General features: G+C 37.5%; 3 protein-coding genes and 1 pseudogene across 3 annotated transcripts in view; all 4 read right to left on the minus strand.

Moving 5' to 3' along the window:
* Positions 1-30,778: 30,778 nt before the first annotated feature.
* On the minus strand, positions 30,779-75,015 carry LOC139721960 (uncharacterized). The gene is made up of 15 exons (XM_071633283.1): positions 74,934-75,015; positions 59,584-59,705; positions 56,013-56,238; positions 55,209-55,334; positions 54,553-54,663; positions 52,550-52,721; positions 44,010-44,081; positions 43,486-43,557; positions 42,093-42,164; positions 41,338-41,409; positions 40,791-40,865; positions 39,704-39,778; positions 39,001-39,072; positions 37,461-37,538; positions 30,779-31,916 (listed from the first exon to the last, which is right to left on the minus strand). Exons 1-15 carry the CDS (start codon positions 75,013-75,015, stop codon positions 30,779-30,781), a joined length of 2,565 nt encoding a protein of 854 aa, XP_071489384.1.
* A 12,867-nt stretch (positions 75,016-87,882) lies between these two features.
* On the minus strand, positions 87,883-102,397 carry LOC139721961 (G-protein coupled receptor GRL101-like). Its single transcript, XM_071633284.1, has 6 exons — positions 102,324-102,397; positions 92,576-92,650; positions 91,798-91,872; positions 91,246-91,317; positions 90,395-90,472; positions 87,883-88,969 (listed from the first exon to the last, which is right to left on the minus strand). The coding sequence occupies exons 1-6, from the start codon at positions 102,395-102,397 to the stop codon at positions 87,883-87,885; spliced, it is 1,461 nt and encodes a 486-aa protein (XP_071489385.1).
* Positions 102,398-105,911: 3,514 nt separating this feature from the next.
* Positions 105,912-121,163, minus strand: LOC139721962 (G-protein coupled receptor GRL101-like; annotated as a pseudogene).
* A 5,088-nt stretch (positions 121,164-126,251) lies between these two features.
* LOC139721963 (uncharacterized) overlaps positions 126,252-144,179 on the minus strand; it is an 18,442-nt gene continuing 514 nt past the window's right edge. The window contains exons 2-9 of the mRNA XM_071633285.1: positions 142,131-142,252; positions 139,755-139,980; positions 138,761-138,886; positions 137,580-137,690; positions 136,114-136,285; positions 130,218-130,292; positions 128,792-128,869; positions 126,252-127,338 (exon numbers count right to left, since the gene is read on the minus strand). Coding sequence (XP_071489386.1) covers positions 126,252-127,338; positions 128,792-128,869; positions 130,218-130,292; positions 136,114-136,285; positions 137,580-137,690; positions 138,761-138,886; positions 139,755-139,980; positions 142,131-142,252 — 1,997 coding nt within the window. The remainder of the gene's footprint in view (positions 127,339-128,791; positions 128,870-130,217; positions 130,293-136,113; positions 136,286-137,579; positions 137,691-138,760; positions 138,887-139,754; positions 139,981-142,130; positions 142,253-144,179) is intronic.

The following is a 144,179-nucleotide window of genomic DNA, read 5'->3' on the forward strand; positions in this document are numbered from 1 at the left end:
CGTTTGTACGCCGGCCTTCAGACAGGTAACAGAGCTGAACAGTATTCTATCTTGTAGGAAAATGTATACATAATTTTCTCAAGCGCTCGCTCGCTTCGCTCGCTCGCGAAGAAAGTAACATGGACATACACTGTAAGGTATGGCTCAGACGTTGACAACGTCAGTATATGCTATGACGCGAGTAACTTGGGACCATCTGCAAAATATGTACAAAAACAAACAAACAATAACAAATACTATATTGTCATAATTGAACCCCCTCCATTTCCTGAATCATTCATGAGAAACGACAGTGACTGATGACTCAGTCAGGATACTAAGTACATTATGACCATACCCAGGGAAGATCAGGGGGTCGGATCTATCTGGGGGGGGGGGGGGGGGGGGAGAAGGGGAGGGGGAGGGGGGGGGGGGGCAAAGGGGCATTTGTGTTTAGGCAGACAAATCATTTATCCCCCAAGCAATTCCCGAGATAAGGACAAATCTCGAACTTTCTTAATGGAAAATTGCAATGGAGAATTGCAATCATAAACACGCAAAAGCTCCGCTATACTCAAAAGTACACTTTTGAGATTGACGTATATTTCCCTACTTTATCAAAGAGTGCATGTGCAGCAAATCTTTCACTTAACAAAAGCTCCCTCATATGCAGAGGCGTCGATGGGGTGGGGGATGGTTCCCCCATAAAAGGGGGACAAACAAAAGCGAAAAATAAAGCTACAAACGGCAGTTTTTGGGGTGTAAAATGTCAAAATTTTAAAGCTCGCTCGCTCCGCTCGCTCGCATTTAATCGCTATGCCATTCTCCTGATGTTGCTGCCAGTGATTGACAGCAGTTTTTCCCGGTGTGCCCCCCTTAATTTCCAAAGCGAAAAATATAGCTACAAACGGCAGTTTTTGGACTGTAAGATGTCAAGATTTTGAAGCTCGCTCGTTCGCATTTAATCATTATGCCATTCTCCTGATGTTGCTGCCAGTAATTGCCAGCAGTTTTCGCCCGGTGCTCCCCCCTTAATTTCCAAAGCGAAAAATATAGCTACAAACCGCAGTTTTTGGACTGTAAGATGTCAAAATTTTGAAGCTTGCTCGCATTTAATCATTATGCCACTCTCCTGATGTTGGTGCCAGTAATTGCCAGCAGTTTTCGCCTGGTGCTCCCCCCCCCCCTTAATTTCCAAAGCGAAAAAATACAGCCACAAACGACAGTTTTTGGGACTGTAAAATGTCAAAATTTTAAAGCTCGCTCGCTCCGCTCGCTCGCATTTAATCGCTATGCCATTCTCCTGATATTGCTGCCAGTGATTGACAGCAGTTGCGCCCGGTGCGCCCCCCTTTATTTCCAAAGCGAAAAATATAGCTATATAAACGGCAGTTTTGGGACTGTAAGATGTCAAAATTTTGAAGCTCGCTCGCTTCGCTCGCTCGCATTTAATCATTATGCCATTCTCCTAATGTTGCTGCCTGTAATTGCCAGCACTTTTCGCCCGGTGCTCCCCCCTTAATTTCCAAAGCGAAAAAATACAGCCACAAACGACAGTTTTTAGGACTGTAAAATGTCAAAATTTTCAAGCTCACTCGCTTCGCTAGCTCGCATTTAATCGTTATGCCATTCTCCTGATGTTGCTGCCAGTAACTGCCAGCAGCTGCGACCGGTGCGAGCCCCTTAATTTCCAAAGCGAAGAAATACAGTCAAAAACGGTAGTTTTTGGACTGCAAAATGTCAAAATTTTCAAGCTCACTCGCTTCGCTCGCTCGCATTTAATTGTTATGCCATTCTCTTGATGTTGCTGTCAGTAATTGCCAGCAGTTGCACCCGGTGCGCCCCCACCCCCTTAATTTCCAAAGCGGAAAAATACAGTCACAAACTGCACAAACTGCAGTTTTGGGACTGTAAAATGTCAAAATTTTCAAGCTCGCTCGCTTCGCTCGCTCGCATTTATTGTTATGCCATTCTCTTGATGTTGCTGCCAGTAATTGCCAGCAGTTGCACCCAGTGCGCCCCCCCTTAATTAAAAAAGCGAAAAAATACAGTCACAAACTGCAGTTTGGGGACTGTAAAATGTCACAATTTTCAAGCTCGCTCGCTCGCATTTTATCGCTATGCCATGCTCCTGATGTTGCTGCCAGTGATTGACAGCAGTTGCGCCCGGTGCGTCCCCCCCCCCCCTCTTTAATTTCCAAAGCGAAGAATATAGCTACAAACGGCAGTTTTTGGACTGTAAAATATCAAAATTTTCAATGCAAAAAGATTTCACCGTGGGAGGGGGAAACCCCAGTACCATACCCACCCTCCCCCCTCGCTTGCTTTGCTCCCTCGCATAACCGCTCCCCCTAAGATCAAATCCTGTCTACGCCGGTGATAGGCCCCACTATTTAGTAGGCACAGGCGGAGCAAGAGCTGAAATACCACGATTTAGTCATTCAATAATATATTGTGAATATTTCATTTTCTTATTGTTTTGTAAAGAAAAACAAAAACAAAAATTTCACCAAAAGTGTGCACCAGGGGGGCATTTCATGAAGCATTTTGTCCGACAAAGCTGCATTAATTTCTCACTAACATACACGGCCTGACGTCACAATGTTTACACTAGCAGTGCGCACTCAATCAGTTGTTACAAGTGCGTCGCGCGCTACTATACGCGCTGTCAATCCTGTAAACAACTTCTAGTTCGGGCTGCCGGCCGGCCGGCCTTTCTTGTGTGCATAACATGTGTAGCGTACTACGTTGTACAGTACTTATATGTGCGGGATTTCCGAGTGCGACGTGCGTAAATGTTTGGGCCTACAAAGGTACGTGAAAAATGCTTGTAGTTTTCGACCCATTTTATAAAACAAATGATGCACAGGATTATTTCGTGGCGTTAGTGGAGATGCAGCTCACTCTCGGGTATTTACAATGTAGTGCAACATGCACTCGGCTTCGCCTCGTGCATGTTTCAAAATTGTAAATACCCTGGAGTGCGCTACATCTCCACTAACGCACTCTATCCTGTGCATCGTTTGTATACGTCAACATTTACGAGACCTTTCCCCTAATTTCATTTGAATTATGTGAATTGTTAGATATCCACTATCGCTTAAAGAAAAGTTTATAATTCCAGCATAGAAGAGAAATTATGAATTAATAATTTTACCTAATGTACCACAAACTTTATATGGACCAAGATTATTCAGCAGTCATGTTAGACATGGTCAATGTATCACATTGAGAATACGGGTTGAGAAATAAAGCGAGTGACGATAATGAATACATTGCATACATTGTACTGTATCGGTAATTGCCGTGCGTAAGTTCTATAACTGGGTTGCGAGCACCGTGTGTAAACAGCTGATTCTAGAACTGACTCTTTGAAATGATTAGATGTCCTCGGCTCATTTTTCTTTTCACTTGACCTGTTTGGCCATACACTCTTTCAGGAAAGTAGACATACAATATATTATCTGATAAATTTCATGAATTAAAACGTCGTGTGACTGATCAACTCAATTTCAAATTCATCCTTCTTCATCCTTCGACCTACTCGTGCTAAATCGACGATTGCAGCATTGATGTCCGAAGAACGCCTGGGTTCGGTTGTACTCCAGGTAGACTCCATCGTCCTTTCGGTCATCGTTGAGGTAGCTGGAATCCCATTCGTCACATCTAGCGGCGTCGTTGAATCGCTAGGATCACAAGTACTGTCGTTAACTGTCACGCCCTCTATCGACATGAAGAAATTATCACGTAAAAGCGATGACACGCAGATGTTATGAATACGAAAATGTTTCTTTCTGACATTAGAGTTATGTCATGATGTAATGCTAGTGAATACTTAGACGTTTTCCAAAATACCCCTCATTTACTCTCTACGTTTTAGGACAATAAAGCTCCAAAAGCGGCGATTCATTTTGCCAAATTGTAGTCTCGGGTCGGGAGTATTATGTATGAATACCATTAACGAAATTCACAGTAGAATTATCCAAAAAAGAACAAACAAACAAACAAACAAAAAATAGTACTACTTTCATGAAATTATAACTTTTTTTACTCTAGTGCTCAGATATCTAATAAATTCCTGAAACGTAAGAATTGAGGTTAATAACTTTATGAACAAGTTTAAGTGTAGATTTCAAGTAATTTGCCTAAAGTGCAAGGCTGGCCGATTATAAACCATGTAAGAGTTACTGCCAGAGTAGCTTTGTATTGCGAAGTTGTTTGTTTGGTTTTTTTTTTGTTTTTTTTTTGTTCTGTCAATTTTGAATATCATATCTTGTCTATTTCTTTTATATTTTAGAGTTGACAGCTTTATGCTATACAGTAGCATGTGCTTATACAATTTTTTTATTGCTTTGTTTATTTTCGTTGTTGTTATGATATGTTGAGGTCTCTCCGAACAGCAGCCTTTTTGCTGATCTATCAGGACAGTTCATCGTGACTACGTCAAATTTAAAAAAAAAAAAATCTTAATCATTAAGTTTGGAAAAGTCGCTTCTCACGTCCTACATTGGACCTGAAATAATACAATAATGTAGCACTCTGTAACCAGTGTATAATCCCTTATCTGTTATGTTTTATGCTAAGAAGAAACCATACTTGTTGCAAGCATTTCACTCTGTTTGCGATATCTTATGATCACTTGCCTGTTTTCACGCATATGACAAATCGCTTGCTGTTGCAGTCCACATTCACCAACTCGAGATTCAACGTATCGAAACCAAGGCAGGGAGATTTAGCGGGATCTGAAAGTGAGGCAAGAAAATTTTAATGAAACATTTCTATCAAAAGCATTAGTGTAAACAAAGCACTCTTTATCTTACGATACAAAGTATATAGATATTTCGGGAGAACTGTTAATTCCTAGGATTAATTGCATGACTCATTTAGATCTGATGACCGCTATTGATGGAACCTTCTACCATTCTTCGTGCAAAGTAAAATGAAGTGGAATCGCACGTTAGATTTCATTGTCGAAAGATTCTGCATGTACAATAAAACAAGAGACAACTTTTAGCATCCATTTGGTACATGTAGTATCAAAACTCTGACAGTTTAGCAAGCAATCAACATGATGTTACCATTGCAAACATTCTTCACTTTTGCAATCATCCTGTCTTTAATGTTGTTAAAGAATATATTTCATTTCTAAATCACCTTTTGAAGCTTTAGGGAGGTGGCACTTTATAGATTTTATTCAACTTACGTGTATGTTTCTTTTACCGTTTGATCACAACAACATTTACACAGAATTTGTAATCTTAATTCCCAATACTAAAGATATTCTCAACTGGGAAGTTCAAAGGTTACTCGTAGCAATCATACCAAATTGTCATATCTTTTCATCAAGGTTGGTGTCGTCATTACAAAAAATTTAGCGAAATTGATAAGTTCGATGAAGGCTTCGCAATTCATATGAAGTTTTGATCACTAGGAGATAGGATAAATCTTTTCTAGTGTTATCTTGAGCTGGAGAAATTCAACTCAACTTAAGTGGGGTAACGGGAGATTTTGGGAAAATGAAAGAGTTGAAAAGCAGGAGATCTTTAGCGGCAAGTGTATCAAGAATGGTAGTGGCTCTTTAACGTTTGCTTGCTATATACCTTCGGTATCAGACATTGTGGTTTCTATAGTTTCCTCAGACACCGTCTGTTCGCTATCACCAGTCCAGACAGTGCCGTAGGCCCAGGCGAAGGCATCTACCAAGTCTAATTCAAGGAAATGTTGTAGACATAAGACTGGATTATGCAAGAAGAAATCATTCCGGAAGACTAATAATAATAATAACAATAATAGTAATAATAATAATAACAATAATAATAATAATAATGATAATAATAATAACAGTAACAACGAAAAGAAATAAGCCTACTATAAGATGAACCCACAGAACATTGAAATTTCTTTGCAGGCGAAGATCTTCTTTTTTTTTCTCGAAATAAGCAATAAAAGAACATTGAACTGACAGAAATCCTTACTAATTTGTCATCGTGTGAATACAGTTTAATGCGCCTGTTTTAAGACACACTATTTGGGGGAAAGAATTGATTTTAATTTTTAATCGTTGAAATGTTTCCCTAAAAACTTAACTTATAACAGCTTCAAATGCCTTGCGACAGAATGCGAAGGATGAGATACACAAATTATAATAGTCTGTAATGAGTTCTCATTCAGTCTCGTTCTTTATTGTAAGATTGTTCTTGTCACCTGAACATCCGTGGAATATAAAAACGCTATAGCACTGCTATAGTTTATGAAATACCGTGTTTGTAATGACCAAAAAGACTCAGCATCAAACTTAATCTGGCACGTCGGTCCAGTTCTTTTGAACATTATTCGTTGATTCGCAACTCCTGATGTGAATCACTCTCAGATTTCAAAGCTCGTAATGGCGACAAATTGATTCATAAAGATAAGATTTTAATGAATAACTTTAAATTTATGATCGTTCTGGATCCTTCTGAAAAACAGCGGTGTCATGCTGGCTATTCGCTGACTGACCCTATCCAGCCGTATTTAGCAGTTAGTATATGAGAAAGTATTATGTTGTATTTCCACGATTGTCTTTTTATATTTCTGACTGAAACAATTACCTACACGTACCATTCTATACTTCTTTACATACAAAATAAACTTATCTCTAGCTATATCCTGTTTATGTTCTATTTTCTTATGTTCTCTTATTTCTTATTTTCAAATAGATATTATCACAGTCAACACACAACAAACATGTCACAAGGAGTTATAAGTAGAATGCGGAAAATAATATAACCTGAATAAATGAAACTAATTTTGTGGTAAAGTTGATATAACCTTCATTGAAGCTGAAATGCATCGTGAAGACGTAGTACTTGCTGGTATCGCTTTTACACATCATTACACACTAAATCTATTCTTGGCGAGCTAATCACTCCTGCTTAATGGCGTTTTAATTGCTATAGGCATTCTGGTGAACTCTTGTTGTGACATTATCAATACACACTGTATTTTTATGTTACTTTGCAATGTACAGTATGTATCAATGTTATCTTCTGTATGGAATTCTATTACGTTTTGCTATTTAGTGTACATAATTATGGTCATCAATATTATTCAGGGCTCCATGAAAGACCAGTTATTATTGGTGAATGGGCTACCCTGACAAAAGATTGTAAATAGATAAACAAATAAACAAATAGATAGATAGATAAATAAATAAATAAATGAATAAATAAATAAATTTGATTATCGTGATTATCCAGGCACCAGTAGGGAACGTGGAGGCGTGGGTATGCACTAACCAGCTTCCATCTGGTGGAAGTAATACTACAGTTGCTAGAAACATTGAATCTTTACTCTTGTCTGGACCGGTAGCATAAACTTTGTGACAAATCTTTGTGACAATATTTTGTATTATGTATTGCGCAGGAAGGTTAGAACTGTTCTTCTGCTTTTAATTCGCCACCATGGTCGAGTTTATAAAGGGAATCTACATGTAGCATAAAATGCTGTCATTTTATTTATAGGAATGGTGACCGTTTCTGTGGCGTGCTTTGGCTACGTTCTGAACAATTTGTCACCGAGGACCATATGTGACCGAGCACCAAAAAACCAACAAAAAGTCGCATCCCTTGATTTTACGTGAGAACTCAAAAAAGGTGAAATGGGTCAACCGAGTCAATCTTGAGTTTGTCATATTTTCTGAAAGAGGTATTCTTCTTCTGCAATATTCTCTAGTTTGGGATCACAGCATAGGTGGAAAAGTGTGTTTTCAGTGTTTTCTACAACCCTTTTTGAGTGGAGAGTATGATCAGGTATGTCGTGGCGGCCCATTTCATTTCTTGGAATCCATTGCACACTCGTCACTTTCAAGTCTAATATCTTTTGAAAGGATAATGCTACTGCTTTGAAAGTTGGCATTAATCATGGACAGAATGTGTTGATAGAACATGATAAATTTCAGTTTGATATAATAATCCATTCATTGCTGTTGCTCAGGTGGTTTACATCCTGTGTTTTGTCTCTTTCATCGCACAGCTAGCACGACTTGGTAAAGTTTAAGTGCTTAATTAATAGGTCCTATACGTCAGAGCCTCTTTTGTCAGTTCACACTTTTTCAGAGTGTGTGTTTTTTTTCTTCAGAATTTAGATAGGTTAGGGAAGTCCATACGACTTGAGTTACAGATCGTTTTAAAGCTTAGAGTCTGTTCTTTAAGAATCTGCCCCTATAGCTAAAAATGCTTGTCTGGCGACTGTCTGTTAGTTTTGTGATGCAGGGTCACATATACTTTCTGCACAAAATGATATTGCGATGAGTAAACTTACATTGCACATTTGCCTTTACGGATGATGTGAAGTTTGTGAGTGGATAGGCTTGTTCTGCAAGGCACACACAGGTTGATTGAGAGAAATCAGTCTTTTTGGTGGGCAAGATATACGATTGGTTTCCGAAAAAGTGCACTCTCCTGGTTAGTACATTAGTCCATTCTGATCAAGGAGAGGAAGAGGTAAAGATATAAATAATAAACAACAAACAAACAATGGACATGTATGAAAAAGCACAATCTATTGGCAAATATTCAGAAGTCGAGTGCTTTAGGTGTTATCGATATCGTGTAGACCAGTGGTTTAGTATCTGTGTGGGCATAAATACATTTATCGATCATTTTGCGATCATCTCTCGATCGTTTCTACCTCCACACGTTACCGATCAATGCTGTTCTTCTCTGTTTGATCATTATTTTGATCATCTAAGGTGCTTACCCTCAGTCTGGCTAACCCAACTTGAATCGAAAGCAAAAAGCCCTTAAATCGCCGCTCATTCAAACAAAAACATGCTTGACAGCTATACCATTACTAAAACCAATTCTAACAAAAAAAAAAAAAAAAAAACCAGTCAAACCTGCCCCAGTGGCCACCTGTCTACAGCGGCCACTGAAAAATCCCTCCTAGGGAAAAGCCCTGTTAAATACCCTGTGTCTAGTAGTGTATAGCGGCCACCTGTCTAACGCGGCCAGCGCCACAGATTTTGTTTCCCGCGGTAGATTTTAACCATGATAATAGCAGGGAGCAGTGGCAACACTGAAGAGGCTACCCTGGGTAAATAAGACCTTATTATTATTAACCTGTCTATAGCGGCCACAGACCCGATGGAACTGTAGCCGAGCCGGTAATTCAGTGTGTTTTTTCTGCTTTGTAGCCGTGCCAGTCATTCATGAGCAACGCTCAGTGATCGCCACCGCTGCATTCATCACTCATTCAGTCATATAAGCTTTCTTCACGACTGTACACATGCTACTGTGCAACAAGTTCATAAACACAGGCATTGTTCAATACATGAAACACACGTAGGGTGTGCATACGTACACACATTACATGTACATACATGTACATGCAAGTACTTATCGATCTATACAACGATGATGCATGTACATGTATGCAATGCACACAAAATTGGATAACTTGTCTATAGCGGCCACCTGTCTATAACGTTCACCTTTTCCGTCTCCCTTGGGAGGCCGCTATAGACAGGATTGACTGCATACATTTCATGAGATCGTATGAATCCTAAGAGTTGACAACTTCACCCTCGACTCCTCTTTCTTACGACAGTATCAGAAAAGTGACCACATGGCCTCAACGACGGTTTGTCTCTCCGAGTCCATTTTTTATACGTTGTTTCTGATAGTTTCGTATGTCCTTTACAAACAGGAGGTGCGTGGTTCACATTTGATTTACTCCGACTTACAGTTCCTTTACAGAAACCTTTAGAACAAAACAAAGCAATAATTTTCTTTGCTATCAGTATGTACTACTGTATTCTGACCGTGATAATCACATGCACATGTTAATCACATGTTAAAGTTGCCATTATGAATTTTGTGGATGTACAACAGAATTTTGACCCATATCCGCCGATGTACGGGATATCCTGTAGTCCGCGCAAACGCTGCGGAAGTCGATCTACGGGATACTAGTAATCCGAAGCAGAAATGGCTTGGACGATGACGTCATTTATAATAGCTTATTATAGCCCGTGAACTCTGACCTCATATCCCACAGTATTTTGCATCATTTCATATTCCTTCATTTGGATTTGTATTCACCTTGGATGTTTACAGCAGGCTGATTACAGAATAGATCTACATCTGCGTGAGATCGAACACTGCTGTACGCGTAAAAATAGGACTACTTTACTGTAGTCCCAGTAATAGCGTCTGTGAGTTTATGGACCACACGAGTCTGCAAAGCGCACATCTTTGACTTATTATTCGATAATTCTTCATATTTGCAAGCATTAGATAGGCCTACCCTATAAGTAAGATATTATCTGAAAGCTTACATTATGAAGATTTCAAAATTGATAGTTGTTGGTCTTTTTTCTGTATAAAGCTATGGATATTTTTCGTTTGTGGTTTCTTTTGAATAAGTGATGTAATCATTCATAAATATGTAAATCATACGAAAACACTGAAATCATATGAAGTCGCAAAATTCGTGATATGACGCTGATTTACATCTTATATGAAATGCCATTCCTTTCTCTTTCAATTGATATACAGTTTATTTCGTCATAAGTACCGATGACATCACCTTGAATTTGAGACGGCACAGTTTAGCCAACGTACGAGTCGTGTAAAAGCCTTCGGCAGCAACAGCTATAAAATGCATTGCGCAATCGGCGGATTGGTTATTAAGAGAGATGGTATTTGTTGGTGGTAAAAACAACAGATGATTAACTTACGAAAAAAGGCAAACTAAATTTATCGAGGTTAGGGATATAGTGGGTAAAGCACTTCAATTCAATTTAATTTATTTCACATCTCTTAAAAATGCAAAACATAGACATATAATGTATATATATATATATTATAAATATATAAGAAAATGACACGGACGTATACACAAAACAGTTTCAAAGCACAAAAATACAAAGGCTGTTGCCATATAGTACGAAAAAGTAAAAGAGTACAAAAATGCAGTGAAATTAGTGACATCAATGACATTACACTTGACAGTGTAATGTTACTAATTACAGTGAGACTACTCTGTGATAATAATCATTACCCCAGTGCACTTACCTTCTCTGTTCAGATTTGAAAAAGTCATATCCATCACATTTTGAACTCCGGATGCTGTTGCCAGAGCATCTGTGAATGAGGAAAATTTTAGAATAACTTAAGTCGAGTAGAAGTACCCTCGAACAAATATTTTGCTCTCATCTACAACAGAACACGCCAATATAGCGAATACGCATTAGGTGCTACATCAAAAGGAATTGTTTACCTTTGGGAGTAGTTGTCTAAAAAAATGTACAAGTTATCATATTTGATGCATATGTTTAGCTCACTTTTATCATAAAACATTCTACCATTAAAAAATGCAATAAAGCTTAAAATATAACGGATATAATTTTTGGATTTCTAAATCAAATAAACCATAACTGTAGACGGTTTAGTCTAGAAAAATTGTATTACAACTATTGTTCACATTTTGTATATCTAGCAATACATAACATTAATTAAACGAATTAAAACTTTCACAGCGATTGCTTCACTCCCTAATTCATACTCATTACAAATAATCACAATAATCACAAGTACTAAGGCTGAATCTTTGTTTCATCTGCAAATGGTACACAATGTCTTTGACATGAAAATGCAAATAAACATATCGTGATGTACCAATGTGCCTAAACATTTACGAACATAAATCACGTTTAGATATAATATATATATATATATATATATATATATATATGTATACATTCGCTTGTGTAGTATCATTATCATGATGATATTATGCTCTGTAAGTGTTTGGAACATTCATTAGCCAACGAAATGTCACTAAATCTCATTAAAAAATTTTAACGTCCATTAAAGGATAAGTTGAATTTCAGTTCTTGCTGGTTGTTGTTTGCCTTTATTTTCCTTGTCAAGTCAAAACGAAATAGAATTTGTTTTCAAGATTTGAATAAAAGATAACAAAATCACAAATGGGCAAAACAGAGTATAATGTCAGGTAAAGGTAAGAAATAATTTTCATGAAACATTTATGGCTGTGTAAATCATAAAAAGCTGTACATTATTTGATTGAACAAAAAAACAACAACAACAAAAGAACGTCAGCATAAGCATGACTTGATTGGTCTAACAGCCTGATAGATAGGAATTTATCTCATGTTTGCCCCTCACAATATATATATATATATATATATATATATATATATATATAATGTATACTTGCAATTGCTTTAGGGAACTATGGGATGCCTACAGAAAAATACAAATTCACAAACTTGAGAAGTCATCGAAAAAAAAAATGACAAAGTGTTTATACTAATCTCACTACCCCTATCCCGTCTTTATTCTTTTATTCCTAATTGCAGAGTATAACAAATGTCCATTTGTAGCATTCCTATTCATCGCATATCTCTACTTTTCGTGTGTTTCTAACATTGTAAACATGGTAAAGAGGAGAAAGAGAAAGAAGCCAGTACTGGATGCTGTTCGTTATTCCGAAGTTGCGTTATTCCGGAGATTCGTTAATCCGACAATTAAATTAACAAACCTTCGGAATAACGAATCTTCGGACTAAAGAGCCTTCGGAATAACAAACCTTCGGAATAACGAACTGTAACCCCAATACCAACACACCTGTAGTTTGGCACACGTAGGAGGAGATGACGTCACAATGGCGTGCCTCCCACTTTGACGTGCGGATGTTGAGTGCTATACAGTCCATTCCCTCCTCTATGCATAGAAAAAATCCACACCTTTTACGTCACTTCAGTAGAGATACTATTCTTGGGCAAAGAGAATTAAACACGCCTATGCCAGAAGTCTGTTCGATATAATTAGCATTTTGGCTTAATCTTTAATATCACATGATCAGAATCCATGTGGAACTGCATCTTCTCTTAATAACAAGTTATTTATATGTGGTAGTTATCATTGTTACTGATTCCGTGAAAGCTTTTGAGAAATACATGTTAGATAGACTACCAATCACTGAAGAGGTTACAGTCAAGAAAATTCCGACTTAAAAATCTTATGTGGCTTTAATCGCGATCGACAAATATCGAGGATCACCCATAACAGGTTGCATGGTTGCATCTTTAGCGTACAATGGCGTAAGAACTGTAACTCTATGAAGGAGAACCGCAGTACTCCTGTGCCAAAATATTTGGAATATATCAATTAATGAAATAAGAGATGACTGGGAGGGCAATATCTGTAAAAGTTTGCTTACTCACCGTGGATTTCATCGTCGAGTAGAGTGAAATTATACAATTCTCCATTGATCCATGTCCAACCAGTGGTGGGGTCCCACGACAAACCAATGTGTGGGTCTGGAAACTCTTTGAGAGGGCTAAGAAATTCTGCATAGGTAAGAACAGAAAATTGACGCATGATAAGGCAACGCGAACATTCCGCTTACACGTAGAATTACATACAATGATTATACTATGAATAGCGAAATGAAGCAAAGTCGATAAACATGGCGATAGCCTTTTAGAAGAGGTCCGGTGGATATAACTCTATACGAACAGTGAGGAAAGGGGTGACAGCGCGCCCGAGACATTCGCGAGTGGTTGGCGCCACTCGGTTGCGCGTTCCCCATTGTCTCGCCTTTCTACTCATTTATAGTTTCAAATCACGTATGTAATATAAACTTACAAAATTATATCATGGTAATTACTAGAGTTTGTTCCTGTACTCGTCAACAAAGTTGCAAAAGCAAATAATCTCAATAGACAAAAATTATGATTAATTTTTCCCCAATCTTGAGGATCGCTCTTTCTTAAATTTTCACTGAAAAATGTACCCAGTGATTAAGTTTTGTTGTCTTTCTTTCAATCCTGTTGCCTTTTTTTTTCACACGTCTTCCCTCAATCACATTGGGTACATGCAGTTTAGACAGGATCTATTGGTCTAAAGGTCATTTATAGAAGTAAAGTTTTCAATCTTTTTCAATCCGATTATCCAGATTATGAAAGTGAGGTTATGTCTTTATCAAAGTTGTCTTCAAAGCCATCTCGAGATTCTATTAGTACCACAGTGACCATATAGAAGTGAAGCTGAGGGGGAGATACTTTTGACGTGATATTGCAAGGCTTACATCCACCAAGTTATCCTAAAACTTACCGACAATGGCGTCATTCAGTTCGTTGCTTGTAATGGAGGCTAACGCGCCGTGCAAAGTTTGCGCGCAGAATGTGTGAGCATGGCTGAAATTCCAGCCGGGTGAAATGACGGTGACAAAGACATCGGAGTTCTGCTTCTCCAAACTCCAAGGAAAATACAAGATTTGTTCTTGGCCGGAGCTTTCTGTGGGTAAATTATATCTTTTGAGTGAGATTAACTTCAGGTTTTAACTTTTTTTAATAACCAAAATATGAAATAGCATGATTATAAATTCTGAAGGAATTCAAAGTTTATTTGATGAAGATTGGTTTTGAAATGGCTGAGATATCCAAAACAAAGCTATCCTAATAAAAGGTTGGACCCACCTTTTATTGGGATTGTTTTGTCTTACTTTGTTTTTGGATGTCTCATCCATTCCAAAGCCGATTTTCATCAAATAAACTTTGAATTCCTCTTAGAATGGTATGTTCTGTACTATTCAATAAGGGGTTCTTGGAATCTCTCAAAAAGTTTAAAGCCCAATCCTTGTCTGCACCAATACTGTACTCATCCCTTATACACTGCAAAAAGTCCGGTGTTAAATAGTGAACACCGAGCTGGTGTTAAATTTTCGGTGCTCATTTATGGTGTTAAATTAACACCTACGGGTGTCATTTCCAAATTTTAAACTGTTTTTTGAAGAGTTTCTTAGTAACTGCACTTCTTGTTGATTTTTAATTTAAACAAGACGATCAAGAATTTTACATTGAAATACTAGATTTTTGAAAAAATGTGAAAATAAATTTACACCAAAGTAACACCAGCTGGTGTGGTCCCTTATTGAAGCTGGACGGGTGTTAAACCATTGATATTAACACCAGCAAATATCAAATCAACACCATGTGGTGTCATTTTTGAATTAACACCAGTACAGTGTCAAAGTAAACCAGGTACAGTGTCAAATCAACACCACGAAGTGTCAGGTGAACACTTTTCAACACCATCACAGTGCATTTTTAACACCTGTGGGTGTGGTCCTTTATTGAAGTTTGATCGGTGTTAGATTTAACACCGATGTTTTTACAGTGTAGGTAAATTTCCTAAACTGAGATACATAAGAAGAAAGAAATTTGTCCCGACCTTAACGTGCACGGTGTCTCGTATCTAAGTGTAGATATTCGAAAGAAGGTAATCTTACGTGAGACGGACATTAATTGCTTCTAAATATCTTTTTTTTTACGTGGATATGATTATTTATAATCTTAAGGACACCAAGAGCAAACAAATGTATATGCCTTCATGCCCGTTAGACCCTATGATAATGCCTTATAAAGCCATATCACGCACCTTACAGTGACAAAAGCACATTATAGTCCGACTATCACAATCATAATTATTACAGACCCTGAATAAGCAATTATACATTGCAATACACTATCACATAACTCTGAACCGACAGTAATTTTCCTTGGACTTAAAAAATGTCCACCTTACTTGGCAGGTCTTTAGCTGTGAGAAGTAGGACGACGGTCAACAGCCAGCGCATGGCGGTCAAATCTTCGATCGACTAAAGACTCTCAAAGACAGAAGTGTTGGAAGGATCTGTATAAGTTAGTCACGACTCGACAGCTCTACAGCTCGTTAATCACCAAAACGACGGATTTCAGAGCATGGTTATGAAACAGTCGTACCCTCTCTTCTTCGTGGTATCCTATTTTATAAAGGTATCATTCCGTTGGCTGTAACACTATACCAGCAGGTTTGGATAATATTTCTTTCTAAGCAGGGTCGGGTGAACTGGTGAAGGTGGGTTGGCGGTGAGAAATCCTAAAGCACGGAAAACAGATAGCGAGCAATACCCGGTCCATCATAGGTACGTGTTTACTGCACACATGCACAACCACTCAGTATGCGTATTAACGAGACATCAAACAGAATCGATTCGGACAGTGCATGCCCACACACAGCAAATTTTAAAATAATAATGATATTAATAATGATAATAACAATGATAATATTAATAATAATGATAATAATAATAATAATAATAATAATAATAATAATAATGATAATAATGATAATAATAATTATAGTTTCTTATTTATCCAAGGTAGGCTCTGTTTCCACTGCTCTACCAGAGGGCCCTGCCATTATTATTACCCGAGAGTTGTCAGGTACCCATTTATACACCTTGGTCTAGAGGGACATGGTGGGTTAAAGCTTCTCGCCCAAGGACGTAAACATTGGGCAGGAATCGAACTCGGGTCCTCCGACTGGGAGTCGGGAGTCTTATCCACTATCTCACAGCGTCCAACAATTATTTTCATTGTATTATTATTATTATTATCATTATTATTATTATCATTATTATTATAAATTTGCTGTGTATGATGGTCTTTAAGTGTAGTGATGCTGAGGAAAGCATGTTTCCATTTGCTGTAAGTTTTATACTCAGTGTCAACTCTGTAATTGTACAGTAGGGTCCTACATTAAAATTATTTTGATTTTAATTTGACAAGTGCATAAACTTGGTATTAACGTCATTACCCTTATGACAACACATATTATAAAGCAACACTAGGAGCTGGGGTATTAATCACCTTCAGTGATAATTCTAGTTTGTGTTTGCAACCAAGGAGGTGTTATCATGGTGACTGCAATTGTTCCAATTTTTAATCACTTCCACAATAGTGAAATACCGGTAATTGTAATAAATAGATAATAAGTAATATATAAAATTATGAGTGGGACTTATGTTAAAAGAAATTTGGTGTATGTGTTTAAGGCAAAAGTCAAGTTGAATGTTTATGATTTTATTATTTTTCCCATGTCTGTATAATGCCGGAAGTTAATTTCTTTTTTTGGGAGAATATTTCGGGCCAGAAGTCAAAGGTCAAAGGTTAAACGTCAAGTATATTTCGAAAATTGTTCAAGGTACATTCATGGAACTTAGTGAATATGTATCTGATTGGCAATGATTGTTTTGGAATTTAAGGGTTAAAGATCAAGGACAAATGTTTAATATTTATTGTTTCTCCCATTTCTTTGTGCAATACTGGTATTTTCAGAAGTTTGGTGGGTATTCGTATTACCGTAGAAAGAGAATGTTTCGGGCTATAAAGTTAAAGGTATAAGGTGAAAGTTCAAGTGAAAATGTATTTCTTTATATATTTATGAAATGGTTCAAGGTATATTATGGAACTTAGTGACTATTCATGTACTGATTGGCAGTGATTTGAAAACTTTATGGCCAGAGGTCCACGTCAATTCAAACTTTCATTATTTTTTATGTATGCAGTGCGTGAGGATTTTTGTTGTTGTTGAATTATTCTTGCTTTGTATGAGCCTGTGTGTTATTTTGATTTTGTAATTTTACATTTGTATATTTATGTAATTCTGTGTATGTATATTTCTCATTTTTGTAAAATCATTTGTAATTCAGCTTCTGGCTGCGATCAATGATTTGTTGAATAAAGATACCATTAATAAAAAATTATCATTATTTCATTATTGTATATTAGATATATAAATATATATATATATATATATATATATATATATATATATATATACATATATATAGGTCTTATTAACCCAGGCTAGCCTCTTCAGTGTTTCCACTGCTCTATCAGAGGGCCCTGCTAGTAGCGTCATCAGGTACCCATTTATACACCTGGGTCGAGAGGGACATCGTGCATAAAACATCTTGTCCAAGGACGTAAGCACTGGGCGGGATTCGAACTCGGGTCCTCCGATCGAGAGTCTTATCCACTATGCCACAGCTCCCCCACTATATACATTATATATAATATACATATGAAAAGCCTATATTCATGGACTCTAAACACTGCTAAATTTGAGGACAGTGCGCCACATGGAGGATGGGACTCAGCACTTTGTCCAACTACAACCTCACTTTGGCGTATAATAGTAATGAGTCAGGTGATGGTAACTACGGTTATGATAATTAGTATCACTATACAGTTGTAGCGGAATTGATAAACCCACTCAATATCAAATTCAACCGGAAAATGTACCTTAAGCAAGATGAATTCAGTAAATGACGCGAAATCAGAAGAGCAAGTACATGTAAGTCTGTGTATAATACCCATTGTATTACATATTGGCGCACATGTAGTTTTATAATTATGCCAACAAGTCTGTTTTTTTGTTTTTCTGTGTTGAAAATGAAATACGGAAATAAAACTAAAGTGAGCTGAACAGAAAGGTGCTTAAAACTAATCCATGCGACATTATCAAGGGATAGGGAACCGAAGGAAAACTCGATTTATAATTCGATTTCTGCAATAAAATCTTTAAAATCTTCATTTTCAAGTTCATCAAACCATAATATACAGGTAAAACTCATTAGGCCTGCAATGATCCCTGTGGTTTTCTATTTTTGATAAAATGTTTTCATGGTCTCAAACACTCTCGATGTATATATTATATCATATATATATATATATATATATATATATATACATATATATACATGTGTAAAATGTACACTGCAAAAAGTCCGGTGTTAAATAGTGAACACCGAGCTGGTGTTAAATCTTCGGTGCTCATTTATGGTGTTAAATTAACACCACCGGGCATCATTTCCAAATTTTAAACTGTTTTTTGAAGAGTTTCTTGGTAACTGCACTTCTTGTTGATTTTTAATTTAAACAAGACGATCAAGAATTTTACATTAAAATACTAGATTTTTGAAAAAATGTGAAAATAAATTTGCACCAAAGTAAGACCAGCTGGTGTGGTCTCTTATTGAAGCTGGACGGGTGTTAAACCATTGATATTAACACCAACAAATATCAAATCAACACCATGTGGTGTCATTTTTGAATTAACACCAGTACAGTGTCAAAATAACACCAGGTACAGTGTCAAATTAACACCACGAAGTGTCAGGTGAACACTTTTCAACACCATTACAGTGCATTTTTAACACCTGTGGGTGTGGTCCTTTATTGAAGTTTGATCGGTGTTAGATTTAACACCCGTGGTGTTAAATCTAACACCGATGTTTTTACAGTGTATGTTGTATGCATATACTGTAGTCATATGCATATAATATATGTAGATATATATATATATATATATATATATATTATATATATATATATATATATATATTATATATACAAATTTTGTATGTATATGTGACCGTGCACCTCAAAACGAACATAAAGTCGCACACACTGATTTTGCGTGAGGACTGAAAATAAGTGAAATGAGTCAACTTACCCGAACATGACTTTTTCATATTTTCTGAAAGAGCGGGTCTTCTTTTACATTATGCTAAAATTTGGTATCATAAAACGGGCAGGAAAGTGTGTTTTTTAGCAGTTTATCTCGAACATTTTTGGTAGAATAGTGTGATTAGGTGTGTCTTTAGAATCCCTTTTCATTTCTGAAAAACCTTTACCACACTCTTCACTTTCAACTCTAATAACTTTTGAAAGGAAAAAGCTACTGCTTGGAAAGTTGGCATTAATTATTGTTATGGATACATGTGCATTGTACTATCATTTCTGGGCACTTGATTGTTCCGCGGAGGAATATGTAAATAAAAGAGTTCGACAAGATGACCGAGATCGACCAAACACCTTGTTTGAGAGTCTGGGTATTTTGGTGGTTATGATGGTTCGTTAGGCCAAATTAACCTCCCGTAACAAATTGGGGGCACGTCACGAGAGTTCGGCAGGGTTTCTGCGGACTTAGGTGATTTGGTCGGGTTTGATATTATCCCAGGCATGCCAGGAGTGTTTTTTCGTTCTCGCTTGGCCGATGAATTTCGGTGAGTAGCGTGTGTAGCACTCTATGCTATGTCGTGGACATGGGCGATCGCGATACAGTTTACGTCGCGCAACTACGTATGTCGTTTGCATCGTGATTGTTACAGTGTACTGTATGTGAAGGTGTTACGATTTGAGAAAGCATGGTGCGTTTACGGCGTAGTGTGTGTACGTGTGTACGTGTGTGTATGCACGGAGATGGACGCGGAGTGATATGGTATACATTTTGATGTAAATCGGTCGTCTTTCTGTGTCTGCGTGAGGGAAACTCACGTTCGTATTTCTTTCGGGATCGAAAGGGTTAATTTGGCACGTGCGTAGTGTTGAGGATGGTTTAATCTGGGTATACGCTGCTGTAGTGTCTGCGTGGAAACGTTGGTCAAACGTTGGTCGTTGGTCCCGTACGTGGTGGTTCGTGTGTGGTTCTGCATACGGGTTATTTTACGGCGGTTCGTATGTGGTTAAGCATACGGGTTATTCCACGACGGTTTGTACAGCTGTATGTGGTTAGCATACAGGTGATTTCACGGTGGTTCGTGTGTGGTTTAGCACACGGGTTATTCCACGGTGGTTTGTATGTGGTTTAGCATACAGGTGATTTCATGGTTGTTCGTGTGTGGTATAGCACACGGGTTATTCCACGGTGGTTTGTGTGTGGTTTAGCACACAGGTAATGCCATCGTTGTTCGTGTGTGGTTGAGCACACGGGTTATTCTAAGTCGGTTCGTATGTGGTGTAGCATACGGGTTATTCCCAGTCGGGTCGTGTGTGGTATAGCATACGGGTTATTGTTTATAGTGCGACTGGTTTTCTTCAGTTGAAAAGGGTTTTTTTCAGCTGGCTGGCTGGTGAGAAGTCAGGTTTTCTTGTTGCACTATTAATTGTACATTACTGGTGCATAATGGAGAAAGATCAAGATTTTTCCATTGAGAAGTTTGTGGATTCACCCACAGTTGAGGAATTGCTAACCTTGAAAAAGGTTGATTTGTTGCGTGTTGCAGAAAACTACAAGGTTCCTGCTGTGAAGAGCACAATGAAAAAGTCAGAGATTACACAGCACACGATCAAATTTCTTGTAGATGAAGAAGTATTTCCCCTCCAGGCATTGCGTAGCATATCAGGTAGTCCCCCTGGTGATGTGCAAGGGAGTGTAGAAGTACGTCTGAAAGAGCTTGAACTTGAAAAAGCGAGAATTGAGTTAGAGAGAGAGAGGGTTTCTCTTGAAAGGGCTCGTCAAGTCGGTGAGAGAGAGTATGGTGTAAGCGTCAGTGGTGGGCATTTTGATATCGCCAAAAATGTCAGAATGGTCCCTGAGTTCGATGAAGGCGATGTGGATAGGTATTTCCTGCATTTCGAACAGGTGGCGGATAGCATGGAGTGGCCGAAAGAAAAATGGCCTCATCTTTTGCAGACTAAGTTAAAGGGAAAGGCATGTGATGCTTATGCTTCACTGTCGCGCGAAGAAGCTCAGGATTATGCAACAGTAAAAAAGGCAATTCTGAACGCGTACGCCTTGGTTCCTGAAGCGTACAGACAAAAATTCAGGAATAGTAGAAAACTGGAGTCACAGTCATTCAGAGAATTTGCAAAAGTGAAGGAAATTGCCTTCACTCGTTGGCTGCAATCAGTCGGCGTGGATACTGTTGAAGATTTGCGGGAACTTGTGCTACTAGAGGAGTTTAAGAATTCGCTACCTCAAGAGGTGCGTTCGCATATTGAGGAACGGAAAGTGAAAACTTTGTTGGTAGCTAGTACAGTGGCTGATGAGTATACTTTGTCCCGTAGTCATGGAAACAGGTATGTAGGAAGCAAATATGCAGCTCCTAATCGTCTAAGTGTTGGCAAGACAAATTCTAGCAGTAAGACAGAGGTGAAAGCTGGTCTAGTGGTAGAAAATGAGACTGACAAGAAAGGTAGGAACACTGAGAAGCCTATTGTGTGTTTCCATTGTAGGCAACCAGGGCATGTGAAGTCTAATTGTCCCATTCTGAACAAGAAAAAACAGGAAAAAGACAAAGAAAAGAAGTCTCATCCCAATGGATTGGTGAGTCGTTCAGTGGAATCGGCAGGTGATTGGTGTGAACAAGTTCAGAGTGTGATTAAGTCAGCTGATCAAGACAAGATTAAGTCTCAGTATGAACCATTCACTTCTGTAGGCTATGTGTCATTGGTAGGGTGTGATGAAGCCAGAAAGGTTACCATCCTGCGAGATACTGGTGCATCCCAGTCATTGATTCTCGACAGTGTCCTTCCTTTTGGGCAAACTTCGTCCACAGGCACAAGTGTACTGTTACAAGGAGTAGAAGGAGGTTACGTTGAAGCCCCTCTTCACACAGTCGATTTGCAGTCAGGCCTAGTTTCAGGAAGGGTGAGCCTTGGTGTTAGGAAGTCACTTCCTATGGATGGTGTAGCATTGATATTAGGCAATGATCTTGCAGGAGACAAAGTGACTATTCCAGTGGTCAGTGCAGTCCCTTTGGATAAAGAAGGAAATGAGACAGCTGCATTGGTTCAGGAATTCCCTGAAGTTTTCCCAGCTTGTGTAGTCACACGTTCCATGTTTAGAAAATCAGAGGAGTCTGAATTGAAGGCTAGACCAGAGGATATCAGTCTAGAAGGGAGTTTTTTCTGTCGGTTAGATGATGTAGAAGCAAGTAGAACCGCAGCATCAAAATCACAACAGATAGTGGATGAGTCTCAGCCTGTAGATGAAACTGAGATTGGGTTGAACAAGAGCTCTTTGATTGACGCACAGAAGAATGATCCACAGTTGGTAGCGTTGTGTGATAGTGCTCTTGCTGAAGAAGAAGCACTGAGTGAGAGGACTTGCTACTAAAAGAAAGGAGATGTGTTGATGAGGAAGTGGATGCCAGTTGACTCTTCCAGTGATGAAGAATGGCGAGAAGTTCACCAAATTGTCATCCCAACAGTATTTCGTAAACACATTTTGAGTGTGTCGCATGAGTCAGCTCTTGGTGGTCATCTTGGAGTCAATAAGACGGTTGACAAGATTTTGAAATATTTCTTTTGGCCTGGCTTGAGACGGGATGTTTCAGATTTCTGTAGGACTTGTCATGTTTGTCAAGTGGTGGGAAAACCTAATCAGAAGATTCCTCCTGCTCCCCTGAAGCCCATACCAGCATTTGATGAGCCGTTTAGCACAGTTATCATAGACTGTGTTGGTCCTTTGCCAAAGACAAAGGCTGGACATGAGTACTTGCTCACTATGATGTGCGCTTCTACGAGATTTCCAGAAGCTGTGCCACTTCGGCGTATCACTGCACAGAACGTTAGCAAGGCGTTAGTGAAGTTCTTTACAACGGTTGGCTTGCCAAAGGTGGTGCAATCAGACCAGGGTTCCAACTTCACTTCAAAGATATTTCAGCAAGTGATGCGTGAGTTGGGTATCAAATGTGTAACCTCGAGTGCCTATCATCCACAGAGTCAAGGCGCTCTGGAGCGTTTTCATCAGACGCTGAAGAACATGATGAGAACATACTGCTTTGAGGTCGAGAAGGACTGGGATGAAGGCTTGCCGTTGTTGCTTTTCTCGGTGCGAGAGTCTGTGCAAGAGTCCTTAGGATTTAGTCCCTTTGAGTTAGTGTTTGGACACGAGGTTCGTGGTCCATTGAAGGTCCTGAGAGAGAAGCTGTTGGGTGAGGATGAGTCACCCGGTTTGTTGAATTATGTGACCACGTTCCGTGGTAGGCTGACTCGTGCACGTGAATTTGCTGCTGGACATTTGAGAAACAGTCAAAAGAACATGAAACAGTTGTTTGATAAGAGGTCCAGGGAAAGGATGTTCAGTCCCGGTGAAAAGGTATTGATACTGCTGCCCATTCCTGGTAATCCTCTGTGTGCTCGCTTCTCTGGTCCCTATGTCGTGGAGGAGAGATTGAGTGATGTGAATTACATCATTCAGACGCCAGACAGGAAGAAAAAGAAACGGTTGTGTCACATCAACATGTTGAAGAAGTATGTTGAGAGAAGTGCAGGTGAAAGTGCGAAGCCAGTCATGTATGTGGTAGGAGCAGTCCAAGATGTCCCCGTTCCCAAGACGAGGAAGGAGCTGATGAGATTCATCGGCATGGCCGGATACTACCGTCGCTTCTGCCATAACTTCTCGGATGTTGTGGCACCCTTGACTGATCTCCTGCGGAAGAACGTGAAGTTCCAGTGGTCAGCCGCATGCCAGTCTGCGTTTGACCAAGTGAAGGCAATCCTGTCGAGTGGTCCTGTGTTGGCAGCGCCGGACTTCACAAAAGGCTTCAGCCTAGCTGTCGATGCCAGCGATGTCGGAGCAGGCGCCGTGCTGATGCAAGCTGATGACGATGGAGTGGACCGACCGGTCTGCTACTTCTCGAAGAAGTTTAACGCGCACCAGCGGAGGTATTCTACCGTTGAGAAGGAGACCCTAGCGTTAATTCTTTCGCTCAGCCATTTTGATGTCTACGTGGGCAGCACAACTCAACCCGTTGTTGTGTGGACTGATCACAACCCACTGACATTCGTCAACAGAATGAGAAACAAAAACCAGAGACTGATGCGATGGAGTTTAATCCTACAGGAGTATAACCTTGACATTAGGCACATTCGCGGAAAGGAAAACATTGTCGCGGACACACTTTCCCGTGCTTAATTGAGACATCTCGATATTTTGTATTGTTGCCAGATGCAACAATTGTGCAAATGTATTTATGTTTGTGACACTTTAAACAGGTGTAATTCTGTTTTGCAAGTACACAGGAAAGTGTGTGTACATCATGTTTATGTATGTATTTGGCATACACTATAATTGTGATGCCAACAGCATGAATGGCACTTTGAATGTGTAAATAACAACAAGAAAGTATCTTCAGACATGTTTGTGTTAATAAGGAAACACAGCAAGCTATAATTGTGCTTTGAGTCACTCTCCAAAAGAAGACATTATGAAGGCTGTTTTAAGTTACACTAGCCATCAACAGTTGTCAAGAATGTGAGTTGTTGGTAAAATGACTTCAAACAGGTAGTGTTGCTGTTTGTATAGAGAATTTTATGTATCGAGTAATGTAGGTACCGTTCAGGTATTTGAAGTTTTATACTTGTACATGTACAGGTATTGGTTAAATTTGTTGTGGCATACACCCTAAGTTTATTGGATGTTGCCTTTTGGATTTAATTAGCATGTATACTGTATTAGGTACAGAAATTATATAGTTATACATGTACATAGCTTTTGCTCATTGTTATAGTTCAATCATTGCCTTGGCGAAGGTGTCCAGTATTTCACAGTTGATCCAATATACCAACAGGCATGTACAATTGTATTTAAGCGAACTGTGTTATACAGGGATGTATACAGGTATACACACAGGTTATCATCGGGGATATCTCATTCAGGTTCATTTGATGCTTTGTTAGGTAGGTCATACTCTTGGTGTTTTGTATGTTGACAGGCAAGTTTTCAGAAACATAATTAGGGTATATGACATTTGTTGATATCTTGACATTTCAATAGATGCTAATACAACGTCTACAGGTATATGCAAGTCACATATCATGGAATATGATGTTTTGGTTTTAGGTTGTAATATGATTACAACAGTTGGATTATATGCAGTTGCTTGTGGAAGAGATGACGTGTTTTATAATCGTTGTACACAGGTTAATCATTTGATAATGACAGTGTAAAAAATTGATTTATGTTGCATGTGTGTTCTAACGAGGAAACCACATGATTTTGGTACAAATGTATTGTTTGTGCTGTATGCATAACATGATTGCATAAAGGTTAAGGTGTTGAGAAAGTTAACATTGCAGTATTCAGTGTTGCACAACTACATGCAATTCCAGTATGCTGTAACTCACAAGCAGCAGTAACTCACGAGAGTGTAAGATTGGAACATGTTGAATGGTACTAAAGTCGTACATGTTTTATCACAGGTTGTGATGATGATATAGCCATAGCATACTTTGTTTATGTGTTCTTATAATGATGTAACCATGGTAAACTCATGGAGTTATAAGAGTGAATTGGAAGAGGAATGTACAATGCTGTTCCAAAATATTGTGCCAACGTACATAGAGTCCATTTGTGTTAAAACGTTAAATGCACTCTTTTAGGGGGGAAGTGTTATGGATACATGTGCATTGTACTATCATTTCTGGGCACTTGATTGTTCCGCGGAGGAATATGTAAATAAAAGAGTTCGACAAGATGACCGAGATCGACCAAACACCTTGTTTGAGAGTCTGGGTATTTTGGTGGTTATGATGGTTCGTTAGGCCAAATTAACCTCCCGTAACATTATGGACAGAATGTGTTAATGAGTCATGCGTAATTTCAGATTAATCTGATAATCCCTTCATTGTTGTTACTCTGGTGGTTTACTTCCTGTTTTTTGTCCCATTCATCGCACAGCCAGCACGGTGTGGTAAAGATTAAACGCTTGAATAGACACTGTACTTCAGAGCCTCTTTTCTCAGTTCACACTTTTCCTGAGTTTGTGCTTTCTTTCCAATATTTAGATAGGTTAGGAGAGTCCATTTGATTTGAGTTTTACATCATTTTAAAGCTTAAAGTCTGCTCTTTCAGAATATGGTCTTACCTAAAAATTCATGTCTGGCGACTTTTTGTTTGTTTTGAGGTGCAGGGTCATATATATATATATATATTTTAATTACATACATGTCTATACAAACTCAAACACTTCAAAAGACAAATAGGACAAACTCATTTCAATAGCATATAACACTTAGAATTTCTTCACATAATCTTGGTGCAATGTTACGTTCAATATTCACTTTTCTGCTCATTCCACGTGCTCCAGGGTTAAAGGTTTTAAGAAACCAGCGTCCTAAAATCTTGAGGTATACTACAATTGTGTCATAATCATACAATTGCACAAGGGGAAAAAAACTTTGCACATGTCAAACGCTTAGCTTCCCCAGATAAAAGTTGGGTAATGCATCTGCAGCAGATTCCTTACCAGTTTAAAGGTAAAACTCGTTCTAGTGCCAGCACTATAAATACAATTCTGTACATGTTACCTTTTTTATGGAAGGGTTCAAGAATGTAGCAAATTAAAAGCACTGAATTTAGTTAAGTGTTTAGCAAACATTAAACAATTTTAATGTTGTCATCCCACGAGACCAACATTCACGAGTCATACAGCCCACGAGTTCGAGGTTGAAAAAAGTCCAGGAGTCATAGAGCCCACGAGTATGTGTAGTGCCTTCAATGTCAATGACCCTCAGGCTTTTATCGTGTTGGAGGACTTGCTAAAGTATTAGCCCCCACATATTGGACGGAGAATATAAGATGTGATCACCAGATATCAGAAGTTGTTCGTCGCAGGTGCTCTAGTTTGAACTACTAGCAACCAGTAAAAAAAAGAATTTTTCTAAGCCATTAATCACATGATATTGATGTGTTAAAGTCAGGTGCATATTTACTCTCATATCATTCAACTTGATTTACGTATCTTTAGGCGAGCAGTATATTGGATTTGCCCGTTGTCGTTTCCTTAGATTTAACAGTTGTATTCCTAACTTGGTGTTTTTTTATCTACATTTTTCAAGTAATTGTTGGTCTTCTCGAGAGCTGCCTGTATTATTAAACACAGAACTAGCACAAAAAAAATCAGATATAAAAGCAAACTTCAGCAAAAGTCCGTTTTCATGATATAGGATTCATTGAGTGATTGTTACGTAATACCTCACTTCTCAAATAAAGTTATCAATGCTCTAGTAAGGGACTAACCGATCTGTCCCTTGGAAAGGGCATGGGGGGTGGGAGGAGGTCACGTGTACTAAAGTTGAGTTACAAAATCTGCAAGTGACTCCATGTTTGGATTACTTTTGTTGAAATAGTTCCGTCAATCGGATAGTGGAAAAGGTGTCATCGTACCTAATAAAATACATACATATTTTATACATATTATATCATCACGAAACAGTAATATACAACCACCATTTGTAAATCATTATAGACCACTTAAACACGATTTGAATGACATTTCTCTGTACAAAGTAGTAAGTGTTTTCCTTTTTTAGATGATGACGTCGTCCACTGACTTAATAATTACGAAGATGTGATTGCGATTGCAACCATCACTACTCGTTGAAAACATGTCAAACTGTATAATGCCGTAGAGCCTTCGGACAACATTGAGCGACACTGTCTGCAAGACAATTTTGATATCAGTTACAACGAACAAGACATGTTCATATACATCAAAAGAGGTTATGGATTATGATAAACTTGAAGTAAACGATTAGAAAGAAAATAGTATACAAATATACTTTGGCTTGAGAGTTTCTTGTTAAACTACGGGCAGAGTAACTTCCAAAGAACTATTCACTGAGGGGCGCAGCCCCGAAGTGAATATATTCTTTTTGAGGCACCGAGGCCTATATAGTTTTAAGAAGAAACTCGAAATTAGGCAAAGTATATTTGTTTTATATTTTGGATCAAACATTTAAACAAAAGAAGAGAGAATGGGCGGAAATGCAAAGCGAGAAGTCGTATGATGGATGCGATGTTGTGAAGAGATCCTTTATTGGTCGCTGCGCACGATCGATGTCGGACCTGCTTTTAAAAAATTACATTTACACTCGCGACGCGCGGTGTTAAGGTGTGAAGCAATGCGCAATGTCAGAATTGTTTCAAGGCCGGCGCAGCCGTGGGGGACGTGGGGGCTCGGGCCCCCACGCTTTTTGTGCACCATACAAAGGAATACATAAGGTGTCATCACTTTGGGCCCCCACACTTTTTTCAACCCGGAAGTATGTAAGTGGCACTAAAATAGAAATAGATAGAGATCTTGAAGTATGGCGGCGGTAAGGTTATGTGTTTTCTGTGAAGACCTTTTTTTTGATAACGCCCGGAAATGGGAGGGGAGAGAATGAGCTGAGGACCTCTTTTTTTTTTTTTTTTTTTGCTTGTCAGCTGAAGAAACCCGGAAGTGGACGGGGAGAGGTGAGCTGAGGACCGTTTTTTACTCTTTTTTTTTTTTCCTTGTCAGCTGAAGAAACTCGGAAGTGCACGGGGAGAGATGAGCTGAGGACTTTTTTTTTTTTTTTTTTTTTGCTTGTTAGCTCATGAAACCCGGAATTGGGCCCCAACACTTTTGAAAACACTGCGCCGGCCCTGTGTTTTATGACGTCACAATTGTTTTGTTAGAAATTGATACATTTCACAGAGTGAAGGTACTAGCCGGGTCACACGTACAAAATAACGGGATGACGATCGCGCTCCATTTCTCGAAATTTTTTGCGAGCGTCCACACGTACCAAATTAGCGGGATAGCGATCGCGCTCGGAATCTCGAGTTTTTTCGCAATTCTGTACGTGTGGACGCTTGCAAAAGACTCGAGATTCCGAGCGCGATCGCTATCCCGCTAATTTTGTACGTGTGGACGCTCGCTAAAAATCTCGAGATATGGAGCGCGATCGTCATCCCGCTATTTTGTACGTGTGAACCCGGCTAATGTCAAAATTGCTTTCTGGCGTCACAATTGTTTTGCTAGAAATTGTTACATTTCACAAAGTGACGGTGCAAAGCTGCTGCGCACAATTTCAGAATTGTTTTGTGACATCATGTTGCAAATAGTATATTATTTGCAAAATGTCGTCATAGAAGTGACGTCATTTTGCAAATAGTACTTTATGGAGTGTCATCTTTCTGAAATAGCTGAAAATACCTATAATCACCTCAAGCTCTTTCAACCGATCACCAGAGGATAAAAATTTAAAAGATAAGATGAAATACTAAAGTCCGGTATATTGTGGATAGCACGTAGCAGCAAAGGAAGAAAAATTCCATGTGATCCACAATGACATTTCTCAGTCGTAGCGAGACAGTGCAAGATAAGATAAGCCTAGACAGGTCTTTAGTTGTACTATTTAGTTCTCAGGATTCAGGGAAAGTTTAAAAACATCCAGACTCCCTCATCATCAAATACGTATTGAATCACCTTCTGCTTTCATTGCTTGATATAAGGAGGCAAGACATTCAAACCACAGTGCCAGCGCCCCCACCGGCCCCCGTGCACCAGCACCTTTTCCTGCGGTACTAGTATCTTGAAAGAAAACGTGGAAGATAGATTTTTTTCGCTTTTGTCACGCTTTAAAGATCTACATCTACGTCGGTACTTAGCAAAGTCCAATTCTGGATATGAGGTTAAGGGTGAAGCTTGAGTTTGTGATGCTGGTGGACGGTTGTGCAAATATTTACACGGTGCAGTGCGGAGATAGCATGCAGAGATGCGAGTCCTGAAGACGCCCAGCGATATGGCGGTGATGGCGTCTGCAGGGAGTGCATTCCATAGCCTTACTGCTGTTGGCATAAAGATGTATGTTTCAATTGTCACCTCCTGCACCCCCTGGCCATCAAACATTTTTTTTTTTTCAAAATAGAAAATACAATCCATATCTCCCATTAATTGTGATACTCCTGTGTTACACATTCCATGATGTCACAATATATCTTCAGTTATATCAAAACGTGAATACGTATTTTCTTGGTACAAAAGTTAGACACACCAATAAACGACATGGAATGTGAAATGAAAACAGTTTCAGTCTTGGGAACATAACGAAACGCTAACCGCATGTTAAGGAATCAGACATACTATCCTAATGATTTACTTAGGTTAACAGTTCGCCACGGGCTACCAAACTTAGGAGAAGAAACGACCACAGCTTTTCGACTTCAGGATATAGAATATAGGCCTTGACACTGTTCCTGATTCGAGAACGACATTCTCCCAAGAGTAGACCAGCGGAATGGTTGTTTCGCTGTTGTTGTTGTTTTGTTGTTGTTGTTTTATAGGGGGTTGTTTTGTATTGTTTTATTTCTACCGGATTTTTGTAGAACCATCTTGATTTTAGAGAAGCATGGCCTATACATTCTTAAGCAGCGTAAGTTTTCGAACTAGCAGAATTAGATTGAGTATTGCGCATATTCCCCGTGTTTGGCCGTGTTGATTTCTGTTTACGGGTTACGGTGTCCACAATGGTATACAGGTACGGATTAATTGATGAGTTAATAGGTAGGACAAAGACCACTAGCCAGGCGTAGACGTCCGCGCTGAGTGTGATTACACTACTCTGGACAAGAATTCCTAGAATGATGATGGGCATCCAGCAAAAGAAGTCCGTACCGACCAAAAGTGACATCTTAGCAGCCATCTTGATTTCAGTTCCTTCACTGTCTTTGCGTCCCGCATTATTCCTGGTCACCCGCACCCAGATAAAGATAATGATGTAGGCGATGAGTACGACGGAGAAACAAAAGAAGTTGACTCCAAGGAACAGGACAATGGAAAACTGCCATGTTGACTCCGATGCTGCTGCAACGGTGGCATACTGTACAATACCAATCTGATTGAATGTGCGTTCGTCAACGACGCTATTGAGGTTAGAATTCTTGCGAATCAATGGCAGGCCCACACAGACGTCACTCAGGCTGTAAGCGTCAGGGTTGAGATAATTTAGCACAACGGCACAGGTACTGAGAAGAAGTGCTAGTCCCCAGGTCACTCCTACTACCACACGAGCCGACTTGACACTAAGACGATGTTCGCTAAACGGAAAGAGAACGGAAATGACTCGATCGAGGCTGATGATGGTAATCAAGAAAACAGACGTCTCGCTGCTGAGTACAGAGATGAAACCCGCCGCCTGGCAAATGCTGCTGGTTCGCCACTCTTCGGCCCGCCCCTCCCAGAAGTAGGAATCCGAAATGACGATGTCCATAATTGCTAGGATCAGGAGGTAGATTCCCATTAGGAAGTCAGAGATGGCAAGATTCAATATTAGGACGGACTGGACTTTGGCCGCGTTATGTGAAAACTTAGTTTGCAATCTCTGAACAATTACGTAGGAGTTTCCGATAAGTGCGCTGATCCCAAGAATCCAGATGAAAATCTTGATAGGAAGATTCTGTAGGAAAGTCATTCGACAGGTGAAGAGGGGGTGAGGTGGTTCACCTAACATACACGCAGAGTCTCCTGGAGATATGCAACATATGCGTGGGTCGTAGACGTTTCTGAAAAGAAAAATAGAATATGCAATCACTAACGTTAAAAAGTATAGAAACTATCATCTCAGCCAATCACACGTTAACAAGGATCAATCTAGATTATGTTGATGATGTATTAATACTTTAAAAAAACAAACTATAATCTCATTATTATAGTTAGAAATGTTTTAATCCGCATAGAGCCTTTGTGTTCTTATTTTGGTTAGATTTAATTTCTCTATTTCTCTGTTATACGTATGTGCAGGTAGGTGTAAGGGTGTATCGTTTAGATGAAGTCATTTCTACAATTCTACTATTGACTATATTGTATGTTCTCGAGGATGACCAATGACATCAATTAGCTCGAGGGTCCGGAGGTGGCTGATGAGGCCAATCTGGGCAAGAAAGTCTCTCCCACAGGTAAGGCGAAATGGTTAGGGGCTAAACTGTTGGGATTGGCTGCTCTAGCTTTTCGCATCTGGCGTTTGTGCTCTGCCTGCTTGACACGCTGCTCCTCTGCTCTGCGAGCCCCTACAGCAATAGCGTGGCGCCAGGAAGGGCGATCTGCGGCAAGTGTCTCCCGGGACTCGGTGTCGATGGAGAAGTCTTTTAGGCAGAGCTTCAGCTTGTCTTTGAAGCGCTTTTTCTGTCCTCCCACCTTGCGCTTTCCATCAGCGAGTTCTCCACAGAAGAAATTTTTTCAGGATGCGGTTGTCAGACATGCGGGAGATGTGGCCTTCCCATCTCACCTGGGCCTTGCGGATTTTGGTAATAATGCTAGGGATGCCTGCCCGCTTCAGTACCTCTGTGTCCGGAACTTTGTCTTCCCAGCGGATGCGAAGGAGGTTGCGGAGGCATCGCATATGGAAGTGGTTGATTCGCCTCTCATGTCTCCGGTACAAAGTCCAAGTTTCGCAGCCATAGACAAGCGTGGTGAGGACAACTGCGCTGTAGACTTTCAGCTTTGTTGAAAGGCTGCTCCCTCTCCTCTCCTAAACATTTTTTTCTGAGTCTCCCGAAAGTACTGCTGGCTTTAGAGATCCTGTTGTTGAGCGCAGCATCAATTGTGACAAAATTGGAGAGGGTGCTTCCCAGATAGAGGTGAAGGTCTTTGCTGCCTGGAGAGTCTGTCTATTCACCTGGATTTGTGGTTTGTGGTACTGGTTCCCTGGAGCTGGTTGGAACATCACCTCAGTCTTCTTGGTGCTGATGGTAAGACCGAAGTTGTCACAGGCAGAGGAAAATTTGTCCATATCTGCATCCGCATCTCGTGCTCACCATTGGCATTGAGTGCACAGTCGTCGGCAAACAGGAAGTTTTTGATGACGGTCTCCTTCACCTTCGTGATGGCCTTCAAGCGCCTAAGATAAAAGAGCTTTCCATCCGACTTGTACATAATGTTGACGCCAGGTTCGCAGTCTTTGAAGGCGTCTGAGAGCATTGCCGAGAACGTCATACTGAATAGTGTCGGGGCCAGGACACAACCCTGCTTGACTCCATTTGTCACTGGAAAGGCCTTGGAGGGTTCACCATTATCTAGAACTTTGGCAGTCATCCCATCGTGAAACTGGCGGACAATTGTAATGAACTTCCGTGGGCAGCCAAACTTTCCCATAATTTTCCAGAGTCCCTCAAGACTAACCGTGTCGAAGGCCTTAGTCAGATCAACAAAGGTTGTGTATAGGTCACGATGCTGCTCAATGCACTCCTCCTGAAGCTAGCGGGCAGCAAATATCATGTCAATGGTCCCTCGACCTGCACGAAATCCGCACTGACTTTCAGGGAGATGACCCTGCTCCAGATGTTCCAGTAAGCGATTGGGGAGGACTCGGGCCAGGATCTTGCCTGCTATAGACAGGAGGTAGATGCCTCGATGGTTGTCACAAGCCTGACGATTTCCTTTCCGTTTGTAGATGTGGACAACTGTAGCATATCTGAACTCTTGTGGTAATTGTTCTTTGCTCCACATGGATTGGTACAGCTCGGTGAGCTTAATGACGGTGATTGGGCCACCCTTTTTGTACACTTCTGCAGGGATGGAATCAGAACCTGGGGCTTTTCCACTAGACAGCTGTGTGATGGCTATGTCGATTTCCTTCTTTGAAGGGGGCACATCAAGCTTGTGATATATGGGCACCTGGGAAAGGCGATCGATGGCTTCGTTGTTGATCTGGGCTGGTCGATTTGATACGCTGTTGAAGTGTTCAGCCCATCTTTCTAGGATCAGCTTCTTCTCTGTCAGCAGCGTAGAACCATCAGCACTGAGAAGTGGGGATGATCCGGACGGTTTTGGTCCATAGACTGCTTTCAGGGCATCATACAAGTTCTTCATGTCGTGCCTGTCGGCAAAGCTTTGGATCTCATCGGCCTTGGCACTAAGTCAGGAGTCTTTCATGTGGCGTAGTTTTGCTTGGACCTTGCAGCGGGCCTTGGAGGGATCATTCTGATGTGCACGTAGAAGGTTGTGTTTTGTATCTAAGAGCTCCTGAATTTCTGTGTCGTTTTCATCAAACCAGTCTTGATTGTACCTAGTGGCTGGGCAAAGGCATGGGCAAGGGCGACAGAGTGAGCAGCATCCCTAAAGGTTGCCCACTGATCCTCGATGCTAGATTGGTTTAGCTGAAGGTCTGCTAGTTGGTTATGCATGTGTTCTTGGAAGTCTTGCAGCTTCTTGGGGTCTTTCAGATTGTTGATACTCAGTCTTTTTCTTACTTTCTAGCCCTGTGGTCTTCTCTTGGGCTGGATTAGGAGGTTCATCTTTGAGATGATCAGGCGGTGATCCGTCCAGCAGTCAGCACCACACATGGCCTTAGTCACTCTCACGTCCTGACTGTCCCTTGCCCTGACGATAACATAGTCAATAAGATGCCAATGCTTCGAGCGAGGGTGCATCCATGAAGTCTTGTTCCGAGTCGGTGGTCGAAACATGGTGTTGGTGATTACTAGGTCGTGAGATGAGCAAAATCTGAGGAGGAGGTGCCCGTTGCTGTTACAGTTTCCAATGCCATGTTTTCCTAGTACATTGTGCCAGGCATGATGGTCGGCATCTACTCGAGCATTGAAATCACCAAGGATGATGAGCTTCTCAGACTTTGTAGAAGCGATGAGAGAATCAAGTTCCTCATAAAATTTGTCCTTGACCTCATCAGCGTTTTTCATGGTCGGAGCGTAGGCACTAATGATGGTTGGACTTGTCTTCTTTCAAAGTAGGAGATGCATTGACATCAGACGGTCATTGAGTCCCACAGGGATGCTTGCTAGTTTCTGCACGTGGATGGATTTGACAGCAAATCCGACACCAGCCTCTCTTCTCTCTTTACTGCTACGTCCACTCCAGAAGAATGTGTAGCCACCACCAATTTCAGTTAGCTGACCTTTTTCTGCTAACCGTGTTTCGCTAAGAGCAGCTATGTCAACATTGTAGCGAGCCAGTTCTCTGGCGACCAGCGCAGTGCGTCTCTCTAGCCTGTTTGCTTTTGTGTCATCAAGTAGAGTTCTCACATTCCATGATGCTAGGGTGAGCGCTTTTGTTTTCTTTTTTCTTGTGTTTCGACCGCTAAGGGGGAATCCCCGCCAGCCGCGGTATGCTGGCCAGGGTAAGGTGAGGCAGGCTATGTTTAGGGCACCTTTTCTAGCCCCGTCCTCTTGCTGAGGAGGCGAGCAGAGCGATCCTCACGAGGGCTGCTCGGTCGCTCAGAAGGCTGCCGAACCCCACTGCTGCCTCGGTCCAGTGAAGAGCGACCACATGTCCTAAGCCGCCTGTGTGTAGGTTTACGACTACAGCTCCCAGTATATACGCACCTGCTGCTTCACCGCTCCCCTATCACCACAGGATTTGAATGTTGCCAAGCTGGCGATGTCATGACTTGCGCTGAACTTTGATTAAAGTAAAGAAGACTTGCGCAGGATCAGCCTCACTCTCTCGTCCTGAGACGCCGGGTCCAGTGGCAAGACGAAGTCAAGACGGCTGGAGGCGAGACAGGATGCAGGAGCTGCCGGAAGGTGACAAGTATGCCAGCCAACCATCTAAGGGGCCCCACTCCATTGATTTCCCATTGAACACTAGACAGTCACCAAGAATCAGCCCGCCGTGCCCTTCAGTTGTTCTGTTCTCCAGCAGTTTGAGGGATCTTCACCCCAGCCGGAACATGATTCACAAGAACTCTAACCTTAGGACAGCCGAACATGACCCAGATGACCCCCCAGCACTCATTGGAGGGAACAGGTATGGCGCTGGATGCCATCCCAGTATTCAAAAACAAGGTTCTTGCCTGTTGCCTGATATTGCATGTATGCAAGTGTGATATAGCAAGATACAAATGTAGTTTTAATTCAGGATATGAATATTTTGGTGTAAATTTCTTCCTTGTATGGGTATGACAGTATTATATATTCAAATAGTTGTCTTTTTTATGAGATATTGAGATATGAGATTTACAATAATGGACATGAATGTTTCAAATTAAATAAAATGTATATTCTTTGGAGTATCTGACCATAACAGTCTAAATTTATAGCTGAAAACGTAATCTGATGTTGGATGGATTATTTCGACAAGAATTGATTATTCAAACGTGCCACAAGAGAAAGAGCGTAAGCTGTTTTATCATTAGTTGACCGGGTAATTTCCTATAATACACTATTTTAATGATAATCATACATTAGTCCACACTTTTTCAGCTAAATCAAAGTTTGACAGAATTTTTGTTTTATGAGTTTGATCAGTGTAACGACAAAATATAATGCATGCAGAATGCTAGGTAAACCTTGGCGGGAAATGATATCCGCCGAATACAAAAGAGAACAGACCTTTAATAGTTTCAGGTTGATATACTAATGCATTAGTTTAATCAAATATATTTAGCATAATGAAATAACTCCTCTTGAAATCACGGATCAACGAGTCTATAAGTTAACTCATTTTAACGTCAACACGTTAAGGATGCTTGATTATACGTAAACCTTAGAGGGAAATGAAATCACATTTACAACAAAAACGACAACCGACTTTATGACTTTATAACCTAATCACTGCTAATGAAAACTTTGTGTAAAAAGTCACTGGCCCTGTCAGATCAAAAATGTTTCTTGGCGACTCAGAAAAATGTTCTGAGAGGATCTATGTTTTCTTTTTCTTAATTTGATTGACTAAAACAGGATAATCAGTTAAGATAGAAAGTAAAACCAGTAAACATTGTAAAGCTGGTAAACCAATAAAACAGTTGGAATCTTGAGTTAAGATCCTGTTTTGTTGTTTAAGCACGATATTCAAGTCGGTTATTGTCTTTCATAGTAACCTAATACTAGTAGGCCTTATCTAGAAATGTATTGGAGACTGTATTGATGCAAGCAGAAAACCATTGTTACTGGCTGTTTTGCTTCTTGCAACATTTCCAATCATAGCTTTACACCACCTGAATTACCGAAGAGAATAAAAAGGTGCATCAAATTGCATTAAATTACACACAATTAAATTGAAAATTTAACTTGATTTGGTTTTACCTGGATAATCACACAAGTTATTTTAGGTAAAAATACTGATGGCAGTGTGAAACAAAGTGAAAATCTTACACGGTGTCCAGGTTGACTAATCCGTCAAATATGTCAGGGTAGAGCAGAAGAGGAGAAGGTGGGCGTGCCAAGATGTATCTTTGTTGAGAGAAAAAATACCAGGAAGGATGGAAAATTCATAATCATCTCCATTTTTTTTTTCAAACGAAACATGTGGAATGAGTAATATTACAAACTTTGAAAGAAAAATATCATTCAGAGGGGTGAAGGTTCAGGTGCGAGTTTCTTCACTTTGTCTTCCTCTACAAATTAAATTTGATAAGATTGCAACTGCTGATCTGTAAATTAACAAACATGTCGGGAAAAGGAACCAGTGGGACTCAAGCCTGTCTGTCATCCACTGCTTTCCCGGCAGGGACAGTACCACCAGGCTGTCCCTGGTTGCCGGCAGTGACACGATGAACATGGAACAAATACCCAGGCTCCGAAATTCTGACATTGCTATGTCAAGTAGTCCAAGGCGGACAAGGCATATCGAATAAAAGGGAGATTCAGGGATTCAGGGGGGTGAAGGTAATTCAGAGGGTTTTCCGACATGTTTGTTAATCTAAAGATCAGCAATTGCGATCTTAACAAATTTTAATTTGTAGAGGGAGACAAAGTGAAGAAACTTGCACCCAAATACAAACCTCAGTCTCATTCTCACTGTTTGGCAGAAAAGTATTGAACTTTTAGCGAGAATCTACAGTAATGGAGAACATGATTCAACATATAACTTGAATATAATTACACCATACTTGTTCCATGGATTCACAGTTGTCAATAATCCTTACAACATAAGACATGAACAAAAGGAACTTGCACCGCATGGATTCTGTCAGCTGATACAGATGTCATTTAGATGAAATGACGTCTAAATATTTTGAGGATGACGGCTATTGTTGTTGCATAATTGTGACTGTTCCACCATTCTAAAACATGTACAAGGTAGCATTTCACACACATCAGTATAGGCAATATTGACAGACAGACTCCCTACAAGCACAAAATATTACATGCCAGGAGAAAGATTATGATGCTTTTCTTATCCAAAAGCAAACTGGCATTCCAAAATTCGTCTTTACTCGTACCTATGAAAGGTGCTGATTTTTCAAGCTTCGTTTACGTAGACCGCTGTAATTGTAGTATTTTAATACCGTTAATAGGGCCTCTTTAAAAATCAGGTATAAATGATAATTGATAATATCATAAAAAATCTCTAATCGACAATCATCAAGTACAACCATGAAGCCAATGATGTCACTAACGTATTGATTCAATGAAAAGTACAGGATCGGGAAGGATTAGCATTTGAATGTCAGAGACGGCATTCATTTACCACTTACACGCATACACGACCAAATCTGGCATGCTTACATTATCGTGTACCATGATTGTTTGAAAAAAAAGTAAAACTTTATTAATTACAAACAAAGTGAAACATCACAATTCCGTTGAATACATTGTCATGTTCATTATCAAGGGAAAATAATGCATATTATAATAACTGATAGGGGAATTTGGTATCTGGCTTAAACTGTTTCTAACAAGATGTACTTACAAGTTCTCGAGCGCTGTTAGGTTTTTGAAGGTACCGGTTGCTATGCGCATTAGTGGATTACCCTCAAATGAGCTGCAAAATGGATGAAGAAGAAATATAACGTGATTTATACATGTATGTTTGATCCTACAAACAAGAAAACTGTTCAAAGTATAGATTTGCCTAGAAATTTTACATCGCATTACATATATTACTACGTAAAACAACCTTTCTTGATTTTTTCTGTACTAATTTTTTGAAGGAATGAACACTTGTGTTGTTTTTGTTGTATAATGACAAAAGAATGAATAAATGGGGCCTTATTTGAAAATGAACACTCTGTTATTGAAAAATAAGCCCTCTGTATTATATCAAATAAATGCAATGCCCAATATTTCCTTGTTTCTGTATGCTACTTGAACCAATTGGACAGATGCGATGATAATAAACAAATGAATAAATGAATGAATGAATAAATAAATAAATATATAAACATGACGTTCAAAATGATAATCGGGATAATGACATAATATCACATGATACACTTATTCATAGACAAAATGTGATAGAAATCTCGGTTAAAGACCAGGGCCTTGTTTTATGAAGAGTTAAAATTCATTATAAAGCTGATTTCATCTGTGAGTCTATGGTAGCCTTTGTGTTAACGAAATTTAAAATCGATTTCATCTTTTGTTAAAACGGCCCAAGAAGGTAATCCACTTACAGAATGTACAACTGGTCCTCTATACCAGTGAATAACGTCGCATTCACCTCCGTGATAAAGTTGTTGGTTATAACTCTGAAAAATAAAGATTGAAGCGTCGTTTAACTGGCTGTATTATTCTCTACTTTTTTCGAATGTATTTAACAAGAGTGGAAATCGAATCTTCGCTATACATAACAACGGCATAATTTCATGTCTCTCCCTCTTTCCAAAGTAAAATAGTAAATTGTAAGAACAAGGAAGAAAATAATGTCACATCATCTTTATTTCCATATCATCTACATTGCCGTTTACATAGATATAATCGTAGAGAGAATCATGCTTTCACATTTTCGTATAAAAAATCCATATTATAGTTACAAAGTTTACATAACAATGTCTAATGGGTAGTTTATTATTGATCTCATTAATAGAGCAGCAATCATTAGTTATCCTTAGTTATATTTTGTATAATACTACTTTATAATAAAATACAAGAACGATAATATTTACGAAATATGTTTTCCAAGCTTTTCATAACAGATGGGTAAATCTTCGTGTAAGTATAATACGATGAATTGTTACTTTATGTTACTGCACATCGGGTAGTTATAATAAGTCACTAGTTCGACATTCGCGAATCATACGTACAGCTTACGAGTCCTACAGCCCATGAGTTCGACATTCATTTAGCAACAAGGCCCAGGAGAACAACACATTCAATCCTTTGATGTAATGTCGAACACGTGGGCCGTTTCTACCCAGTGTCTGGCCCCTGGCATTTAAGTGCAGAACCCATGGGCCTTGTTTGCCTACTGTTGAACCCATGGGCTGTATGGATCATGGACCTTTTTTTTCGAATGTCGAACTCGTGGGCAGTATGACTCGTGTGTGTTGGTCTCGTGGGATGACACATGGTAATGACAGTGCCCTCTGGGAAAGGGTTGCCAATAGTGTGAAGACTTAACTTGGGTTTATTAATTCATAATGATCATTTTTTCCTATACAGGTATTAGTATATGTGACTCCTCTGCTGTAGAGTGCGTAATTATGTCATTGATTTATGTCTTTCCCGTATGCTCTTTTTTTCACCACGATTTATACCTACAGTCGTTCTAGAGCTCGGCCTAAATCCTTGAAGACACCCGGTCTGAGGTTTGTCAGCTGATTCTTATCAAAGTCGCTGTTGTGAGAAATGAAGGTATGTTAGAAAACATGGCATTTATTTCTAATAGATGTAAAACATGTAATGGGAGAAAATGTATCAACTTTCAGAAACGTTAACTTTCCTTCCTTTGCTTATGAATGCATCGATAAACTGGGAAAAAAAAGTCTAAGAAATACTTATCAACAATGATATCGAGAAGTAAATCAGAAATCAAAACCACACACTCACCACTGCAGAAAGCCATTGAATCTTTCAAAGCATGTCTTTCATTGATCTAATTTCCATTATGATAAAATATCAGCGAGTATCAATATCGTCCTAGAGCAATCATATTACTGAGGAGTTACATAATAAGAACAAACACTCGTATCAGTACCTTACAATCAGACATCGAACATCCTACTTGGTGAAAATCTATTATGTTTATCCACTAGGCAAATAAACGCAATAGTCTACATTAATTGGCAGTTGATAGTGATGTACTCACATGAAGAACAAGTTGTGAAGGTCCAGAAAACAGCCATCATGCAGCCTCCAAATATCATTTTGTTCCAGATACCTTGGTAAAGATTGAAAAAGAGCTCTTAAGAAATAGTTTACAATAAGACACAAACAAGTCTAACAACCAAATATTGATTAGTCATCACATCAAAATTCTTAACTTTCTCTGATGAATTGATCAGTTATTTGTCTTTGTCTAAGAATTACATCTTTTTCAAGGTTTTGGGTATGCTTACCAGACTTTGGTAAAAATATCCTATCGAATAGGAGTCTGCCAGATTAAGGTACAAAAGTAGGAATGGTCCAATAAGATTAGCCGATGTTCAATATCTATACTTTTAAAGGGTATGTAAGACTGCAGTGCCCCCTCTTTGAGGGTTATACTACCATAAATTCTTAATAAAGCATCTTGCAATTGATGCTATCTTGAAGTAAGATGAGTAGGTGGATGAGATTCATTCTCATCTTGACTAATTCTTCCTTCTATTTGTAAGGTTTACATAGTCCATTAACCATTAATCCACAACATTTAACGACTGCAAACAAAAACTTTTCTAGCTACCTTTGTCCTAACACCACTTGCACAATCTGACATTTCACATTTCGCTTGCCGTTTGTTATTGTTATTGATGTTAATATCTTTGTCGATTTTGGTTGTTTGTGGTGCAGATTAGTATGAGGGTTAGTCCAAGCTCTTCTATAAATGAAATTGTGTACAATATGTCCGTAAACTATACTTACAAGAGGCGCAGGTTATATAATCCTCTGAATGTTTCTCTTTTTAAATGTGACACACTGTTGTTATTGAGGATTCTGTATGGTACAAAATATTGAAGATAAAATCATAAAAAAGAGTGATCGGAAAGCGCAGAAGGTTCTCAAAATGTTCTGAAGATCTTACACAATTCATACGATTTGAAATAAAATTTGTACAAAATCATTTTCATGTATACTGAAGCTGCAGTGTATCAAGCTGCTTTCAACATCATGCAAGCCTTTGCTAACTTAATATGCAACAAGTCGTTGCGGTGATATATCAATGTCAATGGAATATAAGGCATACTGCGTCTTGAATCTAATATGAAATACATGTAATTACATGTATATTCTGTGGAATCCATTCTACGTTTCGCTCTGCATCAACCATTTTGCATACAGATCTTATCCTATCCTCGTAACAAAACAAAGCAAAATCACAAAAATGTTCTTTACACATCATTTCCTGTTCAAGAGCATAAAATAAAGACAATTTTCACACGTATGCATACTTAGTCCCTCAAAGTGAAGTAGGGAAAGAGGTGACAGAAAAGAGAATTGTCGACTCTCAGTTTTTGAAAATATTGATGGTAAAAATCATAGCCATTAAAGGGAATGGCTAGTAACTGATCAGTGGGAAACAGTGGGAATGCTGGAGGATGATTGTTCCAATCCTTGTGGGATTCATTTAAGAGTACATTATATATTTATTGTTGTGTGAAAATTATTTGCTTCAGAATGGTCTCATATTCAAGTAATGTGCATTTTAATGTTTCCAGGTTAGCGTGCTAGGTCAGTGACGGGGCATTAACCTGCACATTACTTGAATATGAGACCGTTCTGAAGCAAATAATTTTCACACAATAGTAGGTATATAATGTACTCTTAAATGAATCCCACAAGGATTGGAACAATCATCCCTCAGCATTCCCACTGATTCCCACTGATCGGTTACTAGCCATTCCCTTTAACGTTCAAACAGATCTTTAAACACCAGCAGGTGTCTTCAAAGCCTTTGTTATAGGGACATACCGCTATAATGACTGTGAAGATATCTGTAATTGGAGCTTTTGATCACAGAGTTTCTTATTACTTTGAGATGTTCGATATTTGATAGTAAAGATGCTGAAAAAAAAGACAGATGATGAAATAATATGGCATCATTTTCATCATAGTATTAAGAATGCGATTCCTTGTAATTTCATAATTGAGGTATCATTTTAAAGGTTTTATTTTGGTCTATCTAATGATGGAATTTATCAAAATGTTCATAAATGGGTCTTAAGCTGCGATCAAACATTTCGATTATTACTGTTGGAAAATACTGCAGAGACAGGAACTGAGACAAAGTAATCGTCGTTGTGAATAAAGTACTTACAGTTTCCACAAGCGATGGAGTCCATCAAAAATACCAGGCGGTAGGCGGGTTAGCTGATTTGAAGATAAATCCCTACAGGAATAGAAACGAATAGGCCTACTTATGAAATAATGAAATCATGAAAATAAGAGAGAATATAATCTAACGCAATCTAATAACAATACTTATATTCCTAATCCATAAACAAATGTTTAGTGCATTTTAATCAGGGGCATAAAAGAGAATATTTATAGTAGGAAAAATACGCAGAAGTTTAATATCATTAATTTAGAGTAATCTCATTCTATTTTAGTAAGGATTTCTAAACATTCTCAGTTCTTGTTTAATTAGCATATATACATCAGGTGATTCAGTAATTGAGTTCAACTCATCACTTAATTTGATGACAGGAGAGACACTATTGATTTGCCATGATATAATACTCAGAATTGTCTTCTTGTTTCAATGTCGCCATGATATTATTTCTAATACTTGCAAACGCATATTATGCTACTTTACAGGTCTTTGACGACTATCGAACTCACAGCGTGTGCACGTTTTCCAGTCCTTCAAATGACCCAGCTCCTAAATCTCCAGTATTTGCACCAATAAGATTTCTGGATTAAAAAGAGAGAAATAACACTTGCTACACTTTCTGCTTAACTCTGGTTTTAAGGAATTCTGACAATAGGGACTCCAGCATCTTGTAGAACGTTTTTTTGCCAACCAGTGTGGTTTGTTTCACCTGACTTCAGGATATCAAAATTTTATACATGGAGTCCTTGACGGATCTTCAGATGCCCTCATATTCCGGAGTTATTCACAGAATCTACGCTTCTATTGTGAATTCCTCTTTGCCATAAAGACTTGAAAAATAGAATTGTCTTTTCTTACTTGTTTACTTATCTGAAAACAATATGTTGATATTATTATAATTGCATCCATGTTATGTTGATGTGATTCAAAGTTCCTTAAAATATTATGTACTCCTGTAAGCGTTATGTATGATTATTGCCTTGTATTACTTTATATGGAAATAAAAGCATTTGAATTTGAATTTATCTATCCTTGCATACCTGAAATGCCCATACAAGTATTACCTATGAACGATACATAATAAATTTCAAACAAGGTAACCATGTTATAATAGGATCAGGTCATTTGTAGTCCCGAGAGCCACACTCGGTGCCATTGGATCCCTCAAATTCAATACCTATTCCATTTCAATTCAACTTATTTCACATTGGAAATTCCACATACTGAGCTTCGGTCTTTGCAATGTCACATCAGACCGAAGAAAAAAAAAACCCAAACAGAAATACAGACGATATATACCTAGCCAAACAGAACAGAACAAAACAAAACAATTAAGAATACATAAACATGTTTACGATTCATAGTACATATCTAGTGGTATTACGTAACAGAATCTTTATGGGCACATGTATGTCTCTGTTATGGCATACAAACGGGTAATTAAATTTAATAAGCATCTTGGCGAAAGACCCTGTATGAACAACGTTCATATCATTTCCAATTGATAGCAATAGCTTCACGTGCACAGACATTCGGACTTAAAGGGACCGTATAATGCAAATTTACGATGACATGTATACTGATTCAGAGTTTCCTTATCACTATTATGTGGCCGAACACATCTGATTATGTACCATACAATATTTTATATTGATTTTTCTGCTATTTTCTTCAAATTACTTCGACAAGTTTCTCTGCTATTAATAGTAACACGAAAACATGCAAGTTTCTGATAATTCTGATAGGGAATCAGAATTGTATATAAAAGTTGACGCTGAAAACTTATGTTAAAATTTCTTATAAGACAAACCGACAGTTTTAAAAATAACTGGTACTGATGCAGTGCTTATATACTCACCTTTTTTGTCCTCAATCACTTTTGGGTGATTGAAAAGTGATTTTTAAATAGAAGGAGTATTTTTTTTTCTATAACATGGAGTGATAAAGTAGAAAAATTACAAATTTACCGTATTTGTTAAAAAAAAAAAAACTTTTTGATCTTCATGCCATGGCATGATTGCTTATTATTATTATTTTTATCTCTCCCATTCTTGTTGCATTGATAGGAACTGAATAGTTGTTGTTTTTTTTGGATAAATTAGCCTGTCTGTAATCTTAAGATATAATAAAACAGTCACGTTTAATATGAACGTATTCATATTCTGTAAGTATTATTACTAACGGTAAAAACGGTGACCTATAAACGATTATCTATAATTTGAATAAGCCAAATGTTTATTAATTTCCGATTCTTTTTCGTTAAAAGAAACAATAACCAGAGTTAAATACGGATGCTCGGACATTTGATATAAATTGTGTAATTTGTTTTATGGAGTTTTGATATTGCATCCAATCCGTTGTACAAGCTCAAGCTGGTTATACACTAGCTGCTTGGCATTCAGATAATTTCCTGACACCATCCTATCATGGCAACATTTACTGAATAGAATGGAGTTACTGCATGGATATCTGACACAATATGACAGGTGTACGTAAAATTTTCAGTCATATTAAAGGAACATTCACTATGATTGTTGTTATAGTTGTTCTATGATGTAAATTCATAAAACATTCCAGATAATGTACATGATTTTTTTTTCGGAGGGCTTCTGCAAGCGCTATGTTTGATAACATACGCTTGTAATTAGCTGATTTGTGTTTTTTTTTTCTTTGAGTCATTACAGTCGAAATGCAAACAACCATAATCGCCTCTTACAATGTATTTGGCCATCCAGGACCGACTATACAGTCTCTCAATCTGTTCGCCCCCATCAGTATTTATTTATTTATTTATTTTTTTTTTGCATAATTTTGCTAGGTTGTTCTCATGTATCCATTGAGATCATCGCAAAAAGAAAAAGAAGCTATTTCCCACTTGTTACAACATGCTGTGTTTTTCTCTATCCCTTTTTATTTACAGCTGCATGACGGCAGGTGCTCGTTATTGAGTCACTATAGCCCTGTTGTTTTGATCCTTGGTATTCCATCATAGCTAAAACGAAACGGTTGTTTAAAAGAAATGGATCAAACAGGACACAAATTTTATAACTGTTGTTGACCATCACTCAAATAACAAGCGATACACCTTTGCAAAGTTTTCACGGTGACTTCATTTTTTTTCTTTCTCTCAATGGAAAAAAAAAATATATCAAGTTTTATGAGCTATAAATGAATTTCTTTAGAAGAGCTGTTTTTATATAAACTGTTCCTCTTTCTCATTTATAGATGCAATAACGGCTGTAAATTTGAATTTCCATTTTGTTGCACCCATACAACGTCTATCTGTTTGATGTAAGTTGTATGTATAGCAGTGTCCTAGTTGACTTGAAGTTATAAATAGGAATACTCATCTTCTACTACACCATTATACGGAATAGTTCTTTAGTTGACTCGTAAAACTGATGTGCATGTGCAATCTATAAAGCAAGTCACATAACGCACGTTTATGACTAGGTCGTCTACGTGTACATTACGAATGTCATTTACGAATATTTCTCGCTTTTTTTTCTCAATGACATGTCTACTTTCATTTATGCAGAAACGTTAGCCATCAATCATTTTCTTTTTCCCCGCAACTCGAATATATAATGTTTCTTTTCCATACACGAGCGCAACTATATTTATAGTTATGGTAGACATGATCCACGTTTTAGTGAACTATTGTACAAAGCGACTTACTGCCGATTTTCTCCGTAACTTTGTTTTCTCAAAGTTTTCCATGGTGTTCAGTAAAGCTAGATAAATAGGCCACAGAAATGTCCGTCCTCAATTATGATATTTGTATCACACGATATTTACAGAACGCCCTCGGAAATTTGCACTTTGTTCATTCTTAATTTCCTTTTCATTTAAGTAGTATTTTTACTTATACGATCATTACTGGTCCCTGTCATTGATGATTATCTACTTACCTTGGCAAAGCAATCGGCTCTTTAATCAGTGATTATGAACCCTACCCCATAGTTTTTGTCTGCCGTGGTTGCCCCTCGTGACACTGCAACGACGGGGTCCCTCTGAAATGTATTGTCATACGGTTCCTTTGTTTGTTAGAATTTTGTTCGAGAATGCGGGCATGTGAGTTCGATTTGCAAATTCTTGTTTCGTGTAAGCCTCTGCTTATAAACAACCCAGTATTTGCATGGGTCGTTGTATCATGGACTCATAATCAAACGATCTGATCTTTTTTCTCATTACTATTATCCTTATAAGTTTGCATCACAATGTCAACCTGCCACACACACACACGCATCTCATAGTTATGCAGTTCTGTTATAATGTTAATTTGAACAGATTGCAGTTGTGTTAAAATGTTATATAATAGAGATCTGTGTACGGTTGTCTGACACCGGGAAATTTTTTCCAGTTATGTTCTAAGTCTGTAAAACACTCTCCTAAAACTTCTGGCTTTGTAGCTCTTTTCTTTCTCAATAGTGATTCATTCATCGACCCCAAGAATGTTCACGGCTACTTTTCATTTGTTTGAGCTTACGTGTGGGTAGGTTCTATTTGTATGCTGTTCACATTAATGGAGTCGTGGTCACTTACCCTGTGTCCCGGTATGCAGCCTACTACATTGGGATAAAGAACCCTTTGTTTATAATGTGAACAGTCATGTATTATATGTATGCATGACTGTCCCATTAAGTTATCCAGTTAAGTTTTATTCCCACTACATATGATTCTGATTACCTCACAATAATCAAGGAATATAGTTTGATATATTTGATTTCTTCCCTTTTTTGCGTATACATGACTACCTTTTCCGTGTTTGCTACTGTTTACTAAAAAAAAACCCCGTTAACGGTGTTTAGTTGTCCTTTTTGTCCCCTACTTTGAAAATTTATCTGATTTGAGACTAGCAATGTTCAATTCTCATGTTACGACACGATTTGCGTATGTATGTATGTATGTTGTCTTTCTGTCCTTCTTTCTCTGTCATCTTCCTTATGTTTGTCCTCTCTCACCTATCTTCTTTTTCAGAATTCTATGTTTATGTGTATTTGCCTACTCGCTGTACGATTCGCGAAACCGGAATTGTTTGTGCTTCACCTACATGTATGTCAAAATATCTTATACCTCAACCCCGGCAGTTGATATGCTTTCATTTTGGATTTTATGCTCCTCCTTATGGCTAGTCAACTTAATTCAGCGTTTGATTCCCTTAATGATGATGAACTCTATGATTTGTTTAGATGCTCCCCTACAGAATTAAGTCGGATAAATTCACGTTCTTCCGCTACTTTTGATAACCTCATTGCCAATAATGTTAATTTATCTTCGAAAGATTTATATGATGATTACGATTGTGAATATGATTCCTCCCATATTTCTTCAAAGTATGTTACAGTTGATCAATTCACAGATCTTGTCAAAAGTTTTTCAGAAAGTACATTTTCAATGTTACATCTGAATATCAGGAGTATAAATAAGCATTTTGATGATTTACAGATATTATTAGGTAATCAAATGAAAAAACAAATTTCTGTAATAGGTTTAACGGAAACATGGTTATCTTCTGATATTAATTTACCATACGCATTAAATGGTTATGAGCTAATTGTCAATAATAGAGTGAATAGGACGGGTGGGGGTGTTGCGTTTTATTTATCACAGAAATTTGAGTTTACTGTTTGTGAGGAATTACAAATTATGAATGATACTATAGAGTCCTTGTTTGTGGAAATTTCCGTTCCGCAAAATAAAAACATTATTGTTGGTATTGTTTATAGACCCCCAAGTTCTAATCCTAAAGATTTTTTGAGTTGTATTGTAAATTTATTGAAAAATCCCCTGTTGGTAAATAAAAATATTTTTATAATGGGTGATTTTAATATTGATTTGATTAAAAATGACGATAATACGTCACAAGAATTTTTTGAAATATTTTTGTCAGCCTCATATTTGCCATTAATTTCGAAACCCACACGTGTTACAAATCATTCCGCCACCCTTCTTGATAATGTTTTCACTAATGTATTGCAAATTTTAAACTCTTCTATTATTTTATCTGATATGACTGATCATTTCCCTATTATAGCGTGTTTTGATCTCGGGTATTCGGTAGATAAATTTGGTTTTTCTCCAACCAGACGTAGAGCTACACCAGAAAATTTGGCTAGCCTTGGTGCTAGCCTAGAAAGGGCTGATTGGTCTAGTGTTTACGATAGTGATGACGTTAATATATCATTTAACAATTTTTCAGGGATAATTAGTAATTATTTAGATGAGTATATACCTAAATCAAAAGATAAGTTAGTTAATTATAAAACATCCCCCAGATTTCCGTGGATATCAAAATCTCTTCTTCGTTCAATCAATAGGAAAAATAGGCTATATTATAAATTCAAAATGGATAAAACTGAGAAGTCAAAAGAAAAATATACTTCCTATAGAAATACTTTAACTAAGATTATACGGTTAGAAAAGAGGAAATATTATATGTTTCAGTTAGAAAAATATAAACATGATATGAAGAATACATGGAAGGTTTTGAACCAGGCCATGAATATATCAAAAAAGAAATCAAATATTACAACAATAAGATATGGCAACAAAATATATGAAGATCCAAGTGACATAGCTAATATTTTTAACTCTTATTTTTCAATGATTGGGGAGAATTTGGCTAGAAGGGTACCACAGTCAAATACGCATTTTTCAACATTTTTAGGTCAACCAAACCCAAGTTCTGTCTTTTTTGTTCCAACTACGAAATATGAAGTTATTGATATTGTTACTGCAATGAATGACAAGCGAAGTGCTGGTTACGATGACATAAGTAATTTTATTTTAAAGGGAATTATATTTTCAATCGCTGACCCACTTTCACATATTTTTAATAGATCTATATCATGTGGTGTTTTTCCTGATTTTATGAAAATAGCTAAGGTTTTCCCTTTATTCAAAAAAGGCGATAGTTCTGATATGAGTAATTACAGGCCCATTTCTTTGCTTTCATCTTTATCTAAAGTTTTGGAAAAATTGATATTTAAAAGAACAATTAATTTTTTAACTTTTCATAACGTTTTTACAAATTCTCAATTTGGGTTTCGACAAAAACACAGTACCATTCATGCCCTTTTGAAGTTTATCGACCACGCAGCGCATACTATTGATAATCATTCCCATCTTATTGGTATATTCCTGGACTTCTCCAAGGCCTTTGACACAATAAATCATGAAATCTTATTTTACAAGTTGTCTCATTATGGGATAAGGGGGAAGGCCTTGGAGTGGTTCAGGAGCTACCTGCAAAACCGTAAACAATACGTATCTCTGAACGAGAACGTTTCAAGTCTCGAATTCATTAAGTGTGGCGTCCCACAAGGTAGCTTATTAGGTCCTTTACTTTTTATCATTTATATCAATGATTTTTGCAGATCATCCGACGTGTTGTCATTTATACTTTTTGCTGATGATTCAAATGTTTTCTTTTCACATCAAAATCCAGATGAACTCGTGCACATTGTTAATTCCGAATTAAAAAAAGTGACCCAATGGATAAGAGCTAACAAATTATCTCTTAATCTTTTGAAAACTAAGTATATGTTATTTAGTAACTCTACAGAAGTTTTACGTAAAGAGATTATTTTTGATGACATTCAAATAGAACGCGTATCTCATATAAAATTCCTGGGGATTACAGTAGACGATAAATTTTCATGGAGGCCGCATATTATTAACATAAGTACAATAATATCACGTAATATTGGAATCATTAATAGACTTAAGTTTCATATTCCATTGTCTTCTTTGCTGACGTTATATTTCTCTTTAATTTTACCTTATCTTAACTACGGTCTTTTAGCATGGGGTAACGCTCATCAAACTTTACTAGATAGATTACTGGTATTACAAAAAAAGGCACTTCGTGTTATTTGTGGCGTCCCGCCACGTTCCCATACAGATCCATTATTCACTAAATATAAGATTTTAAAAATTAAAGAATTGTATTTTTTTCAGCTTGGACAGTTTATGTTTAATTTCAACACAAATGCACTTCCCTGTATATTCAATTCAATGTTTGCAAGGAATCAATTTTTCCATAATTATCCCACCAGACAATCTTCTGAGTTTCATCTACCTCTTCTGAGAACATTATTGGCTCAGAATACATTTATATACACAGGCCCTAGATTCTGGAATTCATTAAGTAGCGAAATAAAAAATTCTCCTTCTTTGTATTCCTTTAAGCGTAAGTTGAAATCCTTTCTGTTAAACCCTCTCTGATGTTCGTTTTTGTTAATCAAGTTCCAACAACCACAGAGTTTATCATCCAACCATCAATCAATTGATTTCTGAATTCATTAATTTATGAAATAGCCATTATAATTTCTACACAGCTGTATGCAACCACCGGCTGTTTAAAGAATTTCAATTCCCTCTTCAATTCTCTCTTTCGTTTCTTTGATCAGCGTGTAGGCATTCTCCTTCTTTCTTCCTTCCTTCATTTCATTTTTCACCTTTCTGTCTAGTCGTGTCATGTTATTGTGTGTCTCCCGTTTGTTTCCGTCTTGTGTAAATCATACTTGTGTCCAGCATATACAAATAAGTATTTAGTTAGAGTTTCTTGAGTGGTTCACAATCTACAAGCTTGCTTTTTAGTGGACCTCTCAGTTCTCCTTTTTTTCAACTGAAACAAAGACTTATATTATTTTGCGTATACATAAAATGTTACTTTATTATTGTATCATTTGATATCATTTGTAAGTTGTGTGTATACGATTGTGATAATAACCTAATTCATACTGTGTTGTGTTTTGTTGGAAAAAGGAGAATGAAATAAAATGAAATGAAATAAATGAAGTTATGCTCAGTGTAAGGGAAGGTGAGTTCCGAGTCTCTACCATACACAACACTGCATCATACATTTTGTTTTAGCACATAGGCCTTTTATGTAGGTATATCACAATGTGGAGAAAAAGATGGTTCACACCTATATCACTTATCTTCATCTCAATTGAAGAACAAATACAAAATAACAGGAAACATGCTGCTACGCGAGAAATTAATTTTCGAACGGAACATCATTTGTGGCAGCGAAGCTTACAACAGAATTGCCTTCTTCGTAGTGTTCCTCGCGTATTCTTCGTTCCAGCCGTTGGTGCAGTTTATCCACATTGGCTGCCAGTCTGGTTGACCACAGGCTGGTTGAAGGGGACCGTGTCGGTCATTGTAAGGCGACTCACCACAGGAACAACCACGTGGACACCGGAGAGTTTCTGCAGATTTGTACCATTAAATTTTTTTTTTTTTTAATGCTTCCTATCATTTACTGACATGATCATAGTATTGTCTACTACACCCACAAAGGCATATTTCTACCAATAAGGCAGGTTGTTGCTCCCATAAATGCTAGTGATTTATAGCTGAGATGTCAAAAAGTTATTGTAACTGTAATAGCTTTAGACACATTTGATTTGAGAAAAACAAAAACGTCAGAATATATTAAAAATGTATAAATATTTTAATGCTGGTCAGTGTATTTAAGGGTATTCTGAAAAGAGGTCGTTATGATTCAGCTATCGTACGGTGTTTCTTTACTTTCCCTTCAGTATTGCTTTGATTGTGGTGGAATTCCACTTGTTTCAGAATACTTCAAGGTTGAACTTGTACTTGCTTTTACATTGTTGAAACTTTATATAAAAACATATTGGATGTTAAAGACAAACAGATTCCAGGAGATATCTAATTTTTTACTCACAAGTGGTGTTCACTGAAAAAAAAAAATGTCTTTTTGTGTTCATGGTCGAATAAGATCTGAAAGGGTTTCAAGGGGTGGTACAGTATTGGTGGAGATGAGAATTGGGTTTTTAACTTTTTGCGAGATACCAAGAAAACACTTATGATATAGTACAGAGGATACCATTTTAAGAGGAATTCAAAGTTTATTAGATGAAAATCGCGTTTGGAATGACTGAAACACCCCAAAACAAAGTAGAACAAAGCCATCGTAATAAAGTATGGGTCCCACACTCTATTAGAATCACTCATTTTTTGGATATCTCGGCCATTTCGAAACCAATTTTCATCAAACAAACGTTGAATTCCTCATAGAGTAACATATTCAATTCAGTTCAAAGTTTATTTCATTTTTCGACAAAACATATAAGTTACACTTCTTTTGACAACAGAGAATAAGGTAAACAGAACATTATGTATCGAAAAGAATGTAAGGCAATTGAGGAGGACCTTATGGTAATTATACATTGTAGTAAAAAAAAAACCCAGAAGTGATCGAAATAAAGTACATGTATAACTTTGCTTAAAGTGCGAAAAATGGAGAGACCCACTAAAAAGACAGAGCTTGCAGAATGTGGTCCCCTCTTCAATAATAACATCGATGGAAAGATTAATTCTCTTTCCAATTTCATAAGAGTTAAGAGGTTTCTCATTATCTCACCAAAAAATGTTAGAAACTTGAAATTAGGTCTCAACCAAAACAATACGATCCCTTAAAAGAAGACCTCCGGATGATAATAAGATTTTTACATTAGCATTAGTTATACTGAGAACAAAGTTTCAGAATTTACGATAATTGGGATGAAGAATGAGAATATTTTCGAAATTTACGACAAATGACGATGAAGAAGGATGATGACATGGCATGGTCACCATAAGAATGCATGAGTTGGAGCTGAAGGAAGCAGAACAAAAGAAGAAGGCATGCATAGATTATACACATGTGAACTCTGTAGCAAGCGGTATTGCAATGGAATTACACTGCTACATGTCTGAAATGTGTGAGCCTCATCCTATATGTCATCATCCTTGTTCGCTGTAATTTGTTTAAGGTTTTTCAAAGTCTTGTTTCTCTGCTCAAGAACCACAACAGATTCCACAAATCTATACATGGAGCTGTTGATTTATGTACCACATGATATGACATTATGAAAATCGTCTGGAGTGCCCCTATAATCATCTCTTAATCTAATCTTTTTAAAAACTTTTTTCCTTTTATTGATCCCGTATTGTCTAAATGCGCATTTTAGAAGTAATATAAGAATGAATAAAGAATATTTGTCTTCTTTTAAAAGTTCTGGTAAAACTCACCACAGTTTTCTTCATCGTCCGATAGAGGGCAGTCGTTGACACCGTCACATTGGTAATCCGCTGCCAAGCAGATATCGCTTCCTCGACACGCGAAGAAGTCAGCACTGCAGTCTGGAAAACGTTGCGAATCGATGTTAGCGCCAAAAAAGGTGTTCACTCGATTTTTTTTAAATCCACATTGCATCCTACCTCGACATGTTTAAAGAGTGTAATGTTGTTATTATTGTTGTCGTTGTTAATTTTTTTTTGTTGTGCTATGATTGTTATGGAATAACTCCAAGTCAGGTTATTACCACACAAAATTGGAAGGAGTTTCATTGAAAGAATAATACCGAACACAACGGTTACCAAACAAGTCAATATCTGACATTATCTCTTGTCAAGGACAACATTTGGAGCTAATGTTACAGTAAAGAACAACCTTCTAATTATCTACTTAAGCATTAAATGACCTACAAATGTACACACAATTGTAAGTAATTCGCTCATGCATACATACTTATAATCATCATTATACAGCGAGAGAAAACAAAAAAAAAATCTCAAAAAGAGAAAAATGTCTTTAAAAATTATTAAGTGTAACTGTGTGCGTAAAGGACCATTGTGTCTTAATATTGTGATTTTCATCCACTGGATAAGTGTAGGCGGATACTCACTGCCGCAGCCAACCTCGTCGGAAAAGTCATGGCAGTCTACCACGTGATCACACCTGGCTACAGTCCTGATCGTCTGCAGTCCCGACGAACACACGAAGCCGTGGAGATTATCGCTTCCACACGTGGCTGGTGGCATAAATAACATAGTACAGATAGTCTGTTAAAAGTATCTATTTGCCGTTAATAATACTTCAACATAATATAGACGAATTTCTCTTTTACTCAGCGGGAATTCCCGAAAAGTTAAAACTTAACTTGATAAGTAAGAGCAAAATAATTCAATTAGCGCAGCAAGGAAATTTCGTAAAACAGTATCATGTGAACTCGACATGACTGAGCTGATGATGTTATCACCTAACAATTTCTACTGATCGTGTGCAAAAAGCTAGGGACTGGGTGGCTATGACATGGTCAGAGAATGTTTCTCGTTGTATCGATGTTAAGATTAGCGTCTAATTGCAGATTGTGACGGGTATAGTAGACCTGTTGAATCTATATACAAAAGACACATAACTTCATATTTGTTTATTTTAAGAAAAACAACAGAAACGAAATGTTTACCTGGCGTTGGGGCGTTTGCGTTTTACGTAATAATACAATGTCCCCTTTTTTCAGGAAGGATAAACACACCCTGCGTGTAGCCTGACTGAGCAGTTGAAATTCATTGAAACAGTGTCTAAATCATCTTTCTCAAACGGGGATTAAAGAATATTGCTAAATGTATTAAACTAAAAACTATATTTGATTAAAGAGGACATGTTATATCAAAAGGATCGCCAGGAATGGAAACTTAAAAAATCTTACCATTAATGAGAGACGAGTACACATCCAAGTCAAAACCATCAAACTCCCTCATGACGTCACTGCAAAACTCGATTGTTGTGTGACCGCCATTCGGTAGAAACAGTGACGTCACATTGCCGCTTGACAGCTTGAAAGTTTCGTTGCTGTTATTGTGGGTGAACCAGTGACTTACTGTGAGTGTGTCCCAAGGTCGCTCGATCTCCAGAACGTTAACTTGTATCGTAACCTTAAGAAACAGTTTAACAAAGTGTCAAGAAAACATATAGAAACTCAGAAAATCCCTCAAAAACTCATTATTACAGACACATAGTGGTATATACCTCGCTGAAAAGGGGACTTGTACTATAAAAAGTTCTCCTTGCCACAAAATTTTATGTTTATCCATTCTCTAGGGAATGTCTTAGAGATCATAGGATAAAGAGTACTCAAGATAGCATGACCTTTTAATGTTCATCCTCAGTTGTGTTACGCCTTGTCGCCGTCCTCACATTATTGCACCCCTGTTCGTTTAAAAACAGTTCCTTTATTATTAAAGGGGAAGTCCAGACTATTTTTCATAATTGCACATCATATAGTTCACACACCACAGCTCCTTGTATAGATTTGTGGAATTTATTGTGGTTCTTGAACAGAAAAATCAATACCCTGAAAAATGACCAAAACAAATTTCATTGAACAAGGATGATGACATAGGAGATGCACATGTTTCAGAAAATGTAGCAGTGTAATTTCATGAACAATGCTGCTTGCTTGACAAGTCTACCAACGTAGAAATAATGCATTTTTGTTCTTTTGATCTGCTTCCTTGAGCCCCAACTCATGCATTCGTATATGGTGAAGCTGCCATGTCATTCTTGTTCATTGTGATTCGTTATCAATTTTGAAAACATTCTTATTCCTCCTCCCAATCACTATAAATTCTGAAACTCTGTTCCCAGTATATCTAATTTATATTGTTGAAATGTAAACGTCTGAAAATAATCCTGAGGTCTCCTTTAAAGAAATGTCGACTGGAGTACAGCGGAAATAGAAAGGATAGAAGTGGCAAGCTTATCAAATGGAGCACTATCAATGTCATTAACCTTTTGCATTTTCATCTCAAATCATATTATGTGGTATCGTTAATGCTGCTTTAGGAAATATTTTCAAAGTTTCATAAACTAAAGATAACCTCGATCATTACAAAAGTAAGATAATTCAATAACTTTGAGTGACCAACATTCTTTAAGGGGCGTCTCTTATAAGAAAGATTGTTGTGGGGGATATTTCAGCTTAGAATAAGATTCTAATGACGTGTTCTATTTTGATTCCATGCTCTGATGAGAGTTATTCTCTACCTATAAGACACGTAAGATGCCCTCAATTAAAGCGTCTTAGGAGAGTACACGTAACTTTCTTCCGGTGGTGAATAATCTCTTTGTAGATGTCATTGACTGTCACGTGACTGTGACTGCCTTTAGATCACCCTTTCAATGTAAATTCACATGCTGGTACAAAGTAGACAGGTCAGGGTTACCATTCTGGAGACTGATCACTGCCAAACCTATGATCAAACTTGCAATTCAAAACCTAGACATAATCATACACACTATATTCATGCCCTTCTTCCAGATCCTCATACAGTTGTGCATGATACGCTCTACCAATCCAAGTTCGAATTGTAAACAACCTTGTACCTTCAAATCTGAACTTAAGAACGGGTTACGTATTTCGGGAGCTGGGAGCCTTTGAACGTTCTACAAATAAATGGCACTATATAAATGTTGTTTATCATCATCATTATCATCATCACCATCATCATCATCATTGTCATCATAATCATGATATTTTTAGAACCGATACTGTATGACATTGCTTTCCCATTGAACCACGATTACAGACGAACACAGGTAACGAAGTTCTTGATTTGAAAAGTGAATCACACGCGATGCTAATGAGCCATTTTCTTCCGTTGATCGAGACTATAATTGTTTCCCTGGCTTATTGTGCCTTGACCAATCATGCAAGTTTTAATCTACAGCTTTAATGACGTTGAAACACGATACTAAAGCATGATACATTACGTGACCTGACTTTGCGGATGGTGTTTCCTTCCAAACCATGCCCTCAAGTTTACTGTCTTCACTGTTGGAACCTGATTGGTATACTTCAATTATGTATTTATCCATCCTAGATCGTACAGGACTGGGTACTATAGTGTGTGACTATACAAACGTTAAGGTTAGGCTGCGCAAGCCTGCGTTAAAACTGCTACTCAGCCCTTACGACATCTCTTTGTCACAATATCACTGAACTTTTGTGGGAAACATAAAGAATCTATAATAGTACACTTAGTACCACGCTGTCCTGATAAATTTGCTGATTTCAAGACAGATAGAATTACAAAATTACTTGATTCGGCTGAAAAAAAAACCAACAACAACAAACTCCAATATGAAAAAAAAAAAACCCAATATAATTCTTTGGATATTTCACCTATCTCTTATCCTACCTCAAATCCAAGCTCATTTTAGGGAGAAAGCTCTCACGTTTATTTGAATTAATTCAATCAATGTCACGCTACTTGACAAGCTGACCTTACACAAATCTTCAGTGCCAAAAAAGAAAAAGAAAAACGACGACACATTGCTATCTAATGGCCGAGTTTTCTGAAAATTTATAGCAAGGGTTAGTTGTTGGAAAAGTTGAATTGAATGCAATGTTGGGCTGCATTATGAATATGTTTTCTTATTTGACCAGTCACACATACGCACAGACGCTCGTGTACGCATACAAATATTGACAGTTAAAAAACACACACACATGTAAACTACACATTTTACACAGCAATGAAGATAGCTAGATGTGCTCAGTGTAACGGTTGTAATGTCGGTCTCGTGAGCTTTTTACCCATTGTCGAACCAGTGGGCCTTTTTTTTTTGCCTGGTATCAGACTCGTGGGCCTTGTTTGCGTACTGTCGCACTCATGGTCCTTATGTGCCTAGTCTCGAGCTCATGAGCTGTATGACTCACTCATGGACCTTTTTTTTTTTCAATGTTGATCTCGTGGGCCCTGCGACTCGTGGGTGTCGGTCTCGTAGGATGACCACTGGGCTACTGCTTATACACAATGATATCGTCTTTCATGATAATGGTTACGTCGTTGTAATCTGATGACCATACCCCAATCCCAATATTTCGATTATGCACGTTGCCGTGTATAATTGGAAACAATTTATATTATTGGGTGCCGTCTTGCTATGTTTCCTCGAATATTCGGTTAATGAAACTTTGTCTCACGAAAACGCAAAATGTGTCTCAAATAGCTTAATTTTCTAGCGTTGTCAAGACAATGGACAACTTTTCTCTTTCGTTGAACCTGATGTCAATATCGCATTTATTTATTTCGTTGATGCATAACAAACTAGTAAAATGGTATACAGGAATACTAGTGATCTTATAATAGTAGTACGTTTATTATTTTGTTTGCATATGTGTGACAAAGGGTTTGTGTTTTGGTTTGGGTTTTTTTTCAGTAAGTGCAGCTTGTACAGTGAGTATAATAATATCAAGATTATTGTTGAGTGATTACCTGTTCATCTTCTGTTGTTTCAACTGACCACTCTCGCCGGAAGTCCGGCGGGTACCGCTCTGGTAGGTTCGGGGAAGAGATGCTCTGAACATGCCGAAAGCTTTCACAGTGAGTGCTGCCTCCTACAGGATACAAACAAGGCAGGGAATTATTAAACCTTCATATCAGAGTTCAAATCTTCTGACAAATTCACTTGTTGGAGTGGTGTCTGTTCATCATGTTATCGTTGGACTACAGGAAGCCGACCGCTCGACATTGTTAAATTGTGTGTGAGTGATCATTGGTTGCATAGATTAGAAAAAAAAAACACAATAAAATCAAACCAGCCCAAACATAAACATGAACTTCACACACACATACACAAACACACACACACAGATATCATACAACATATATTATGATTATAACCATAAGAACGTATTCTGTTTCTATTTCCTCACTTTGCTATTCTTATCCATTACATTATTATGATTAAATTCGCACTTAAAGTCAACTTAAGCTTTAATAGTAGATATAAAAGAATCCTTTCCAGCGAGTAAAACAAGACTGCCCTTTGAAATGGCACTCAATACTCAAGGATTATCAAGGACTGCTTTATCAAAGTGACAATAAAGGGAATGCCCTGATATCTGCAACAAGGCCGACCCCTTCAGCTGTGGCATCGCAGTATCAAAGTGAAGAAAACGGAGCGTATACTATGATGATACTCAGGCTTGATTTATATGTCATCTGTAATAGATATCTCGTTTGGTCTAATTTCTTTTGATTTACACTCGAGAGCAGTCTTGGATGCACATGAATTTACTGTAAATATAATTAACACGTCTGTGGGATAAAATCTACAGAGGACGAATACCAAAGGATCACGACGTCACCTTTAATAGTAAACAGCAGGCGTGTGCCAATTTTCACTTTTGGACCCATTAATGCCACACATGAAATAAGACTCGTGTTATAAAATGGACTGAGAAATGTTACTAAATATCGTTTTCCTGTCGATGTTCTTTGCTCTGTCTATGACATTGATTACAAGCATTCCGCTCTATTTAATGTCTTATAGATAAGATCCTAAAGGCCGATGTATTCTATAGTCTCTTGCTCTCGCTAAAAAGCCTGTAATTATACATATCATTATCTGTCCATGCGATTACTCATGATATTAACTAACTTCGTTCTAAAAAATTAATGATAAGTATGATGGGTTGGACAGTAAACACTAACGAGCTTTGATGATTATTGTAATGGAATACGTATAGTGACCCAATTTTATTGAAATGATATCTATCGCTTGTAAACAATCCATCATCACCGACTCAATTTCATTCCCTTTCAGTTACACTCGACCACGCACTCACACAAATCTACAATCTGCCTAATTCTTTGGAACAATTATATCCGTGTCGTGTCTCGCTGCCCCTTTTAATCAGTCCCCTCCTTCTCTCGTTGTTTTAAGTCAGTGTCTCAGTCTCAATCTAATCGAGATAATGGCAAGGTCCACGGATGATTGTCCACACTGTAACCTCGGCGACCAACAGACCTTAAAGTTCTCTTTCAGACACAAATTACAATCGAGCTGATGAGTAATTGCAGAATGAATTTCCTGTCTGATGATTATTCAGTTGAAATGTAATAATTGTTTGTAGGGGATCGTTTCCAACAAGCCTCGTGTGTGCTTCCCAGTATGATCCTTCCATTCAAAATGTACAAATGTACCAATGCAATTGTGTTTCGATTTTTGTAAATGTTATGTTTTTATATGGAAACAAAATAATGCAACCCTGTTCTATTGGTATTTATTATCAATTAGATAGTGGTTTCGCAGAGGCTATGATAACTATTGCTCTTATATCACCAATAAATCATAGTTGTAGTATAATCATAACTGTGCTTCCTGGGACATCTTCTCAGTCACTACCCTTGTTATCGTTAATTTTGGTGTCATCCTCAGCACGTACTATTTTTAGGACAGAAATAATGAATTTGCGCTAGCAACACAAACATATTCAGTCCCATACAGGACATCCCAGGGAGTGGCTATACAGGTCTAGAATTTGGATCGAAACATCTGATCTCTCTCTCTCTCTCTCTCTCTCTCTCTCTCTCCCTCTCCCTCTCTCTCTCTCTCTCTCTCCCTCTCCCTCGCTCTCTTTCACTTTATGAATATACATAGCTTATGTGATATGTATACTAGTATGTAAGTGTGTGTTTGTGTATTTACGGCTTATAAAGACGTTACATCGGACATACGTTGGGGACACGCGCCGATGCTATTATTCGTCGAATATCCTCATCTTTTTTTTCCATAATAAACCTTTCCCATGATTTTCAAAAACAACAACAACAAACAAACAAACAAACAAACAAAAACTTGCAACTGATTTTCAAAAAAGATTTCATATTGACCTTACTTTGAATTGTGGTGCCAACCTGTTCGTCCTGGCACTCATAATCATGAGTTGTATAGGTCCATTACACTTTTGCACGTCATTCATGGCGATATGTGAAGCATTTTTTCGTGTCTAATTACCTGTAAGCATTACGTAATCGTTTCCGTTCTCATGCGCAGAGGGAACCAATTATTGTTCATCGATCATTCATAGCTCTCATCTGCTTTAATTTTACCTCTTACCTAAGAAACCTTTACAATAGACCGCTTATGTAATGCATTAAAGTTCATGGATGTTTCTCTTCCTATACAGTCTGGAAGAGAACGCTTGTATTCACCTGCCATTTTTTTTTTTCTAATTAGGTAGGGCAAGCCTATCTGGCAAGCTTTGTGGCTGTTAAGGCCTTCTATTGTAAACAAAGCACGACAAGAATTTGAGTGAATTTGAGTGCGGTCTATTGGGTAATTAGAATTATGATCTGAATTGGCATGAAGAAAAGGTTATCAAACGCAGTCTATATTCTGCTTGCTCCTTCCATTATTCACAATTCGCTATCATGAAGGTTATTTCGAAACACGCCAACAAAATGAAAATCAATGTCACTTAATCATTATTCGCCTTCTCTCTACTCTACATAGCAGTAAAAAGATAATATGCAAATTATTCTAATTTAGTTTTCTCCAAATTAAAAAGAGAGAAGAAAGTTTGATAAAGCACATTTACTGGCTTTTATAGCCTTGACACTGTGCAGCACGACGTAATCAATAGCTCCTGTATGATGATACAAGATTCCTTGTGTTATACCGGAATACTGCTTGATATTTGGAGAGCTGAGAGAGATTGATTGAACCAAAACAGCAACACCAATCAACAGAAAGGTTATGACTAGAAAGTATTACTTTTCATTACGTTAACGGGACATAGGTGCATTCTTCCGCTCCTAACAAGCCCTTACTGTAGCATTTTTAACAAACTGAACCCAATATAATCCACACAGTCATATTGTCGTAGTTACACTATGTAGAGGACAAAATTTGTTGCTTCGTTTACCATCATCGGGCTCCAGATCGCACTGTCATCCCCTGTCTCCTCACAGAATATTTTGTTTATTCACCCCCTCATCAATTTTCTATCGTTCATACAGAAAGATCCATTCTCAGTTTGACATCAATGACTTTCTACTGATTTTAGAGGCTGATACACTTGTTTCTTGAAACTACATTACAAAATTCACGTTAACGTAAGATGATATTTCTTTTCAGTATGGGTCAAATTCTGAGAGAGGAGATTCTCATTTGAAAGTTGTACGCAGCTCATCAATATTAGACATTCCTAATCCATCAAATAGATGATGGCAAGGGAACATGCAGGAATACTGCTTTTGAGAAAATTGCTCTTTGAATGTAAAGGTCAATTCACAAGTGCTCTTAGTTAAACGTTATTGTGCGTTGAACAAAAAGGGATTTTAAAACCCCATGGCAACCATTGTAACGGGATTATCGGATTAAACTAACACTGGATACACTCCTCATCCTACTAAGGTCAGCAGAATTAATTTTCTGCAGTATTTATCATCTAGACGTCATATATGGCAACTGCGAATTTCACTAAAATTCAAATGTAAAAGAATGTTTAGAACTAAAGAAATTCATAAAGTCTGCCTAAATCCAGAGAAAATTTTCCAAAATACTGCCAATTCGAAAAAAGTAACGGAATCTGATGATAGGAATTTGTTTGCATGCTGATATTTTTTATTCATTCTTTTCAACTAAATATTAACAAGAGTAGTCATATGGTAGAAGCAGACATAACGTTTGATACAAAAACTTTGTTTGATGAGAGAACGACAAGGTTGGTTAAAGGGATCGTATAGTTTTGGTTGAGACCTAATTTCAAGTCTCTAACTTGTTTTTTTTTTGTGTGTGAGATAATGAGAAAACTCTTATGAAATATGAAAGAGCATGTAATTCTATGAGGAATTCAACGTTTATTTGATGAAAACTGGTTTTGAAATGGCTGAGATATCCAAAAAAGAGCGATTCTAATAAAGTGTGGGACCCACACTTTATAACGATCGCTTTGTTTTACTTTGTTTTTGGATGTTTCAGTCATTCCAAACCCGATTTTCATCAAATAAACTTTGGATTCCTCTCAAAATGGTATGCTCTGTACTATTTATCATAAGTGTTTTCTTGGTATCTCGCAAAAAGTTAAAAGCCCAATTCTCATCTCCACCAATACTGTACCATCCCTTTAATGTAGAGGGCTATACTATCATTCATAATTATTATGAATGAATGAACATGAATGAATGAATGGGCAAATGATCGAAGTGATAGTAACGCCCGAAAAAAAACAACAACAAACAAACAGACAAACAAACATGGATGTGGAAGATTGAATTAAATGAATGTCAGGCTGTTTACAATAATTTGCCGTTTTGCTGCATACGTTTGTGCTGTGCCTGCAAAGTTTTATTGTGTAGTGTGCATAATAAATCCACGACACCGTGGCATAGTGGATAATACTTCTGACGTTCAATCGGAGGACCCGAAGTTCGAATCCCATCCAGTTACGTCCTTCGGCTTGGACAAGATTTTATTATTATCAGTGTTATTGTTGTTATTATTATCATTATTATTATTATCATTATTATTAACTCATTTTTTTTTTTCATCCAAAACCATCCTCTCGACTCAGGTGTATGAATGGGTACCTCGCAACCCTTGGGTAATAATAATGTTAGGGCCCTCTGATAGAACAGTGTTAACTGAAGGGGCTACCCTGGATAACGAGGACTGTCATGACTGTTATAATATTATTATTGCCGGGAATTTGACCACGACTTTGACGGCGCGGTAATATCGCCATTTTTTTCAGAGGGGGTTTTTGTTTGGTTTAAGAAAGAGAGAGAGAGAGGGAGAAAGAGCATAATTAGGCCTGATGCAAATCTATCATTCATGGTTGTGTTTAATTCAGCTGTAAGTAATTGTGTATTGATAGTTTCAGGGAGCTCATTTAGATCACTATGGGAACAAAATGCATAAGCATTTATTAGTGTCATCTGCAAATGATGTATGATGATAATGGCGCAAATACATTAATGTCCATCAAGAAGAGAAGCTGACCCAAGATTGATCCTTGAAGAACCCCACATTTTGTGATGGCTGGCTGGGAACTATAACTGCCTCTATCATATCTATGCTAGTATTGAACAAACTAGGATCTATTAACTAGATATAAGTGTACCCCCCCCCCCCCTTTATCGATATTTTTGCGTGGGTTGTAAGAGAGGTTTATAAAAACTCCTATGGTATGATGATTACGTTCTTTTTGAAAAAGTGATTCGGTAATTTTGTCAATTATTTCAATGATTACAAAGTCTGTGTTTTCCAAAGCAGTATTGTTCGGGAATTAGCACATCATGCGTTACCGTAGATAACTATTTTCACATAACCAATTTTCAAGTATTTAAGATAATACAGTCTATATGAAACTTAGGAAAAGGAGAGATAGTTTCTTATTGAAGACTGATTTTTACTTTTTGTGAATAGAGTATATATTTCAATACGTCATTTGTTAAGATAATCAATATACCAGTGTATTGATAGACAATTCAAGAAGTTTCGTCTATTTTCATTTTCCATCTGACGAGATGGCTGGGCAACCTATATTCAGCTGCATTAGGACTACCTGGTCTCCCATGGGGTCCAGTTGTCAGTACTTGAGAATTACGGACCCCACGGGGTTATTCACCCTGCTCTTTGCGATAGATGAACTAAGGCTACGGTCACAACCCCCAAAATCAGCCTGCTCGGCGACCAGTCGGCGAGTTTTTAGCCAATTTCGGTCGGACGCCGACCGGTGACCGACCAGGCACCACTCATTTTTAGGGCATTGGTCGGTCGCCACTGAAATTTTAACACGGAGTTAAAATTGCAGCGGCGACCGACCAGTTTTCACTCGCTGCCCAAAATACGCTCGGTGTCCGAGCGGCAAACGCTCAGACACTGACCTAATCGAGCGGTCGCCGCCGAGCGATATAGGGAACAAAAATAACAGAGACAAAAATGACAAAAGCACAGAAGAAAACCAAGGGAATAGATCGAGCGGTCGCCGTCGAGCAATTTAGGAAATAAAAATAATAGAGACAAAAATGACAAAAGCACAAAAGAAAACCAATGGAATATATCGGGCGGTCGTCGTCGAGCGATTTAGGACTAAAAACAGAAAAGATAAAATGACAGAAACACTGAAAGAAACCAGGGAATAGAAGAGAATCGAGGACAATATGTGGAAGAAGCAGGGGGAGGAATAGAGGCAAGAAAACCCCACCCATCTCACCATCTCAACATCTCAACATCTCGGCAACCAACATGAGGAACATGGAAGACAGGAACAACCACTTTTGGGAAAACGAGATGATTTTTTAGTGTCGATATGTAGACTTAGTAATGATTTGGTTATCTTATCATTTTATCGAAGGCCTATTGAATGAAGAAGTAATGAATGTCAAGAGATGGGAAAAGGAAAATATGAAATTAGGTAAGAATAGCTAAATATAATGTAAAATATAGAAGCAAACAAAGATATTTTGGAAAATTCTAATCTATTCTAATTTTTGTTCCATCTTAGGTTTTCCTCCCTTTGTTTGAATTCATAATTTCTAATTTTCTGTGGTTTCACATAGCTGAGGTTTGGTAGTTGATAAATTAACTCTTAAATCTTTTGTTTCATTAATTAATTATTATTACATCAAAAATCACATAGGTAAATGAATAAACCTAGGTAGCTCGTGAGAAATATCTGGCAGAGACCGGCGGGCATCCGCCGGTTCGCCTACGGTACACTGGTAGATGACATATCGATCACCCGTCGGTCGCTGAGCGATTTCGTAAAAATCGGCCGGTGGCCGGTGGAAGATCGTCCAGTTGCCAATGGGGCATCGCTCGGTGACTGGTCAGTCTCTGCGCGGAGAAGATCCCCATGTTTCGTAAATTTTTAACCTAAAATCGACCGGTGACCGACGGGAAATCGACAGGGCATCACTCGGGCATCGCTTGAGTTTCATAGCCTGCTCGACATCTCAAAAACTGTTGGGCGGTTTCAAAATTTCAGCGGCGACCGAGCAGGCTACAAATCGGTCGGTCGCCGCTCTGAGTTATGACAGTAGCCTAAGCGGGTTTTTTTTTTTCGTCTTGTTTGTTTGTTTTTTCCTTGCGTGGATTCCAACTCTTTCGCACTGCAAGGAACCTTCATGTAATACCTTATCCGAGAGGCAGAGTATTTTGCCTTTTACACCAGGGGAATTAGCCAGCATGATATAATACACAATGTCACTTGGATTCGAACTCGAACCCAAACTCACATCCCAGCCATCTCACTGCCCTTAAGAACCAAGCGTTTGTTGAGTATTCCATAACACATAATTAGGTCCAATACCTACCCTGCACGTTACGATCGTATTCATAAGAATAAAGGCACTGAAGACAGAAACCAAGTGAACCCTGTAACAAAGCTATTGATATTCTAATTTCCCGGAGACACAGGCTTAACGCACATTTTACAATGGCTTGGTAGTGCTTATTTTGTTTCCATTGGCTGCCTTGACACCCTTTAGTAACGATTTGCGAAGGAAGGTTTTTTTTTCCCCTAGAATTTCTGTTCTCGTATTCATCTTGTATTGTGCATTGTGTACGATGAGCAACAGTTGGAAGAATGCCTCATTCAAACCAAGGCATTACATAAGAGTACTTGTTTGTTGGCCACCCGGCTTTTTAGGTCAAACGGCCAATTTGATATCATTATACCGCCGCGTGTGCAGCGTTTCGAAATGAAAATTTCCGAAGACTATATAGTGGTACTCTGTACCAACGGAATAGGGGGCGTGATAATACGGCCAGTAAACAGTGGTAAACGATTGCAAAACGGCTGCGTCCCTCTAAATGCCATAGCCCAGTAGTGGGCAAATGTAAAACTAGAAATATTCACAGGATGAGACTTTCGAGATTTGTCAGTGGCGTTCAACATAGTGAGCGGAAGAAAATTTTCGTGTGCAACTCTCTTGAACAATATTAATGGCTCCTTGTATAATTCGCGAAAGTGTCACGCACTCGAAAATTTCTGGTTCTGCGGTATTCCTCAGGATCGAGCAAGACTATCCACACGCTGTTCTTGATTCTTCTTAATACTTCTGAAAGTTTAGCCTACTCCAGAAATTATATCTTCCCTTTTTTGTTTATTTATCATATGAAAGAGGAGATTTTGTTAATCATGGGTCCCAATTGTGTATCCACGCAGGAATGATAACGTTGCAATAAAAGACTTTAATACCGCTGTGATAAACAGGCACAAATCAGGATCGGAACATTGTCAAGAGGACTTATCTTAAAGGACGTTGGTCTTGCTTTAATTTATATCTGAGCTCAACCTGCTGGCGGGCCAGTTCCGGTCGACCAGACCCAAAGGCTGTATCACTATCTCATTTCCGGAATTAATGTAACCTTTAATCAACTGGATTCGACGTTCTACTGACACGAGAATCCTTAATAGCAGTACTATTCAAGAGTCATGGTATTTTTCATTAGCCTGAGTGAAATCTCCATCGCGTTGACACAGATTCAACGCAATGTTACAGAATAATCTTATATACCCACTCACATGATTGTGAAAGGGTCGGACACACGTCGGTACTAGCAGGACCTGAGCAGAGAAGCCAGCTGTACACTATACATACAGTTCAATCCCGTTATAACGAATGCGGTTATAACGACATTCTCGTTGCAACGACGTAAAAATTCAAGTCCCAAAGTAATTACCCATATAACTTTATAATATACATTACTGTTCGACTATAACGATACTTCTATATAAAAGGAAAAAAAAAGTTACTGTCCCGAGGACTTTGTTATAACGAGAGTCGCATCAATCTCATTAGTAGTTTGACCACACTTAATTCATATAAAACCTTTCTCACGTGTGGTGATGTGAAAATGTTCATTCGGAGGAGTTTACAGCAAGATTACCATCGAATGCATTTAGAACAATGCGAAACTTGCTTGACATTTGAAACCGAATATACAGCGAGAAAATACGGTTTTAGCGCATGTCAATATTTGCAAGTTTCTTTAAGCACGTATAGGACACTGCAGACTACTGTACTTGTTGTTAGTATTGTTGTATTTTCATGGTGAATCGTTGCCTTGTTTGTCATCAGTTTTCCTGTGATGCCGGGACCACATACACAGACATACATGAACAGGTAGGCATTTGACGCAATGTTTAATAGTTGCAACATATAATATCCTACGCTATTACACTCAAGGTTATGCTGCACTTTACACAAAGTATAAACCAATTTTTTTTTCAATATAATTGTGAATAAAAACGCGGAGATTGAATGGCAAGGTTCTTGGCTATTATGTGATGAATGTGAGAGAAAAAAAGTCGATGTCCTGTAAAGTAATAAATAAACATAATACATAGACATATAGCTATAACCGTGCGCCGTGCATGCACAGTTCTGTGATTGGGCCCGAAACAAGAACATAGTTATAGCAACAATAGCAACGATAATTACCAAACAATGATGATGAAATATCATTCAAAACCATCGATAATTGTAACTGCATCTTGATAAAATGATTTAAAATGTTGAAAAATCATGCAATACCTAATTTGTTTTCATTTCACGTCTATCAAGGTATTAAAGTAGAATTCACATATTAATCATACCACGAAAGTGACTCCCGATGAATAGGCAGACAAATGTCACCCGGCAGACCAGGGGAGTTCTTCCCATCGTACTGGCGTGACAGGATGGTTAAAGAGTACCAGCAACAGTCTTCCCAATCTTGAATCTACTCTAAAAAACCGATTGTCCGCTTTCATTCAGCAGTCTTGCAGCACTGAAAGATTAGTTTACACCAAGCTCTACTTATCGGGTGGGGAAAAAAAAAAAACTTTCCAGTTGCCTCTGGGCTGAGCACTTCTTCAATATCTGCCCGCATTCACAGCCCGACAGGTTGCTGTTGTTGGTATGACGTGAAACGCTTTCCCTATTGTGGACGTCGCGATATTTCTCAGCCTTCCTTTAATAGCGGATATTTACATAACAACAGTAGACACACTACCTTCATTTCTAATTACACTCATGCAGTCCCGTGCGCAGGTATTTCCATAAAATGGGAATAGACACTAGTTTGCTCACGTCGGTCTTGAATTATTAGTACAGGAGCCGGTATAGGAGTGTCGGCTGGAGTCAGACAAGAAGCCAACTTAAAAGCTGCACGTCATACGAGCTCGTGAACCTTTACGAAAAAAAAAAAAAAAAAAAAAAAAAAAAACCCTCCAGCGCAAAGCGAGCGCGGGTTAATGTAATGGGAATATTGAGCGGCGGAACGCGAGACTGAACAAAATTGATGCGTCGAAACACGGTAACCAGTAATGATGAACACATACATGCATGACATCAAATTCTGTCTATGAAACTGGAAATTATGTGGCCAGTGCACTGTAACCATTAAATCTAGTCTAATTCGAAAAAAAAAAAACTCGTAACATGTATGCTTCGCTCATATAGTAGGGGGCAGAATTCTTCATCTGAACAATTCTATCAAAATTGTAAGTTTTAATCAATTTAGCTTAGCTTGAGTAGTGATGTTTTTTCATTGTCGTAATTACAATGATTGTAAGACCTTTGCATTGAGAAAGACGTACAAAATGAAGGCTGTTAACTGAAGCTTTGTTCACACCTTCCCATCGAACCAGACACAAGGTGGTGGGAAGGTTGCCACCACACACATCCGTTGATACTTTCTACAAATTATACAAAGTGCTGCCAGAAGCAACTTTACAACTTAAGAACAGATTTGTTCTCTCTTTTTTTCCTCTGGTCAGTTTTCCTCTGTTTACGTTTATAAAGTTCCTATAAAAAGCGCATTTCAGGCACGTGGTTATAGGGTTAGCAATGGTTAGGTGCTAGCAATATAATATGAATGTATAAGGTAGTAAATGAAGACATTAGTGCAGACCTCTTCGACAAGCAGACTACAGACACATAAACACCATCTAGAGGTAACAAACGCTACAGGACTGTCGTACTTGACAAATAACTTTTGTATTGACTTTATTGTCACAAGGAAATGAACTCGTCGTTTTCTTTTACCTATGCCAGTAAAAATCAATGACCCGCGCAATATGAATAGGAACATTGTACAACAAGGAACCCGCATATTACAAGCCTTGCTTGTAGTGGGTCCCTCCATTTTTCGTTGAACTTAATTGTTTTAAACTTGCACATACGTTTTATTGCATTAGCGAGCATTATTCAAAAGAATATTAGCAAACTTATGTCACTGCACTGCCTCTTATTTGCATGCTTTGTTAATTTTTATTCTATTGAAATTGAAATAAATTTTGAACTGAATTGAATTCAACATTGACAATTATTAAAACTATTTCATATCAACTCATAAAGCGCAAAACACATTCTGTTAAATGATGACCGTGCATCACAAAACCAACACAAAGTTGTACGAAATTATTTTCCATGAGGACTTAAAACAAGTGAAAAGGGAAAAACTAGTCATTTTTTTTTGTATCTATTCATGTATTTTCTAAAAGAGCAGTTCTTTTTTTGAACACATTTCCAAAGTTTGTGATCATGAAAAGAATGGATTTTTTTTTTTCTAGAGGACTTTGTTTCAGTCTCATGTAGACTTTCTCAGATTTAAATATCCACCAGAAACACATGAAACGCTATTCACTTTGAACTAATACCTTTTGAAAGAATGATGCTCTTGCCTTGGGTGGTACTATCGGTCATTGATAGAATGTACCTAATGGTGTGCAAATCTTCACTTCAGCTTAACAATTCCTTCATAGTGGTCGCCATGGAGATTTATATCCCAATCTTTCTTCCTTTCACTACAGAGATTACATCTGGGTGAAATTACGCACTTGAGTAGACCTATACTTCAAAGCCTCTTTTCTCAGTATACACACTTTTCCAGAGTGTGTACTTTCTTGCCATTATGGGTTTGGAAAGTCCATTTACATTGAATGAAATGTCATTTTAAAACATAGAGTCTGCTCTTTCAGGATCCCCCCTGAATAGAATCCATTTCCTCGCGACTTTTCGATGGCTTTGTGATGCAGTGTCTCACATAATGACATTTTATGCGCTGCAAAAGCTTCTGATATTCTTAACAATAATGCACAGTACCTTAAAAGTGTCTTGAGTCTTGAATTAAAGACTTGCTACAATGTTTCATTTCTCGATTTCCAAGGGTAAATCAATCCACGGTTTAGAAGCTGCAGAGGCACTTGTTATGTTTGTTCTAAAAGATGTTGGGATTCGAAAAAGGAAAAAATATGTTTCTTGAAACAGTAGGTGTGTGTTTGTGAGATTTAAGTAAGAGTAATCCAGTAATAAACTATATTTGTACCTTTTGTACATTGAAGAGTTTGTTTGCAAAAAACGATAAGTCCATTTTTGAAGATTTTGAAGTACGGGCTCTGTCATAAAGTACAAAATAATACCTTTTTAATGATATATTGGTCACTACATATAAAGGTATATTTTTGACGTTATGGACAAAAGAAGCAAAAATTTTCTTATTATTCTCTTTATTTTTCTTCACCTTTAATCGCAAATATCTCCATTTGACAAATATGTACTTATCGGTTTTTGCAAACAAACTCTTCATTTGTAGAAACATAATTGTAATTAAGAGTAAAAATAAACCTCACGAGAAACTTTTCAAATTTATTATAATGATAGTCAGCATAGCTTGACCAATTGTTACGTCATACTAAAGATATAGCCTGAGGAATTTGATGAGCGATTCGGTGTTCAGTGATATCATGATGTTGCGATTATCAAAAGAGTTCACAGTGAATAGAAACCGGTTTATGAGATGCCGTTGAAAGGATACTGCCTGCTGGTTATTATCACGGTGTCAGAAGTAATGTGATTGAATTCTTAAGTGAGGAATCTATATTATACTATAGGTTTTCCCGGCCAATTTCGCACTTTTGTCAGTCCATTTGATAAAAGGTTCATTCAACAGATGTTCAATTTAGCGAAAATCCTCGTCACTGCACATTCTGTCATTCAAAATTGCAACTTGTTCGTTCAATTTAGCATTTCGATCAATAAAATTCACACACGTGCCTTTCGAATTCGTAAAACGGGCATTCGAATTGGCAAGTGCTCTTCAGTCATTAAAATTCGCCAGCACTGGCGGAAAATGGTATTTCAGTCATGCAATTTCGCGTATGGGCAGTCAAATTCCAAACATGTTCATTCAAATTGGCGTAATGATATTTCTATTTTGAAAAGGTGAGAACCGTGATTTATACGTATTTAAATGTAAGTTTTTGTTTCATCCACACAGTGTTAAGTATACAGTAAAGGTGTCTTTGACTCTAAATAACTCAAGTTTGTTGTAACGCCCATCTTCCGTCATGAACTAAACATGCACCAGTACCATAGGTTCACTTCACTTTCTTATGTCCAGTAATGGCAGCACAACTTAGATACAGGCGTATCTCTCAAGAAGACAGAGAAAGAATCGTAGAAGAATTTGAGGGTAATAATCTTGACAAATTGATGGCTAGAGCTGATTCAAGAACTTTATTACTAATGGTGATTAACGCAATGTAGCACCCACCAAATGAAAATAATTTGATTTGATTTGATTTGATTTGATTTATTTCTGCTTAATTCCGTTACATCAGATATGGTTTTATACACGTCATTTATGACAAACAGCATATCGACACATGATTCTTAGTACAATTATACAAGACAAATACAAACAGCTTACAGCTTAGGGAACTTAAACAGAAGGGTCTCCAATATAAGCCGAGGCTTGACGGTATGGAGACTAATGAAACATGCAGATGAAAGAAATAATCACGATGTAAATTGAAACCTCCTTCTCCCAATTAATGTCAAAACATACTTAAAGATCAATGTATCTGTGATTGAAATAATACTATCGAACATTATAAACACATACACATATTTTCAAAGTACTGTTGCAAAGACGATATCAGAATAAAGAATGAATACGAACATATGAAATGTTATGACGCTTGCAAACAATACCTACTGATGAATGAAAATGGAAAATAAAAGCATAAACGTGTCTGCTATAATTGACTGCAGTAAATGCGAAATTGGATGCCCAAGAATGAATTCGAAAGAACGAGAGCAGCGTATACGTGATCACATGACTACATCATGCTAGATTCATTCAGTCATTCATTCATTCATTTTATTTCCACAAGGTCACTTCTTCAACAAGTCCGTGCATCTTGATAGAAAACAGTTACATCACGTAATACAAAAACATCATAATACACAAAATCATACTGAAGAAGAGGAAGAAGAAGAAGAAGAAAAACCACACTTAAGCTTACAGGCTACATAATTACATTATATATTCCCAACTCCCCCCCCCTCCCCCCCCCCCCCCCGCTGACACAAAATCTATACATCTTTGGACTTTCACATAAGAATAAACAAACAAATATACACTAAACACATAACTCCATCACTGAAAGAGTCTCGTTAATCAAAAACTATATATTCAATTTAAATCTAGTGAAGGACATTTCTTTCAGATTCCTAGGCAATCGATTCCATTGAATGAACGATTTACGAAATGGTGCTTGTCTTATGAATATGAATGAAAAGATTATACAATTGAAATACCGAACATGCCAGTCTATGAGGATGGATAGGCATGTTTCGCAGGTATGCCAGACTGCTTACTTCCAGCTTCGTAGCATCGCAGCTATTAGACCTCTGCTTACAAGGATAGCAGCAGAAAGCATCATTCATTCACTCATAACATCAAGACTGGATTTTTGTAACAGCCTCCTAGCTGGCCTTCCATCTGCAACCTTGAACAGACTTCAAGCAGTACAGAATGCAGCAGCACGCTTGCTCACCGGGCTGAGGAAGTATGATCACATTACCCCTGTCCTGGCTGAGCTGCATTGGCTTCCCATCAAGAACAGAATTGATTTCCATCTAGGCTAAATTGTGTTAAATTGAATGCAGTAATTAGGAATTGGACTGAAAAAAGTGCGAAATTTGCCGGGAAAACCTATAGATTAGCCAACTTAGCCTATGCAATTAGGACAAACACACAGTTATTCACAATCTTTGAAAAAAAGAAGACAACAACAACACACAAACAGACTCATACTCTAGTAGAATGGTAATCGTGTTTTTCTTTCATAATGTTAACGTCTATTATCATATTAATCATATCGATGATATATCAACATGATAAAAAACATACACATTATTTTGTTTTGACACAAGTCAAATTATTGTGTATTTTCTGTACATGCTTTTGATATTCAAGTTATTGAAAACGAAATGAATTTCCTTAGATACCGGTACTTAGAGAATTGATAGAATTAAATTGACATCTTTTCCATAATCTTATTTCGATGATAAAAGTCATGAATATGTTTTTTTTTTTTTTTTGGTATCTAGCGGTGTTAATTATTTTTGAACTATTCTGTATGAATCCCTTCCTGCAAGCCATTATTGCTTTATGTTTTTGAAAGAAATTGGGCCAACACAAATTACTCGTACAAGGACCCCCTACACTTCATTTGACATAATCATTGTGTTTTGTTGATCTGTTGTCATCCTATTAAAGACAAGGGCCCGTATTCTACTGTAGACCAAGGTTTAAACACATTTTAGACTCACCTATGGCTTAGCTAGACCCGAGGTTTAATTTTGTATTCTGCTAGCTAGGTTTAGTTAAAGCCAAGTCTATTTCGGGTTTAAATTAAACCCGAAATAGTCTTGGGTCAAGCCACCATGGTGCCCTCTATGGAAGAAGTAATTCTCCCTCTCTGAGTACTTTTCTCTCCACAAATCCACTTCAATTTATTATTGGCAGTGTATCAGCCACATGAGCGTGACTTTCTTGGATTTGGAATAGTTTTTACGGGTATTTATGTCGAATAAGGGCATGCTGTACTTTTGCTTGCGACGACTCGTGAAGCACTGTACATTACTGTACAGTTTGTGTACGTGTGCGACGCACATCACAGGATACATGGTAAGCGTCCTATAGCATAGCGCTATATTCCTACCTGGCTAGCTAGCTTTGAATGCTCAGTTACCAGCAGTCATCGCGCCGCGCCGGCCGGCGGCACGGATGCTGTGTGCGCTGGATGGGACATGGCTTTTTAGGTCGATTGAATCGTGAATAATTCGGAATGGATTGGCGATTGATCAAACCAGGACTTTGAGGTAGGAAATTGAATAAAAGCTTTACTCTTCAGATTGTCAGTTAATAAAAATGGAAACCATTCTAAAATTTAGAAATGGATCTAGGCCTATATCAACCCTGTCTCGATATCATAATTAGACTAGAAGTAGATTTTACCTACCGACGGGACCGTACCACACTAACATAACTTTTGATAGATCTAACGTTAGTCCTAACGTTACAATAATGTACTCTAGCTATTCGAATAGGTTCTACTAACGTTAGTAGGACCCTACTCCTAACGCCGTTAGTAGTAACGTTTAATAGTCCTACGATCTAGGTTCTCGATCTAACAATGTTAGTCTATCTATGCCAAATCGACCTCATCTGCAGGCTCTACCCTCTAGTCCGTACATTGAGTTCTTGGTCTAGTCTTCAGGTTATTTTCATCGTAAAGTCTAGACTAACGTATTAGTACATGTAATACTAGGTAGTAGTAGTAGTATTTCTAACATTTAGATCTCGAGTCTCTTCTAACTTGTTAAGTGTACAAGTACCGTGGATCTGGTACGTAGTAGGCGTATCTTGTGTGTACACGCGTGTGGCCGGCAAGCTAGCTGCAGTGTATCCAGCCAGCCACTCGTTTTGTGCCATTTAGGCCATTGATCTGTGTGCTGGTACCCTGTCCCTGGCCTTACCAGTCATCGTTTAGACTCGATTTAAACTCGAAATAAACCTCCTCCTGGGTAGGTTTAATTTAAACCCAATTTAGACCACAGCTGGACTTAGTAGGTAATAAGAATACAAATTAAACCTGGGCTCTGTTTCATAAAGCTGTTCGTAAAGTTACGAACAACTTACGAGCGACTGGTGATCAGTTCTGATGTGCTATACTTATCAGAATTTCCATAATTCAGCAAAGAACTGATCACCAGTCACTCGTAAGTTGTTCGTAACTCTACGAGCAGCTTTATGAAACACCCCCCTGGGTTTAAACCTGGGTCTAAACTGGTGGTTTAAACCCAGGTTTAAACCCCCAAAACCCACTTTAGACCCAAGCGTGGATTTAAACTCTGGTCTAAGTTTTTAGCAGAATACGGACCAAGATGTCTACCCACCTATTGACCGATTCTGTGACGCGCTATGTGTATTTTTGGCACTGGGCGCAGCCATAGTGGGTGTCTCAGCCGACCCCCCCCCCCCCTTCCCACTCCCCAACCCTCTCCCTACATTAGCACGCGCGCAGAATGAAAAACTGCTTTAGCCAATGGGCGTCTCGTACTGAGTGCGCGAATGCTTGCTTAGTGCGCGAACCTTTGTTACAAGTGCGCGATAAACATGTTGCCCGGGGTGGGGGAGAGCAGGGGGGGTCGGCTGAGACACCCACTATGGCTGCGCCCAGTGCCATGAAATGTCTGCTGCCCTCAACGTACCCGAATCGGTCAATAAGGGCCTCTTGGCCAAGGGAAATTAACGACTGGCTTAAAATGTTCGATTGTAATTAGGGAATGGCCTCCAATGAAAGCAGGGCCAGCGATAAAGACGCTACACACTGGATAACTACAGTGTATAAAGGAACTCCTATTACCCCTGTCTGGGATGCCATAAGTCTTCACTAAGTACGTTTTGGAATTTACCAGAAGAGGAAGTAATCTTCAATCTCAGATATTTCTTACACTTCCGTTCAGCCTACAGGGCTTCCCTTCCCTCTTGCATGTCTTGATTGCCATGTTTTACTTCACTTTGTTACAGTGATATGCATTATTAAGACTATTCATATGACCTAAACCCCTGAAATATTTTACTAACTGTACGGCAAAGGAAGTATGAAGCGTTGTAGCCTTTTAAAGTGTGTCTTATGTTCACATTTTGTCTATTCATATTCACCGCACGCTTATGGAAGGCATAGTGATCATCAAGATAACGGATTAGAGAACATTCAAAATCGACACCGTTGAAATTCACCCTCTGTACCGAATGGTATGATTTTCTGTTTTCTTGATGATTTGCTGGAGACAATCAGATCGTATTATTCTTCAATGCTGACGTCCAGTGACGCAAAATTTACATTTAGGGTTCTTCCATACCGTTCAACACCTTGGCCGAAAAGGGTGTTTAAATTTAGTCGATCGAATATTATGTAAATCTTAAATACGAGAGTGCTTGTGTATACAGACATCGACAATGTTATGCAGGGTGGACCAGTTCGCGGTTGTTTTATCATTTAGTTTGAATGAAAAAATAGATTCGAATATTGGATGGAATTGGAATTAAAGTTAACTTCGTTTTGTTTTGCAGAAAACTAAAAGAGACAGGAAAAATATGATGAGGAGGAGAAGGAAGAGAAGGAAAATAAGAAGAAGAGGAGGAAGAAGAAGAAGAAGAAGAGAGGAAAAGAAGAGAGAGACACAAGAGATAGAAAAGCACCTCCCGCTGCCAACTGTGGTAGAACATGACTATTAAAAGAGTCAATACAACATGTACAATAATGTTCACGTCTGAGTGTGTCTTGAAAAAGCTGTGGACTTTTTCATTCCACGAGGAGCAGCAGAGCAGATTTTGACTTCTTTACCATAGTGACCGCAAGTACACCATTTCTGCGACACACGAATAAATATGTGCATCATCTAGAATGGTGCATTACCGACACATGGTAAATTTACTGAATGCATGGCTACACTTGATAATAGCAATGATGACAGTTGTAAATGTATGTACGAATATAATCCCATTGTATGTAAGTGTATATTTTTGTTGTTTAAATGTCACCAGTGAAAATCAAATTTCTGTCTCAATGAATGAGCAGAAAATAAATAGTCAAATCATATCACATCGTATCATACCATGTTATAATCATAAAAGATATCTTGCAAAATATTGCTACAATAGGGAGATTGGCATGGTTACAGTTGCCATCGTCAGCTATTTCATTTCATTTCATTTCATTTCATTTATTTCCACAACTTGCACAGCTATCATGGTCGTTATCAGTATCTGAAGAGAAAACATAAATCAGAGCAAGGCTCTAGACCAATTAATGAGATTATTTCATAGTCCTATCATAGGACACACCTCATCTCCTGAACACCGTTTTTTCTGTCAGTTCATTACTAGAGCTAAATAATTTATTATTTCCATGGCCATTATGTTGGATAATTGGGGCTACCATCAGGGAACGGTAGCTTGAATTATTATGCATAAATATTTATGATCTAATCAAGACATATAGAAATCTGTCCTCAGAAAATGTCAAACCCTGAATATTCTATACAGTCGCTCGACATAACAGCGTAACAGCCATTTCACAATGTGGATCTTCCTCAAAACAAGAAAAAAAAAACAATGATAATAACAATAATTCACATTTATAAAGCACTTACTAATTATCAGTAATTCTCATTGCGCTTGACATACAATCAATCATGTCACAATTTAATATTATGTCAATCATTAATACTTGAACAGGTAAGTTTTCAGTGCACAAAAAAAAAAAAACAAAAAACCCCCTTAAAATCCACTTTCTGAATGGATACAGTGAGTGAAGGAGAAAGAAAGTGGTGCATCGTAATATATTTGGTTTCAGTTTTGTTTTTGATGATATCATCACACCAGCACGACGTGGACAACTTACTGATATATATATGTGTGTGTGTGTATGTGTGTGTGTGTGTATGTGGGTGTGTATGTGGGTGTGTGTGTATGTATATGCAAAATTTGATAAGGTGGTAGAGTGAACCCCTGGTTCATACAATTACTAACATGTTTATCAGTAAATATTTCTATCTATTATGGAACGCATACTATTTCTAGCTGTTATACAATACTTATATAGATTCTTCCAAGTGCCACTGCTCGTCCGATGGCAATCACTGAAAAGTATCATTGCACGCTTTTGCAGCTGAGTTATTCCTCACGTGATTTTTTTTTCTAACAGAGTTTAAAAATAACGCAATTTCACGTCATCCAAACATATTGAATTAAATGGTGCCATGAAAGGCTTCCTAGCTCATGGTGTTATGACACCACTATTATAATATTATGTGGTGGGAATGTGTATAATTATACATTGCACCTTCGAAGCGCGTATTTATTACTCCAAGTAGGATTGACTTCAATATATCGCTTCCTTGTATAACATTTGCCTTTCTTGAGAAATAGTTGTCATTCTTTTTTTTTCTTTCTTTTTTTTTTTACTGAGTGTAAGCCTTGGCTTGGACCACACTTGTTACTGTTCGGGGTACGTGCTGCGTGATTATTTAATGGAACAAAATTTGTGCATTCGGTGAAAGATAAGACGCATCAAATCACTATGGGACCATGAGAACATCACTATCTCATTCACGCCTAGCATAATAAAAGTCAAACTCGACAAACATAATGGACATACTTTAAAGTGTTGAACAGTTTGCAAAGGGATTTCTCTTATCCTGGACGGGAGGAAACGGGGAGGGGGCACTTTTTTTGCACAAGATACTGTATAGGAATACATAGGGTATGGCCACTCCCCCCCCCCCCCCCCCCCCTCATTATCATTTTTCTTTTTTACTCCGGAAGTGGCACCAGTAAGTTGCGCTGAAGACCTTTTTTGTGTGTTTTGTATGTGTGTATGTGTGTTTGTTGGTTTTGTTGTTGTTGTTGTTGTTGTTGTTGTTGCTTTTTTTTTTTTTTTTTGCTTGATGAAACCCAGAAGTGGCCGCCAAAAAAATGGCACCGGCTATGTTATCATGTTGCAAGTACTGTTCAGTGATAATTGGTAGGTCAGTTAACTGTACAAATTGAATAAACGTACAAGTTCAGAAGAATTCGTTGACAGTTTACCAGTCTTTTTTAGAAATTCCAAAAGAAAATCAGTCTTCAACCATCGACCATCTACTACGAATTTTCGCTCACGATAAAACCCTAGTCCTAGACGACAATGGAAGACGCCATCTGGTGTCAGAATTCGCGACAATGTCATGACACCATTATGAAGAGGGTGGACTGTTAACGAATCAGATCCATTGTATTCCTTACATTGCGGGGGTATTTGGTATCCCAGACCACGAACAAGAACGCGGTCTCCTTTGGTTTGTAATGCAATCCGCTTACTTAAGATAATTGTCCTTAGTGTGCTAAAGCTGTAGTTGGAATTCGTTTGTCTCTGCGTGTTTATAAAGGCAGCTGGCAAGGATAAGATTACTATAATGCTCCAGGACCATTCGTACAAAATCAGTGGCGTCTTAAGGTTAAAATTCCAATGGGGCTAATAGTCTATGGTGCCACTACATTGCATTTGCGGGCATTCACTTATATCGTAGATTAAATCACAGTCAAGAGCTTAGCCTCCACTTACCAGTTGTTTTTCAAGATTATCGTATAATAAGCAAATGCTGTCTCCTTCAATCGTCTCTTGTTTTCACACTAACGGCTGGCAAGAAGATACTACCACTTCTGGTCAGTCATGCAGAACGTTCAGAAGTCAATAAAAGAGATGCAACCCCCGGATGGTCGGGCGGAATTCTCCCTGGTGGTCGCCATGAGTGGACGTGTATCACAAACGCTCTCCAAACACCATGATCATTGACCATCACGATGACCCACACCAATACACACAACACCCAACATCTTATCTCAAACACACACCACCCAACGCTATTATCAAGTATCATAAGACCTTGCCCCCGTTATTAACACAACACACCACCATAACGCAAACTTACATACACAGACACCCACACCAACCACAACCCAGCATTGCACGTCATTTATCTCAAACACACGCTGCAACCTCCTATCCTGAATCCAAGCAACGGCCCGGTTTGTTTGTTTTATTCTGAGGGCATAGAAATAATAATAATAATACATACATACAATTTCTATAGCGCCGTTCTCCACTTTGATTAAATGCTCAAGGCGCTTTACAATTGTACATCAAAGCAAACAGACTGAAGATACAAGTACATCACCGTAATAGAAGAAGATGAAGAAGCAGAAAAAAAAAAAGACATGAAAGTCTGTCTTCAAAAGACACTGGTCTTCAAAATGCACTGCTAAACAAATAGGATTTTAAATTACTCCTGAAAGATGTTATAGAGCTTGAGTCTTTCAGCTCACGAGGAAGTGAATTCCACAGTGTTGGTCCAGCGTGAGCGAAAGCTCGTTCCCCCCAAGATTTCCTAGAAAACGGAATATGTAAGAGACCTGAAGTTGAGGATCGAAGAGTTCGTGAAGGTTGGTATTGACGAAACAAACAAACATTGTAATCAGGAGCTGTTCCCTCAATAACGTGATAAGAAGGGCATCATTCGAGCCTAATGGACTCCAGCTTGCATGCATTCAATTTTTTGTTGTTGTGCTATGTCGGACAAGCCTGGAAAAGCCTCTCTCTGTAAAGGGACCACCTTTGTATAATGAGAATAAGCAATAGAATACGATTCATTATTCATTATCTTAATTTTCAACAATCTTAACTGACATCTTAACGAACATTTTCATCTAAGGGACCACCTTTGTATAATGAGAATAAGCCATGAAATACGATTCCATTATGTCAGCGGTTAGAACATTATCTTAACTTTCAATCTTAATCATTCATTATCTTAATTTTCAACAATCTTAACTGACATCTTAACGAACATTTTCATCTGGACAGTATTTGTGACCGTGCACCTCAAAACGAACATAAAGTCGCACACACTGATTTTGCGTGAGGACTGAAAATAAGTGAAATGGGTCAACCTAGCCGAACTTGACTTTTTTCATATTTTCTGAAAGAGCGGGTCTTCTTTTACATTATGCTAACATTTGATATCATAAAACGGGCAGGAAAGTGTGTTTTTTTAGCTGTTTATCTCAAACATCTTTGGTAGAATAGTGTGATTAGGTGTGTCTTCAGAATCCCTTTTTCATTTTTGAAAAACCTTGTCCACACTCTTCACTTTCAACTCTCATAACTATTGAAAGGATAGTGTTACTGCTTTGAAAGTTGGCATTAATTATGGACAGAATGTGTTAATGAGGCATGCTTAATTTCAGTTTAATCTGATAATCCGTTCATTGTTGTTACTCTGGTGGTTTACTTCCTGTTTTTTGTCCCATTCATCGCACAGCCAGCACGGTTTGGTAAAGATTAAGCGCTTGAATAGACACTGTACTTCAGAGCCTCTTTTCTCAGTTCACTCTTTTCCTGAGTTTGTGCTTTCTTTCCAATATTTAGATAGGTTAGGAGAGTCCATTTGATTTGAGTTATACATCATTTTAAATCTTAAAGTCTGCTCTTTCAGAATATGGTCTTAACTAAAAATTCATGTCTGTCGACTTTTTGTTTGTTTTGAGGTGCAGGGTCACATTTAAAATTTAAAGATTAAAGATTTAAAGATTTAATCTTAATTATTTATTATCTTAATTTTCAACAATCTTAACTGACATCTTAACGAACATTTTCATCTGGACAGTATTTAAAGACAATAATATGATTACAAGCAATTATGATAGTAGTAATTGCATGTATTTACGTGTGTATGCATATGTGCATTAAACTGTACAAATAGATTATTATATAAGTGGTCAACGATTGTATTTGACTAAATATTTGTCGTTGTCACAGTGTCATAACTATGTTCTCAGTGAAAAAGAAACCACATTTCTGTCTTCATAAATATAAAGACAATAAATACTCATAGTATCATCTTTATTATACGATAGTACAAGTCTTCGTGATCATGACAATACTTTTTTTTTGTTTTCAGTGATCTTTTTATTAATTCCATTTCCTTTGAGAATATAACAATTCAAAAAAAATTACACACATTCTACATAACATCTGTCATAAATCATGTAGATATTCCTACAGTTATGAGACATAATCCATAATCCATAAAACAAGAATAATCATTCAATTCATTTTAAGGCAGATATCAAACAGAAGAGAGGAAATAGAATGAATTATCCGATCATTCCTTTTTAACTACAAAACAAACAAGCAGAATTCATATATGCAATTGTGAGCAATTTAGCCAAACACTAAAAAAACAGGAAATGAAATTTCTATTATATCAAAAGAACGATGACAACAACATAAACCACCCTCATTCCCACCTTTCCACCATACCCAACCCTCAACTACTCATAACTTTTAACTTTAACCCCCCCCCCAAAAAAAAAAACAACAAAAAACAAAAACGTCCTTCTCATCTCTAAACCACCTCCCCACCCTCTACACCACATCCACCTCCTTACCCGAGACAGGCACTCCCTCTCATCCACCTCTCATCTCATCCACCTTCCACCTCATCCACCTCTCATCTCATCCACCTTCCATCCACCCACCCATTTACACACCTACCCTACACACACATCCGCTTAAAACACACACACACACACACACACACACACATCCACTTAAACACACTTCCACACCCCCTGCACACACATTCACTCACCACAACACACAGTTATTTCTGCTCGCATTCAGAACATAATAATTATGCTAATTATGCTTAGGATATATGCTGCATACACACAATACATGCATGCACATACACATATCATACACACAATATACATATCCACATACCTGCATATATATTTTATATACACAATACTTATCTCGGAACTCAAAAATATCTAAAGAAAAGAAGTCAGTAATCAAACACACACAAAAGGGGAGAAGTACGGGTGCATAAATAAACTAATCCTTTACAAATTTTTTAAACATTCCCATTTCAGCAAATGCAAACCCGGTTCATTTCTTCTTATGGCAATATCATTCTCTTCCTTTCGACATGTCATTAATGCCTTTTTTAATTCTACCAATGTCGGTGTTATTAACTGTGACCTCGCTTTATATAACATATGTTTAACTATAAGAATAAGAGTGTTGTACAGTTTGATTCTGTGAGAAGTTCCTTCTAAACCAATATGTATATCCCGCCAAGCTAAATTACGTAACTCTTCTAACTGAAAGTACTCAATGAAATCATGCCATAAAGATTTAACTTTTTCACAGTTCCAAAATAAATGCGAGTAAGTTTCAGAGCTTTTTCCACAAAAGGAACATAAATTATCAGCCACAAAACCAAATTTTAGGAGCTGTTCCTTAGTATAAATCGCCCCGTGTAATAACTTATATTGAAATTCTCTTAAATCTCCAATTAGAGTTGAACTTCGGGGCCTTATAAAAATATCTCTCATGCTTTTATCAGCGAAATCAAATTTTTGGTGTCCATCTCTAATTTCTAAACAGTAAGACTGCTTTAAAAGAGACACGAAATGTGAATAAATCTTCCTGGATTGTATCTTTTTTAAATCTGTAATTTGGCCAAAAAACTTTAAAGGTATATTAAAATCACTGACATCTACTTCATACCAATTGCATAAAATCCCATCATATTTCCCACTTTTCAAAATGGACTCACAAAAACTCCATACATAAGCAATATTTTCACTTTGTAAACCTAAACTTTGAAAATAACTAATTGGTCTTATGGATTGTTTATCAAATAATTGTTCTAAGTGATAAACCTTCCGCTCATATAAATCTGTATTAAATATCATTTTCCCTCTCAATAAAAAATCTTTATTATTAAATATAATTGGATTAATTTTCCCTTCTTCAAAACTTCTGCAGTTATATAAGTCTTCCCAGGCAGCTAACATTTCTAAATAAAACGATGGTGCCTTAAGTGAAAGTTTTTTAGTCTCATAATTGCAAAGAAATAAAATTCTACCTCCTACAGCTTTAAAACTGTGATCAAAGTATACTTTCCAACTCATATTTCGTTCTCCATACAAAAGTCTTTTTACCCACATCACTGTCTGAGTTTTCACAAACAATTCAAAATTCATCATTCTCAATCCACCATCCTTGTAATCCTGATACATAATGGCTCGTTTGACGCGATCCTTGCCCTTCCACACAAAATCAAAGCAACTTTTTTGAATTTCATCAAATAACCATTTTGGAACAACAGAGGATGACGCCACATAAATCAATTTAGATAAAGCATAAGTTTTAAGTAAGTGAATTTTCCCCATGATGGTGAGATCTCTTTGCTTCCACCAACCTAAAAGTCTTTTAATTTTACTTAATATTTCTTTATAATTAACTTATAAAGAAAGACAATACAACTTCGTTTTACACACACACACACACACAAAAAAGAAAGAAAGTTGATTTATTCACATGTGCACATTTATGGTGCACATTTATCTAAGCAGTCGAAAAGAAGAAATTCTGTTACATAATATCCAATACAGCTTCGTTTCAAACAACATAAAAATAATTATTTATCCAGGCAGAAAGTGCTTTGCAAATTGAACAAAGCACTCGAAAATATAAATTCTGTCACATAATTGTAAGGAATGCTTGAGTTGATCCAATTAATGTCAATTCACATCGCCGATTTACTCAAAATCTTAAGTTATACCCACAAATTAGAAATCAAAGTACAATATCAAAGTACGGCAATAGACTTTTCGATAATATCAAGAAGAACATGCATGTAATTGAAACTACCGACTCATCTTTTTGATGATTAGTTATTAAACATTACTTTCAATGTAATTGCCGACAAAATCAGCATTAAAGTGTAAAGAAATAGTATTGAAGAAAATTGAAGAAAATGCACACCTCAACCTTCACCCCTCTGATTATTTTCTTGCTTAGATGAGCATTGTAAATTTAGTTGACATGTTCCACTAAGTGACACATAGTGCAACGACTTACAGTCAAATCCATGACCACACACAATACACAGTTATCAATCTATTGGTTTTTTTTCACTTGTGACGTACCACTGACATTTCACATCTACGACCAAAAAAAAAAAAAAATCACGAGAAATTGCTCGTGTAAACACGCAGCTGCTGTACAACTCCATGATGTAATGCACTTTAAACATCTCTTGCGCATTTTGAGAGAAATGACCTTGCTGTACAATTCAAAGCTTGAACATCAAAACACATCAAAATGCGTATGCTTTTCACACTGTACTGCCAAATAACTGTGACAGCGTAAAGATATACCTGTAGTATGCATTGTGCAACAATTTTTACAGATCTTCTAGGAATGTGCTACAAAGCAAATTTTTTTACCTTTATGCCTATGTTTCTAGCAACTTAGATCATAATTGGTACGCTACTGCTTTTGGAAAGATGATGTGTGGATAAGAGGATAATTCTACCTGGCGTGTATATCACAATTTGACAAAATCAAGAGAAAAACAAATCGCAACTTCGTTCTCCTTCCAACTCTCGTCACCTTACATGCAGAGCGGTGCTTGATACCATCCAAATAACACTGCATGTTTTGATGCTCCTATAAAGTTTACAGACTATAACATAGCTAGATTTTTCTTTCAAGTGTACATAATCAACAGTTAGCATCATACATACATATTAGATACTAATTTTAATATCTTGATTTCTCATTTGTGATTGTTTTACGTAGTCCTATTCATCTGTTTCATATTCATGTTATTTGCTCTTTTTTCACTTTTTTTTTTATTTTAGTTATTCTTTAACGGAACTTTCACTCCACGTAAGACGTTAGTTGGGACTGACTGAAAACCAGTTCCCACCAAGATAAAGTATTTCAAACTTTAACGTTTTTAAATTTTCTCTACTTTCTCCTTTCGTAACAGACAAGACAGAAGTAGAAGTAGAATGCGGTAAATTATTTTTTACAGCCTGCTTTTTCCTTTCAATTTCTGCTTACGGGTCGTGGCGTCCACGATTGTGTACAGGTAAGGGTTAATTGATGAGTTGATAGGTAGGACAAAGACCACTAGCCAGGCGTAGACGTCCGAGCTGAGTGTGACGATGTTACTCTGGACTAGTATTCCTAGAATGATGATGGGCATCCAGCAAAAGAAGTCCGTACCGACCAAGAGTGACATTTTAGCAGCCATCTTGATTTCAGCTCCTTCACTGTCTTTGCGTCCCGCCTTGTTCCTGGTAACCCGCACCCAGATAAAGATGATGATGTAGGCGATGAGTACGACGGAGAAACAAAAGAAGTTGACTCCAAGGAACAGGACGATGGAAAACAGCCAAGTTGACTCCGATGCCGCCGCAACAGTCTTATGGAGCACAAAACCAATCTCTGTGAGTGTGTTTTCATCAACCACAGATATGAGTCCAGAATTCTTGCGAATCAATGGCAGGCCTACACACACGTCGCTCAGTCCATAAGCGTCGGGGTTGAGATAATTCAGTAGAGCAGCAAAGATGCTAAGGAGGAGGGCTAGTCCCCAGGTCGCTCCTACTACCACGTGAGCTGATTTGACACTAAGGCGACGTTCACTGAACGGAAAGAGAACGGCAATTACTCGATCGAGGCTGATGATGGTAATCAAGAAAACCGACGTCTCGCTGCTGAGTACAGAGATGAAGCCCGCCGCCTGGCAAATGCTGCTGGTTCGCCACTCTTCGGCCCGCCCCTCCCAGAAGTAGGAATCCGAAATGACGATGTCCATAATTGCTAGGATCAGGAGATAGATTCCCATCAGGAAGTCAGAGATGGCAAGATTCAAAATTAGAATAGACTGAACTTTAGCCGTATCTCTTGAAACCTTGGCCAACAGTCGCTGGATTATTACGTAGGAGTTTCCGATAAGTGCGCTGATTCCAAGAATCCAGATGAAGATTTTAGTGGGAAGATCCTGCAGAAAAGTCAGTCTGCAGGTGAAGAGCGGGTGGGCTGGTAGACGGAGAGTGCACACAGCTTTCTCTGGAGCTACGCAACATATGCGTGGGTCGAAGGCGTAACTGAAAATAAATCGTAATGTAATGTCAAGCACAAATCATTAATATCTCGACAGCCATGTATGAACATTAAAAAACCCAACTGAGGCTGCAGGTAACAGGAACATCCGACCAAGTCATGTGTCTGACGTGTAACCAAATATTGCTGTAAGCATAAGTTAAAACTATCATATAGCCAGAAGAACAATTGAAACCATAAATGTACACAGGATACTTTGCTGAGTGAAGAGGGCAAGAATACGTTCGATATTCAGCTATTCGGGATGAACACGCCAACAATAGTTATGGGAGTGCAGCGACCGAGCGGGGGAGGGTGTGGTACCGGGTATATCCCCCCCCCCCGTCACACCCAAGGGAACTTTCGCATTTTTAGAATTGAAATTCAACAATATTTTGAAAGTTGTTAATCCCCCAAATCAGATGAATTAGTATATGGCGGGGGGGGGGGGGGGTACTGAATCATGGTATCCTTTACCTCTTGTTTTACGTGTGCGTCTTACAGTTTGTACTTGTGTACTAATATGGCACTATGGAAGTGGACCGAACTTTGGGAGGGTGTCGACGGGGTATAGATCCTCCCATAATAGGGAGCATTTGCATTCTTGCAAATATCGGGTGCTAAATGTTGGAAACCTTTTCGTGATATTAGAGCTACGAAAATAAAGATTACGGAGAGAAAATGTGTATGGATAAATCCCGGTTTATGTTATCTCTTGTGTAGTGAGTGCCTCACTGTATCACTATTAGTCTCCGAAAGTGGACCGAAATGGGGAGCGGGTGAGAGGGGAATATCCTCTTCCCACTTGGCTGAATGCATCATGTATGTCTTAATAGTAGGATCCGTTATCTCTTTACCTCTTTTCCATCTTCCTCCAGCTCCTGCCTCCCTCCCCCTTCCCCCTGGCCACCCCCACCCCCCTGCCAGTGCCTGCGTATGACCATGATGAGAACTTATAGCGCTAACTAATCAATGGTGACAAAATGTGCTGTCTCTAATCAAAGCAGAACCGATAACAAACAAAACGGAATCTAGATGAAATCAATTAAAGGTTTATTATACAACACTGTCATCATTCAAACTCGCTGAAACCGACTGCTGGAAAGAATACGGGTGACTCACAATGTGCTCAAAATATGTTCACATATTGGCTATGTGAAAACGCTCGATTTTAACGGTGTAAAGATGATTTTACACCCTTAATTTGTGTTTTTTGTTAAACAAAGTGTTTACATGACACTGTGCTGCTTCACATTGAAATGTGATGTTTCACAATGTGATCACATTGTTAAAACACTCAAATTTAACAGCGTGAAGAGATTTCACACTGTGTTCACAATGTGTTTATTTAACATTCACACTTTGGGACACTATGTTCTTCCAAGCAAGGAAATGCAAAGTTGTATAAAAAAAAGAGAGAAAAATCTTACATCGCGTTCAAGTTGTCCAAACCGTCAAATATATCAGGATAGATTGAGAGTGGCGAAGGTGGTCGTATCATGAAGTAACTATGTGAGAAAAAAAATACAACAGGATAGGAAATGCTGTTTTATCCGTTATTCAAATGGTATTGTGTGTTTGTGTCGATAAAATGTGGTGGAATGTTCGAGATAAACCAGCATAGAAGCTTTCTTATCATTAATGTTCTGTGATCGCTGTGAATTTTTATCACTCAATATTATACTAACGGTATACAAGTGTAAATATATGTAAAGTTCGTTTGTTTCATTTCCATCTGAGAAGAGAACTGGATATAGTCTACACATTCAGCGGCTACACTAGCTGAGTCTTCCATGGGGTGCAGTGTGAGTTGGATGTGAGGTGGGACCACTTCGCCTGTTTATCACTATGCTCTTTAGGATGAATGAATAAAGCGTGTCCTTTTGAGATGTGACTCTACCCCACACTGGACCTCCATTTCACGTCCTATCCGAGAAACAGGGGACGGTAATATGATATACACACACAACATTTCTCAGTTAGACTTGGGATTCGAACCCGGGTTCTTTGGATCTTGAGGCAGACGCGCTACCAACTGAGCCAAATTGCTGCCCTAAAGTGACGTTTTGATAAAACAACCTTTTTTAAAAAAAAATGTAGGCTAAAAACGAATATCACAAAGCGGAGATGTAGTTTAAATATTGATCATAATTCATTAATTACAGAAATAACCAACCACATTATATTGCTTCTCATTCTAATGAGAACAGTGCTTTCTGAGCTTTTCACAAAATATGAGAGAAAATAATAAAGAATGATGCATTATAATCATTTCACTTACAGATTCCTGAGGGCTACCAAATTTTTGAAGGAGCCAGGTGCTACGTGTTCTAGTGGATTACCCTCAATAGACCTGTCAAATGAAATACAAAGAAGCATTAGTGGACTAATCATCACATATTTCAAATTAAACTGACAATATTAGTTTTATCATGAAGCGTTTTCTACCACACGTATAACATCAACACTTATACCTCTGAGAACCAAAGGATATTGTAAGAGACCTCTGGTCATGGAATCACCTATTACAAATCTTTTGGGGGAAATTATAAACTCATCATCATTGAATTGACACACGTGAATTTCAATGTATTAATCATGTATATCTATGTCTAGATACTAAATATCTAATGGGCTTTTTGCAAGGATTCATGCAATACGTACATTATCGACTGTCAAAAACTCCGAGATGCGATGTCATCTTTCTTTCTTAAAACCCCTCAACACAGTCATGAGCGTTGCTAATGCGTCGCAAATGAAGGCGGCATAACAATAATATAGTAGATTCAATACCAAGTCTTTAATAACTGCAAGAGTAAGCAACAATACTCACAAAAGAAGCAACGTCTTCTCTATGCCTGTAAAGAGCGTTGCATTCACTTCCGTTATAAGGTTGTAGGTGAGAGCTCTGGAATATGAGAGGCGGAATAGGAGATGCTTATTAAAACAACAAACCTTCAAGATCGTGCTTGATAAACTCTTACGAACGAGTGTTTATAATTATAAATTCATTCTGTTTTAAATTGGTTTTCTCTATAGTCTAGTCGTAGGAAGCATTCAAATGTGTTTGTATATAATTCAATCTGTAATATGTTATCCTCATGCATTCTTCGATTTACGAAATTCTAGGAGAAAGAATGATGAGTTCATATTACACCTGCTTCCCTTCCTTTCATAATATAATGTTATAAAATAAATGTTATTCCTACGAGAAAACATACCATAATTATTTTGATTTAATGACTACCGTTTTTCAGAGTGATCCACACAGACCATAATTCTTCTTTATTTTTCCTTAGCATGTCCCTCATCCCTGCTGGAAAGAACACAGTGTCCCACAATATAAAACACTATGTGAAACACATTGTGAACACAGGTGAAATCTCTTCACACTGTTAAACTCGAACATTTTAACAATGTGAACACATTGTGGATCACCAATTTACAGTGCGAAACAGAACATTAATGTGAATAATCTGTGAAAAACCACACCACAGTGTGAAATAATCTTCACACTGTTAAATTTGAGCGTTTTCACATTAGTCGACTATATGAACACAGTGTGAACACACTGTGGAACACTGTTCTTTCCAACAGGGATGTATACTCACAGTCGTTGCAAAGATCGCCCTACATCTTTGAAGGCACCTGGTCTAAAATTACCCAGTCGGTTTTTGTTGAGGTCTCTGCCATGAAATATAATATAAGCACAAAAACATACTTATAAGCCCATTTTGCATGACGTTAAAAAAAAAAAAAAACATTTACGACTCGCGGTTTGAAATGTTGAGATAGTCTTAGAAGTATTCTTTATTTGCATATACGTAGTTCAAGAGGTAAACAATAAAAGTTCATAGGAAAATGATTCTAATTAGGTTAAACGTGTTTTTTTTTCGTTTTTTGATTGTTTTTTTTTGTGGTTTTCCACAATCTTTTTCGAACGTGAAATGTACAACTTATTTTTGTTTTGTTTTGTTTTACCATGGGTAGTAATTGCTTCCTTTGTTATTCTTCCGACCACAACAGGAACAGTATAAAGTTATGCGTTCTCCCCTCCCCCGAGAAAACAACAACAGCAAACAAACAAATTAATGTTCCCGTTACAACAATTGCATTTGATATAACCTCAGCATACCTATCCACTCGAAATTTGGCTCTTTAGTTTCCATTATAATGCCATAGTTTGAATGAGTAATGTGTCCTGTATTATCTAAATAAATAGGACAGGACACAGAGGCATTATGGCATATACAATATAATCACAGTTCAATTTCATATTTATCCTTATTTATTTCATTTATATTCTTTCTTGCATAAAAATTAAAAAAATGTGTCCACTACTTTTTGCGATTAAGTAAAGATAGATAATGAGCGATTGACGGGTAAGGTATAGCAGCAAAAATTGTGAAACGATTGAAAATAATTACAGTGCTTGCAATCTAGAAAAAAAAAGATGTCAAGGAATGCTGCACAAAGTAAGTTAGTATAAAAAGTAACGTGAATACTTACATTAAGAACACATTGTGAAGGTCCGTGAAACAACCATTTTCTAGCCGCCATAGCTTATTGCCGTCTAGATATCTTTGTATATAGAAGAGAATCAGAGAAGAAGAAAATTGTGACAAAGAGAAGAAAAGAAATTTAATAATTGAGAAGATTCGTCCCCGCTGTTCTTTGTTTTGTTTTGTTTTGTTTTAAATCGTTTTTTTTTTTTTTTTTTTTTTTTTTTTTTTTACATTTTGATGATAGCCTTGTCTGGCAGAATGCTTATACTGTCTGGAAGATTTTGATACATTTACGAAGGATTATAAGCAGCATATCAAAGACAATGTATGTTTACACCCCTAAGCCGCTTCTTCATTCGAAAACTCTGTGAACATAAAATCATTCTGCCCGTTGGCATGTTGGCATCTTCATTTTAAAGGGTGTGTACAGTTCTGGTCGAGGTGAGAATTTAGCTTTTAACGTTTTGCGAGATATTCAGAAACCACTCTATGAGATGTCAAAGAGCATGCAATTCTAAGGGGTATCAAAAGTTTAGATGAAAATCGGTTTTGAAGTGGCCGAGATATCCAAAAACAACGTGAAACAAAGAGATCCTAATAAAGTTGTGGCCTGTCGCCTTTTATTATTATCACTTTTTTGGATATCTCAGCCATTTGAAAACCAATTTTCATCAAATAAACGTTGAATCCTTCTTAAAGTACATGCTCTTTCATATTTCATTTAGGTTTCTCATTATGTCACTTAGGAATGTAAAAAACATGAATCCCCACCTCAAAGAGTACTGTATTAGCGACAGCCCCTTTAATCTTGTGTTAACAGTTACTTCAAACTGAATGTACTGTAGATTAGCATGTTTACATTCGATATAGGGATACCCTTCACACTGATGTGTTCACTTTTTTTACTATTCTCATTTCTGCAATATCTATGGTCAAACCTATTCGTATACCTATCAAAACTGCATGTATCATCTTATCATGTAAATTTAACGTTTCACCCACCTATGTTTTCCTGTCTTATACTGTAATGACGGATTCAAAACCTAATTGAAACACGCTGAAAATGCGTTTTTATTCATCGCTCTTTTGTTCGTAAATCTGCCCGAATATACAGGTGTCATAGCTGATGTGTCGTCCGTATAATACTCATGATTCAAAATAATGTTCTGTGTGGTCATACTTACAATAAACGCACGTTGAATAACCCTCTGAAAGTGTCTCTTTCTAGATGTGTTAAACTGTTGTTGAAGAGAAATCTGTGCATGATGTGGGTAGTGAGATAGGACAGTATTGAGTTTTGGAGGAGAGTTTCTATAACGTTACCATTATACCATTCATAATAATACATGATAATGATAACTGCACTTATATTGGCGCTTAGCGCACTAGTGTTATTTATACTCAAGAAAACTAGAAAACACATTAACATAAAGACAATGCAAAACCAAAATAACAGTAACGAAAAGAAAAAAAAATGTTGTGGAGTAATACAAAAATTAGTAACTGTTGTGTGCACCTCTAGAAAAAAAATACAACTGATTAAAAAGATGGGTTTTGAAAAGAATTTTAAATGATTCAATTAGGCATTCTGGATAAGAAGAGGTTTTTTTTTCTAAAGGGTGGGGGCAATGGAGGAGAAGGCTCGGTCACAACAACTGGTTTTTGTATGTGGGTATAGAAGTAATTGGAGAGAGGAAAATGATCGGAGGGGTCTGGCAGAATAGAAGGAACGAAGAGAGACAATGTTTTGAAGATACGTGGGTGTATTATATGAGGAGCTTTCGGTGTATGCAAAAGGCTTTTGTGTATATACTTTCATTTTGTATGATAGCAATGTACGGCAAACAATACCGAAACGAGATTTCAGGCACTGTGATTGATTTGATTTGATTATATGAATTAAATAGGATGAAAAAAGGGAAACAGCTCTGTGTATTTCATTGACGGGGATCGTATTTATTCAACAACCCTTTTCCAGCTGATACTACGTCTTCAACACAATAATGTGGTTATTATTATGCAAGCAAATTCATGTATAAGTATTCAAACTGCAAGGAGATACAACCCTATATGGAAAGAACACAGTGTCCCACCGTGTGTTCACAGTGTCTTCACAGTGTCTTCACAAAGTCGATTATGTGAAAACAGTGTGTGGATTATTTCACACTGTGGTGTGGTTTTCACAGTGTGTTCACATAGTAATGCTTTGTTTCACACTGTGATGACTCTCATTGTGTTCACACTGTTAAAATGCTCGAATTCAATAGTGTGAAGAGATTTCACACTGTGTTTCTCACACTGTGGGCACTGTGTTCTTTCCAGCAGGGTTAACAAAGGAAGCTTGCATGCAAATTACAGAGCCTTCATGACTATACGTACAATTTCCATACACGATGAAGTCCCTCAAAGAGACCGGGTCTAACGTGAGTAAGCTGATTCGACGACAGGTCACTGCATAAATATAGCATAAATCAAATCAAAATTAATGGACTCTTATTAGTACCACCAGATCTATAAATCTGCACAAATCCTTTTAAATAGACATTTGTTAGCGTTTTAAGAATACGAACAAAACAAGCAGTAACGGTAACAATTAATCAAAAGAAATAGTTTTTTTTTTTTTAAATTCCGTCCATAACTGTTATATTATGTATTCTAGGAACACTCCCAAAATGTCTCCGACGGTCACTGTTATTGCTAGTACAGGTAAATGTGCATTTTTATCCCTATATCAAGGATGCATTTTATCCAAAGTATCCAAAGGCTGGTCATAGTTACGTTCAGACGGCGATCCTTAACGTCGAGGATAGCTATCTTCGAGGATAAGCTCCATGCCCTAACTACCACGTGCATTCACACGATGAAGCTTATCGATAAAGGTAGCTATCCTCGAGGAGACAGGCTCACTGCCCCCAAACTGCGCTTATCTACAAGTTCCTATCAACAAGATGTGTTCACACGGTGCTTGACTACGAGTCAAGGGGACCCCGCCTCCCCGCAGCTTTTTGATAACGGCGCTTAAACACTAGGATATCTCGTGGACTGAGCCATCTTGGAGTTAAAGGGGAAGGCTAGTAACTGATCAGTGGGAATCAGTGGAAATGCTGGGAGATGATTGTTCCAATCCTTATGGGATTCATTCAAGAGTTCATTGTATATCTATTGTTGTGTGAAAATGATTTGCTTCAGAATGGTCTCATATTCAAGTAATGTGCTGTTTAATGCTTCCAGGTTAGCGTCCCTGGTCAGTGACGGAGCATTAATCTGCACATTACTTGAATATGAGACCGTTCTGAAGCAAATCATTTTCACACAACAATAGATATACAATGAACTCTTGAATGAATCCCATAAGGATTGGAACAATCATCTCCCAGCACTTCCACTGATTCCCACTTGCAGTTACTTGCCTTCCCCTTTAACTTCAAATTAGCTATCAACGAGTGCGTGCACACGCCTACACGGTGCTTATAACTACGAGCTTATCCTTGAAGATAGCTATCCTCGAGGTTAAAGATCGCCGTGTGAACGTGACTTTTGTGACTTTGGCAGAAATAATTATATAAAATAGCATACATACTTATGATACAGGCCGGCAGTGCATGACAGAAGTTATAGTGCACGCAAAATATAACGATTGCAAACGATAACCCACTATCGATTTGATATCGGTTTTTGCTCCCTCATTTTAATCATCGAGTACTGAATTCCGCACCTTATCGACGCGATTGTGCCACGACCGCGATATGCTTTGCTCGATATTATCGTTAATCTCAATTCTCGCTGGCTATGCCAGCAACTTATCTGTGTGGGACTAGACTTTCAGCGGTAGATTTAAACATGGAAGCTGAAATGAACATGTTCGCTACTTTTACAGAGACTGATCTATATAAACGGAATCTTAGACAATAAGGACACAAAGGATGTCATCAGATACGCCCTACGAATTTTGGACTCCTACTGTTCTGAAAAAGGAATCAATCCGACGGATATTGAGCAAGTCAACCCAAGATTTGTGCCGTTTTCTCCGTACATTCTACGCGGAAGTGCGCCGTGGAAATGGGCAGCGTGTGTACGGTATACGCTAAGCGCTCGTTGATCACGCTACGCTATGAACTTTTACTACGACATTTACAACACACTCTCGGAATCCACATGTGCAGCAATGGTGACGTCAATGATGCCTGGCACGAGCCTTGTGTTTAAATCCAGTAGATCCCTAATCCTACAAAACATCATCTAGTCCTGGTCCTGGACCCACTGTGCAGTAAGTACGGCGTCTAACGTGTTACTGTTAGATCCATGGTAGACCTACTGTAGGGCCAAGTGTTAACTAACGTTAACTCTGTCGCTCGTAAGTGACGTAGATTCTAGTATAACGTTAGGCCAGGGCCCCGACCTAACCTATCATAGGGCCTAGAAAACGTTAGATATAACCACGTAGACCCTAGACTCTATACTTGAATTTGGATCTTCAGGATTTTGTCTACACAGGTTCAAAGAAACTGGTATTATTGCTTGTCTAGACACGTGTAAAGTCTTAATGATTTAGGCTTTCGTATTTTTTTCAATTTATCTTGCCTGGGTATGTATGCTATTTTATATAACACATAGTGCATGACATCTTATTGCACTATAACAAGTACCAAGCACCTCCAAATTCTGAATTTGCCCTCAGGCAATTATATTCAATTCGGCCTGCGGCCTCATTGAATATAACTAGCCTTCGGGGCAAATTCAGAATTTGTCGGTGCTTATATTGTTATAGTGCATTCAGCCTCATGCACTATTATATAATAGAGTATATTGACTACTGTACAAGTTAAGCGGAAGTGAGAGAAAAAGGCTGACAAACTGTTTCACTTTATAAACGGTCTGATAAATGCTACTTGCTGCAGTGACTCCTCAACATAAGGAATATCGAATTACATCCTAGTATAACCGTTATCAAAATAATTGGACACAAAAATATAAATCAACAGACGCAACTCACAGGATATGAATGTTTTCAAATCTCCGGAATGACCCTGCTGCTAAATTTCCAGTATTTGCTCCGAACAAGTTCCTAGATTGATAGGAAACATACGTAAAGTCATGTAAAGTAGTTTAATAGAGCACTTTTTAGATGTACAGGTATCTAGAACGGAAGTAGATTAACCCTTTGAGTATTGTTAGTGTCAATTGATTTTGTAAAATGGCACAACACTAATAATACTCAAAGCAAAAGGGCAAGAGAATAACGTACTAAGTATTTGGACACTTGAACCTGTTTATAGGATGTTTTCTTGGTAGTCTATATAGCTGGTGCAAAGCTATGTTTTATTTTGTGTGTGTGTAATTTCGGACATCCTGCTGGTTATAGCAGTTCTAGCCGATCTCCGTGGGCCAAGCGTAATATGAATACATTGTCTGGCATAGAAGAAAAATCGGGAAAGCGACAATTTATTTGTTATCTAGTTTTATTAGTGCTTTGTTGCATCGAGTTTCCCCTGTTAAGATTTTACTTTGATGACATTATTATGATGACAATTAAAAGTGATAAAGCTACCAACAGCAGCAAGTCTGGGGGTGGGGGTGGGGCGTTTTCTAAATCCAACGATAAAGTCATGAAAAGTCAGAAAATCTCTCTCTTAGGAGCTCATGATTATATAACTTACAGGATGATAGCCTTTTTTGCTGTCTCCTTTGCGTATTCTTGGTTCCAGCCGTTTGTACAATTAACCCACCAAGGCAGCCAATTGGGCTTTCCACCAGATGGCGGGAGGGGACCGTGAAGATCGTTGTACGGTGACTCCCCGCAAAAGCACCCCGGTGGACATCGGAGGGTTTCTGGATAGTAAAAACAGCGGCTGCCATCAATTCATTCATCCGAGGGTTATGTAAGGCCTACTTTATAGTGATGAACAAAATTTGAAAATAAAAGATAGTAAAAATTAGACTGAAAAAAAAAACGGCCGTGTACTTCGATTCAAATTTTGCAGGTATGGGTACCTGTATTTCCCCAGAACATGTTCATTCATTAAATCTTCTAATACCCTCTGTTTATGTAAGCCATGATATTCATGAATGACCTGCCAGTATGTGTTTAGGGAAAGACCACCATTACTTTCTTACAGTTACGTAAGCGATTTGATATTTTTGTCAAGTACACCCCCCCCCCCCCCCCCGACAACTTTCTTAAATCCTTGAGTAGGGTTATACGTATCGCACATCTCTCTGGGCAACAGTTTTGCTTCTGTGTAGATGAAGTTATGCATACGATCCTTGTATTATACCTGACAAGAATTCTCCTTTATAGCTTGATAGTAACTTCTACACAAAACTGTACAAAACGTCACATATATGATTAACAATACAGCGTTTGAAAATCATATTTTTTTTAATGTATTCACTCGTTAATTCACGTATCTGTTCATTTATCTGTTTATCCAAGGAAGAACAATTCCACTTATTTATCTATTTGACGAAATCCATCCGGAAATTTTAGGTCACGGAATGACAGCAGTGATCTGGACATAGAACTAACCACAGTTTTCCTCATCGTCCGATAGAGGGCAGTCGTACACGCCATCACATTGGTAGTCAGCGTCCAAGCATATGTCGCTTCCTCGACACAAATACGAGTCAGCACTGCAATCTGCGTGACATCAGTGGTGGTAGTAAAACGCGTTAAAAGTACTAGAAAATGCACGATATAAAAAAGTCTTCTCCCCTTTTAATAACGAAATTTCATCCCGCCATTTTGTCCACTGTGTTGCTTGTCTCATATCGTCGGATGAGAATGATAAGGGCGTTAAGTTGCCACTAAACACATAGTGTTCGAGACAACTTAACGCCCTTCTCATTATCAACAGATGATTATCAAACATGATTAAAGATCATCTAGGAAGTACTTGCCATTTGTAGGGATGTAAAAAAAAGGCACTCACGTTTCGAGAATCATTAATGCATTAAGGTGTGTGTGCGTGTGTGTGTATGTGTGTCTGACAAGCTATCTTAGGGTTGCTGTAGAAAGTCGGAATAAGGTGACATAGGGAGAGAGTGAGTGAGAGAGAGGTGAGTATTATCTCTCCTGTCTACAAGCCTGTTGGTAGTTCTACAAAAAAAAAAGTTCATTCGTTCCAAGAGGCATGATAACTTTTAAATTCACTGAGATAAGCATTTGTTATAATCAATGCTTTTTTTTTCATGCAATCCTTGTAAATGGTACTTGACAGTACATCCACCTGGCAGCAAGCCTAGTATTGTTTTTTCATTCATGTTCCATATTCCACATTTCATACAAGTTTAATATTCCATTTGATTTTGAAAAAGAAATGTTTTTAACACAATTATCAGTTTGAAACAAAATTACACAAATGTATAAGGACGTATAACTGACTATAATATGAGGAACCCACTAAAAATCAAAGCTTGTACGATGTGGTCATATTTAGCAATATGAATAAAAACATATTTTGATGCATTCAATACAAAACAATGAAATGGATGCCCCCCCCCCCCCCCCGGGTTGATTGACGGATCATTCACCTAGTCTTAATACGCGAAGTCATCCTTTGTTTATTCATGAATTCTATAATTTGTTTCGTCGGGCAAGTTTATATCCGTACTCATTATGTTGCATTGAAAAGGAGTGAAGTGCCTATTAAACCGACTGAGGAAAAAAGAAAGGTCATCTGTACCAACGTGCACATGTGCTATACAAACTAGTTCATAGGTACTCACTGCCGCATCCAACCTCGTCGGAAAAGTCGTGACAGTCTATGACGAGATCACACCTGGCAATCGACCTGATCGTCTGTAGTCCCGACAAACATATGAAGTCATCTAGAACAGCGCCTCGTATTGTCTCTGGTGGTATTAATAAAGCATTTTGTTCTGTCAAAGCTGACGGGTGTTTTATATCCATTTTTACCATTTGCATAATGTAAGATGTGGTTATTTTCATGATAGCGGCGAAACTTTGTCATCGCATTTTCTGTCACTACAAAAATGATGCACAGGACAGAGTGGATAGGTGAGAATTGGGATGCGCGAGTTTAACTTTGGAACTGTTTAAACAGTGTCAAAGTCATGAAAGTTAAATGAGAGCATCCAATTCTCATTGATCCGTTTATAAAATGGGCCCGTACATACATGAAATTAAACTTTTTGCCCATTATGCGTCTAGTAAACTTCAACACTGTACACGGCTTGAGCCATGCATTCGGATTTTACTGGAACCATGGCTAAGTGTGGATCAGTGAAAATCAATGCATAATGATCAATCAGATTGTAGAGATTCTAAAGCCCATTTTATAAGATGAATTACTATATCAGTTGAAATATTGGTTGAACACGAGAAGTTTATTTTGCTTTTCATCGGATGTGCCAGGAGACACTTTAAGGTGACGTCACATTGTCCCGAAATTGACACAAGATCTAGATGGTCATACTAATTTGGAATTATAATTTCTCACGACAACCATGGCCCCGAACTTGGTTAACAGCCAATCACTAGCAGAGGCAATATTGATGTCTGCAGAAGGTCACACGATGGCACCTGATGGCACACTATCACACTAAAAGGCTCCATGAAGATGTGAATCTTTATCTTAAAATTAGCCTTCGCAAGATCCGCAAAAGTAGTAAAATATGGTAATATACCATAGTACATCATTATAACATAGTCAAGACTTACAAATGAACAACAAAAAAAAAACTGAGATGATCATACTTACCATTATGCGAAAACGAATAAAAATCCAAGTCGAAACCAGCAAATTCCCTTATGACGTCACTCCAAAACGTAACTTTTGTGAGTCCACCACTCGGTAGAATCAGTGACGTCACATTCCCGCTAACAAGCTCCAACGTGCTGATGTTACCACGAAGTCTGGTCTGGTGGTTAAGGGTGAGTTTGTCCCACATTCTCTCGATCTCCAGCATGTTCACTCGTATCAGAAGCTGAAGTGGAATGCAATTTGAGTTTCATTCAGTTTTATTTCTCCACTTGTATGAAAGAAATCAGTATGACAAAATCAAACATTTCACATGAAAATATAAACAAGAGTACTCATAACAAATAGAAATTATGTGAATGATACGTACATGATTATTTCATGGTAATTCTCAAAGCATTCAAGTGGAGGAGACTGTTATCGATAAGCAATAATTATTCGTTTGACTTGGATAACGGCCTCTTGACATTTTGGTTTGTTACAGTTCTCTATTATTCTTAACTGAAGGAACGAACCACACACATAGAATAAATTTTGCTAACAACTTATGTTTATGTATGCATATATACAACTGTACATGTACATGCATGTACGATGATGATACAGAAACCAATAGATTTGATCAAATCAAATAAAAAAATCAAATAAATAGCATGACCTTTCGAGTATTTGAAGAGTTTGTTTGCAAAAACCGATAAGTCCATATTTGTCAAATGGAGATATTTGCGATTAAAGGTCAAGAAAAACAAAGAGAATAATAAGAAAATGTTTGCTTCTTTTGACCACAACTTCAAAAATATACCTTTATATGTAGTGACCAATATATCATTTGAAAGGTATTATTTTGTACTTTATGACAGTGACCATACTTCAAAATCTTCAAAAATGGTCTTATCGGTTTTTGCAAACAAATTCTTCATTTTCAATGTCATTTGACCGAGGAGGACAACACATGTGGGGGATATAGTATGGTTTTCCAGGCCAATTTCGCACTTTTGTCAGTCCATTTGATAGAAGGTTCATTCAATTGAGCAAAAACCTCGTTATCGCACAGTCTTCTTTCAAAATTGCAACTTGTGCGTTATTTAGCATTTCCATCAATGAAATCTGGACATGTGGCTTTCGAATTCATAAAAAGGGCATTCAAATTGGCTAGACTCTACGTTCATTCAAATTCGCCATCACTCGCTGAAAAGGGTATTTGAGTCATTCAATTTCGCGAATGGGCAGTCAAATTCCAAACATTTTCATTCAAATGTACGTCATGTTACATCTTTTTTTTTTTGAAACGGTGAGAACATTTAAACGTGTATTTTTGTGTGACTTTTTGTTTCATCCACACACTGTTAAGCAGTTAAAGTATCATATTTTTGACCCTATATAACTCGAGTTTGTTGTTCGGTAACGCCCATTTTCTTTCATGCATGTATTTATAGGCCTACATGTACCAATACGACAGATTAACTTCATCTTCTTACATTCATGACAGCAATAGTTAGATACAGACGTATATCTCAAGAAGATAGAGAAAGAATCATAGGAACATTTGAGGATCATAACCTTGGACTTCCTAGAACTGGCCGACACACTCAGAATAAAGCGCGCAACGGCAAGATATGTTGTGGCCACATGCACTATTTTCGGACTGGGAGACTCAATAATCACACTGAAAAAACTGGGGAGCTAAACTGTTGCCAAAATCTCTGAAATGAATACGAAAATATGAAATGTAATGATGCTTTATACAAAACAATGAATATGATGAAAAGAATAAAGAAAGAACCAAATCATAAACATGTGTGGTAAATTGACTGAAAAAGATGTTAGATTGGATGCCCAAAAATGAATTCGAATGAACGAGCGCAGCATGTATGTGATCACGTGCTATATCATTCTAAATTGAATGAATGAATAACGAAATGGTGCTAGTATTACGAATTCCAGTTGAAAAAACTTTAATTAGAATGAGTTCAAAGGTAATCTGAATGGTCCAAAATGAATTTGAATGAAGAGATCATAAAATTGAAATACCGAACAGGTCATCTACGCTACATTTTGTTAAATAGAATACAGCAATATGGAATTAGACTGAAAAAAAAAGTGCGAAATTGCCCGGGAAAACCTATATAATATTAGAGGCCTAACAAGACAGAAACGAAACTACCGGACAAGAATTAGGGGAAACCAGAATAGGAAAAGTTGAGAGAAATGAAGAAAACGATTAAACAAAATGTTCTGGAGTTGGGAGCTTTAGACAAGAAAACAGAAGCAACTAATTTTCCAATACCTAGAGATTTATATTTTAAACAATGAGCATTTTGTAGTGAACCAATTGTTAGAACTTGGGGGTGAAATGGATAGGTGAGCATAATTTCGAATGTGAGTGATATGAAACTTTCGAGAAGAACTGCACCGTTTTCATATCAAGTTCATAACACACCTTTCAAAGCATTATCATATCTTTGCGCTGTGATCAGCCTGCATGTCACGCTCATAGATTCTTGAGCGAGAAAACTTCAATTCAATTCAATTCAATTCAATTCAATTCAATTCAATTCAATTCAATTCAATTCTTTATTTTATTTTACGACAAAAACATAATTATAGACATCACTATTGTGGTAACAGAAAACAAGGCGAGTAAAACTATGTCAAATGAAAAGAGTACAATAATTGTGGAACCTTACAAGGATTATAGATTTTCATGAAAACTGAAGTGATCAGAGGGAAGTAAACAATACCCAAAATTCAAAAAATGGAGAGACCCACTAAAAAGACAAAGCTTACAGAATTTCATTCTTGACATGATCAAAATAATGGCATTAATAAGGAAAAAATCCGTCAGCTAATCATTCATATTCAATAGACATGACAGAATGTGTCCAATCGTCGAAATTTTCTTTATTGCATGTTTTTCGTGCATTCCCCTTATGTACGACTCAACGCGTATACAAGTTGCTCTAATTGTTGGTCAAAATTATTTCATGCCCATTGAAAGAAAAAAAATAGAGCATAGTTATGGAAAAGTACGCATTCCCTCTGCTTTTTACTGATATGTCGAGGATAACATTATCCCTACTACCTTCTGAAATGGGGTATTCCAAGTGCTCTTTCATGACGCTAGAAAAATGAAAACAATAAACGATTAATAAATATTGGATTTTAGTTATAAGTTCGCAATATCTTTGACCTACTGTGACATTTTTCTTTTTGAAGCGCCACGAGTAGCAAAAGGCATCAGGACCTGTTTGCTATACAAATAGCAACCATTATCATTGCTTTTATCACGAGTTCTTATAGTGTTCTTTTTCAAACGATGCGGAGGTGCGAAATTTTCGAAAATTCATAACTTGCGGATCACTGCGATTGTCTCAATTTCCTCAAAGAACAGTTGAATGTTCTACTAATAGTCTTTGTCTTTCAGTTTATTAGTCTGGCTATCTATCGAACAATTTCTCTGTATCTACTTCATTAACAACAGCAATAACCCGAACCCCCCCCCCCCCCCATTGACACTACAGTTAATAGAATTCGTTACACCTAACAGGCTTCGACTAGCGATATACAATGTGGTAATAAAGTTAATGTGTGGGTATACCTCTCGATATACCTCACATACATTTGTCTGTTTTTTTTTTTTTTTTTTTTGGGGGGGGGGGGGAGGCAGGTACACAGCGATCTTTGCGTGTGTGTGTGTACATGTGTGTGTGTGTAGTAAGAAATCATTCATAGTTTACCGGCTCGTCTTCTGAAGTTGTAACTGACCATTCTCCTCGGAAGTCCGGTGGATATTTGTCGGGTAGGTTTGGTGAAGAGATGCTCCAAATATGACGAAAACCTTCACACTGCCCGCAGCCTCCTGCGGCAAAAACATAAGAATCATACGTTTGTTCATAGTTCATTTTAGGGGTCTAGGCTTCTGGCAAACGATCAAAGCACCAATCCTTGTTGTTTCTTTATGAGAGAAGCAATTTCTGAGAAATATCGGATATATTTTGTCCTAAATGGCTAATAAAGCGATGCTCCGCACTCTTGAATGATGGAAAAAAAATCAAGCGATTATAAGTATTGATACTGATGTGTGACGTGCAAAAACGCCACAATTGATCCAGATGAAAATACATGTTGATAGTTATTTCTAAAGTCTATGAAAAATGCATTTTGTCAATGCAAATACATTTCGCCACTAACAGCAACGTGGCTAAACGCATTAAGGTTCATTCTATTTTCTAATATTTCTAATTCTCATTCTATTTGTCTATATTTGTAACAAAAAGCGTGTAAAGTCGTTTTATGAGTGAATCGGCTGATCTAGGGATCCATATTGAAATACTTCGGACATTTACAATATGCACTCAGAATGCATTTTAGACTTCAAGCGTACAAAACGTAAAACAGAATAAAAAAAGAAGAAGCACAATGTAAATATAGGGAAATGCAGGAAAAAAGTTGAGGTTACCGCAAAAAGAAAACACACACACACACACACACACACACAGCTACATTCCTTATCAAATTAATAAACGTAGTGTAATATTTAGATTTGTACGAGGTGGAAAAATCGTGTTTAATCGTAGTTGCGAGAGAAGTATTTTTATCTTCTTGTTGTGGTGGATTGTTTTAATCTGTTTGTTTGGAAAATGATAATGTCCGTTTCACTTTCTTTTTTAAGGTTTTGGTAGGAATGATTTGTTCATATGCTTTATGCTCTGCTTTCTATACTGATATTTGTTCTTTCCAGTGTTTAATGGACTAATTCCTATAAACGGAATCCAGTAATCAAGATTGTTTGAGCAGATGGAATAATATATGCATCTAATATGCATCCTATATAATGGTCTCCTATAGTCTCTCTTGGCAAGTATATCTGACTAGAGTGTGACAATTTGATTAAATTGGATGGAATAAAGCGTTTTGAGTAATTTAGATAAAACAGATTGATATCTTTCATGGGCTATAATAGATAATAAAAAATAAAGACTTAGCAATCAGTATTTCGTAACAAATTTCGTTTCTAAATGAAAATAATGTAGTAAACCGTGACTCAGAAAACAATTATTGTTTCAGTGAATATTGGTTTACTTTCTCTCGTTCGCTCACTTTGAATATGTCTGTCCCGCTCTCTTGCTCTCTTTTTTCATAACCACTCCGGTGTTTTAAGATTAATGGATGATTTGACAGTGACGCCAATAAGTATAACGATTTTCTTTTTGGAATTAAGGACGAAAACACAGATCACACACTCACATACACACATCATGTATTACCACGGTGCTTCCGACTCCTCTCAGAAATTTGTTATTAATGTTTATGCAAAAATGTGTCACCCTGGTGTATCTGACTCCCTTATGTAAGTTGCCACCTACCCTGAGCAAAATGTTATCCTTGTGTTTACACAAATGTGTTTCTACGGTGTTTTCGACCACCCCCAATAATTTATTGTCTGTTTGCCTTTGCAATTACCTCTCTGAACTGTTCAGTGCAATTGTGCCCTCCTATAGACTAGTAACAACCACATTCCCTACGCATTATGCTCACGCAGATACCGTTGAATTTTTGACATGCCTTGTTTTGCGTACGGAAACTGAACATTCTATAACTGTCTATTATCAGGGTAAATGTTCTTTCACCTATTTTCCTTTAAAATCCAACAGCAGATGTATTTTTGAGCACCTATTTTCTGTTAACAGCCTATCTGTATATTCACCTATTCTGTACCATGCACAATGATGAATCCAAATACCACTGTTAACTCGAACGCCGCTGCTGTTAGCATGCTTTATCCTCAGTCACTTGCTGATATGACACCAGTAATTTCAGTAAACAGCGAAGAGGGCGAAGATTCCGACATCGTCACTTTCTTAAATATGCAAACTTCTGAATTAAGACTAGATTTCGACTGTAACGATGCCGCAGTCCAAAATGTATTCACTCACTATCACACAGAGAATGCACTTCTTTCACTCACTCATAATGACGTAACTCAACTTTTTATTTCACATTTTAATATCAGAAGCTTAAATAAAAACTTTGATCAATTTCTTTCTTTTTTGAGCACGTTAAAAACCGAATATAATATTATCGGGCTCAGTGAAACTTGGTTAAAGGAGACATCACTCTCTTCGCTGCTTACAATAGACGGCTTTAGACTCATAACAAATAATAGAACATGGAAGAAAGGAGGAGGAGTCGGATTTTATGTGTCACAGAATTTAGATTGTGTTTTTTTTTTTTTTGGAAAAATATAGCGTGATGTCAGAAGTTTTTGAGAGTGTATTTATTGAGGTCAAAACTTTAAATAAAGGTAATATTATAATTGGGGAGATTTATCGACCACCCAGCTCAAACCCTGCTGAATTTTTAGAGTTATTTTGCGGCCTTATTTCGAGCAGTTATTTTGATAGTAAAACATGTTTTGTCATGGGTGACTTTTACCTCAATCTTCTTAATTACAATGATAATCTTATGTGCGCAGATTTTCTGAACCTAATGTTGTCGAAATCATTTATTCCCCTTACAAGAAAACCGATGATGTATCTACTCTTATTGATAACATTTTTGTAAATGACTTATTTTCTGACATCACATCTGGCATAATAGTTTCTGACGTCACTGATCATTTTCCAATCTATGTCCTTGTGTCAAATTTTATGACTGCTAATGTTTCTCACACCCACAATCCGGGTATTCGTGTAATGTCTGAATCCAACATCAATAAACTTAGGGAGAAATTAAATTCAGAAGATTGGTCCACTGTATACTCTCAAAGCGATACTGATTTAGCATTTGAAAATTTTATGAATATTTTGACCACTAACTATGAATCTAGTGTTCCTCTCCAAAGGCCTCACCATTCAAATTACAAAAAAGTACCTCGACAACCATGGGTAACAAAATCTCTTCTCAGGTCCATTAACCGCAAGAATAGTCTTTTTCATAAATATCGCAAAGATCCATGCCCTCGAAATAAATCCAGATATACTCGATATCGGAATATATTGACATCCTTAATACGTGTTGCTAAGCGGAATTATTTTTCGCGACAGTTTGTTAAATATAAACATGATGTGAAGAGTACGTGGAAGGTGATTAACGAGACACTCAAATACAAAACCAATACTGATCTTCGCAAATATATTTCGGCGGACGGCCGGAAGATTAACGATCCGGTTGTCATGGCGGAATCTTTTAATAATTATTTCGCAAGTCTTGGTCCACATCTTGCCAGTAAAATCCCGAAATCCCCAACTGAATATCACAGATATCTACGTAATAGGAATCCTCAATCAATATATTTTGAACCTATTGTTGAAGAAGAAATTGTTGATATCGTCAAGAATCTAAACGATAAAAAAAGGTTCAGGATATGATGGAATTACAAATTTTCTTTTAAAAAATGTTTTGAATCAAATCATTTCTCCTTTAACATACATTTTTAATCAATCTCTAGTTAATGGTAAAGTCCCCAATAAAATGAAAGTTGCAAAAGTTGTCCCTATCTTTAAGAAGGGACAGAAAGATTTGGAGAATAATTACCGACCAATTTCTTAATTGACTTCAATCTCTAAAATCCTTGAAAGGTTAGTTTACACGCGATTATTGAAATTTCTCACAAATCATAATATTTTATCAGATTCTCAGTTTGGTTTCAGAAAACATTATAACACAACCCATGCTTTATTTACTTTTATAGACAAAGTAGCTCATGCTATAGATAATTTTCAGCTTTTTCTTGATTTCTCTAAAGCTTTCGATACGATAGATCACGAAATTTTATTTTCTAAACTGTATCATTATGGAATTCGCGGGCCACCTCTCGAATGGTTTAAGAGTTACTTAACTGATAGAAAGCAATTTGTTAACATTAACGGCTATGATTCGCAGTTAAAACTTATTTCATGTGGAGTCCCACAGGGCTCCCTCTTGGGCCCACTTTTATTTATTTTATACATAAATGACCTTCAAAAATCTTCGCCAGTTTTATCATTTATTTGTTTTGCTGATGACACAAGTTTGTTTTTTTCACATCGAGACCCTAATACATTAATTGATATGATGAATACTGAGCTTAGGTCTGTGCAATCCTGGATTTATGCCAACAAATTATCCCTGGATATAGAAAAAACTTATTATATGGTATTCAGTAATTCTTTGAATGTTGTCCCACATGAGATCAAAATAAATGATATATGTTTAACGCATGTCAATAACGCAAAGTTTTTAGGGCTTTGGATTGACCGAGAATTATCCTGGAAAACTCATATTAATTTTGTAAGTAAAATTTTGTCCAGAAATATTGGAATTTTAAACAAGCTTAAACATTTGTTCCCTGTTTATATTTTGCAGAGTATATATTCTTCTTTATTATCTCCACACTTTAATTATGGAATTTTGGTGCGGGGAAATGCAATCAATTTACTATTAGATTCCCTTCTTCGTATTCAAAAGCTTGCAATAAGAATTATAAACCACACCGGATATTTTGCTCATACCAACTGTTTTTTTTCATCAAAACAGAATTCTGAAAATTCCAGACCTATGTTATTATAATCTTGGAAGTTTTTTATGTATAAACTAACAACTAATGAATTACCATCTGTTTTTATTCACATGTTCAAAAGAAATCGCTTTATTCATAGCTACCCCACTCGTCAGAGTGACCCTTATCACCTTCCCCGTACTCGCACTATTTTTGCAAAGAAAACAATTATGTTTACTGGACCCAGATACTGGAATGACCTCCCTCAAGATATTACTTCTTCCTTATCCTTAGTCACCTTCAAACGCAAACTAAAACGGCTGTACTAGTGGATAGACACTACCAGGCTCTTAGCAACATTTTTTTTAATACCCCCAGTCTTTTGTCTTTGTCTGCAGCTCCAAGCTATTTAACGATACCGTTATAGCACTTTGTGTGTGTGTGTGTAAACACGGCGAAATATGTACAGTCTCGTAAAAGCGATACTAAAGTATTCATGTGGTTCGATAGTTCGTTTTTTAATACTGATTTTGCACTGGTACAATTTAAGTTGGTCGAGATAAACATGTCCGTTCTCCCTATAATTTCACGCCTATAAATTCGGGAACCTACAGTTTTTACAAGCATCATTGCTTTTATGTAAGCCCCTTCATATTTCTGACATTTATTTGTGATATCCTCAGATGATAACGACCATTTATATTTGTGTGTCATGTTTGTTGTCTTTTTTTTTCAAACATAAGATATGGTTGTATATATTTTGTACTTTTGTTTTATTGTCAATCATTTTGTAATCCCATCACTGAGAAAGTGGAAATATGAAATAAACTTGAACTTGAACTTGAACATCAGCCAAAATACTATCTTTGATCATTATCAAAATATCCATCACCGTTTTAGGTTTGTTTGTTCATCAGTCTATTTGTCTGTGTTGTTTTTGATATGATATTGTTTGTAATAGAAAAATATATTGCGGATTTGAGTAAATGACCGGATATTTGGTATATATGAAGTAATAGTGAGGATTTAACTGATTTATCAGTTTTTGAGCCATAATTTTTATGATTGTTATAGCAGAGACGGGTAGATTTCGCTTTTACTTTTTTATTTCGAATATTGTTTTGTTATGGTAACCGCATTTTTTTTTTATAAAGAAAAACAATGAGTATGGATTGAGTTGATCTCTTTTTCATTTCAGATTTTTGATTTGAGATATAGTTGTTGTTTTTTTCTGATGGATGTAGTTTTTTGATATGTAGGCCTAAAAGATATGCTTTATTTATGTTGAAGGATAAGCTGTCATGATGATAATAATTGTTTAAAAGAAAAGAAAGAAATATTGTTTATTTTATTGAAATTTGGCACACGTGATTAATGTGATGTTTAGGTGTGATTTTTCTTTTTTAAATCAAAATTAATATATGAAGATGAAATAGTAATGTAATTTTTTTAAATGACTAGTGGTGTAATGATATGTTGACAGTGAATTTTTTCCCCTTTTCCTCATTTCTTCTTTTTTCGTTTTTCTTTTCTTTGTGAAAAAGTAATCCGAGTATTGATGGGCTGGTACCTTCACTGATTTCATTATCAGTTGTAATAGTAATTATTTTTTTTATTCAGTGTTGAGCAGTGTTGCCATGTTGACAGGATAATTTTTATCTCCTTTTTCTTTTCGTTTTTGTAAAAGCAAATTCAGAATTGATTGGGCTGGTACCCTCATAGATTGATCAGGTACCCTCATAGATTGATCACTTCTTGTGATTTAACACATGTAGCCACTGTAATATTTGTTCTTTTTTATGTCATGTCGTTATATCATTGTTTGTACAGAGCACCGAAATAATCTGTCTGTTTTAATAACTATGGTTGTAAAACATGTGCAATTCAGCCTTTGGCTGCCAGACATGATTTTTAATAAAACGTGTTCAATTCAATTCAAAATAAAGTGACTACTCTGACGTGTCACCTATATCAGTAGTATTTCTGGCTGTTTGTAAGTAGGATAGGAAATAAGGAGAGTGTATGTACGGATAAAAAGAAACACATGTACATGATATGCGACACAATTTGATGGATCCATCGAATCAGTGTAACGCTTTATAAAACGTGCCTGCACCTTAACGTGTATTTATAACATCGGCTTAGTTGACATTTAAAGTTTATTCTGTGGTGTCATTGTTAATAATCGTCCAATCTGAAAAGCAGTATAGATAATCCCAGCTTTATCCACCAGAATCCATATCCATAACCTAAGTCGCACCGGCATTGCTTACGAAGAAATAAAAAGAACAAGTTGATAAAGGCAGGGTTTTATTCGTTGAATCTCAGAGTTTTAAAGATATAGGCCTACATATTAAGTTCGATCTTTCTTAGAATAATAGAAAGTAGAAAGTAATGATTTGGAAAGTAGGAAAGTAGAAATAATTTGTAAATCATACCACGAATGTGATTGCCGAGGACGAGGCTGATAAGTGTCAGGCGACAGACAAGGAGTGGGCTTCCCATCGCACCGGGGTGAGAGGAGGATCTCAGCAGAGTCTTATGAACCTTAACGACGGTTGCCCTGCAACTTCGGCTGACTTAAAATACCAATACGAGGCGATCTTATTCATGAAGATCTTTTTATACGTTTGGATTGCGCCCGCGCGCTGGTGCACCGCAATTTCGTCAGAGCGCCTTTTTCGGCAGCAAGTATGTTCTTATCCTTGCTATCTTTTCACTCTCCTTATTAGCATATAACGTGAGAGGGGGTTGGACCAATCTCTTACCTGCACTAAGCTAGAATGGATTGAGATATTTTCCACTTGAGTAGGACATAGCAGCAAACTCAAAACATATCGCAGAATAAAAAGCTATAATCTTCCACTCAAGCGAGTACAAACAGCGCATCAATGTAGGGGGCATCGTTGAATGCGCAACTCACGAATTTCCCCTCACATCAGGGAGATCCAAGTACGGATCCAAAGAAAAAAAAAAAAGATCTTTCTTTCCTTCGGCATTGCTAACTTACAAGTTATCTTAAAAGTTCTGAAAATAAAACACAAAAAGTGTTTTACGAGTATAACTTTCTCTGTTATACGAATTAGCAGAAATAATATCACGTGACAAAGTTAATCTCGAATGTCAAGTGAATGATTTAGTTCATTGTTTGTGTTAAAGAAAAACAAGTACCATCTATATTTCTTGCTCTTCCAACCACTTCATGCTATAATAGGGACTGTTCCTTGAAACAGACATGATCATCATCATAAACACACTAAAGATTAGTTATAGTTAAAGAATAACAAATTGTTGGGAATTCTCGAATTTGCAGTTTCAACAACAAGCAGATTTGAACAATAATTAGGTCTATCAGAATGGCATTGGTCTAATGAGAGACTAGTTCTGCCAATGATCCTTACGGAGGACCAACAACCATAGTAAGCTTACAACTACATAGAAGTTCTTTAACCCTTTCTGTGACAGAGACTTTGGACAGTGTGTTCAATACTTTGATGTCTCCAGTGCCAACCAGCACTCACTAGACACATAATAGGGTTAAATGAGATTATTATTACACGGTTAGATGTTTAGATGTAGATTATTATACACGCAGCAATTCCTTTTTCATTCACAAACGACTGGGGAGCTAAGACTGATCATAACCGACTTGGTACATGGATGAGTTTCAGAGCCCGTGTGTACAATCCAATAGTATTGAAATCATCCTGTATTGTTCTTCCTTTGATGCATTTTAAAAGAAAGGCGTCGACAATGAATTGAAACTTGCAGCTCATATCCTACGAATGGGACATTGATGAATGGGAAATAATGGACCCTGCTAACTGGTTAATCAGCCATTGATGATTTTCTTTGAACGCACTAGACAATAGTGGACGTGACAGCATCATTTTCTTTTATTCGTTACAACAACAAAAGAAACTCAGCAGTTATATCTTCAAACATTCAAAAACTTTAGGAAATCTATATATGAAATTCAAAGGGATTTTTATCAGAGAAGTGGAGGAAGGGCAAGAAAGCTTTCGAGCAGCTTTTCTCTTCTTTTTTCTCCTCCCAAATGAAAATGCATCCTCTCGTTCGAGCCTCAAGTAATTGTACAAAATGGTCGAGAAGCTATTTAAGAGCACTAAGTGCTTTGTTATTCTTCCTGCTCATATGTGCTATAATAATTCAATCACGATTTTTTGAGTCGCAAATAATTTCAACTCACAGCACAAAGACATTCCTTCCACTCTTCTCAAAAGCTCGTTTGCCTTCCTGCCTCCTTCTCTTCCTCTTCATCATTGCTTACTGAAGAAAGAAAATGTCAGCAGGGAGGGGACCTCCCTGAACAATCGTATAGAGTTTTCACATGCTATAAAGCGCTCAGTCATCAGAGCAAGCAAGAAGGGTGTAAGTAAAATCACACAAACTGCAGTAGTACTCGAAAGTGGCGTTGACCTCATGAGGAAAAACATTCAGAATCTATAAACTTTTTCTGAAAGCGGCTAGTCAAGTGCTCTGTCATTGTGCTAGAAAAGTGATTTTTTTTTTGTGGAATTCACTTATTATTTTCTCTATATTGTTGTCATAACATCTAGTAGTCTCGTCATCCAGAGGTTCCAACACAAAAATTTTAAAAATTCATAACTTTTGCATCGATTGTCCGATTTTCCTCAAACTTTCACTGATGTGTTCTACTATTAAATGTTGCTCCTTTTACTAAATCCATATTTCTCTTTGGGTGTTGGGGCCCACAAAGCGTAAGCGACCCCAAGTCCCATGATAGGCAGGCGGGTGTGCGGTACGTGTACGGGCGCTCGAACAGTTCTGGTCGAGGCGAGGATTTAGCTTTTAACGTTTTGCGAGATATTCAGAAACCACTCTATGGGATGTCAAAGAGCACGCAATTCTAAGGGGTATGAAAAGTTTATTTAATGAAAATCGCTTTTGATATGGCTTAGATATCCAAAAACAAGGTGAAACAAAGAGATACTAATAGAGTTGTGGCCTGTCACCTTTTATTTTTTTCCACTTTTTTGGATATCTCAGCCATTTGAAAACCAATTTTCATCAAATAAACGTTGAATCCTTCTTAAAATTACATGTTCTTTCATATTTCATAAGAGGTTTCTCATTATCTCACTTAGGAATTTTCAAAACATGAATCCCTCACCTCAACCAATACTGTACAGTCCCTTTAATAATACACGTGAGGTTTTTTTTGTTTTTTTTTTTTTTTTTTCGTGCCAGGATAATTACCCCCCGAGGGCAATCTGGTTCGTAATAAGGTCAGAGTAAAGATTAGGATTTGGTTTAGGTTAAGGATTAGGATTAGGTTCAGGATTAGGATTAGGGTTGAGGTCAGGGGAAGGGTCTGGGGTAATTGCCCAGGGGGTAATTGCACTAGACCCATTTTTTGCCCCCTCAGTCATGCATTTGTTGTTGTTATGTCGGACAGGCCTGGGAAAAGCCTCTGGCTGATAGGACATCAAGGGTTAACCTTTGAAGTGAGAATATGCATAAACGTTGAATAATCAAAATTAATAGATCCCAATTATAAGAATAAGCGATAAAATACGATGCCATCAGAGCAACAATTTGATCAATTAGAACAACTTTTAGTCAGCAACGAATTCTTTGACAGCAATCTGGCCGTATGTATATAGGCTTAAATACTATGTTCTGAAATGAATATGATTACAAGTAATTATACACTCATGACATCATCATTTTGACTACAGTTCAAGTCTCCGTGATAAAGACAACAGAAATCCATTTCTACTCACAAGAAGTTTATATTATTTATTCATGCAAACAGTACGGTGCATATTTAATTATAAAAAAGCATTGACCCGAAACGAAGAAACTCTGTCACATAATCATATTATTGTGAGCAATATTTGAGATCAGGTCGAGGATTGCTAATCAATCTCAATTCATACAGCCGGTATACTCAAAATCTGAAGTCATACCCGCACATTAGACATCAAACATCATAGATCTGTCCATACCAAGAAGGTCATACAACTTTTGTACATGTAATTGAAATGACCGACTCATCTATTTGATAATTACTTACAAAATATCGTTTCCAACATAATTGCTGTAACTAGCATTGTAAATGTCGTTGAAATATTACACTAATCTTTTTTTAGATAATAGTGCAATGACTTACAGTTAAATCCGTGAAGACACATGAACAAGATGAAGAGTTTATCAAGGTTTTTTTTTTCTTTCTTTCCTTCTTTTTGTGCTTGTGACGTACCACTGATATTGTATTACCTGTATGAAAGATATCATGGCAAATGGCTCGTATAAATTGTATAATGCACTAGATAGGTCTCTGCAGATTTCGAGAAAACGCCACTGTCTTTGGCAAGATAATGTGTGGATAAGTGTAATAATAATTCTACCAGCCGTTTATATCTTAGTTTTGGAAAAATAAAGAGAAAAACAAATATTGCGAGCTTCGTGCTCCTTCCAACTCTAGTCACCTTACATGCAGGGTGGTGCTTAATACCATCCAAATAACACTTCATGTTTTGATGCTCCTATAAAGTTTACAGACTAGCTGGGTTTTCTTCTAAGTTTACATAACCATCAGTGAATATCATACCTATTTATGAAATATTCTTGGAATTTATCATGCATTCATCAGTTGAAATACATTTTATCTGCACTTTTCTTCATTCTTTTTTTTATTTCAGTTAGTTTTTAACGAGCTTTCACTCCATGAGGAGCGTTAATTCTTGGTATCGCAATATGTGCAGAAAAATTATGTGCACGCTGAAGAGCCCTGTCACAGATGCACTGTGGGATTCCTTGGTTATATTGTCGCTTCCGGTTGTCTCGCGCGCGTCCCAGTTCTCATACGATTCAATGGAGTTATTTGTCTGCTTTTACGTTGTTACTCCTTTTTTTTTTCTTGGCTATAATTCAGCTTTAAAAGAGTTGAGAATTTCTAAATTTTACTGATTTGCGGTCATTAAAGTCATGGCTCACAACTGCAAGGCTTCAGTGTGCTGGTCACATGATGGAAAGCGAAGAAATCTTCAACCAAAACTACCCCTGGATAAAGACAGGACGTGACCTGAGTGCATATGCAGTCAAAAGCGGGGCAAGTTTGTCCCTGTGCATGAGTATCCCATAATGCCTCTAAAACGCTGCTCTGCGCACCGAACCTAGGTATTGGCGATACCGAGAATTGGGACTGATTGAAAACCAGACAGTCTCACCAACTTAAAGTTATTTAAGGGCCCCTGTAATCCAAATGCATGTTGATTTGCGTGGACTCATGATACCCTCAACATCACTTTTGCGGTGAAACCAATATCTATTTAGAAACATACCATTATCTTAACAAGTTTTTCTTCTATTTTTCTTCATATTACTTGGGAACGCCAAAAAAAAAAAAAAAAAAAGAAATCTTTCGAAACCAGTATTCCTCAGATGACCTCATCTGTCAATCATTGCTAAATTACTGAAATGTTTAACAAGAGACATTGGAATGCACCTTCCCCTCAACTCAGCATAACTTGCATGTTTCTGTATTATCAATGTGACTAACAAAAGAGTAATCTGAAGAAAAATAGAAGAAAAAAAATCGTTAAACTATATGGAATGTTTCTAGAGATTCGTTTCACGCAAAAGTGGTGTTGAGGCGTATCCGGGCAATTACCCCCAGAGGGCAATTACCCCGCGGCTAAATACTGGTTAGTAGTAAGGTTTATTGCGTTAAGATTAGGGTTGGGATGAGGTTTAAGGTTAGGAGTTTGGGTTAGGGTTAGGATTATAATTAGGGCCAGAGGAAGGGGCCGGGGTAATTGCTCAAGGGATAATTGCCCTATACAGACCCATGTTGAGGGCATCATAAGTCAACACAAATTAACATGCATTTGGATTTCACGGAACCTTTTTAAGTGATGGCCACACGTCTGTGAACGAGGTGTTTATAATCTGTTCTCACTGCGTGAAGTAGTTCTTATAAATCAGAGAACAAGGAGAACGTTTCAGGAGTTTGTACAAATTTCCTGCACGTAGTATCGATTTTAATTAGACTATTGAAACTTTGTTCGTTTATTTCTTTTTATCCCATACACACACCGAAAATACACAGTACTTGGTATGTCAGTTCGAGGTTCTATTACCTTCTCATACTAAAGAAGCGTTAATGATGTATTCAACATAATTTATCGTAGTCTTCATACACGTCGTAGGGTGTCTCATGTGCCTAAAAATATTTTTCCATTACTGATGATTCCTTTTCCCTTCTTTACCCGTCTCTTTCTTTTAATTAAAAAATAATGTACACATAATGATTAGAAAAGAGTTCAACTTTATCCACTGCCAGAATGTCCAAAGCCGTAATTGTAACAGAAGAATTAGGATGCGGTGAATCTTGAAGGCTTGTTTTTTTTTCTTTGAATTTCTGTTTACGAGACATGGCGTCCACCATTGTGTACAGGTAAGGGTTAATTGATTAGTTAATAGGTAGGACAAAGACCACTAGCCAGGCGTAGACGTCCGAGCTGAGTGTGACAATGTTACTCTGGACTAGTATTCCTAGAATGATGATAGGCATCCAGCAAAAGAAGTCCGTATACCCGACCAAGAGTGACATCTTAGCAGCCATCTTGATTTCAGCTCCTTCACTGTTTCTGCGTCCCGCCTTGTTCATGGTAACCCGCACCCAAATGAAAATGATGATGTAAGTGATGAGTACGACGGAGAAACAAAAGAAGTTGACTCCAAGGAACAGGACGATGGAAAACTGCCAAGTTGACTCCGATGCCGCCGCAACGGTGGCATACCGCGCAACACCAATCTGAGCGAATGTGCGTTCGTCAACGATGCTATTGAGTCCAGAATTCTTGCGAATCAATGGCAGGCCCACACAAACGTCACTCAGTCCATAAGCGTCGGGGTTGAGGTAATTCAGTACAACAGCAAAGATGCTCAGGAGGAGGGCCAGTCCCCAGGTCGCTCCTTTAACCGCACGAGCTGATTTTACACTATGAAAGGCGATGTTCACTGAACGGAAAGAGAACGCAAATGACTCGTTCGAGGCTGATGATGGTAATCAAGAAAACTGACGTCTCGCTGCTGAGTACAGAGATGAAGCCCGCCGCCTGACAAATGCTGCTGGGTCGCCACTCTTCGGCCCGCCCCTCCCAGAAGTAGGAATCCGAAATGACGATGTCCATAATGGCTAGGATCAGGAGGTAGATTCCCATTAAGAAGTCAGAGATTGCAAGATTCAAAATTAGGACGGACTGGACTTTGGCCTTGTTATGTGAAAACTTGATTCGCAGTCTCTGAACAATTACGTAGGAGTTTCCGATAAGTGCGCTGATCCCAAGAATCCAAATGAATATCTTGATAGGAGGATTCTGTAGGAAAGTCATTCGACAGGTGAAGAGGGGGTGCGCTGGTTCCCCCCAACGTACACACAGAGTCTCCTGGAGATATGCAACATATGCGTGGGTCGTAGACGTTTCTAAAAATGAAAGGAATATAGTCTGGTGCCAAGTCAGATTTTGGGCCTAACCTTGTTTCACCTGTCTGCCCGATGTTATTTGATGGTTTTCCCCTATTTCGAGGGTGCGGAATCCGAATCTGAATAATGCAACTCTTGCATCCTTGAGGGTTTTTGAAATATTCAAGAAGGCCGCAAATATGGCCGCCAAAATTCCGAAATTTTCTTATGAATGGTGAAAAATCGGACAGGAAAATTAAGTTGTACCGTATTTCGAGGGTTGTGTATATTAACTTTTAGATGATAAAAAGTTGAAAAGATTTGATGGTTTTATCCTATTTCGAGGGTGATGAATCCGAAAGTGAATATGACAACTTTGGATCCCTGAGGGTTTTTGAGATATCCAAAATGGTAGCCAAAAATTGAAATTATGATATAAAGTCTTTCCGTTAAAAAAAAAGAGAATAAATTTATATATTTGTCCTATTTCGAGAGTGCTGAATCCGAATCTGGTTGATGCAAGTATTGTATCAATGAGGAGGTGTTTTTTTTTTCTTCTAAATCCAAGTTTGCTGCCAAAAAGAAAAATTCCCATTTAAGTATATATTTCCTAGAAATTGTGTATAAATGAATACGACATTAATGTTGTTACACTTTACGAGGGTGCTGAATCCAAATGATTGATGCAACTCCTGCATCCAAGATTTTTTTGACGTATTCAGTATTCTTATATCCATTTTGACAGCCATTTTAAAGGGGCATTTCAGACGATTTTCATAATTTCACATCAAGTAGTATATAAATCATCAGCTCCATGTATACACTAGTGAAATTTATTGTGGTTCTTGAACAGAAAGAAAAACAAACAATGCTCTGAAAAACCAAGAACGAACAAAGATGATGACATAGGAACCTCACACAATTCAGAAATGTAGCAATGTAATCCATTTCAATATAACGTGCTTTACAAGTTTACCTGTGTAGAATTATGCATGTTTAATTCTTTTGTTCTGCTTCCTTGAGCCCCTACTCATGCATCATTGTATTGAGGTTGCCATGTCATCGTTCTTGTTCATTGTGATTCGTCATAAATTTTGAAAACACTCCTATTCCTCGTCATCATCGCTACAAATTCTGAAACAAGCTACCAAGTAGTTATAACCAATTGTTCATATCGTCTGTTGAGAATGAGAAGGGCGTTAAGTGATCTTGAACACTATGGGTTTTGTGGCAACTTAACGCCCTTATCATTCGCAACCGACGATATGTGAAAATCTGATAATCATCCGGAGGTCTCCTTTAAATATCTCAAAAGCCTCCATAATGCAAGAGTTGCATAAACCAGATTCGGATTGAGCATCCTTGAAATAGGGTGAAACCATCGATTTGTTTCCAATTCATTCATATTTTTACAAGGAAATACTTTATCAATATTTCAATTCTTGACGGCCATTTTGGATAACTCAAAAACCCGAGGTATGCAAAAGCTTTTTGTTTTTCATCAAGGCTCGGATTCAGCACCCTTGAAGTAGGTTGAAACAATTAAATTTTCGATTTTTTTTTCTCCATGAGAAGGAAATGGGAATTTCAATTTTGGGCAACCATCTTGAATACCTCAGAATCCCAAAGGATGCAAAGGTTGCATCATCCACATTCGGATTCCGCACCTTTAAGATTTAATTTCTTTTTTTTTTTCTTTCTTTCTTTCTTTTTTCCCCTTCCCAATTCCCTTCCCAAGTACTGGAACGATCTCCCCATAGAACTCGCAGGTTGTTTGTCTTTGTCGACCTTCAAATACAAATTAAGACATAATTTATTGAATAATTACATTGCGTAATTCCATTGAAATTTCCTTCTTTCTTGTTTATGTGCCTTTTCCTGCTGTGTTAGTTGTTGTCATTGAATAAACGGAAGTGCAGAAGAATTCGTTGAGAGTTTGCCGCAGTCGTTTCCAGAAATTCCAAAAGAAAATCAGTCTTGAACCGTCGACCATCTACATTTGTATACAAATTTTTGATCATCATTAAACCCTAGACGACTATGGGAGACGTCATCCGGTGTCAGAATTCACGACAATGTCATGAAACCATAGGAAGAGGGTGGGGGTATTGACGATCCATTGTAGTCTTTACATTGTGGGGGTATTTGGTATCCCAGACCACGAACAAGAACGCGGTCTCCTTTAGTTTGTAATGCAATCCGCTTGCATAAGATAATTGTCCTTAGTGTGCTAAAGCTGTAGTTGGAATTCGTTTGTCTCTGCGTGTTTATAAAGGCAGCTGGCAAGGATAAGATTACTTTAATACTCCAGGACCATTCATACAAAATTAATGGCGTCTTAAGGTTAAAATTCCAATGGGGCTAATAGTCTATGGTGCCACTACATTGCATTTGCGGACATTCATTTATATCGTAGTAAGAGCTTAGTCTCCACTTACCAGTTGTTTTTCAAGATTATCGTATAATAAGCAAATGCTGTCTCCTTCAATCGTCTCTTGTTTTCACACTAGTGGCTGGCAAGAAGAGACTACCACTTCTGATCAGTCATGCAGAACGTTCAGAAGTCAATAAAAGAAATGCACCCCCCGGATGGTCGGGCGGAATTCTCCCTGGTGGTCGCCATGCGTGGACGTGTATCACAAACGCTCTCCAACAACCATGACCATTGACAATCATGATGATCCACACCAATACACACAACACCCAACATTTTTTCTCAAACACACAACACCCAACATCTTATCTCAAACACACACCACCCACCGCCATTATCAATAGTCCATGGGCCAAGACCCGAAAAATGGGTTGTTGGTACCATCTGAGGTGGCACAACCTTTTTGGTGTCATTTTGTTTGTCGGGCATAGATATGCCTATCAAGCTATGATAGCATTTCCAAATGAGTAGCTTAGTCATAATAAATGAATTTTTAACCAATTTGGTCTCGTATTTATATCCCTATACTTCTGAATCGAAACTAAACCGCTATACAAAGAAGAGCACTGCCTTCTGTATGTCCACAGGTGTTCTGTTGTAAACGCGGTGCGCTTAGTCTTTATTCAAGGCAGCGAAGAGAATATCCAAAGGGTTATGATGTCCACAGCTGTCACGCGGTGCGCTTAGTTCTTTATCTAGACCAATGTACCGTTATCATATCTAAAGTTCCTCATAAAAGGGATTATCTATACTGTTTTTATACTACCCTATCAACAAATACATCAGTTTTAAACAAAAATCACTCTGTTCATTTACAATATCATTCATTATAATGTATCGTAGTGTACCGGTACATTGTTTTTGCATTATCTTATATTGTTGGAGGGAAATAAAGCGACATTGGTGTGGTATCAGCGTTTTCACCGTAGCGTTTTCACCGGAAAATGATAAATGATTGAAAAATACGGTAAAATTCACTAGGAATTGCTTTTGTTGTTGTTGTTGTTGTTGTTTTTAGATAAAAAGATATACACTGTATCATACGCTCTGGATATTCCCTTCGCCGTCTAGAATAAAGACTAAGCGCTGTGGACATCATAGCCTTTGGATATTCCCTTCGCTGCCTTGAATAAAGACTAAGCGCACCGCTTTTACAACAGAACACCTGTGAACATACCATAGAGCTGCATTTTAAAGCTCTATGGAACATACAGAAGACAGTGCTCTTCTTTGTATGGCGGTTAGTTTCGATTCAGAAGTATAGGGATATAACAACGAGACCAAATTGGTTAAAAATTCATTTACTATGACTAAGCTACTCATTTGGAAATGCTATCATAGCTTGATAAGCATATCTATGCCCGACAAACAAAATGACACCAAAAAGGTTTTGCCACCTCAGATGGTACCAATATCTGGCCTGGCCCATGGACTACAAGTATCATAAGACCTAATTGCCCCCGTTATTAACACAACACACCACCATATTAAAACGCAAACTTACATACACCCACACCAACCACAACCCAGCATTGCACTTCATTTATCTCAAACACACGCTGCAACCACCTATCCTGAATCCAAGCTGTTTGTTTGTTTTATTCTGAGGGCATAGAAGGACATCATTCGAGCCTAATGGACTCCAGCTTGCATGCATTAAAATTTTTGTTTTTGTGCTATGTCGGACAAGCCTGGAAAAGCCTCTCTCTGTAAAAGGGACCTTTGTATAATGAGAATAAGCCATAATATACGATTCCATTCGGTCAAAACATTATCTTAAAGTTCAATCTTAATTATTCATTATCTTAATTTTCAACAATTTTAACTGTTTAACGCTGGGGATGCGAACATTTTCACCTGGATTACAAGCAATTGTGATAGTAGTAATTGCATATATTTACGTGTGTATGCATATGTAAATTAAACTGTACAAATCGATTATTATGTAAGTGGTCACGATTGTATTTGACTATTTATTTGTTGTTGTCACAGTGTGATACGTTCTCAGGGAAAAACAACCACATTTCTTTCTTCATAAACATAAAGACAATAAATACTTATAGTATCATCTTTACTATACGATCAGTAGTACAAGTCTTTGTGATCAAGACAATACAACTTCGCTTTACACACACACACACACATGCAAGTTGATTTATTCGCATGTGCACATTATGGTGCACAGTATCTAATCAGTCGAAAAGAAGAAATTCTGTTACATAATATCCAATACAGCTTCGTTTCAAACAACACAAAAATAATCATTTATCCAGGCAGAAAGTGCTATGCAAATTCAACAAAGCACTCGAAAATATCAAATTCTGTCACATAATTGTAAGGAATGCTTGAGTTGATCCAATTAATGTCAATTCATATCGCCGATTTACTCAAAATCTTAAGTTATACCCACAAATTAGAAATCAAAGTACCATATCAAAGTAAGGCAATAGACTTTTCCATAATATTAAGAAGGACATGTATGTAATTGAAACGACCGACTCATCTTTTTGATGATTAGTTATTACACATTACTTTCAATGTTATTGCCGATTAGATTAGCATTGAAGTGTGATGAAATAGTATTGCAGAAAATTTAAGAAATGCACACCTCAACATTCACCCCTCTGAGTATTCTTTTGCTTAGATGAGCATTGTAAATTTAGTTGACATGTTCCACTAAGCTAATGACATATCATTTTTCTTTTTTCATCTTATAGTGCAACGACTTACAGTCTAATCCATGACTACACACAATAACATTTATCAAGCTATCGGTTTTTTTTTTTCACTTGTGACGTACCACTGAAATTTCACATCTACGACAAAAAAAAATCATGAGAAATTGCTCGTGTAAACACGAAGCTGCTATACGACTCCATGATGTAATGCACTTTAAACACATCTCTTGCGCATTTTGAGAGAAATGACCTTACTGTACAATTCAAAGCTTGAACATCAAAACACATCAAAATGCGTATGCTTTTCAAACTGTACTGCCAAATAACTGTGACAGCGTAAAGATATACCTGTAGTATGCATTGTGCAACAATTATTACCGATCTTCTAGGAATGTGCTACAAAGTATTTTTTTTTAACCTTTATGCCTATGTTTCTAGCAACTTAGATCATAATTGGTACGCTACTGCCTTTGGCAAGATGAAGTGTGGGTGAAGTGTGGGTAAGTGGATAATTCTACCCGGCGTGTATATCACAATTTGACAAAATAAAGAGAAAAACAAATCGCAAGCTTCGTTCTCCTTCCAAATCTCGTCACCTTACATGCAGAGCGGTGCTTGATACCATCCAAATAAAACTGCATGTTTCGATGCTCCTATAAAGTTTACATACTATAGCATAGCTAGATTTTTCTTCTAAGTGTACATAATCAACAGTTAGCATCATACATACATATTAGATAGTAATCTTAACATCTTGATTTCTCATTTGTGATTGTTTTACGGAGTTCTATTTATCTGTTTCATATTCATCTTATTTGCTCTTTCTTCGCTTTCTTGATTTTGGTTATTCTTTGACGGATCTTTCACTCTACGTGAGACGTTAGTTGGGACTGACTGAAAACCAGTTCCCACCAAGATAAAGTATTTCAAACTTTAACGTTTTTAAATTTTCTCTACTTTCTCCTTTCGTAACAGACAAGACAGAAGTAGAAGTAGAATGCGGTAAATTATTTTTTACAGCCTGCTTTTTCCTTTCAATTTCTGCTTACGGGTCGTGGTGTCCACGATTGTGTACAGGTAAGGGTTAATTGATGAGTTGATAGGTAGGACAAAGACCACTAGCCAGGCGTAGACGTCCGAGCTGAGTGTGACAATGTTACTCTGGACTAGTATTCCTAGAATGATGATAGGCATCCAGCAAAAGAAGTCCGTACCGACCAAGAGTGACATTTTAGCAGCCATCTTGATTTCAGCTCCTTCACTGTCTTTGCGTCCCGCCTTGTTCCTGGTAACCCGCACCCAGATAAAGATGATGATGTACGCGATGAGTACGACGGAGAAAAAAAATAAGTTGACTCCAAGGAACAGGACGATGGAAAACAGCCAAGTTGACTCCGATGCCGCCGCAACAGTCTTATGGTGCACAACACCAATCTCTGAGAATGTGTTTTCATCAACCACAGATATGAGTCCAGAATTCTTTCGAATCAATGGCAGGCCTACACACACGTCGCTCAGTCCATAAGCGTCGGGGTTGAGGTAATTCAGTACAGCAGCAAAGATGCTAAGGAGGAGGGCTAGTCCCCAGGTCGCTCCTACTACCACGTGAGCTGATTTGACACTAAGGCGACGTTCACTGAACGGAAAGAGAACGCAAATGACTCGATCGAGGCTGATGATGGTAATCAAGAAAACCGACGTCTCGCTGCTGAGTACAGAGATGAAGCCCGCCGCCTGACAAATGCTGCTGGTTCGCCACTCTTCGGCCCGCCCCTCCCAGAAGTAGGAATCCGAAATAACGATGTCCATAATTGCTAGGATCAGGAGGCAGATTCCCATAAGGAAGTCAGAGATGGCAAGATTCAAAATTAGAATAGACTGGACTTTAGCCGTATCTCTTGAAAACTTGGCCAACAGTCGCTGGATTATTACGTAGGAGTTTCCGATAAGTGCGCTGATTCCAAGAATCCAGATGAAGATTTTAGTGGGAAGATCCTGCAGAAAAGTCAGTCTGCAGGTGAAGAGCGGGTGGGCTGGTAGACGGAGAGTGCACACAGCTTTCCCTGGAGCTACGCAACATATGCGTGGGTCGAAGGCGTGACTGAAAATAAATTGTGATGTCATGTCAAGCACAAATCATTAATATCTCGACTACCATGAACGAACATTAAGAACCCAACTGAGGCTGCATGTAACAGGAACATCCGACCAAGTCATGTGTCTGACGTGTAACCAAATTGGTGTCAGCATAAGTTAAAACTATAGCCAGAAGAACAATTGAAACCATAAATGTACACAGGATACTTTGCTGAGGGAAGGGGGCAAGAATACGTTCGATATTCAGCTATTCGGGATGACCACGCCAACAATAGTTAAGGGAGTGCAGCAGCGACCGAGCGAGGGAGGGTGTGGTCCCGGGCACACCCCCACCCCCCCCCCCCCCCCGCCACACCCAAGGGAACTTTCGCATTTTTAGAATTGAAATTCAACGATATTTTGAAAGTTGTTAATCCCCTAAATCAGATGAATTAGTATATGGCGGGGGGGGGGGTACTAAATCATGGTATCCTTTACCTCTTGTTTTACGTGTGCGTCTTACTTGTGTACTATGGCACTATGGAAGTGGACCAAACTTTGAAAGGGTGTCGGAGGGGTATAGATCCTCCCATAATAAGGAGCATTTGCATTCTTACAAATATCGGGTGCCAAATGTTGGAAACTTTTTCGTAAAATTAGAGCTACGAAAATAAAGATTACGGAGAGAAAATGTGTATGGATAAATCCTGGTTTATATTATCTCTTGTGTAGTGAGTGCCTCACTGTATCACTATTCTAAGTCTCCGAAAGTGTACCGAAATGGGGAGCGGGTGAGAGGGGAATATCCTCTTCCCACTTGGCTGAATGCATCATACAATGTATGTCTTGATAGTAGGATCCGTTATCTCTTTACCTCTTTCACATCTTTCTCCAGCTCCTGCCTTCCCCCGCCCCCTCCCTTCCCCCTGGCCACCCCCACCCCCTGCCAGTGTATGCGTATGACCATGATGAGAACTTATAGCGCTAACTAATCAATGGTGACAAAATGTGCTGTCTCTATTCAAAACAAAACCGATAACAAACAAAACTGAATCTAGATGAAATCAATTAAAGGTTTATTATACAACACTGTGATCATTCAAACTTGCTGAAACCGACTGCTGAAAAGACTACGGGTGACTCACTATGTGTTCACAATGTGTTCACATATTGGCTATGTGAAAACGTTCGATTTTAACGGTGTAAAGATGATTTTACACCATTATCGTGGTTATTTGTGTTTTTTCACAAAGTCTTTTCATGACACTGTTCTGCTTCACATTGAAATGTGATGTTTCACAATGTGATCACATTGTTACAACGCTCAAATTTAACAGCGTGAAGAGATTTCACACTGTGTTCACAATGTGTTCATATTGTGCTTAACATTGCGTTTCACACTTTGGGACAATAATACAGATAATGTTCTTCCCAGCAAGGAAATGGAAAGTTGTATATAAAAAAAGAAAAAATCTTACATCGCCTTCAAATTGTCCAAACCGTCAAATATATCAGGATAGATTGAGAGTGGCGAAGGTGGTCGTACCATGAAGTAACTATATGAGGAAAAAAAAATACAACAGGAAAGGAAATGCTATTTTATCCGTTATTCAAATGGCATTGTGTGTTTGTGTTGATAAAATGTGGTGGAATGGAGGTCTGTTCAAGATAAACCCGCATAAAAGCTTTTTTAATCATTAATGTTCAGTGTTCGCTGTGAATTCTTATCACTCAATATATACTAACGGTATATAAGTGTAAAAATATGTAAAGTTTGTTTGTTTCATTTCCATCTGAGAAGAGAACTGGATATAGTCTACACATTCATATACATTAGCTGAGTCTTTCATCATGGGGTGCAGTTTGAGTTGGATGTGAGGTGGGACCACTTCGCCTGTTTATCACCCTGCTCTTTAAGATGAATGAATAAAGCGGGTTCTTTTGAGTTGTGACTCTACCCCACACTGGACCTCCATTTCACGTCCTATCCGAGAAACGGAGTGTTTTGTCTCTTACGAGGGGACGGTACACACACATTATTCCTCAGTTAGACTTGGGATTCGAACCCGGGTTCTTTGGATCTGGAGGCAGACGCACTACCAACTGAGCCAAATTACTGCCGTAAAGTGACGTTTTAATAAAACAACTTTTTTTTCTTGTAGACTAAAAACGAATATTACAGATGGAGTTTAAATATTGATCATAATTCATTAATTACAGAAATAACCTACCACATTATATTGCTTCTCATTCTAATGAGAACAGTGCTTTCTGAGCTTTTCACAAAATATGAGAGAAAATGATAAAGAATGATGCATTATAATCATTTCACTTACAGATTTCTGAGGGCTACCAAATTTTTGAAGGAGCCGGGTGCTACGTGTTCGAGTGGATTACCCTCAATAGACCTGCTAAATGATATACAAAGAAGCATTATTGGACTAATCATCACGTACAGCACTGTATTTCAAATTAAACTGACAATTTTAGTTTTATCATGAAGCGTTTTCTACCACACGTATAACATCAACACTTATACCTCTGCTTGAGAACCAAAGGATATTGTAAGAGACTTCTGGTCATGGAATCACCTATTACAAATCTTTTGGGGGAAAATATCAACTCATTATCAATGTATTGACACACGTGAATTTCAATGTATTGATCATGTATATCTATGTCTAAATACTAAATATGTAGTAGGCTTTTTGCAAGGATTCATGCAATACGTACATTATCAACTGTCAAAATCTCCGAGATGCGATATGTCATCTTTCTTTTTTAAAACCCCTCAACACAGTCATGAACGTTGCTAATGCGTCGCAAATGAAGGCGGAATAACGATAATAAAGTAGATTCAATACCAAGTCTTTAATAACCGCAAGAGTAAGAAATAATACTCACAAAATAAGCAACGTCTTCTCTATGCCTGTAAAGAGCGTTGCATTCACTTCCGTTATAAGGTTGTAGGTGAGAGCTCTGGAATATGAGAGGCGGAATAGGAGATGCTTATCAGAACAACAAACCTTCAAGATCGCGCTTGATAAACTCTTACAACCTGTGTTTATAATTATAAATTCATTCTGTTTTAAAATGGCCTTCTCTAGAGTCTAGTCGTAGGAAGCATTCAAATGGGTTTGTACATGTCTATAATTTAATTTGTAATTTGTTTTCCTCATCCATTCTTCGATTTATGAAATTCTAGGAGAAAGAATGATGAGTTCATCAATATCACACCTGCTCCCCTTTCTTTCATAATATAATGTTATAAAAAATGTTATTCATACGAGAAAACATAACATATTTTGGTTTAATGACTACCGTTTCTCAGAGTGATCCACACAGACCATAATTCTTCTTTATTTTTCCCTTATTGTTCATCCCTGCTGGAAAGAACACAGTGTCCCATAATGTAAAACACAGTGTGACACATGCACACAATGTGAAATCTCTTCACGCTGTTAAACTCGAGCATTTTAACAGTGTGCACGTAACACATTGTGAATCATTAAACCACAGTGTGAAACAGAACATTGATATGTTAATACCATGTGAAAAACCACACCACAGTGTGAAATAATTTTCACACTGTTAAATTCGAGCGTTTTTACATTAGTCGACTAAACACTGTGGGACACTGTGTTCTTTCCAGTAGGGATGTATACTCACAGTCGTTGCAAAGATCGCCCTACATCCTTGAACGCACCAGGTCTAAAATTACCCAGTCGATTTCTGTTGAGGTCTCTGCCATGAAATATAATATAAACAAAAAATATATACTTATGAGCCTATTTTGCATGACATTTCAAAAAACATTCGACTCGTGGTTTGAAATGTTGAGATAGTCTTGGAAGTATTGTATATTTGCATAAACCTAGTTCAAGGAGTAAACAGTAAAAGTCCATGTTAAGAAAATGATTTTGTGTGTGTGGTTATTCCACAAATATTTTTCGAACATGAAATGTACAACTTGTTTTGTTTCGTTTTGTTTGTTTGTTACCATGGGTGGTAATTGCTTCCTTTGTTATTCTTCCGACCACAACAGGAAGAGTATAAATCTATGCTCCCCCCCCCCGAAACAATAACAACGGCAAACAAACAAATTAATGTTACAATTGCATTTGATATAAATTCAGCATACCTATCCACTCGATTTTTGTCTCTTTAGTTTCCATTATAATGCCATAGTTTGATTGAGTAATGTGTCCTGTATTATCTCAATAGATATAGGACAGGACACAGAGGCATTATGGAATATATGATAATCACAGTTCAATTTTATATTTATTCTTACTTATTTCATTTATATTCTTTCTTGCAGTAAAAATAAAATTTAAAAATGTGTCCACTACTTTTTTATAATTTATTTATCTATCTATTATTTATCATTATTATCATTATTTATTTTTATTATCATGAGCGATTGACGGGTAAGGTATAGCAGCAAAAATTGTGAAACGATTGATAATAATTACAGAGCTTGCAATCTAGAAAAAAAAAAGATGTCAAGGAATGCTGCACAAACTAAGTTAGTATAAAAAGTTACGTGAATACTTACAATAAGAACACATTGTGAAGGCCCGTGAAACAACCATTTTCTAGCCGCCATAGCTTATTGCCGTCTAAATATCTTTGTATATATGTATAGAAGAGAATCAGAGAAGAAGAAAATTTGTGAAAAAGAGCAGAAAAGACATTAATAAAGAAGATTCGTTCCCGCTGTTTTTTGTTTTGTTTTGTGTTTTTTTTTTTGGGGGGGGGGTTGTTTTGCTTTGGTTTTTTTTTTTTTTTTGGTTTTTTGGGTGTTTTTTTTACATTTTGATGATAGCCTTGCCTGGCATAATGCTTATACTGTCTAGATAATTTTGATACATTTACGAAGGATTATAAGCAGCATATCAAAGACAATTATGTTTACACCCCAAGCCGCTTCCTCATTCGAAAACTCTGTGAACATAAATCATCCTGGCAGTTGGCATGTTGGCTTCTTCATTTCAATCTTGTGTTAAAAGTTGCTTCGAACTGAATGTACTGTAGATTAGCAATTTTTGCAATCGAAATAGGGATACCCTTCACACTGATGTATTCACTATTCTCAATTCTGCAATATCTAAGGTCAAACCTATTCGTAACCCATCAAATCTACATGTATCATCTTAACGTTTCACCCAACTATGTATTCCTATCTTATACTGTAATGACGGATTTAAAACCTAAAAGAAACACGCTGAAAATGCGTTTTTATTCATCGCCCTTTTAATCGTAGATATACAGGTGTGATAGCTGATTCAAAATATGTTCTGTGTATAGTCATACTTACAATAAACGCACGTTGAATAACCCTCTGAAAGTGTCTCTTTCTAGATGTGTTAAACTGTTGTTGAAGAGAAATCTGTGCATGATGTGGGTAGTGAGATAGGACAGTATTGAGTTTTGGAGGAGAGTTTCAATAACGTTACCAATATACCATTAATAATAATACTAAAATAATAACTGCAATCGGCGCTTTAGACAGGTGTTTCTAAGCACACTGGTGCTATTTATACTCAAGAAATTGCGAAAACACATTAAAATAAAGACAACGCAAAACAAAAATAACAGTAACGAAAAGAAGAAAAATAAATGTTATGGAGTAATACAAGAATTAGTAACTGCTGTGTGCACCTGTAGAAAAAAAAATCAACCGATTAAAAAGATTAGTTTTGACTGGAATTTTAAATGACTCAATTGGGTATTCTGGATATGAAGAGGGGGTTTATTCCAAAGGGTGGGGCAATGGAAGAGAAGGCTCGCTCACAATAACAGGTTTTTGTACGTGGGCCATAAAGTAATCGGAGAGAGTAAAATGAACGCAGGGGTCTGGGAGAATGGAAGGAACGAAGAGAGGTAATGTTTTGAAGATACGTGGGTGTATTATATCATATTAAACTATTTTCAATGAGGAGGTTTCGGTGTATGCCAAAGGGTTTGTGTATACTTTCATTCTCTATGATAACAATGTACGGCAAACAATAGCGACACGAGATTTCAAGCACTGTAATGGATTTGATTTGATTCTAGGAATGTCCAGCTGATACTACGTCTTCAACACAAATAATATTATGCAAGCAAATTCGTGCATAAGTATTCAAACTGCGAGGAGATACAACCCTATATGGAAAGAACACATTGTCCCACAGTGTGTTCACAGTGTGTTCACTGTGTCTTCATAAGGTCGATTATGTAAAAACGCTCGAATTTAACAGTGTGTGGATTATTTCACACTGTGGTGTGGTTTTCACAGTGTATTCACATAGTAATGCTTTGTTTCACACTGTGATGAATCCTATTGTGTTAGCACAGTTAAAATTCTCGAATTTAACAGTGTGAAGATATTTCACACTGTGTTCTCAATGTTTTCATACTGTGTTTCTCACACTGTGGGCACTGTGTTCTTTCCAGCAGGGTTAACAAAGGAATCGATTATGCGAATTACAGACCCTTCATGACTATACGTACAATTTCCATACACGATGAATTCCATCAAAAAGACCGGGTCTAACGTGAGTAAGCTGATTCGACGACAGGTCACTGCACAAATACAACATAAATCAAATCAAAATGAATGGACTCTTATTAATTACACCAGATCTATAAATCTGCACAAATTGTTTTAAATAGAAATTTGTCTGCGTTTTAAAAGAGTACGAAGAAAACAAGCAGTATTTAAACGACAACAACTACTCAAAAAATAAGAAAATAAAAACGTTTTTTTTTTTTTTTTTTAATTCCGTCCATAACTGTAGATTATTATGTATTCTAGGAACACTCCCAAAATGTTTCCGAAGCTCGCTGTTATTGCTAGTACAGGTATATGTGCATTTTTTTTAATATCAAGGATGCATTCTATCCAAAGGCTGGTCATAGTTACGTTCAGACAGCGATCCTCAACGTCGAGGATAGCTATCTTCGAGGATAAGCTCCATGCCTTACCTACCACGTGCATTCACACGATGAAGCTTATCGATAAAGGTAGCTATCCTCGAAGAGACAGGCTCACTGCCCCCAAAACTGCGCTTATCTACAAATCCCTATCAACAAGATGTGTTCACACGATGCTTGACTACGAGTCAAGGGGACCCCCACCCCCTCCCCGCAGCTTGTTGACAGAGAGCTAGGATATATAGGATATAGGATAATGGACAGAGCTATCTTATGTATTTTATGGGGGCGCTGTGGCATAGTGGATAAGACTCCCGACTCCCGATCGGAGGAAACGAGTTCGAGTCCCGCTCAGCGCAGCCTTACGTCCTTGGACAAGACGATTTTACTCACAATGTCCCTCTCGACACAGGTGTATAAATGGGTACCTGGCAACGCTAGGGTAATAATGATAGCAGGGCCCTCTGGTAGAACAATGCCAACACTAAAGAGGCTATCCTGGGTAAATAACACATTATTATTATTATCATTATCATTATTATTATTATTATTATTATCATTATTATTATCATTATTATTATTATTATGATCATCTTAGAGTTAACTTCAAGTTAGCTATATCAACGAGCGCGTGCACACGCCTATAGATACACGGTGCTTAACTACGAGCTTATCCTTGATTATAGCTATCCTCGAGGTTAAAGATCGCCGTCTGAACGTAACTTCTGTGACTTTGGCAGAAATAATTATAAAGTACTTTGACTGCTGCACAAATTAAGCGGAAGTGAAAGAAAAAGGCTGACAAACTGTTTCATTTTATAAACGGTCTGATAAAAGCTACTTGCTGCAGTGACTCCTCAACATTAGCAATATCGAATATATCCTAGCATAACCGTTATCAAAATACTAGTAATTGGACACAAAAACATAAATCAACTCACAGGATATGAATGTATTCAAATCTCCGGAATGACCCAGCTCCTAAATTTCCAGTATTTGCTCCAAACAAGTTTCTAGATTGATAGGAAACATAGGTAAAGTCATGTATGTAGTTCAATAGGCCAGTTAATAGACGTACAATACCATAGAATATAATCGGATCATTTATATAGCACCCTTACACAGTCAATGACTGGTTTCACAGCCCTTCACAACAAATTTCAGTCACAGATTAGCATTAAAAAGGAAAGATTCTTCTTGAAGACATCACGGGATGGGGAAATGCGGACGAACCGAGGTACAATTGTAGATCGTTCCACAATCGCGGTGCAGCCGTCACAAAAGTATTGTCCCCCGCTCTACTGTTGGTTTTGGGTACATGGAGTGCTATTTGCGCTTCAACGTAGTCCAGGTCGTACATGTATCTAGAACGGAAATAAGTAACCCTTTGCGTGTTTTTAGTGTCAATTAATAACGTAAGATGGCACAGTACTAAAAATACTGAAAGCAATGTGGGCATAATGTACTTAGTTAGCCTTATTTTGGACACATGAACCTGTTTATAAGATGTTTTGTTGGTACATAGCAGGTGTAAAGCTATGTTGCTGTTGTTGTTCTTGTTGTTGTTGTTTTGTAATTCTAGCCGATCTCCCTATAGAGTGGGCCAAGCGTAAAACGAATGCATTGTCTTGCATAGAAGAAAAATCGGGGAAGCAGAAATTACATTTTACTTGTAATAACTTTTGATATTTAGTTTTATTAGTGCTTTGTTGTATCGAGTTTCCCCTGTTAAAAGTTCATTTTGATGACATTATAAGAGGAAAATCACAGATGCTGCAACTCGGGGGGGGGGGGGGGCGTTTTTTAGATCCAACGATATGTCGTGAAAAGTCAGAAAATCTCTCTCTCTCTCTCTCTCTGGGGAGCTCATATAACTTACAAGATGATAGCCTTCTTTGCCGTCTTCTTTGCGTATTCTTGGTTCCAGCCGTTTGTACAATTAACCCACCAAGGCAGCCATTCGGGCTTTCCATCAGCTGGAGGGAGAGGGCCGTTGAGCTCGTTGTACGGTGACTCCCCACAAAAGCACCCCGATGGACATCGAAGGGTTTCTGGATAGTGAAAAAAGCGGATGCCATCAGTTTATTCATCCACGAAGTATTTTACAAGTGATAAACAAAATGATTATAAAGTATAGACCAGGGAGGGGGAAGAGCTCTCTTTCACCTCCCTGAATAGACTGAACAACATCCGTGTGTTCGATTCAAATTCTGCAGGTATGCGTGCCTGTATCTCCCAAGAGCATACATCCATTCATTAATTCTTCTAAGACAATCTGTTTATGTAAGTAATGATATTCATGAACGACCTGCAAGCATAGTTTAAGGAAAGACCACCATTAATTTCTTCGCAAAAGATTGTATGCTGTACACCATGACTAAGACGAATAGAAACTTAGTCCAGCTGCAAACAGATCAATAAAAAAAAAGGGGGGGGGGCAGGACTGGTTAATGAGTTTCAATTCCAAAAAGTGCCAGATTCATCTCATTACAATGAATTAAAACAACAGAACTCTATCATTAACATTTATTCAATCGAAACCATATAATCTAAGTAGGCGTTTGGATTATGAAATATCGTAGGTCCACCTGCCATGGGTTCTCAACTGGAACATAATTATCTATTTCATTGTGAAGGGGACTAGCTCTGTCAGCTTCTTCTTCTTCTTCTTCTTCTTCTTCGTCTTCTTTTGCCCTCGACAGACTTAGATACTCTGCGACAAGTCCCTCGCTTGTCTTGTAAAGATACAATCTTGGACTATCACGTAGAAAATAAAAGCATTGAATTTATTCGGCATTTGACATTGAACGTCACGACGCATATTGACCGTGCTGATAGAGGTAACCGATTTTGTATTTTGTTCACGCGCACTTTATTTTTTTCCCGCACAATTTTCTCAAATCCTGGAGTAATGCTACTTATTGCACACCTCCCTGGGCAAATGTTTTGCTTCTGTGTGGATGAAATATTATGCATACAATCCGTGTATTATTCCTAACAAGAATTCTATAGCTTGAAAGTTACTTCTATAAAAACATAAAACTGTACAACACGTCACATAGATGATTAGCCCTAGCTGTGTCAATGAGTCAAATGTGCAACAATTTTGCATATAAACCTATGAATAGTAAATGAATGTGGTACACAAAGGGTTAAAATACAGCGTTTGCAAATCATATCTTTTCTTTCAGCTACTAACTCGTTTATTCATGTATCTATTCATTCATCTATTAAAAAATAATTTTATCCAAGGAAAGCAAATTCCACCTATTTATTCATTTGATAAAATCCTTTCGGAAATTTTAGATGACGGAATAACAGCAGTGCTTTGGACATAGAACTAACCACAGTTTTCCTCATCGTCCGATAGAGGGCAGTCGTACACGCCATCACATTGGTAGTCAGCGTCCAAGCATATGTCGCTTCCTCGACACAAATACGAGTCAGCACTGCAATCTGCGTGACATCAGTGGTGGTAGTAAAACGCGTTAAAAGTACTAGAAAATGCACGATATAAAAAAGTCTTCTCCCCTTTAACGAAATTTAATTCCGCCATTTTGTCCTCTGTGTTGCTTGTCTCATATTATCAAACATGATTAAACATAATGTAGGAAGTACTTGCCATCTGTAGGGATGTAAAAAAAAGGCACTCACGTTTCGAGAATCATAAATGCATTAAGGTGTGTGTGCGTGTGTGTGTATGTGTGTGTGACAATCTATCTTAGGGTTTCTGTAGAAAGTCGGAATAAGATGACATAGGGAGTGAGTGAGTGACAGAGAGGTGAGTATTATCTCTACTGTCTACAAGCCTGTTGGTACCGTAGTTCTACAATGCGAATGAGCAGAAAAAGTTCATTCGTTCCAAGAGGCATGATTATTTTTAAATTCCTTGAGATAAGCCTTTTGTTATATATGTTTTTTTTTCCTTCATGCAATCCTTGTAAATGGTACTGACAGTAATTCCACCTGGCAGCAAGCCTAGTATCTTTTTTTATTCATGTTCCATATTCCACATTTCATACAAGTTTTATATTCCATTTGATTTTGAAAAAGAAATGTTTTTAACACAATTGTCAGTTTGAAACAAAATTGCACAAATGTACATATGTAATGTGTGATGTACAAAATAATGTAATGTACAAAAGGACATATAATTGACGTGTAATATGAGGAACCCACTTAAAAGCAAAGCTTGCACGATGTGAGTCATATTTAGCAATATTAATAAAAACATATTTTAATGCATTCAATACAAAACAATGAAATGGATGCCCCCCCCCCCCCCCCCCCCCCCCCGGGTTGATTGACGGATCATTTCGGTCACCTGGTCCTAATATGCGAGATCATCCTTTGTTTATTCATGAATTCTATAATTTGTTTCGTCGGGCAAGTTTATATCCGTACTCATTACGTTGCATTGAAAAGAAGTGAAGTGCCTATTAAACCAGCTGAGAAAAAACAGAAAGGTCATTTGTACCAACGTGTACATGTGATAATTATATAGAAACTAGTTTATAAGTACTCACTGCCGCATCCAACCTCGTCGGAAAAGTCGTGACAGTCTATTACGAGATCACACCTGGCAATCGACCTGATCGTCTGTAGTCCCGACAAACACATGAAGTCATCTAGAACAGCGCCTCCTATTGTCTCTGGTGTATTAATAAAGCATTTTGTTCTTTCAAAGGTGACGGGTGTTTTATCTCCATTTTTATCATTTGCATAATGTAGGATGTGGTTATTTTCATGTTAGCGGCGAAACTTTGTCATCGCATTTTCTGTCATAAAAATGATGCACAGGACAGAGTGGATTGGTGAAAATTGGGATGCGCGAGTTTAACTTTATTACTGTTTAAACATTGTCCCAAAGTCATGAAAGTTAAATGAGAGCATCCAGTTCTCATTGATCCGTTTGTAAAATGGGCCCGTAAACACATGAAATTAAACTTTTTGCTCATTATGCGTCTAGTACACCTACAACACTGTACACGGCTTGAGCCATGGATTCGGATTTTTACCGGACGCATGGCTATTAAAGTGAGGATCAGTGAAAATCAATGCATAATGACCAATCAGCTTGTAGAGATTCTAAAGTCCATTTTATAAAATGAATTACTATATCATTTGAAATATTGCTTGAACACGAGAAGTTTATTTCGCCTTTTATCGGATGTGCCAGGAGACACTTTAAGGTGACGTCACATTGTCCCGAAATTGACACAAGATCTAGATAGTCATACTAATTTGGAATTTTAATTTCTCACGACAATCAGGGCCCCGAACTTGGTTAACAACCGATCACTAGCCGAGGCAATACCGATGTCTGCAGAAGGTCACACGATGGCATCTGATGGCACACTACACTAGAAGGCTACATGAAGATGTGAATCTTTATCTTAAAATTAGCCTTCGCAAGATCCGCAAAAATAGTAAAATATGGTAATATACCATAGTACATTATTATAACATAGTCAAGACTTACAAATGAACAAAAAAAAAACACGAGATGATCATACTTACCATTATGGGAAAACGAATAAAAATCCAAGTCGAAACCAGCAAATTCCCTTATGACGTCACTCCAAAACGTAACTTTTGTGACTCCACCACTCGGTAGAATCAGTGACGTCACATTCCCGCTAACCAGCTCCAACGTGCTGATGCTACCACGAAGTCTGGTCTGGTGGCTAAGGGTGAGTTTGTCCCACATTCTCTCGATCTCCAGCATGTTCACTCGTATCAGAAGCTGAAGTGGAATGCAATTTGAGTTTCATTCAGTTTTATTTCTCCACTTGTATGAAAGAAATCAGTATGACAAAATCAACCATTTTCACATGAAAATATAGACAAGAGTACTCATACAATCATAAGAAATAGAAATTATGTGAATGATACGTAGATAATATTTCATGGTATATCTTAAAGCATTCAGGTAGAGGAAAATATTATCGATAAGCAATAATTATTCGTTTGACTTGGATAACGGCCTTTTGACATTTTGGTTATTTGTACAGTTCTCTTTTATTCTTAACCGAAGGAACCAAATACATACAAATAGATTAATTAATATGAACTTTCAAGTATTTTCTATGTCATTTGACCGAGGAGGACGACACATGTGGGGGACAGTATAGTATCATAGGCCTAACAAGACAGAAACAAAACTACGGGACAAGAATTACGGGAAACCAGAATAGGAAAAGTTGAGAGAAAAGAAGAAAACGATTGATAAAGTGTTCTGGAGTTGGGAGCTTTAGACAAGAAAACAGGGACAACTGATTTTCCAATACCTAAAGATTTATAATTTAAACAATGAGAATTTTATAGTGAAACAATTGTTATGATTTGGGGGTATAAAATGGATAGGTGAGCATAATTTCGAATCCGAGCGATATAAAACTTTCGAGAAGAACTGCACTGTTTTCATATAAAGTACATAATCCACATTTCACAGCATTACTATATCTCTGTGGTGTGATCAGCCCGCATGTCACACTCGTAGATTCTTAAACGAGAAAACTTCAGTTCAATTCAATTCAATTCAATTAAATTCTTTATTTTATTTTTCGACAGAAATATAATTATAGACATCACTTTTGTGGTAACAGAAAATAAGGCGAGTAAAACAATGTCATATGAAAAGAGTACAATAATTGTGGAACTTTACAAGAATTATACATTTTCATGAAAACTGAAGTGATCAGAGGGAAGTAAACAATACCCTATAAATTCAAAAAATGGAGAGACCCACTAAAAAGACAAAGCTTGCAGAACTTCATTCTTGACATGATCAAAACAATGGTATTAATAATGGGAAAAATCGTCAGCTAATCACTCATATTCAATAGACATGACAGAATGTGCCCAATCGTCAAAATTTTCTTTATTGCATGTATTTCATGCATTCCCCTTATGTACGGCTCAACGCGTATACAAGTTGCTTTAATTTTTGGTCAAAATTATATATTTCATGCCCATGGAAAGAAAAAAAAAAGAGCATAGTTATGGAAAAGTACGCATTCCCTCCGCTTTTTACTGATATGTCGAGCATAACATTATCCCTTCTACCTTCTGAAATGGGGTGTTCCAAGTGCTCTTTCATGACGCTAGATAAATGAAAACAATAAACAATTAATAAATATTGGATTGTAGTTATAAGTTCGTGATATCTTTGACCAACTGTGACACTTTTTTTTTTTTTGAAGCGCCACGAGTAGTAAAAGGCGTCAGGACCTGTTTGCTATACAAACTGCAACCATTATCATTGCTTTTATGACGATTTCTTATAGTGTTTATTTTTTTCATACGATGCGGAGGTGCGAAAATTTCGAAAATTTATAACTTGCGGATTACTGCGAATGTCTGATTTTCCTCAAAGAACAGATATACGTATATGTTCTACTAATATGTCTTGATTTCATATTGGTTAAGGTTTCATTCCCCTTAAACTGTCAAAGTTTTGAAAGCATCTGGCTTACCCCCAGTAGTCTTTGTCTTTCAGTTCATTAGTCTGGCCAGGGAGGTGAGAGGAACCTCCCTGGTCTGGCTATCTATTGAACAATCTCTCTATATCTACTTCATTAACAACAGCAACATACCGAAATCCCCCCCCCCCCCATTGGCATTACAGTTAATGGAAATTGACAGGCTTCGACTAGCGATACACAATGTGGTAATAAAATTGATATGTGGATATACCTCTCACAATATACCTCACATGCATTTGTTTTGTTTTGTTTTGTTTTTGTTTGTTTTTTTGGGGGGGGGAAGGGCAGGTACACAACGATATTTGCGTGTGTGTGTGTGTGTGTGTGTGTGGTGTGTGTGTGTGTGTGTGTGTGTGTGTGTGTGTGTGTGTGCATGTGTGTGTGTAGTAAGAAATCATTCAAAGTTTACCTGCTCGTCTTCTGAAGTCTCAACTGACCATTCTCCTCTGAAGTCCGGTGGGTATCTGTCGTGTAGGTTTGGTGAAGAGATGCTCCAAATATGACGAAAACCTTCACACTGCCCACAGCCTCCTGCGGCAAAAACATAAGAATCATACATTTGTTCGTAGTTCAGTTTAAGGGTCTATAGGCTTCTGGCAAACAATCAAAGCATCTATCATTGTTGTTTCTTTATGAGAGAAGCAACTTCTGTGAAACATCGAGTATATATTATTCTAAATGGCTAATAAGGCATTATTCCGCACTCTTGGATAATGGAAAAAAAAATCACGCGAACATATCTTGATACTGATGTTTAACGGCAAAAGCGCCACAATGGATCCAGATTAAAATACAATGTTGATAGCTTTTTCTATGAAAATAAATTTTGTCTATTCAAATACATTTTGCCACTATACGTGAAAAGCATCTAAATAGCGTTTTAAAGAATTGCTAAAGGTTTGATAACTCATTTTATTTGTCTATATTGCCGATATTTGTTTTAAAAAAAAGTAAAGTCGTTTTATAGGTAAATCGGCTGATCAAGGGACCCAGATTGAAATACTTCGGACATTTACACAATGCACTCAGAATTCAAGCGTTCAAAACATAAACAGAATTTAAAAAAAAAGAAGCACAATGTAAATACAGCGCAATGCAGAAAAAATGGATGTTACTTTAAAAAAAAAGATTTAAAATAAATTCCTCGTCAAATTAATAAACGTAATGTAATGTTTGGAGAAATACATTTGTAAAAAGTGGAAAATCGGTTGTTGTTTTTTTTACGTAATTGCGAGAGAAGTGTTTTTATGTTCTTGTTGTGAAGGATAGTGTAATTCAACTGTTTGCTAAGAAAATGATAAAGTCCGTTTTACTTTCATTTTTTTTTTTTAGGTTTGGTAGGAATAATGTGATCATTATTAGAGCTTTATGTTGCTCAAGTTTGATTATTATGTCTGATCCTCGGCTTTCTCTACTGTATTTTGTTCTCTATGCTGTTTGATCAACTGATTTCCATTTCATTGTAATCTGGTTATTAACATTGTTTGAGCAGATGGAATTATATGCATCTAATGTGTTATGCCTATTAAATGGTCTCCTATAGTCTCTCTTGGTGAGAATAATATCATCTGACCAGAATGTGACAATTTGATTAAAGGTCCTGTTTACCTTTGGGAGCGGTGATTAAAAAATGTTCAAGATATCACTTTTGATGCATAATGTGTAGGTCATCACAAAATATCCTACCATATAATTACAATTAAAGTCTGAAATATCAGGAGATATCTCTATTTTTCTCATTAAACCATAACTGTAGACGGTTTAGTCTGGATTTTTTTTTTTTATTATAACTATTGTTCCCCTTTTGTATATTTAACAATACTTAACATTGATTGTACTGGTTCAAAATTTTCCATTGGTTGTTTCCATCCCTAACTCACACTTCAGAACCATTTTGAAGCACTAATGCAGGGTTTTTGTTTCATCTGCAAATGGATAATTAGGCATTTAAGTAGGATGGAATAAAGCGTTTTGAGTAGTTTAAACGAAACAAATTGATATTTTTCATGGGCTAAAATAGATATGGTTAAAGACTTAGCAATCAGTATTTCGTAACAAATTTCGTTTCTTAATGAAAATAATGTAGTAAACCGTGACTAAGAAGACAATTATTGTTTTAGTGAATATTGGTTTACTTTCTCTCGTTCGCTCACTTTGAATATGTCTGCCCCGCTCTCTCAGTAAAACGCCCAGCTTGGTAAACATGATTTTTTTTTAATGATCACTCCAGTGTTTCGAGATTGATGGACGATTTCACAGTGACACCATATTAATAACGATTTTTTTTTTTTTGTGCATTATGGACGAAAACACAGATCACACACACATGTACACACATCAACCGAAATATTGTCTCTGATCATTATCAAAAATAGCCATCACCGTTTTAGGTTTGTAATACAGTGACTACTGTGACATGTCTGACGTGTCACCGGTATCAGTAGGATTCCTGGCTGTT

This window comes from Diadema antillarum, unplaced genomic scaffold (genome assembly GCF_040938485.1).
Source record: "Diadema antillarum isolate AM-2024a unplaced genomic scaffold, OU_Dant_1.0 scf00000153, whole genome shotgun sequence".
NCBI classification, from domain to species: domain Eukaryota; kingdom Metazoa; phylum Echinodermata; class Echinoidea; order Diadematoida; family Diadematidae; genus Diadema; species Diadema antillarum.

Coding starts and splice junctions, on each gene's coding strand:
- LOC139721960 (XM_071633283.1), bottom strand. CDS start 75,015: ATGGAAATCAATTCTGTTCTTGATGGGAAGCCAATGCAGCTCAGCCAG. Junction 55,335..56,012: donor GTACTCGTCTCTCATTAATG/GTAAGATTTTTT, acceptor TTATGCCACCAG/CCACGTGTGGAAGCGATAAT. Junction 42,165..43,485: donor CTCCATCGCTTGTGGAAACT/GTAAGTACTTTA, acceptor TGTACCATACAG/AATCCTCAATAACAACAGTG.
- LOC139721961 (XM_071633284.1), bottom strand. CDS start 102,397: ATGCTGGAGATCGAGAGAATGTGGGACAAACTCACCCTTAACCACCAG. Junction 91,318..91,797: donor GAGAAGACGTTGCTTCTTTT/GTGAGTATTGTT, acceptor TTCATTTGACAG/GTCTATTGAGGGTAATCCAC. Junction 88,970..90,394: donor TTGGACAACTTGAACGCGAT/GTAAGATTTTTC, acceptor ATTTATTTTCAG/TTACGCCTTCGACCCACGCA.